We start from the raw sequence: 144,179 nt of genomic DNA, 5'->3' as shown, positions 1-144,179 counted from the left end.
TTTTTCCTGGACCTTTTATATATTATTATAACCGCATGACCATTTCCATCTTCCTCATCACTGTTTCCTTCACCATCCTGATAATCTTCTTCATTTTCTTCTTTCCGAGTGATGTAAGTTGATGTTGGCTGAAAAGCAGACGCTCTTCCAATCATCTTTTCAAGAGTATAAGCCTTCATAGCAAGATCACGAAAGGTTTTCCAATCTTTACTAATCAGGTTGCGCACCAGTTCTGGTCTCATGCCTTCTAAACATAGTTTTACTTGTTCTGATTCCTGTAAGGGATGTCAACATGATGCCCCCAAGTCCTTCCATCAACTGATAAATTTTTCAATTGATTCATTCTCTTCTTGGCGAATAGAGGCCAGTTCGGCCAAACTAACTTCTTCGTCAGAAGAGAAAATGTTTAACATAAAAGCATCCTACATCTGTTCCCAAATATTAATAGATCCTAGGATTAAACCTGAATACCATCTAAAAGCTCTTCTTGTCAGAGAAGATCCAAATAATCGTAGACAATATGAAGGAACTCTAAAGAAAATTTCCATCTTTGTTATGAAAGTTTGGATGTTTGAAATCAGCGGGAAAATGGCATTTCTTCTATTTCACGAGGATACGGCGTCTGATATTGAAATTTTTTATTCTGACCTCACTTCTTCTCTGGATGAATGGTTTCGATGACCATCAGTCAGATTTCTTCCTGCATTATATTCTGAGTAATATTAGGCGTCGATTCTTGAAATCTAACCACTCGCGGTTGTGGCCTTTTGTAATGCCCTGAATTTTGAGGGTTGAGAAAAGCTTTACTCCCGAGACTCAGAACATCACTTATGCATTATGGATGATGAAATTCAGATTTCTTCCATGTTAATGAGTTAAGCATGCGTGGGATTATACTAAACAACACATCATACTCTGGATTTAATTAAGTTAAGTAAGAGCGGAAGTCTAAAACATATCTATTTAAGCATACAGGTGTTTCACAAATTTCCTTCAGAGTATGAGTATGTAATCGGGTTCAATATATACATGTATTATTTCAAAATGAATTAAATGGATATATAAAAGTGTTCGACTAAGCCCAGATGTCCCAGCGGTCCCTGCACATTAGCACGGGGTTTACATCGACCCGCCCGAGAGCTGGAAGTAGGAGAATTCCTCCTCATCCAAGAAGTCCTACTCCAGAGCATAGACGTCATCTATACCTGCATCTAAATCAGAGTCTGGTTAGTGTTTTAAAATACTGTCCCAGAGTGGGAGTGAGTGATCAACTTAGTGGTTCTATAAGGCAAAAGTTACACATGTTATCAAGTCAATCAAAGCAGTAATGATAAAGCAAACATAACAATCACTTCCTAACTACTCTTTTTTAAGCAGGAATGGGGTGCAAGTAATGATGTACACCCTCATGTCAAAGCTCCCTCACATGCAACTCCGTCAGCCTATTTCACATATGACAACACTTCCTCAAAATGGTGCAACTCCAACGCCTTCTTGGCACATCCTAAGTAATGTAGTGTGGTGCATGGTCGTGTTATCCAAGCAATTAATTAAGCTCATTCATACAGCAAGTTGGGAAGCAGGGGTATCTCCCTTTATATCATTGACCTAAATTGAACATTTAGCATCAGACAACCGTAGTGGTCCTACTCCTATGTTCTGGATCCATCTAGGTTCATTACTCTTAGTTAATCACATATGATAGGCAAGTTGTAAGAAGTTGTGCTCACGGTCACTACGGGGAGGCTCGTCACCCAAGCATAGGCCGACAGCACGAACACGGTATCCTATACTACCATGCCCAGCTCACGAGTCTTAGTTGCTCATTGGTCACTATGGGGAGGCTCATCACCTCAGCGTAGGCCGACAGCTCGAACACGGTGTCCCATACAACCATGCCCGGCTCATGAGTCTTAGCGGATCGTGGTACCATGGTTAACGTGGGTCTTTACATTTGTGAGGGGTACCTTAGATTCAAGTACTTGCGTCCATATATGGTAAACACACAATAGGTCAATCGGTTCATTAGGCAAGCTCGATTAGTACGGGCGCACGCTGACATAATCAACATGGAGTACGTAAACACCACTCATGGCCTAGCCACTGTCGACAATCGTCATGCGACTCAGATTCATTGAGTTTACCCAAGGTGGTGAGACTAATTCGACCACCCAAACAAGGACTTTTACCGATTGCCTAGGCTACGTTTGTAGCTTCAATCCTACTCAAATGCGGCTAACAACCACGTGTAATAATTATCCTAGCATTCAACAAACAATCTATGTGGATTTCTCATGTGGGCATTTCATCAAACACATAGACCATGTCAAATATAACTTGCATTTTATCAATTGATTTCATAAAGGAAAACATACATGTGCATAATACAACAGGGAATGCTATCTTAATACTTATAATAAATACAAACCATCAACAATTTCTCATTGAAACAATTTATCAAACACTTAGACTATGTTAGTTACAACATGTGTTTTATCAAATATTCATATAGAGAAATCTATATGCATATGACGATGAGGAATCCTAGATTAGGAATCATAATAAGCACTAATCATTCTCTATTTCCCATTTAGACATTTCAACAAACACACATGTTACATCATTTACTTATCACAATTCATAAGCGAATCTCATACAGAAATCAACGTATTTAAGACAATATGGTAGCAAACAAGACAAACATAAATCATTAACTGTCATGAAAGCATTGATAAACCGCAACCTAAGTGTTTATAGTCCATACCTTTCGTTAGGTTGCTCGACTCGGACTCGGTCCACATTTTACGTTTCTAAAAATGAAACGTCGGGCACCTAAATGACAAAACTGGTTAGCTAGGTTGATGTAGAACTATCCGGGAGTTCTAAATCGATATTAAGGTTAGTATTTCTTACCCAAAATCATACCTGAAAGAGGTTTGGTAGCGCAATAGGGCGGTGATTAGGCATGTGGGTGCATGGGAGAAGATTTCCCACAGTTGAAGCGATCTCCTACACATCCTCTTTTCTATTTTCTCTCCTCTCTCTCTATCTAGGGTTTGAAATTCGTATTTATGAGAGAGGAGGTGTGCGGGAAGCTATTTATAGCCCCAGATGTGATGTAAATGGCCCCAGGGCCACTTTATACAATACTATTACCCTATGGGTGACCGTTTCTGACGAACAGGGCTCATAGGGAGGCCCACGACTCATCTACATCATAGGGTATGCTCCCTGATAATGAATCCATGCTAGGACATGATTTCGGTGTGATCGGATAAGTCGATCGACCGTAGAGAGCCTATGTCAGATCAACGGTCATACGCGTTCAATCGGGGCCATGGTTATATGGATATGCGCGGGGAAATTTCCTTTCCCCATGGGTGAAGTTTGGTCACAAACTAACGGTCTGAAATCCTCAACTTTGCATGAGAGCGAACGACCCAATTCACTTAAGTTCCAGTTGAATACATGAGTTTGCTTGAAATCTTTTACAGGAGGTGCTATGAACGAACATTCGCTAATCGTGATGGCTTTCCCTTTATTTTATTGAATTTGTGATGATTCTGTGGAAGATGTCTTTACGGTTTTAGTTAACGGTACCGGAAGACCTTTTGGAGTAATGGGCTTTTCTGTCTTTCTCGAATGAGATGATTGTATGACCGAGGCAGGACTGTGTCTCACGACACTTTGCGTAATCAACCCTGTACTTGGCGAGATGATGCTTCTTGTGAAAGTAAATCGAACTTTTCGTCTTTTGGATGTTACTATCCTCCATCCTCCTTCATCTTGTCAAGCTACTGGTGAAACAAAGATCGTTCCATCCATTATATGAAATTCCCTACTCTTGATCACAACGAATTTTACTTTCTTTGGGTGCTTTCTTCTTACCTTTAGACAAAATTACAGAATTGCAATCAGTATCCAAGTGATAAAATATTCTATTTAGAGATGAAGGGGAGGATGTTCCCATTGAGACTCGCCATTTTGGCATTTATACAATACCAAAAAGTGATAAAAGTTCTTTAAATATTTTCTAAGTTATCATTGAAAAGAGTCCCCAGTAGAGTCGTCATTTTGTTTCGATAAGAAACGAATGCGTTTGATTTGGGAAATTCAATGATAACAAAGAAATAATGAGAGAACAATGATCATAAAGTTTTCATTCTGAGTTCATTTACATCCTCGCATATCCCTTGATTCTAAGATAGATTACAATGAATAAGCATAATGAATGGAAGAGAAGGTAGTTTAATAGTAATTTTAGCAACATTTCGACGCTTTTGATGCTCATCGCAAAGGCAAATGGGTTACGCGAACTCAAAGCCTTTGATTCTGAGTTGTGTGGGTGCACAATTGAGAAAACGCTTGTGGGCCACTTGATGCTCCATCAGAAGGGTTGTGCACTCTCATCTGTTGTGCACCTAGCAATTGAGGAATTTTTATCTCTTCTGTGGGCTCCTTGAGATTCTCTATAACGCCCCAACTTTTCAGGACCCGAGTATATGACTCGTTTCTCAAAAACTCGAGTGTTAACCTTAAAGGATGGTCAAATTCGAGTATATATATATTTTTAATTATCAGAGTAAGCAGGTGAGCGTAGAATGGACAAATCAGCATAAAGGAAAATTTCATTTATATTTGAAATATACAAGAGCTATCTATAATGACTTATACAAACCAATGTCCCCATTATTACAATTACAAAATGAAATAATATTACATGTGAAATATAGTAAATTACAACAAAATTTGGGATATGAAATCCTGTAACAACCCTTAGCAGTTACAATCATGCATCCCTGTCAAATATAACTTGATCCTCATCAATGTAAGCATGAATTTCACCTGGGATACCTGTGCTACCTGTACGGTTATATATTTGATGGATGAGTGGCTAATTCAGTGTGAATTTCCCTCAAGATTATACACTGCCACATTAGGTAAGAAATAGTATAAAACATCCAGACAACCAAAACAGAGTAAATGCAATCTTATTATATGCATGGATGCATGAATGCAATCATCGGCTCGGGTAAAACATCTAGACGGCCTGTGTCCCGGGAAAAATATCCAGACGGACATTGGGCTCATCACCCATGGATGTGATTGGTCATCAGCGCAACACTCAATGTAATCGCATGGGCATGATGATCCAAGTCATCATCAGCGCAACACTCAGCGTAATTGCATGGGCATAATGATCCAAGCCATCGTAAATATGTCATGTATGCATGATTAGCCAAGTTATTATTAGTCCATTTACAACCAGTAGGTTTAATAAGCTTAAAGGTCACTACGGGGAGCTCAGAGCCCAGCGTAGGCCAACAACTCGGGCATAGGTCCCATACCACCATCCCCGGCTCATGAGGCTACCATCTTGGGATGTCTAATGGAAACTCGTTGATTAGTGGCCAATTATATTACAGTATATGGGGCTTACCATCGCATGGTTGCACTATATAAAACATTGAACCCATCTAGGGCAAATATCAAAACAAAACCACGTAAGGCGAGTATCAAAATATGCCACATAGGGCCGATATCAAAACCATACGATAAAAACCATCCTTAAAAACCATTGGCACAACAACCCTGGATGGTAGGCCCACATCAATGATCCATCTAGACCACCACTCAATAACCACCAAGTCGAAGGTCCATTACAATCACAACTAGTCAAGTTACATCCCAAGTATGGGTGTACATTCATATGTGGGAATTTCCCACTAATGTACCAGTTTAAGTTTCATAAGCAATCCATAAAAAGAAATCCACAAGCATGAACAATTATACAGGATAAATATAAAACATATAATACAGCAATTCAATTTCCACTAGCTAACACATGTGATTATAAAGGGAGATATCAATTATGAATTTAAATAAAAACTATAACTTAAGCTAATGAGAAGATGGAAAGCTCAAGGGGAAGAATCATCACCTTATACTTTGCATCGCCTACCAGCATTGTTAAGGAATGCACATTCCCTTACAATCAAACCCTACCATAAATCAGGATGCACAATTAGATCTAAGTTCTACATACTACCTAGGGTTCAAGATCATAACCTAGGGTTATCTTTTAGGGTTTTAGTGTAGAATTAGGGTTTTAAATGTAGAGTTAGGATTTTGTTCTTAGAATTTATATTTAGGTTTAGATTTTTATATTCAATTTCTAATGGATGTAATAACAGTATTAATAACGTTACTAATTAAATTAGTAATATAATAATAGTTAATGGCGTATAATCGATCGTAATGTTAATAGTACTAATAATTTCAAAACGATCATTAACGTTAACAAGATACTTAACTTTAACTAATGAGGCACTAATAGTTATCGTAATGAAACAAATAGTATGCTCTAATTACCAATGATAATATTTAAGGTTAACAATATAGAACTCTAATATTTAATAATGATAATTCGTATGTAATAACTAATATTAACATAGACAATTTACAGATGGTTAATCATATATAAATCTAATAATCCTGATAATAATGGTAACAAATGGTGTAATCTATTATCGATGACAGTATTTAGGAATGGTAAATAAATACCAATGTCTAATATCTAATGGTTGTGGTTTTGTTTATAGTAACAAAAATTTACCTGTTAAATATGATTAACAATTGCAATATCTATAGTGACACCAATTATAGTAATAAACCAAATGAATTACTTTGGGAGGAAGAACAGACTTATATCTTAGTTGAGATTAGGATAATCTATTGACCAACCAACTACAAACCAGAATCTCACTGGGAGGTAGAGAGAAAACGCACCTAGTCGACTCGACTCGAATCAACACAGTTTGGTATTCGAGTTGACTCGGCTCCACCTAACCACCAACACCCCTCCATTTCTCTTTCCTTCCTTCTTCCTTTCTTACTTTTACTTTCCACTTTTTTTGGTTACTAGTTGGAATTCCAGTTATATGGTGATCAACCCCAGACCTAATCTCAGCCTAACTGAGTTGACACAACGAGCCAACGACTCAGCTGAAGTTGAGCTGGAGTGGCCCTCTAGCAGCACCCGCACCCTTTCCTCTCTCTCTCTCTCTCTCTCACTCACTTTCTTTCCCATTCCTGCCTCTAGACTTTCACAGGGGTCTAGAGTAGCCCAAACCCATGCCCAACTCGGACCGAACTCGGCCCAGCGAGTTGGTCTCGCCAGCGGCTCGGGTTCGCTTGACTCAGCAGCGGGCGCAACGGCGGCATCCACTCACTTCTTCCCTCTTTCTTCCTTCATCCTTTTCTCTCACTCTTTTCACTATTTCCTCTCTTCTCTCTCCTTTTCCTGGACCGAACCAACAGCATGACGGCGCTGCTGTGGTTGGGCCAGCGACTCACCTTAGCCTGAGCTGGTGCAGCAACACACCATCTCCCGATCTCTCTTCAACTCTCCATCTCTTCCTTTCTTTCTACTCTCTCACTTTCCTCTCCTTTTTCCTCCTCCAGGGAACTCCAGCCGCAAATCTGAACATAACTGGAGTCGGAACGGACTCAAACTAAGATGGTTAGTGTAGTGGAATGGCTGGGAAGAAGATGCAGTGTTAATGGCAGATTGCAAACGGGGGTTTATTTCTTCAAACCGATTGTTGTAGGTGGTGTGTATGAGCTCAGAGGAGCTTAGAGACATGGATTCTGAAGGTTTGGCAGGTGGTTTTGAAGGAAGAAGAAAAATGACTATTTTTGAGTTGAGGTAAGAGAGTGGGAGAGAGACCCGTTGCAACTCCCATCTCTTGGACTTAAATCGAGCCCTGAACTCCCTCAGGGCCATTGGATGAGACTGGAAGGTCGGGATTGAATCCCGCTATTCGGTTTTCTGGAAAAAAGTTGGCGGAAGGGAGGTTTTGGGCATCGGTTTCCCACAGAGAACCCTAACTCACGTGAATGGTGAATGGGTGGTTGAGATTGCCCCATTTGGGACAGTTGATATGAGCCCTTGTTAGCTCACGCGGATCGCCAAGCTGGCGTACGGAAAGTAGTTTTCATTTTTGGAAACAAGTGTTAGTAGGGGACTGTGCGCACTCACATGTGTTTCCGTGTGCGGGAGAGGTTGGGTTTTGGTCAGGACCTTGCTTTGCACAAGATGGATGGTTCAGATCGTCCATAGCGATGATCATGGTGGGCCATGGTCGGATGGAAATGGACACTGTCCGTCAGTTGTCTCAAACAAAGAGAGAGAGAGAGAACCTCTCTTCTTAAGGAAACTTTCGGTCAAAGGAGCTCTGACCGCTCCTGGTAGTTCGGTGCACGCCCTACACATTGGCTGAGGTGCACATGCACCTTAGTGTGGGGTCCATCGCAACATTTATGAGAGATCCACTCCGTTCATGGTCCTTTGTGGGCCCATTTGGGCCATCTGACTGGAGCTAAGGTTAAAGCAAGCTTAGGTGGGCCATACGAACTAGTTTTTAGTCCTAATGGTGGATTTCCGTTGATCTACTGGTCGGATCATTCCAAAATTGAACGTCAACGGTTAAAAGGGCCTAAGGCGCCATTTAAGCTACAAATCAAAGGCTAGATCATGAATATGTGGTCTATTATGTTTTTATATTATTAAATATCATGTTATAACATTTTTAATAATATTATTTATTATTACTATTTTCTCTTTCACACATGCATGGAATTTTAATCCATGACATGGGTCCCACTCTATAGGTTAGGGTCTTCCTTCCCATGACTCTATGTTATTAAATGTTTAATTATTATTATAACTACCTATGCATTGTTATTTATTTATCCCCTTTTATTTATTTATTTATTATTATTATTATTGTTACCATCTTTATTATTAAAATCCTAAATTAAGCTTCTCTGATGACTTGATAATCTATTTTAGAAACGGATGGCTTGATTGGTGTTTATACTAGATTAGGTTTACATCCTAACACCCGTGTACTAAAAGTACGGGGTGTTACATTCTCAAACTCCTATCTTCTCTCACTTCTCCTTCTAGCTTCTCTCTCTCACTGCCCTTTCCAAATGGAGGTAGGAGAGAGATATTTATAGGCATTCAACAGGTATGGAGGTCATCTATCCAAAGATGGAAGTGCACAAGTTTAGATAGGGAATGTGGAATGCACAAGGCTTGTATTAGAACAAAAGCCATGCTTTAGGACAAGTTTTCACAAGGAGTGGCGATGGAACTTGCTTCAAGACAACAAAAGCTTGTCTTCAAGACATATTTCCATGAGAAGTGGTATGAGAGGCTTGCATTTGGACATGCTTCCTTTTCAAATGGCGCATGGAACTTCCATCAAGACAAGAAAAGCCTTGTCTTAAGACGAGAGAGAGAGAAGTGGCGCATGGAGCTTCTGTTAAGACAAGAAAAACCTTGTCTTAGGACAAGTCTCCACATGGAATGACGCATAGAGCAGACTTTAGGACAACAAAAGCCTTGTCTTAGGACAAACTCCACATGGAATGGCGCATGGGATTTCTTTGCAAGAATGGTTGCGCGGACTCGCGCAAAGGCTTTTTGCAGAAGTGGTTATGCGGGTTCGTGCAAAGGCTTCTTTATAGAATTGGTTGCGCTAGCACTACGCCAAAACAGTGAAAAAAGGATGGTTGAAAACCGTCTCAAATGACAATCAAGGACGGTTTTGAACCGTCGCATCGACCGTCCTATTTTGGGGCGTCGTATTACTTAAAGGACAGTCATGAACCGTCATTGCTATGGACATTTAAAGGATGGTTATGGACCGTCTGTAAAGAAGCACGGTCATGGACCGTCAATAAATATAGACATTAAAATGACAGTTATGGACCGTCTAGTTAAAACGACGGTCATGGGCTGTCCTTAAAAAGGACTGTTATGAGCAGTCTCTGATGAACCTTAAAAGGACAGTCATGGACCGTCCTTAAAAAGGACTTATGAGCAGTCTCTAATGAACCTTAAAAGGACGATTATGGACCGTCTCAGATTTGAATATTTAGAAAAATATGGACCGCCTAAAGCCGTCAGAAAATTTCTTGCATTAAAAATAATAAAAAAAGAAAAAAAAAATCAGTAACAATTTTCTTTTCATGTCTTTCATCTAATAAAAAATATTCAACCAACAAAACATTATAATTCAGAATCATGAAGAATTTCAGAAACTTCATTCGCTTTTTTTTTCTAAAAAAAGTGGGCACACTTTTTTAAAATAAAACTGATCATTAAAATAAAACTAATGCAATCAAATAATGCAAAAAAGTGTTTCAATTCAAGTTAATAGAAACAACAACAAAAATTAAAGCTTTGTAAAATCCACCGTGTCTATTAATATTATCATATTCATGTGCCCTACCCAACTTCCTATAAGGAGAAGTTATATGGGTCTTGGAATAATGTTGGTGACAAATCCACCTTGTCTATTAATATTATCATATTGTGTTAGGACATGACTCTAAAAATGAGATAAATCCAAATCTCAAATATTCTATGCTATAAGAGATAGTGGAGATGGAAATAGATGTATTGTGATGCTTGAGTTGGAGTATGCTTTCCAACAACGCAAGATTTTCTTATTTGTTGCCATGTGATTGGGCTACATTATTACATCAATCAGGTTCGGGTTCAGGATCTGGTTTAGGTTTGGGTTTTCAAGTTTAGGTTTTCAAGTATAGGTTTAGGTTTAGGTTAGGGAGTTGAGATTAGGATTAGGTGTGGGTCTAGGTTTAGGGATTTGAGAATACATTTAGGTTTTAGGTTTAGGTTTAAGTTATAGGTTATAGGTTTAGGTTATAGGTTAAGGTTAGGTTATAGGTTATAAGTTTAGGTTATAGGTTATAGGTTAAGGTTTAGGTTATAGGTTTTGGTTTAGGTTAAGGTTATAGGTTTAGGTTAAGGTTTAGGTTTATATTATAGGTTTAGGTTTAGGTTATAGATTATAGTATATAGGTTATAGCTTTAGGGAATTAAGAATAGGTTAAGGTTTGGGTTTAGGAAATCGGGTTAGGGTTCGGGATCGGGTTTAGGTTTGGGTTTTCAAGTTTAGGTTTAAGTTTAGGTTAGGGAGTTGAGATTAGGATTAGGTGTAGGTTTAGGTTTAGGGATTTGAAAATACATTTAGGTTTTAGGTTTAGGTTTAGGTTTTAGGCTTAGGTTTAGGTTATAGGTTTAGGTTTAGGTTATAAGTGTAGGTTATAGGTTTAGGTTTAGGTTAGGTTATAGGTTAAGGTTTAGGGAATTGAGAATAGGTTAAGGTTTACGTTTAGGAAATCAGGTTCGGGTTTGGGTTCGGGTTTAGGTTTGGGTTTTCAAGTTTAGGTTTAGGTTAAGGAGTTGTGATTAGGATTAGGTGTAGGTTTAGGTTTAGGAATTTGAGAATACATTTAGGTTTTAGGTTTAGGTTAAGGTTATAAGTTTAGGTTTAGGTTTAGGTTTAGGTTTAAGTTATGTGTTATAACTTTAGGGAATTGAGAATAGGTTAAGGTTTAGGTTTAGGAAATCGGGTTTGGGTTCGAGATCGAGTTTAGGTTTGGGTTTAGGTTATAGGTTTTAGGTTATAGGTTATAGGTAATAGGTTTAGGTTATAGGTTAAGGTTTAGGTTTAGGTTTGGGTTTAGGTTATAGGTTATAGGTTTAGGTTATAGGTTAAAGGTTGAGGTTTAGGTTATAGGTTTAGGTTATAGGTTAAAGGTTGAGGTTTAGGTTATAGGTTTAGGGATTTAAGAATAGGTTTAGGTTATAGGTGTAGGGATTTGAGAATAGGTTTAGGTTATAAGTTCAGGTTATAGGTTTAGGTTTACGTTTAGGTTAGGTTAGGTTATAGGTTATAGGTTTAGGTTAAGGTTATAGGTTAAAGGTTAAGGTTATAGGTTTAGGTTTAGGTTAGGTTATAGGTTTAGGTTTAGGTTTAGGTTTAGGTTTAGGAATTCAGGTTCAGGTTTGGGTTCGAGTTATATGTTTAGGTTAAGGTATAGGTATAGGTTATAGGTTTAGGTTAAGGTTTAGGTTTAGGTTATAGGTTATATAGGTTATAGCTTTAGGGAATTGAGAATAAGTTAAGGTTTAGGTTTAGGAAATCGGGTTCAGGTTCGGGATTGGGTTTAGGTTTGGGTTTTCAAGTTTAGGTTTAAGTTTAGGTTAGGAAGTTGAGATTAGGATTAGGTGTAGGTTTAGGTTTAGGGATTTGAGAATACATTTAGGTTTTAGGTTTAGGTTTAGGTTTTAGGCTTAGGTTTAGGTTATAGGTTTAGGTTTAGGTTATAAGCGTAGGTAGGTTTAGGTTTAGGTTAGGTTATAGGTTAAGGTTTAGGGAATTGAGAATAGGTTAAGGTTTAGGTTTAGGAAATCAAGTTCAGGTTCGAGTTCGGGTTTTGTAATGCCCTGAAATTTGGGGGTCGAGCATAACTCAGCTCCCGAGTTCCAAAACATCACTTATGCAACATATTTAATGATGGATGTATGTTGGCTGTATTAGTGCATAAAACATGGAATAGATTAAGCCAAAACACAGATATGATTCAAGGATAAGTGAATAAAGCAAGCGGAAGACTTATAGAAAAATATGTGTACAAGTGTAAATCCCTGAAGTACATATACAAACCAGGTCGTATGAAAGTGTTATTTAACAAAATTATAAGTATCAAGTTACATCATTTAAATTTCCAAAAATAATCCCAGCATCCCGCGCATCAGACCAAGGCTCGCTAGAACCCATCTGAAAACTGCATATAAGAGAAGGTAGCCTCATCATCATCAATCTCCCGCTCTGCCTCAGAAGTCGCATCAACATCTGCAACATCAGAACCTAAGACAGAGTCTGGTGGGTGTTTAACACCGCCCCAAAAACGTGGGAGTGAGTGATCAACTCAGTGGAACAATAAGGCACTGGTTAACATGTTATCAGTTCAATCAAGCAGTAATGATAAAGCAGAACATTTAAATAAATCCTAAGTACTCTTGTTAATGCAAGGATGTATGCAAAATGATGCGTGCCCTCACACGTACACCCTCAGCGTTTTCATCCTATGTTACGCATGACACCACCTCAAAGTGCGCCACATCTACAAAGCACATGCAAATGCGGTGCATGGATATGATTACCAAGTTGTTATTAGTCCATTTCACACAGCAGGATTGGGAAGCTAAGATACCTTCCTCATGTCACCATCCAAACAGTGATCCATTCTAGGGTCGTCAATCCTAGTCGTCTCATACGATCATATATTTGAGGTCGTAGCAAAGGGCTCGTCACCAATCAATGCATGCCTTTCATACCCTTATTACCACAGTTCGGCTCGTCACCTCATTGCGGTATCCAGGTATGCTCGAGGTCACTACAAAGGGCTCGTCACCAATCAATGTAGGCCGACAGCACGAATATAGTGTCCCATACCACCATAATCGGCTCACGAGTTTAGTTGCTCACTAGTCACTACGGGGAGGCTTGTCACCTCAGCGTAGGCCGACAGCTCAACCACGGTGTCCCATACCACCATGCCCGGCTCATGAGTCTTAGCGGATCGAGGTACCATAGTTATTAGGATTTCACTGGTAAGTTCGGTACCCTAGATTCAAGCAATAGCGTCCATACATGGTGAACATACATCGGGTTACTTGACGAACTCGACTAGCACAAGCGCACGTTGAGTTGAGCGACATAGAGTGTGCAAACACTCCGCGTGGCCAAACCACTGCCGACAAGTCTAATACGGCTCGGGTTCGTCTAATACGTCCTACGTGGCAAAAGCAACCTCAACCACGAACATAGGGTCGATTACCGATTTCCTGGACTAATGCATAGTCCCAAACACATTACACTACTACAGATGTTCATATTGGATGTAAAACAGTAAAGGAACAACAACTCAAATCATGGTGCATAGACATTTGAAGAATATCAACTTAACATAAATGTAAGCATATGAAATGCTTGAATTTAAATAACATGGAATGTAACTTGCATAAAGGAAATCATGCACATCAATAGGAGTGTTGAGAATCACTTCTCAACGCTCGCAATTAGTGTAATAAGTTACACTTTAGATCATTCATGCATTTCTACAAACACTTAGAATATATAGCACAACATACATGACGTATGTTGAAAAACATGCATTAGGACAATTCCTTTTACCAAGGAGCTGTCATACACACATCTAGCATGCATACATGACAAATAATCATGGCAAACACAAGTGCATAATTTATATGTATACGGTACTTTATACATACACAAAGAATACACAAATCTCAATATAACACATGCATATCAGGAAAGCAACGTAAACACAACATTTGGCATGTGAAATCTCATCCATAACAAGAATAAATCATTCACTGGCATTGAAAGCCTTGAAAACCATAACCTATACACTTAAAGTCCGCACCTTAAGCAAGGAAAGAACACCAAACTGATTTCAGACGAGTTGTCTTCGTCAACGGCGATAGAATACCCTAAAACAATGATAGAAATGAGATACAACAATACCAAGACTAATCTAAGCTCTAACATAGATTAGGGTTAGGTTAACTTACCCCAAGATGAACTCAAAATCGTCAGAATAATGATTCAAAGTGAAGGTTCAAAGATGAAGAAGAACAAGAAAGAATCCAAGATGATTCACCAACTTCTCTCTCACTATCTCTCTCTTTTCTACTCTCTTTCCAAGCTAGGGTTAGAGAAAATTCGTATGGAAAAGAGAGCTAGGGTTTAAGGACTATAAATAGGCCTCATATTGATGAAAATAACCCCAGGGTCAAGGTATACTTAAAGTATAACCAAAACCCCTCTCGCGATCCAACGAAGCACTTGGTGGGCCTATAACCAGAAAGGTCGGACTTAAGCTCACCGACCATGGATCTAGGTCAAGGTGATTTTTGATCAACCGTGGCGGACCACACTCAATTCAACGGTCACAAAATCGATCAGTCCACAAGCACAAGGATATGCCCGAGCATCCGAGGGGGAAATTGGGTCAGAATCCAACGGTCCGATAGCTTAAAATCGTCGCGGAAAATTCATAAAAACTTATTGAATATCCAACCATTCTCACACTCTTCACTCCGAGCTCAAACAAATCGACCCAGAACATCACATGGACTTGATTTTGAGGTGATGGTCAAGCCAACTCAGTGACCGCAATAGCATAAGATCATCGCTATCGGACCGCGGTCCAGGTCCGATCCGGATCTTCCAAAAATTAGAACAACCGGATTTAGCGATGGATCCCAGTAGAGTAACGTAGCGCTAACTAATCTACAAGTTTTGAGCCATGCAGATACAATTTAAAGTGATTGATGCGAATTTCACAAGCAATCGAGTATAGCGCTAATTACCCCAAAAACAACTACTTAAGGAAAGATTAACACAAAATTTCCAAGGTCGTTACAATCTCCCCCCCTTAAAGAAAATTTTGTCCTCGAAATTCATACCTTCATAAATTCCTCAAGGATCAGAGGGTAAGTCTTCCTGACCTCAGTTTTAGATTCCCAAGTAGCCTCTTCCACACCATGATGCGTCCATAGCACCTTTACAAGAGGGATAACCTTGCTACGCAATACCTGCTCCTTCCTGTCGAGAATACGCGTCGGTCGCAATACATAAGTGGCATCCTCACTCAACTGCACTTGCTCCCAACTGATAATATGCGAAGGATCAAGAACGTACTTCTTCAGCATAGAAACATGAAATACGTTATGCACGCCCGCAAGAGGTGTGGGCAAAGTAAGGCGGTATGCTACCGCTCCCACTCGATCCAGAACTTGAAATGGACCAATAAATCTCAGCATCAGCTTTCCCTTCTTACCGAACCACAGAACTCCCTTGAGAGACCTTCAGAAAAACATGGTCTCCCACCTCAACTCAAGGGTCGACGCCTCGTATCGGATAACTCTTCCGCTCTCCGCTGCAAGTCGATGTCGAATGATGTCAACCTTCTCTGAAGTCACCTGCACCAACTCCGGGCCAAGCAAACTACGCTCACCAATTTCTGCCCAACAATGTGGTGCTCTGCACGGCGACCATACAACGCCTCATAGGGAGCCATGCCGATACTCCTTTGGAAACTATTATTATACGCGAACTCTGCATTTGAGAGACAGATCCCAACTGCCCTTGAAATCCAAAACACAAGCTTGCAACATATCTTCCAGGACTTGATTCACGCGCCCCGTCGCCCATCTTTTGCGGATGAAATGCGGTGCTGAATTTCACACCCATTGCTTCCCGGATACGAGTCCAAAAGATAGATGTAAAACGCGTGTCTCTATCAAACACATCTCCAATGGGACGCCATGGACCCGCACTATCTCCTTGATATACAACCTAGCCAACTCGTCAGCAGAGTAAGTGACTCGATCGGTAAGAAATGCGCCGACTTCGTTAATCGATCGACGATCACCCAAATAGAGTCATATCCCTTCCTCGTCCTCGGACCCATAAATAAAATCCATAGAGATGAAATCCCACTTCCATTCACCTATGGGCATGGGCTGCAGCAACCCAGAGGTCGGCGATGCTCTGCCTAGCTGCCGGCACGTGAGACAACGAGAAACAAATTCAGAATTGACCTTCATATTGTCCCACCAATAAGACCTCTTCATATCCCGATACATCTTCGTGCTACCGGATGCATCGCAAGTTTAGAACTATGGGCTAACTCGAGAACCTCCCGCCTCAAGTCAGGGAGGAACACATAACCGCCACGAAAATGTAGGCCCCCATCGTAACTAACACTCCAATGAGTTCCCATCCGTACCAACCCGCCGCTCATCTTCACCAAAAGCTCATCATCCGCCTGAGCTGCAACGATCCTCTCGCGATAAGGGGGCAGTACACGAATGTGTGCGATAACCTTATACGGCTCAACCACCGTAAGCTTCGCTCAAAATCACGCACGAACTCCAACATATCCCACTCTATCAGAGGAGCCGCAAACTCAATAGCCTTCTTACGACTCAACGCATCCGCCACAAGGTTCGCCTTGCCGGATGGTAAGAAACATCGAACTTGAAGTCCTTCAATGTTTCCATCCATCTGCGCTGCCTCATTTAAATCACGCTAGGTGAAAATATACTTAAGGCTCTTGTGGTCGCAAAAGAGCTCGAACTCCTCACCATAGAGGTAATGTCTCCAAAGCTTTAATGCGAAGATGACAACTGCTAACTCCATGTCGTGCGTAGGGTAATTCTCTTCGTGTTTCCTCAATCGACGCGAAGCATAAGTAATCACCCTGTCCTTCCGCATAAGGACACAACCCATGCCAACGCGAGAGGCGTCGGTATATATAATATACTTAACCCCTTGCTCGGCAATACACAAGGGCGGACGTCAACTTGTCCTTTCACCTCTTGAAAAGCTAACTCCGCCGCTCATTCCAAGCAAACTTCAAATCTTTCCGTGTCACCTGCGACAACGGTCTGGCAATCTTCGAGAAGTCCCGAATAAAGCGTCGATAATAGCCTCGAAGACCAAAACTCCTTACCTCGAATCGAACCAGCCGTCTACCCCGCACCCGCAGCCTACCTTGGCAAGATCGACGGCTATTCCTTCCTTGGACACCACATGTCCCAGAACTTGACTTCCTCTTTCCGGAAATCACACTTCTGTGCGAAGAGCCGATGCTTCCTAAGAGTATCCAAAACCGCTCTTAAGTGCTCCTCGTGCTCGCCCGACTCGCCGAATAAATCAAGATGTCATCGATAAAGACAATGACGAATCGAACAAGAATGGCCGAAACACCCTGTTCATCGATCCATGAACACGGCCGGTGGTTCGTCAGATCGAACGACATCACAAGGAACTCATAATGACCGGCCGGTCCTCGAAAGCGGTCTTCGGACGCCCCCATCCTCGACGCGCAATCGATGATACCCGATCGAGATCAACCTTCGAAAAGTACCGTCCCCTTCAACCGATCAAACAGATCATCAATCCCGGCAAAGGGTACTTATTCTTCACAGCTACCAAATTCAACCTCGCGATAATCAATACACAATCGCAAGGAACCATCCTTCTTCTTCACAAATCAAGTGCTCCCCAAGGAGACACACTAGGCCGAATAAAACCCAAATCCAATAAACCATCTATCTCGTTTCCTCAACTCCTCCATTTCACTGGAGGCATACGATAGGTGGGTAAAGAAATGGGCGCCGCACTGCATAAGATCGATAGAAAAATTAATCTCACGCCGAGGAGGTAATCCAGAATCGACTCAAACACATCTTCAAACTCCCGAACTACCGGCGTACTAACTAACGCCGATTCGGCCGAACTCTCCAACAGAGAAGAATAATAATCAATACGAAGAGGGTAATTAACCTGAACTGGGAAAGTAACAGTCTCGCCCTCAGGTCCATGGATCGTCACCGATCTAGCTTCACAATCAATCTCAGCCGCATCCTCGTGAGCCAATCCATACCCATAATAACATCGTAGTGATAAAGCGGTGGGACTAACAAATCAACACGGATCGATCCACTTCCAAGATCGACCAAACAATCCAAACAACGCTTGCCCAAAGCAGAGGAAATCCCCGTAGCGGTAGTAAGCGTCACTCCTGCATAGGAACAGATCTCAAACCCAAACGCCTAATCGCCGCATAAGATATAAGAGAAGTAGTGGACCGTGTATCCACTAGCACAGAAACGGGAATACCCAATTGCGCCGTCACTCGAAGGACCTCGGCACTAAGTCGACATAGGCGCTTCACCAAAGCGCATGAACACGAGCTCGCCGACGATTCGCGAGGAACCATGGGCCGAGGTGGCCTCAAGCCAGGAACCGCAGTCTCAAGGATGGATGAGCCGGCGCCGATCGAAGAGGTGGAGGAGAAATAACCCGAGGCATCGGACGGCTAACCCTCTGGGTGGAGTAAAACCACCGGCTCGCATAAGGGAGAAGCAAAAAGGTCCAAGTGCCCCGTCTTCCCACAATAGGAACATCGAAGATCGCTCTCATCTCCGAGCGGGCGGCGGAAACGCCTGGAGGAGAATCGCTCGCGGCCTCGCCGAGGAAAGGTGCACCGAAAGTCCGGCGCGCCTAGGAACCATCGGTGCTCGCATGCGGGACGCCCTATCCCGTCCCGCTCTACTCGCAAGGACATGCTCACTACTCCGCATAAGAAGAAATGCTAGCACAAACAAATCTTCGATCGGATCTCGGGTCTCATCCCTCCGAGAAACGCCGCATCCTCATCGGCCGATCACCCAGATCAAAGGAACATACCGCCCCAACTCAGACCGCTTCTCATACTCCGTCACCGACAACCTTCCCTGGCCGAGGCGAAGGAACTCACTCTCCTTCTCATGTCTGCACGTAATCGGGAAATACTTCTCGTGGAAGCCGCCTCAAACGCCTGCACGACCAAACAAAATCCTCCTCGACAATAGTGCGAAGAACACCGTCCCACCACAGATCGGCCTCCTTCTCAAACATGAAGGTGGCAAGCTCAACCGGCTCGACCTCAATAATGCAGTGGTCTCATCATCTTAGAGATGCGGTCTATCCAATACTCGGCCTCCTGGGGCTATGAGAACCCACAAAAGTAGGAGGTCGCAAGCGCGGGAATCGCTCGAATCGCTCGCACTGGCACTCCAGATGGAGGCATAGGTGAAACAGTGGAGTCACCCCCACCGACCGAGCAAAGATGCACCATGGAAGAGAGGAACTCGCCGCTGCCGCTCAATCGTGCATCAACAACATCATCTGCTCAAACATATCAGCAGGTGAAGCAGACGAAGGTGCACGGCTCGGCTCAGGAACCGAGGGTGTGACTGGAGGAGCCATAGGTGTCGACCCAACACCTGCACGAGATGGACCCGCCTGTGGATTTGACTGGCTATCACTCAAGGGAGGAACCCCAGCAAGCGACTCAATCAAAGAGAGACGGGCCGAAAACTTCGAACCCTTAGGAGGCATCCCTACATTCAACAGAGGATACAACCTGTCAGATTCTACGTCACATAATCTATCCACACAATAACACAGCACAACTCCAAAGGCAAACAACATGCATTCCATTAATCAAAATCGTCACAATACAAGTAGTGCAGCAATACATGAATCACGACTAGGAAAGCATACAGACAACAACATCTAACACTTCAAACAACCACAGCAACTACAACAACCACAAACAACTACAACTACTACAACAACTCCAACTATAAAGTCAACAATGGCTACACACAGAAAGAAAACAACAAACAAAGCAAAGGACGGCCACGACGACAGCTACTCGTCAGAATCAGGGAATGGAGGCGGAGCACCCTTATCCTGCAAGCAACACAGGATAGACTTCAGAGTTCGAGTCACCTTCTTAAACTTATGTTTAACAAGGCCTCGAAGATCCAAATCCTCCTTCCCTTCCAAGCCGTAAGACGGGCATCTCTCGCCCGCTTCCGCGCCCGCTCCGGTGCCACAGAGGAGAGCTATCACTCGAATCTTGTGCCTCATCTCCTTCCTCGCCTTGCTTCTTTCTTCCTCAATCTCCGCACCACCTTCAAGGATAACTCTCTTCATCACCGCTCTCGACTCAACCTCACTCTGAGGCATGCCGACTGTAACCAACCTTCATCCGCTTAAGAGTCCTCAGATTGATATGACGAACAGGAACTGGCTTCTCAGCTCCAAGCCTATAGCCAAACTCATGTGCAAGCTTGCAAATGAGGCGGCCAAATGGAAGCGACTCGGTCCTCCTACTCGAACGAGCGATGAGAATAATCTGGCGCAGGACGTACGTCGGCACACATAACTTCGCTTCCTGCCCCACCTGATATAGAAAATCCACCATCAGGTGCGTACACTCGCTGCGGTTGCTCCACCTTGGATATACATTGAACGTAAATATGTGGTGAAGCAAACGGAAGTCGTCCGTCATGTAGGTAGCCAGAAGACTCCTATTCGGCTGCCATTCGACCAGACGACCACACAAGGATCGGGTGCGACGATCCCTCTCGCGCACACTGTCCACATTCTTCTCGCTGGCATGCACTTCACCAAGTGGCACATTCAGGAGGCGGGATATCAAAGCAACATCGATAATACCCACACGACTGCTACCACAAGGAAACTTGAACTGCAGAGGCTCCAGCGAAGGCTCAAGAATATTGGCATAAAAGGCTCGAACAGTGCTAGCATTCGTACGATACTTGCCTTCGAACAAGGGACCCCAACCAGCCCCTTCTAGGCGCTCCAACAAGAAAAACTCACCAAAAAGCCGCGGATCAACATGAGCCTCAAAAAGGACTCTACGGCCTTCATAGATTCCATGCCACAATTCCGCCAACAAAGTCCTACCAATGGGAGCTCGAGGATTGAGGTCCCGCTTGGTCTGGAATTCACGAGTGGCGGACGTGCTCGCGGCGGCACCTCTCGGCCTCCGTGCACGGGTTGGGCGGCTCGGCCCAGCTTCATCCACGGGCGCTCTCTTCTTCCCCATCAAGGAAAGAAGGGAAGAAATGGAAAAGATGGCTGTCACAATCTCAAAGAGGGCCATGAGAAATGAGAGAAAGAGAGAAATAGGAAGATGGTGAAGCTTCCACACACTTGAGACCAAAAAGGGAATGTAAGAGCTCAAATGAGAAGGAAAGAAAGGAAAATCAGCAATGGGAGGGAGGATTTCAAAATAGAGTGATGGGTTTGCACGAAAAATGGAAGAAGAAGAAGATTTGGGAGAGATTTAGAAGGATTTGGAGAGGGTTTTCAAGAAAGGGAGAGCTTGGGAGGGGTATTTGTGAAGGAAGTAGGTGAAAGAAAAGGTTTTAAAGTGAAAACCGTGGAGGGGTGGGCCACACTAGGCCTAGAATGCGTCGGCCCGCACGGCTTGGCCCGCTGGCCGGCGATGGCATTGCCGGTCTCTGGACATTTCGGTGATGCCTCCCCGTTTTGGCGAGGCCCTCCTGGTCCCCCATGGTCCAAATGATGTGGTTCCCCCCCTGGGCCCCACAGGAAATGCCCCGATTGGCCCCTTGCATGATTTGACGCCTATCGGGCCATTCTGGCAGAAATCTGATTAAAATAGAGATTTCTTGAAGGTTTAAGGGTTAAAAAGGGAAGATAGACCATCTAAACTCATTAATAGATGGTCTAGGAAAGGTTTCGGGTCGCTGTGTGTGATCAGGTAAGAGTACAGACTCGATTTCGGCGAAGGTTTTCAGAAAACTTTCGCCGATAGAACTTACGGAGCACAAACACAAAATCTATGATAGACCCGCACCCAAATACACTAAAGTGGCGATAACGTGTGGTGTGTGACCATAACCCAGGTCCAGTTTAATCCAGATCATGCTCTGATACCAACTTGTAACGCCCTGAAATTCGGGGGTCTAGCATAACTCAGCTCTTGAGTTTCAGAACATCACTTATGCAACATATTTAATGATGGATGTATGTTGGCTGTATTAGTACATAAAACAATGAATAGATTAAGCCAAAACACAGATATGATTCAGGGATAAGTGAATAAAGCAAGCGGAAGACTTATAGAAAAATATGTGTACAAGTGTAAATCCCTGAAGTACATATACAAACCAGGTCGTATGAAAGTGTTATTTAACAAAATTATAAGTATCAAGTTACATCATTTAAATTTCTAAAAATAATCCCAACATCCCGCGCATCAGACCAAGGCTCGCTAGAACCCGTCTGAAAACTGCATATAAGAGAAGGCAGCCTCATCATCATCCATCTCCCGCTCTACCTCAGAAGTTGCATCAACATCTGCAACATCAGAACCTAAGACAGAGTCTGGTGGGTGTTTAACACCGCCCCAGAAATGTGGGAGTGAGTGATCAACTCAGTGGAACAATAAGGCACTGGTTAACATGTTATCAGTTCAATCAAGCAGTAATGATAAAGCAGAACATTTAAATAAATCCTAAGTACTCTTGTTAATGCAAGGATGTATGCAAAATGATGCGTGCCCTCACGCGTACACCCTCAGTGTTTTCATCTTACGTTATGCATGACACCACCTCAAAGTGCGCCACATCTACAAAGCACATGCAAATGCGGTGCATGGATATGATTACCAAGTTGTTATTAGTCCATTTCACACAGCAGGATTGGGAAGCTAAGATACCTTCCTCATGTTACCATCCAAACAGTGATCCATTCTAGGGTCGTCAATCCTAGTCGTCTCATACGATCATATATTTGAGGTCGTAGCAAAGGGCTCGTCACCAATCAATGCATGCCTTTCATACCCTTATTACCACAGTTTGGCTCGTCACCTCATTGCGGTATCCAGGTATGCTCGAGGTCACTACAAAGGGCTCGTCACCAATCAATGTAGGCCGATAGCACGAATATAGTGTCCCATACCACCATAATCGGCTCACGAGTTTAGTTGCTCACTGGTCACTACGGGGAGGCTCGTCACCCCAGTGTAGGCCAACAGCTCGACCACGGTGTCCCATACCACCATGTTCGGCTCATGAGTCTTAGCGGATCGAGGTACCATGGTCATTAGAATTTCACTGGTAAGTTCGGTACCCTAGATTCAAGCAGTAGCGTCCATACATGGTGAACATACATCGGACAATCGGGTTACTTGACGAACTCGACTAGCACGAGCGCACGTTGAGTTGAGCGACATAGAGTGCGCAAACACTCCGCGTGGCCAAACCACTGCCGACAACTCTAATACGGCTCGGGTTCGTCTAATACGTTCTACGTGGCGAAAGCAACCTCAACCACGAACATAGGGTCGATTACCGATTTCCTGGACTAATGCATAGTCCCAAACACATTACACTACTACAGATGTTCATATTGGATGTAAAACAGTAAAGGAACAACAACTCAAATCATGGTGCATAGACATTTGAAGAATATCAACTTAACATAAATGTAAGCATATGAAATGCTTGAATTTAAATAACATGGAATGTAACTTGCATAAAGGAAATCATGCACATCAATAGGAGTGTTGAGAATCACTTCTCAACGCCCGCAATTAGTGTAATAAGTTACACTTTAGATCATTCATGCATTTCTACAAACACTTAGAATACATAGCACAACATACATGACGTATGTTGAAAAACATGCATTAGGACAATTCCTTTTACCAAGGAGCTGTCATACACACATCTAGCATGCATACATGACAAATAATCATGGCAAACAAAAGTGCATAATTTATACGTATACGGTACTTTATACATACACGAAGAATACACAAATCTTAATATAACACATGCATATCAGGAAAGCAACGTAAACACAACATTTGGCATGCGAAATCTCATCCATAACAAGAATAAATCATTCACTGGCATTGAAATCCTTGAAAACCATAACCTATACACTTAAAGTCCGCACCTTAAGCAAGGAAAGAACACCGAACTGATTTAAGACGAGTTGTCTTCGTCAACGGCGATAGAATACCCTAAAACAATGATAGAAATGAGATACAACAACACCAAGACTAATCTAAGCTCTAACACAGATTAGGGTTAGGTTAACTTACCCCAAGATGAACTCAGAATCGTCAGAATAACGATTCAAAGTGAAGGTTCAAAGATGAAGAAGAACAAGAAAGAATCCAAGATGATTCACCAACTTCTCTCTCACTATCTCTCTCTTTTCCACTCTCTTTCCAAGCTAGGGTTAGAGAAAATTCGTATGGAAAAGAGAGCTAGGGTTTAAGGACTATAAATAGGCCTCATATTGATGAAAATAACCCCAGGGTCAAGGTATACTTAAAGTATAACCAAAACCTGACTCTCGCGATCCAACGAAGCACTTCTGGTGGGCCTATAACCACGAAAGGTCGGACTTAAGCTCACTGACCATGGATCTAGGTCAAGCTGAGTTTTCGTACCAGCCGACTCTTCAGATTAGCCGTGGCGGACCACACTCAATTCAACGGTCACGGAATCTCGATCAGGTCTACAAGCACAAGGGTATGCCTGGGCTACCTTTCCTGATCAGAGGGTGAAATTGGGTCAGAATCCAACGGTCAGATAGCTTAAAATCGTCGCGCAAGCGACACAACTCAGATTTCATAAAAACTTATTAAATATCCAACCGTTCTCACACTCTTCACTCCGAGCTCAAACAAATCGACCCAAAAGATCACAGGGACTTGATTTTCGAGGTGATGGTCAAGCCTAACTCGGTGACCGCAACAGCCTAAGATCATCGCTATCGAACTTTCGACGCGCGGTCCAGGTTCGATCCAGATCTTCCAAAAAATCTCCAGAACAACTGGATTTAGCGATGGACCCCAGATTTCAGAGTAACGTAGCGCTAACTAATCTACAAGTTTTGAGCCATGCAGATACAATTTAAAGTGATTGATGCGAATTTCACAAGCAATCGAATATAGCTCTAATTACCCCAAAAACAACTACTTAAGGAAAGATTAACACAAAATTTCCAAGGTCGTTACAGGTTTAGGTTTGGGTTATAGGTTTAGGGATTTGAGAATACATTTAGGTTTACGGTTTAGGCTTAGGTTTTAGGTTTAGGTTTAGGGATTTGAGAATACATTTAGGTTTTAGGTTTAGGTTTAGGTTTTAGGCTTAGGTTTAGGTTATAGGTTTAGGTTTAGGTTATAAGCGTAGGTAGGTTTAGGTTTAGGTTAGGTTATAGGTTAAGGTTTAGGGAATTGAGAATAGGTTAAGGTTTAGGTTTAGGAAATCAAGTTCAGGTTCGAGTTCGGGTTTAGGTTTGGGTTATAGGTTTAGGGATTTGAGAATACATTTAGGTTTACAGTTTAGGCTTAGGTTTTAGGTTTAGGTTATAAGCTTAGGTTATAGGTTATATCTTTAGGGAATTGAGATAGGTTAAGGTTTAGGTTTAGGAAATCGGGTTCGGGTTAGGGATCGGGTTTAGGTTTGGGTTTAGATTATAGGTTATAGGTTATATGTTTAGGTTATAGGTTAAGGTTTAAGTTTAGGTTTAGATTTAGGTTATAGGTTTAGGTTTAGGTTATAGGTTTAGGTTTAGGTTTAGGTTTAGGTTATAGGTTATATGTTTAGGTTTAGGTTTAGGCTATAGGTTTAGGTTATAGGTTATAGGTTTAGGTTTAGGTTTAGGAATTCGGGTTCAGGTTTGGGTTATATGTTTAGGTTAAGGTGTAGGTTTAAGTGAATTAAGTTTAGGTTATAGGTTTAGGTTTAGGTTTATGTTATAGGTTTAGGTTTAGGCTAAGGGTTTAGGGATTCAGATTCGGGTTCGAGATCAGGTTTAGGTTTAGGTTTTCAAGTTTAAGTTTAGGTTTAGGTTAGGGAGTTGAGATTAGGATTAGGTGTAGGTTTAGGTTTATGGATTTGAGAATACATAAACACATCTTGTCCAAATGGCTAGGCCAATCCAATGCTATCCATAGAAAATAGACAACTTTATCATGGTCATAACAGCGGTTCCCACCTTCCAGGGACACCTGCTCAACATTCGGATAGCTCCGACGAACATCCGGGTATGCTCCATCAATTTCGAGCAAATACATAAACACGGCTTGTCCAAATGGCCAGGCCACTCCAATGTTGTCCATAAGAAATGGACAGCTTCATCATAGTCATAACAGCGGTTCCCACCTTCTAGGGACCCCCGATCAACATCTGGATAGCTCTGACGCACATCCAAGTCTGCTCCATTAATTTCGAGCTAATACATTTAAAAACAACATAAAAGGTAAGTAAAGCAAGAAACATTCATATGAAGATATTGATGGGAATTACTAGTGTATCTATATTCCTTCTATGTATTAGATTGATTTTGAGTTGATTATGACTAAGATGTTGATATTACATTATATGTGATGAGGGTTGCATTACTAGTGTATCTATATTCATTCAAATCGCTCACTTGGATAGTTATGGATCACCAAATGGCAAGCCAACACATGTACAATTTGCTGGTCCTAGTAAAAATAGTTGACTGAACATTGTGTATTTCCTCTATTCAAAATGGTGTCCATTAAAAGCAATTCTTAGAAGAAACTCACAGTTTAGTGGGCTTAGAGCTTCTTTTCTCCTGCCTTCTAATTTCTCCTTCATATCAAAAAGAGACTCGAACTGACTTGAACTGAGGAGCATACGAACCTATAGTTGATTCCTGAGGAAAACAAACTCATCTAGTTTCCTCTTTGCAAACCTGTAAAAATTAGGCCACATATTCAAATACACCATGCTGTGGCCCTACATTCAGAGTTGAATACTCCAATGGCCACATAATGGAAATTATGAAAAACAAAGGTATATTTGTTGCATTTTGAATCTGTTGCACCTTATTGAAAAAAAATGTGCATATTCAATTAAATAGCCCAAATTAGATGTTAGAACATGTTATAATTAAAAATTAATTATGAAATAAATTCAAATATTCCAAAAAAAAAGTAAAGATGGATGAGGGAGAAACTTTCTCAGGTTCATGGTAACTGAGTGGAGTCTTAAAACTTAGCCGAATTAAAAACTCAACTTGTAGAAGCTATGCCCATATTCTTTTTTATTTTTTACTCTCTTTTTTATTTTTTTCTTTTTCCGCACTTCCTATAGCTTATATTCTTCTTGGAAATTTAAAAATTAAATTAATTGACTTGCAGAGTTCCAAGTTGGCTTAGCCTGGTTAACTATTTCTATTTTTCAAGCCTTTTTAAGCATGGATATCAACCAAGAATTGTGAGGTAATGAAATACCGTGAAGAGAGTAACAGGCAGTTGAGATTAGGATTAGGTGTAGGTTTAGGTTTAGGGATTTGAGAATACGTTTAGGTTTTAGGTTTAGGTTTAGGTTTTAGGTTTTAGGTTATAGGTTAAGGTTTAGGTTATAGGTTTAGGTTAAGGTTATAGGTTTAGGTTTAGGTTTGAGTTATAGGTTATAGGCTTAGGTTATAGGTTAAAGGTTATAGGTTTGACCAGAATATAGGTTCGGGTTATATGTTTGGATTTAGGTGTAAGTTTTAAGTTAAGTGAATTGAGTTTAGGTTATAGGTTTAGGTTTAGGTTTAGGTTATAGGTTTAGGTTTAGGCTAAGGGTTTAGGGATTCAGATTCAGGTTCAGGTTCGGGATCGGGTTTAGGTTTGGGTTTTCAAGTTTAGGTTTAGGTTAGGGAGTTGAGATTAGGATTAGGTGTAGGTTTAGGTTTAGGGATTTGAGAATACATTTAGGTTTTAGGTTTAGGTTTAGGTTATAGGTTTAGGTTTAGGTTTAGGTTATAGGTTTAGGTTTGGGTTTGGGTTATAGGTTATAGGTTTAGGTTATAGGTTAAAGGTTATAGGTTTAGGGATTTGAGAATAGGTTTAGGTTTAGGTTTAGGTTTAGGTTTAGGTTTAGGTTATAGGTTAAGGTTATAGGTTATAGGTTTAGGTTTAGGTTTAGGTTTAAAATTTTGGGTTCAGGTTCGGGTTATATGTTTGGGTTTAGGTGTAGGTTTAAGTTAAGTGAATTAAGTTTAGGTTATAGGTTTAGGTTTCGGTTTTAGGTTATAGATCCTAACTCCCTAATCCTCACTACCACAATTTATGAATTATTCAGTCTACAAATGCATGGAATTGAAATCTATTTGCATTTAGAACTAAAACATAAGGAAATTTCCTTAGATACCATGAGTAAAAATTATATAGCTACATAATTTTGACAAAAAAAAGCCACAGTTCCTGATCTTTATACTTACTCTTTGCTTTCCCAGAATAGGGGTAGTTCCCTCTAAAGCATTCTATAACCCTACAAAAAAAAGGCCAAACAACACCTTATAGCATCTCTTTCTATATATGATGTAAAGATGCATGATCCATCCCTTCCTTGCTTACTTCTTATAAGTAATACTATCTATTTCTCATACTACCTGTCACGCCCCAAAACCCGAAAATTGGAGTCACAAGAACCCCGATCGCCGAATCTGGTGCCGACAGCCTCCGTAGTACCCCATTCTCGGCTCCCAGCGCCTATACGCCAGATTTCGATCCTGGGATCCTACAAGGAGGATTTTTCGGTGTACCTTTATCTCGTAATAAGCATAACCACAAGTATACCTAAATCATAAAGGCAACATCATCATCACATATCTAGTAATATAAACAGTTAAATACAGTGCTGAAAGAGAAATACATATGTCAAAAATCAAAGCTCCACAAGTCCGCTGCACACTCCAAGCTCAATGCTGCTACAACCTAACACCACCTGCACACATCTATCGTGCATAAGCTTATAGAAAGCTTAGTGGGTGGTGAAAGTGTGTGCACAAGGTAAGTGTCAAGTAAGCAATATCAGAGTAATCAGAGTAAGCGGAAATACTGACAGGCCCATAAATCATACAATATCAGAATAATGCGAAAACATGCTGATAGACCCATAAATACCATCAGCCTTATCCAGGATATGCAATGTAAAAATATAATAACCAATGTCATATATTGAGGAAACAATGTGGATTAGCTATGCAATGCGAAAACAATAAGCCAAATACTATGTGCTGAGGATGCAATGCAATATGCGATGTGAATGAAATGACCAAGATGGAGTGTGAAGCCGGGATGATAGTACATAATATCACAAGCTACGGAGTCCATCACAAGGGACTTCTATCCAAACCAGTCCCATACCTAAATTTGGATAGTCAGACTCAATGTGATAAACTCCCGATCTCAGGTTAGTCGCGAGTTCAATAGAAATCCTGGCCATACGAAGGTACACAACAATTAGTTGCGTACCACCAGCCCGAGTGGATAGTGAATGAAATGAATGCATGAGTATGCAACTCCTACTTATTAAGTCCACATATCAGTACGGTTCCTCTCTGAGAAATCACCAGGGTCTATTACACTCCAAACCAAGTTGCCGCCCCATCGCGCGCAACAAGGTGAGTGGAAGAGACCTCACTATCCACCTGTCAATATCGAGCCCGACTCATCGATAGCGGACCCATTCCTCAAGCTGGTCAGATTCAGCCTAACATTGCTCCCTCATCTAGGGCGGGTAAGGCCGTACTCCCTTCCAACCGACTACGACACAATGGGAGACGCGGCCTAACGGTATACAGCCCTTATGCACTCATGCATCCACTCGATCTAGACGTTGGAGCAACCTCTGGAGCCAAGAGGGTTTAGAGACTTTCACCCAAAGATATCTATAGCACCTCATGTAGAATAGATTTTCGGTGTCCCATCTAGCCATCCACGAAATACCTGTGGAGGCTATGACCCTGATGTCGCTAGGGCGTACAGTAATCACAACACACAATGCAAGATGCATGAGTCATACAATCTAGTCATGCATCAATCCTGCGTATACCGTGTACTTATGTGAAACAATCTCCGCCTATCAGGGAGTCTCATAACAACATGCCCAATGTCATATGCAATGGTCAACCACATCTCATAACAAACATGCAGATGATGCGTATGGGCATATATTGTGATGCTATGCTGTCACACACTCATAATCGGTATCAATAACTGGCACCGACAATTGGCATCGACAATCAGCCTCGACAATGTGGACATTTAACCAACATTACCCCCAATGAGTGGCCTCCATAGAGCCTAACATATAATGGACCCATGACCTCACAAAGGGCTTGATATACAACACTATGGGCCTCACTTAAGAGCTTAATACACATCACAATGGGCCTTTCACATGGGCCTAACATACATCGCAATGGGCTCCATTGCCTGGCCCTCAAATGCATCACAATGAGCCTCATCACATAGGCCTCGACAATTGGCCTCGACAATCAAAATCGACCTCAATAAATGAAATCGGCCTCAACAATCAAAATCGACACTCGTAATCGGCCTCGACACTCGGTCTCGACAATCGGAATCGGCGTATATAATCGGCCTCGATATTCAGCCTCGACAAATCGGAATCGGCCTCGACAATCAGAATTGGCCTCGATTATCAGAATCGATCAAAAATCAAGCAAATCGGTCACGTCAACTGAAATCGGCAGTCGGTCATGATAATAGGCCTCGATCGCTAATCGACAATTGGCCACGATAATCGGAATCGATCGATAATCGGAATCGGCAAATCGGTCACGTTAATTGGAATCAGCAATCGGTCACGCAATTGAAATCAATCGATAATCAGAATTCGCAAATCAGTCACGTCAATCGAAATCGACAATCGGAATCAATCGATAATCAAAATCGGTAAATCGGTCACGTCGATCGAAATCAACAATCGGTCATGATAATCAGAATTGATCGATAATCAGAATAAAAAAATTAGTCACGTCAATCGAAATCGGCAATCGGTCATGACAATCGGAATTAATCGATAGTCAGAATCGGCAAATCGGTCACGTCCATCGAGTCGGCAATCGGTCACGACAATCAGAATCAATCGATAATCAGAATCGGCAAATCAGTTATGTCAATCGGAATTGGCAATCAGTCACGACAATCGAAATCAATCGATAATCAAAATTAATAAATCGATCACGTCAATCAAAATCGACAATCGGCCACGACAATCGGAATCAATCGATAATCAGAATCGGTAAATCGGTCATATCGATCGGTCATAACAATCAGAATCGATCGATAATCAGAATCGGTAAATCGATCACGTCAATCGGAATTGGCAATTGGTCATGACAATCAGAATCAATCGATAATTAAAATCGGCAAATCAGTTACGACAATCGGAATCGGTAATCGGTCATGACAATCGGAATCGATCGATAATCAGAATCGGCAATTGGTCACGACAATCAGAATCGGTAAGAATGGTTTTAACAAGGCCTAAGGGAAGGTCATAATGAGGACACCATCATGGCCCATCAATGTGGGCATCTAACCAACATTGCTCCCAAGGAGTGGCCTACATGAGGGATTCGTACGCAATGTAACGGCCACACATACATCACATTGGGCCTCCCCCATGGGCCTCAAATACATCACAATGGGCCATAACCCATGGGCCTCGAATACAAATAGGTGGGCCCTACACATGGGTGTCGTATACATCAAATGGGCAACGCGTCATGGGCCTAATACATGTCACAATGGGTCACACGATAAGGGCCTAATACACCTCATAATGGGCCTCGTGGACATCAAGTCAGGCCTCATCATATGGGCCTCATATACAGCAAGTGGTCCGCATCAATGGGCCGCACTAATGGGCCTCATACACATCAAGTGGGCTTCATCAATGGGCCTGCTACATAACATAATGGGCCTTATACTTGAGCCACAAATACACAACAGGTGGGCCCTGCATATGGGCCTAATACACATAACAGGTGGGCCTTGCACCTGGGCTGTACGTACATAACAGGTGGGCCTTGCACATGGGCCAAAATACATCATGATGGGCCTCATGGATGGGCCGCACCAATGGGCCTCAAGTGGGCTTGGACCACTACAATCATTTTAATGGTTGTAGGTGTAACATGTGTATCACTGTACGCTAGCATTCCATGGGCACATGGCACGCTAAGGATGATTAGCACTGTCTAAACATTGTCCAGGTAAATCAGCACCATCCAAACATTTCCCATGTAAATCAGTACCATCCAAACATTGTCTATGTAAAATCTGCACCGTCCAAACATTGGACAGTACCAATCTGGTCCAGCACCGTCCAGATGGTTAGGACAATGTGGATGAAACAAATATATGACGGTCGACCCTACCAGCATCGTCCAGGAATGGACGGTGTGGATTTACAATGCACATATCAATGAGGGATCCACAGAACTTGCTGACGTCGGTCCAGCAGGTACCTGCTGTTGGATGGACGGTCTTGATAAAACACATATGTGGTGTGGGTCCCACACAACGTGTGAGGCTGGATAGCCTGGATCACCATTGTCCCACCCACTGGACGGTGGGATAAAACTCATACATCATATCTGGCCACACGTACCAGGCAGGAACGTCCAGCCAATCCTCTTCTCATTAGGTGGGTCCCACATGGAGCCCACCATGATATAATATAAAATTGTATATATTACAAATATGATATGAAATTATATATTATAATATATACTATATAGGTATATAGAAAAAGAACTGTCCAGGTTCTGGACGTCCGTTGATGGACGGACTGGATGTAATATATACATCAGCGGCTCCACATAGCTGCTGACGTCTTCTCAGCATCGCAGCCACAGCGCTGGGGCCCACCGTCCAGATGATGGACGGCTGGGATACATCAAATACATCAAGACCATGGGGTCCACGTCCTAAACGGACGGACAATGTGGATTTAAACGCCTACAACAAGGGGTCCCACCCCACACGTGTCACATGTGTGGGTGGATCCCATCTACGAGAAAATGGATGAACGGTAGGATATAACTCATGCCCTGAGATGGGGCCAGTGGGACCCACCGTCCAGACCTGCTGAACGGTGTGGGATTAATACATACATCATGGTGTCCCTCACAGCTGCACAACAGATGGATGGCTGGGATGAAACACCTGCGCCAGGTGCACTTCACCATCAAAATGGATGGACGGTTGGGATGAAACACTTGCACCAGGTGGGTCCACACGTGTGGACCCACAAGCTTTTGAAGAAAGCTGATATTTATGTTTTCTCTTCATTCATGGTCAGCAGCAGCACTGCTGCTGTTATGGTGCATCCCACAATTGAAATGGATGAAAGGTGTGGGTGCTGCACACGTGCAGCGAGTGGGGGCCACAAGTGAATGGATGGATGGATAAAATACATATATCATGATGGGGTCCATGATCTGAATGATCCATCAAGGTAGGCCCCACACGGACGGTTGGATGAAACACATTCATCATGGGTCTCACTGTCCAGGTTTGCTGGACGGTGTGGATCTCACATCAAGGTGGGCCACGTCCATGCCTTGGACGGCTTGGCCCCCAACATGCCATCAGGTGGGCCATGAACATCATCAACATTAAAAAAAGGAGAAAAAAGGGAGAAAGAGAAAAGAAGAGAAAGATCGGATGGTGGACGGGCCTCGCCACTATCGGTCCCTCAAAGATCTACATCACATACATCAAAACGGGTCCCACTATGATCTAAAGGTCAAGATCTACACAAAAAAATCACCCACCTCGAGATCTCTTCTTCCTTCTTCCGCCAATGCATGATAGAGTCCCAAAGAGACAATTTCAACGGTGGAGATAATCATTGGATGGTGGAGATGGGAGATAGGGAGGTAGGCCACATTAGCTCTCTCATGGGAGCCATGGACGTGGGTTGCTCCATCGAGGGATTGCTTGGAGAAAAAGAGATGAGAGAGGAAGTGATGTAAGAGAAGTGATGGGAGAGAGATGGTGAGGTGATGGGAAAGTTGACTTTAGGTAAGGGTGATGTAAGAGGGGGATGGTTGCTTATACTTGACTTGATGGGATGGAGTACTTGACTCTTGATATGATTGATGAGACATTCTCTTGGGATTGCAACGCGTGGTGTTTTTTCTTGAACTGAACGCAGGTCCACATCCCCCTGCCAGGGTACCAGATCGGTATACAAGACGCGGCATTGGAACTGCGACGACGTTGCGGTCGTAATGGTACAAGTCTCGGATTAAGTTGACTCAAATCTATGGGATATGACTTAGGGTCGCGCGCAAACATTGATCACAGATCGCGAGTTGCCGAAATTCGACTGGGAGGACCGCGGATGCCTATGGAATGGTACGGGCTAGGATACGGGTCTTATAGCACCCAATCCCTATCCAATTAATCAGTTCTCCTAGCAACACCAATTTACTTTTGTTACTGTTATAGTCCATCAGTGTTATTTTTTGGATTCCAAGATAATTATGAAAAACTATGATGAATATTTTGAGAATCTCTGAAAAGAATAGTACTCAAACTTCAACTTTTAAGAAGCTAAAGCACAATGCATTAAAAGATTAATGCCATTAGTGTAATATGAGCCATAAAAATTTTAATCTACAAGCTACTAAGCCAACTGTCTAAGAATTGACAATAAACTTGGAATCGAAGTGAAGTTCATCAACCTAAGTTTCTTGATTTGTCAAGCAAGATTAACCATTCACCTGTCAATCTAAAATATCCACCAAAATTAAATAAGTAAATAAAAAGAAAAGGAGAAATTGGGTGCAAGTAAAACACAATACACAAAAACTCCTTGTTGAGCCATTTCATCAAACAGTTTGCGTGCATGAAATACAGGATGTATTACACACTGGGCTTTTTAGTTTTTACTAGTGAAGCCATTGTTCGGTGAGCTAAAATGATGGTCCATGCACCAAAAATCTGAAAAGGTGTTTGTAAATTAAAAGAAAAAACTATTTTCCAAATCCATAAATTCCATATAGATAACAGCAACTCGCAAGATCAAAACACTAATTCCCAAATCCATCGATCTCGCAATAAAACCATCAATAAAAGAAATAAATCAAAACAAAATTCTTATAATTCAATCTGACCTAATTCTTCTTCTTTGCGAAGATCTCATCTAGCACAACCTTAAGGAGCTTCATCTGCTTTGACTTGGTGATCTTCTTCAACCTTGCCTCTTTCCATCTCCACCGCAATCAGCCCCTGTCGCTAATACCCTTCTGACCTGGTTGTCTTCTCTGATCTAATGGAGATGGGCACTGCCTTGTCTTGTGATGATGGCGGTTTTGCTGTCGAAGATGAGAAGAATAAGATAGAGAGAGAGAGAGAGAGAGAGAGAGAGAGAGAGAGAGATTCAGTTTTGGGAGGGGGTTTTAGGAGCAATAGGCACGGTGAAAACAAAGAGAAATTTTCATTCTCCTGGGTTATCAAAGAATGAGCACGGATTGGGTAATACCCCACGCAGAGGCGAAAACGGATTGGCTACTCCCCCTGCCACCAGCTCCGTGGCTGGCGGTCGGTGCTCTGTGGGCCCCACCATGATGTATGTATTTCATCCATTCTGTTCATCCATTTTTAAAGATCATTTTATGGCTTTATACCAAAAATGAGATGGATATAAATCTCAGGTGGACCTCACCACATGAAAACAATAGTGATTGGATATCCACCATTAAAATCCTCCTAAGGCCCACTATATTGTTTATTTGACATCTAATTTGTTGATTAGGTCATACAGTCCCAGATGAAGAGAAAAAATAAAGATCAGGTTGATCCAAAACTTTTATGGCCCCCCAAATGTTTTTAATGGTCGACCCTCATTCAACACTGTTTACTGTAATGTGGTCCACTTGGGATTTGGATGGTGTGGAAAAACAATCTAGGTTTAACCCTTAAAATGATCTGGAAAAACGAATGGACGGTGTGGATCAACCACATGCATTCACGGTGGGCCCACTTGCATTCACGCTTAGAGCTGGGCAACTGTACAGCCGTGTTGCCTGCCTGGATAAGCTCAAGCGGGTTTCTTGCATCACATGCAATATAAATGAAAATTGAAAAGTTACATAGGTTGAGTAGCCACCAAGACTCCTACTGAAGTCACGCCACCAGGTTATGTGGGACCCACCATGATATATGTGTTGTATTCATACCGTCCATCAATTTGTAGAGATCATTTTAGGCAATGAGACGAAGAATGAGTAAGATTTAGATTTGGAATGGACCCCACCACAGAAAACAGTGGGAAGAGTGACTCTACCATTAAAACCTTCCTAAGGTCCACTATGATGTTTATCTGAGAACCAATGTGTTCACATGTTAAGACAGACATGAAAGAAGTGAAAACACAAATTTCAGTTTAATCAGAAACTTCTGTGGGCCTCAGAAAATGTTAATGGTGGGCGTCACTTTCTCCACTTTTTTATGTGGTGGGGTCCATTTAAGCTTTGGATCTGACTCATTCTTTTGCTCCTACCCTAAATTGATATCTCCAAATGAATGGACGGTGCAGATACAACACATATATCATGGTGGGTCCCACAGAACTTGGTCACGTCACTTCACAAAACTTGGTCACGTCACTCCGGCAAGGAGTCTAGCTACTAAACCTGTCAGTAGCTAATCCGCGTCCCACACGGTTGGCGGTCGGTGCTCTGTGGGCCCCACCATGATGTATACTTTTCATCTATTTCGTTCATCCATTTTTGACGATAATATCATGGCTTGGTCCAAAAAATTGCAGGAATATAAATATCAGGTGGACCACACCACATGAAAACAATAGAGATTGGATATCCACCATTAAAATCCTCATAAGGCCCACTATACTGTTTATTTGACATCCAATCTGTTGATTAGGTCATATGGTCCCAGATGAATTGAAAAAACAAAGATCATCTTGATCCAAAACTTTTATTGGCCCCAAATGTTTTTAACGGTCGACCCTCATTCAACACTATTTCCTGTAATGTGGTCTACATGAGATTTGGATATACCTCATTTTTGGACTCATATCATAAAATGATCTGTAAAAATAGATGGATGGACTGAATTAAACACATACATTATGTTGGGGCACACATAGCACCGACCACCAGCCGTTGGCTTGTGACAGGGGGAGTAGACCAGCCAATCTGTTTCCCATGGCCACATGCAACGGGTTATAGCCTATTGTACATATGTGTCATGCGAAGACGAGCATGTACGTGCCTCAAGCTCCGAGTTATATGAATGGCTCAAATACGATCAAAGTTACATGGCCCCACCATAACGTTTATTTTCCATTTAATCCGTTAATAATTTTAAAAATACATAGATAAAGTTGAAAAACAAATTTCATATTTCAAAATCTGGCTTTCCCCAATAATGATTTGAAAATACTAATGGATGGTATGGATGCGTAATACATGCATCAACGTGGCCCCCACAATAACCCAGGTGAATGCATGTGGTTTATCCGCACCATCCATCCATTTTACCATATGAGTATGAGCCAAACTATGAGGCAGATCTAAAGTTTGAGTGAACCCCACCACATAAACAATTGGGATTGAACGCCTACCATTAAAAATTCTTTAGGCCATAGAAGTTTTCGATCAAGCTAATATTCATGTTTTCCCTTATTCCATGTCTATATTAACTTATAAATAGGTTGGATCTCAAATAAACATCATGGTCAGCCTTGAGAAGGTTTCAACAGTGGGTGTCACTATCCCACTCTTTTCTATTGTGGGGTCTACTTGAACTTTAGATCTGCCCCATCAGTCAGATGCACCATTCCATTGTGGCCATGGGTTTAAAAATAAAGTATGAAATTTGTTTTTCCTATTCATCCAAGTATTTGGACCACACCACATGAAATGGTGTTGATTGAATATATATCCAACGTTAAACGCTTCTTGTGATTGAGCCAAAGTATGAGGCAGATTCAAAGTTCTAGTGGACCCCATCACAAAAAACAGTGGGGATTGAATGCTTACCATTAAAGCCTTACTTTAAGCCGTAGAAGCTTTCAACTAAGCTAATATATATGTTTTCCCTTATTCCATGTCTGTATTAACTTATAAACAGGTTGGATCTCAAATAAACGTCGCGACGGGCCCTAAAAAGGTTTCAATAGTGGGTGTCACCATCCCACTCTTTTATATGGTGGGTCCACTTGAACTTTGGATTTGCCTCATCAGTCAGATGCACCATTCCATGGTGCGCCACGAGCTTAAAAATAAAGTCAATCCATGACTTGGGTGGGCCACACCACATACTATAGTTGAGAGGGTTACCCTCCCATTAAAACATTCAAAACTCATTTATTGGGCCCACCTAAATGTGGTTCATAGATCCATCCCATTCATTATGTGTGTCCCACTTGGATGAGGAGTCAGACCAAGTTTCATACACATCCAAAACTCATGTGGGCCCCACCAAATGCTTTTATATGTTTTAGGGATGTCATCACATAGTTTTAGATGCTATGGCCCACCTGAGTTTCGTATATGACTGATTTTTGGACTTAAAGGGGACACATCAAATGCATGGTGTTGATGTTCTACACACACATCATGGTGGGGCGCACACAGATTAACCTCATGGGAAGTTCCCATGAGGTGACCTTATAGTACCATTTCACTATTTAGGTAACTCCTTCATGGGTGTTACTCTAACCGTGAAGGGCCCACCTTGATATATTTTATGTATATCGACACTGTCCATATATTTTCCCATCATATTTTAGGATGTGATTTCAAATCATAAGAACTCAATAATCTCAGGTGGGCCATACCAATCAAAACAATGATGAATAACTATTAAAAACCTTTTGAAGGCCATAAAAGTTTTGGATCAATTTGATCTTTGTAGTTTACCTTCATCTAGATCTTCTTTACATTATCAACAAGTTGGATTGCAAATAAACATTACTAAAACCTTACGATGGGCTCTTTATAATTTTTAATGGCGAGGCACTATATTATCATTCTTTCCAGTGGTGTGGTCCACTTAAGATTTAAATCTACACAATTTTTTTATACCCGGCCCAAAAATGGGTTGAAGAAACATAGGGGCGGCAAGGATATACAACACATCATCAAAATCTCACTTTTGTTATCTAACTTTTCAATTTTTTTTGTCAAAATACAAAATCTAGTTTTCTTTTTTAAAATATATATTCTTTTACAATTTGTCATTTTTTTCACAATTTTGTTTAAATTTTTAAATTTTCTTTTTCAAAATATCATTTTTTAATCTCACTTTTTTTATATAACCTTTTAATTTTACTTGTCAAAATACAAAATCCAGTTTTCTTTTTTAAAAAATATATATTTTTTTACAATTTGTCAATTTTTCACAATTTTGTTTAATTTTTTAAATTTTCTTTTTCAAAATATCATTTTTTTATCGAAATCTTTTTTTTTTTTTCAAAATTATCAACATTATTCAAAGTTCGTAATTTTTTTTTTTCTAAATCTAAATTTTTCTTAAACATTGTTAATTATTTTTCTAAGCTTCTCAACTATTTTTTTTTCGAAATTTATAATTTTTTTTGAACTTCTTAATTTTTGACCTACAAGCATTAGAGACGATCTTTAACAGTCTCAAATGACCGCTATAAGACGGCTAATGACTCTCTAATGCAGATGGTCTTTAACAGTCTCAAATGATTGCTATAAGACAGCTAAGGACCGTCTCTAATACAGACGGTCTTTGACAGTCTCAGATTACCGGTAAAAGATGGCCAATGACAGTCTCCAATGCAGACGGTCCTTGACTGTCTTCGATGACTGCCTATAAGACAGCCAATGGAGACGGTCCTTGACAGTCTCAGATTACTAGTAAAAGACGGCCAATGGCCATCTGTAATGCGGATGGTCTTTGACCATCTCAGATGACCGCATATAAGACAGTTAAAAACCATCTTTTATTCCAGACGATCGATAGCCGTCTTTTCTCTGTAGTTAATGACGGATTCTGACCGTCTTAAATGAAAAGATAATTTTCTTTCATATTAAGGATGGTCAAGAGCCGTCTGAAATTTTAGAGACGGTTTACGGCCGTCTCTAAACCGTCTTTGAACCAAGGAATTTTGCAGACGGTCCACAACCGTCTTAAAATTCATCTTTTTTTTGTTTTTTTCATTTTTCACAGTGGGGTTCACGCAAAGGCTTCTTTGTAGGAATGGTTGCACGGACTCTTACAAAGGCTTTTCTTTGCAGAAATGGTTGCGCGGACTCGCGCAAAGGTTTTTTGCAAAGTGGAACGTGCAAAGGCTCCCCTTAAGAAGTGGTGTAAGAGGCTTTCATTATGACAAAAGTCCATAAAAGGCGGAGCATGGAGCTTTGCCTTAGGACAATGCTCCTCTCCAAGTGGCGCAAACCACTTTTCCTCCCATTTCATTTGCATGGGGTCACGTAAAACGCTTTCCATTTCTTTCCATTGCGCGAGGTCGCGCAAAGAGGCTTGTCTCTCTTATCTCTCGTCTTCCTTCCCTCTTGTCTCTCTTCCCTCTTGTCTTCCAACCAACCAACCACCACTTTTATAGGCATCCCTCTTACATAGTGGTGATCACCACCACTTTTTTCTTCATACAACTTCCACCCTCCTTCCATACATAGTGGTGTTCAACCATTTTTCCTTAAATAGTGGTGTACAACCACTTCATAAAAATGACACCCATGCACCCCTTTTTACCAAAATACCCTCTTCACTTCTTTTTACCAAAATACCCTTAGTGGCTTTTGACCAAAATACTCCCAATCACTGCTTTTTACCAAAATACCCTCAGTCACTACTTTTTTCCAAAATATCCCTAGTCACTGCTTTTTACCGAAATAAGGAGTGCACAACCCTGGGAAGGATCTGCACCATGGAATTCTCTGACTAATGCGATGGAATATTTTTTGTTCCTCAACATGGCTGTAAATCAACCACAACCTACAGTTGAAGAAGTTCAAGATGAAAATGAGGTGCATAATGCACTCCCGTGTCGTACTCTACGAGATTATTTACAATCGACAAGGGTGAGTAGACCTTCCTACATGATATTTCTATTGAATGTAGGAACTGTAGATATTAAACTAGGGATAATTCAACTCCTTCATAAGTTTCATGGACTAGAATATGAAAGTCCATACTTGCATATGAAAGAGTTCGATGAAATTATATCTACATTATACTTCCCAAATGTGTCTGAGGACACATTTAGACTGAAATTGTTTCCTTTTTGAAAGAAAAGGCTAAGTCATGGTTACATTCCTTAAGACCAAGGTCCATTGGCACGTGGGCTGAGATGATGAGGGGGTTCTTTAAAAAGTTCTTCACCTATCATAAAACAAATATCTTAAGGAAAGTAATCATGAATTTTGTGCAAAAAGAGGATGAGACCTTCTTCTAATGTTGGGAGCGATTTAAGGATCTCATAAATTCATGTCCACAACATGACTACGAAACGTGGCGGATAACAAGCTTTTTCTATGAGGGATTGACCTCACCCATGTGCCAATTTGTGAGGATGATGTGTAATGGGGAATTCATGAATAAGGAAGCCGATGATGTATGAGATTATTTTAATAAACTTGTTGAAAACGTGCAATCATGGGATACCTCTTCAAGAATTACCACTTCTAAGCCTACTCAATCAAAGGAAAGGAGAGGAATTTATGTTCTAAAAGAGAACGATGATATAAATGCAAGAGTGACCAAACTCACAAGAAAAGTCGAGGCCATGGAACATAAGAAGGTAGAACCCGAAAAGGCTGCAAAAGTTGTTTGTGGTATTTGTGCTTGTAACATACATACAACTGACAATTACCCAACAATTCTTGCTTTTTAAGAAATATTAAATGAGCAATCAAATGCCGTAAACAACTATAAAAAATATTTCAGTGGACCCACCTCAAATACGTATAACTCAAGGTGGAGGAACCATCCAAACTTCAATTGGAGGAACAGACAAATGACTACTCCTCAAGGGATCCTTAACCAATTTCTGAATCAAAGGAAACCTCAAGAGGATCCGGTCTTAAAACATATTCGAAACCAAGAGATTTTTAATCAGGGTATACTGCAAGCCTTTCAGGACCTTACAAAGGCCATACAAGGGCTGGAAATAAAAAATTCGATTAGAGAGAAAGGGATCCTTTCGGCTCAGCCTCTCCCCAACCCAAAGCATCAATATGAAATCAGTGACCTAAGCTCTTCAAAATAGATGGAGCAGGCTAAGTCTATCAACACTCTTATGAGTGGGAGGACAATTGACAAATCTATTCCGGTGAGGACTGAAAAGCCTAAGGACTCAGAAATAGATGATGATAGACCTAGCAATGCTCCATATGGGTTAGAACCAGAATCTTAAAGTAAGTTGAATATTGCTCCATTCCCTCAATGGTTGATTGCATCAAAACCTCTCTCTAACTCTCAGGATATTCTAGAGGTGCTTAAGTAAGTGAATGTCAACATCCCTCTATTAGATACCGTTAAAATATCCCTTCATATGCCAAATTTCTAAAAGACTTATGTACAACTAAAAGACGGAAAAACATACAAACGAAAATCTTTTTAATAAAAGAAGTGAGTGTCATCCTCAAGCAAGATGTGCCACAAAAATACAAAGATCCCAGTAGCCCAACCATCACTTGTGTAATTGGGAACCACAGGATTGAGCATGCACTTCTTGACTTGGGGGCGAGCATAAATCGGATCCCTTACTCAGTTTATGAACAATTGGGTCTAGGTGAATTAAAACCCACCCAGACCACATTATAACTTGCTGATCGCTCAGTTCATGTACCGAGAGGGATGATTGAGGATGTGTTGGTCCAAGTTGATAAATTTTACTATCCAGTAGATTTTATTGTCTTGGATACTCAACCCATCATAGATGTGAGTACTTAAATACCTGTCATTCTTGGTAACCCATTCCTTGTTACATCAAATGCTATCATTAATTGTAGGAATGGGATTATGAATTTATCTTTCAAAAATATGACATTAGAGCTCAACGTCTTTTGTTAACATGAACAAATGGCCAGAGGATGATGACGATACCCATAACATTAACATGATCGATTCTTTCGTGGAAGATAGAGCACTCCTGACTTTATACTATAACACTCTAGGGATGTGCGTGGCCCACTCCCCTAATTTAGATGATGACATGATTATGAAGATGGATGTCTTGCTTTATGCTACGCCAGTACTTGAAGTTAACCAGTGGAGGCCACAATTTGAAAAATTGTCCCAAACCGACGTAGTGCCTCTACTGTCTAGCCTTTAAGCACCAAAGCTTGACCTAAAATCTTTACCTGTCGATCTTAAATATGTCTATTTAGGTTAAGATGAGACATACTCGGTGGTGATCTCTTTTCACTTTGAGAGAGAACAAGAGAGTGTGCTTATTTCCACTCTCATTAAGCATAAAGGAGCTCTTGGATGGTCGATTGCGGACCTAAAGGGAATTGCCTTTGATTTGTACTCACCATATCCACTTGAGGATAATGTGAAAACTTCCCGACAACCACAACGTCGAGTCAATCCAAATATGAAAGCAGTGGTTAAGGCTAAGGTAATTAAGTTATTGGATGTAGGTATCATATACCCTATATTCGACAGTCAATGAATGAGTTCAACTCAGGTAGTTCTTAAGAAGTTCGAAATCACCATCTTAGCCAATACCGACAATGAACTCATGCCAACTAGAGTTACTACTGGTTGGAGAATGTGCATTGACTAAAGGAAGTTGAATACCATCACAAGGAAGGATCACTTTCCTTTTCCCTTCATTGATCAAATTTTGGAAAGGCTAGTCGGTCAATCTTATTATTGCTTCCTTGATGAATATTCGGGCTATAATCAGATAGAGATAGCTCTTGAAGATTAAGAGAAGACAACATTCACATGTCTCTTTGGCACCTTTACTTACCGAAGGATGTTAATCGGACTATGTAATGCCACCGCCACTTTTCAGCGATGCATGTTAAGTATTTTTTTTGACATGGTGGGGCAATATTTAGAGGTCTTCATGGACGTCTTCTCTATCTTTGGTCCATCCTTCAGCGAGTGTTTGAAAAATCTTTAAAATGTGCTGAAATGATGTGAGAAAAAGAATATTTATTCAGATTATTCAGCGAAGCACAAAAATGATTTAAAGAGTCATACAGAAGAAGAATATTTATATGTGATACCCTCGCCGTATGGTCAAGAATGGCTAATGCACTATTCAGATAAGGCCACTGTTCAGTATCCTTGAACATGCATACAGTGGCAGAGATAGCATTCTTAAACAGCATGAGCATATAAGGAGGAACTTTATCTAGAGAGAGTTTATCTGATATTGTGGCTATTGAATTAGAGCTCGCTGAGCCGCTAGAAGAAGGAATAACTGCTGCTAAAAGAGAAAGAGAGTGATGTAGCAACAATAAAATATTAAGAATGAAGATGAATTAGAAGAAAATATATACCATCTCCGGGAGCAGGTTGTGAAATAATTGGTGATGTAGATGCCCCTATTTCCGAAGGTTCGAGAATATCTATGACAGTAGTCATAATATTAAAAGATAACTCCCTAGCCCGGGTACTCAAATCCAAAGTCATCGGCATTGCCATGTCAATGAGATCAAAGGGAATTAGAGACAGCGAGCAACTGGTTGAAGGGTGGCAGGATGTGCAATTGTCATCCTTTCAACATGAACTTGTTCAACAACAACTCTATTTTCTTTAGCAGCCAATGGGATGTCTGAAGTATCTTGGTTTAACTCTATGCTTCGAGGAGAAACCAGCACTTCCGTCATCATCTGCACTTCTGGTGCATAAATTCCAACCTCTCTCGATGATGAAACTTCTGCGATACTAGGAAGGGCTATAGGATCTTGTTGAAGCATATCAGTGACAACTACATGCGAAGGAGAATACAGAGCGTCATAAGATACAAAAATATTCATGCCCGAGGAACAGCTGATAATCGAGTTGTTCTTCTTCGATGGGAGTGCTCACTCGGACAATTAGTGAAGAGAGGCACCTTGAATTTCTTGCTGAATTTCCATAAATGGAACATCTCTAATTTTTCCTTCTTCACTAATGTCCACCTCTTCATCTTCCCCCTGGTTATCATCTTTCAACGTGTTACCTTCATCAGTTAAACTTACACTAGAAGATGTCTTACTAGTTTCAATTTCTTTAGAATAACTAGACGAGCTCTCCTCAGAAACTATTTGCTTACCCTTGGATGGAAGATCCACCTCGACAGGAGAGGATCAGACATCTCTGAGGGGAGGAGAAGTGGTTTGTTGGACCTGTACTTGAGGTGAAATAGATCTTGTCTGAGAACGGGTTCTCAGAGAAGAACGAATCAACCCTGCCGCAGGAGATATCGTAACTATAGCTTAGTTCCTTACCCCTCGAGTAGGAGTATATAAAGTGGTAATTGGAACTTCAGGCTAATTTAGAGAAGCAATTGTGGAGGATTGTCTCTCTGATTGTCTTATGAGGTCCAAAGAAGACCCACAAGAAATCCACCCTTCCAAAGTATTAGCTACCATTATCTTCTGAATGGGTTCCTCCAAGGAAATTTTTAGACAAACTTGACCAAGGGCGGCGACATGGTCTCTTTCAATGATATAACCAATGCCTTGTTCTGCCCTATAGTTTCTTATCATGGGAGGGGGAATCATCAAGTTCAAGCCTCCTACATTTGGATGCGGTGGTGGATGCATCAATTCCATCTTGTGCGATGCCTTGTTCTGGCCTGTAGTTTCTTATCATGGGAGGGGGAATCCAAACAGGCCAATCCACCGGGTAACAATTACACATAAGATGGAATTGATGCGTCCACCACCACATCCAAAGGTAGGAGGCTTGAACGTGATGATTGTAGCTGAGGAGAACAAAGCGGGAGCAAAAATTTCTAGCCAGCAAGTGTTTCCATATTAGAGCCTAGTTACAAGGACCTACTCTGTAGCTCCTCATTATCTGAGTAACGGCTTCCCCATCCTGTGGCATAGTTTGATCATAACCAAACTGTCGTGCAAACGTACTCGAGTAGTAAGGTTCACGCCAAAACTCATGGCCTTCTCGCAAGAGGAGACTACTCGATCTGATGTAAATGAAAAAGGTTAGCTATTATTGTCTATCGCGTCTTTGTCTTCAACTTGGTGAGATAGGGGGAATTGAAAAAAATCAATAGAATCTATTCCTTGATCTTGTCAACTACCCAGTTGTATGTCTTCTTTATCCTTTTACACTGTTGGTAGTGACATCGAGGTAGATGTCCTGGGTTGATGTAAGCTTTCTCGAGGTTTCCGTACGTCCATGGAGAGTATACACCTAGCCAACCAGAGAAGTAATGCCAGGATGTATACACTGATGAGGCTTTGACGGCTGGACTTGAACAATGCGTCGCAACATCCTCGAAGGCTCTATATATAGAACAAAGAACAGGAGGGGCTAATGAATATTTCCTACCTTCAGCCATCACTCCAGCAACTGTAAACAGAGTCGGCCGGAAAACATCTGCCCATTTTGAACTTGGTAGTGTCATTAGACTGAGCCAATAAGCGAGGAAGGCAGCTAATTCAATGTTGGAGTTATAATATGCCAAACTCTTTATTTTGCGCCTGAGGTTCTCTAAATCCCATTAATGGCTACCCAAGAAGCTGCGAAAAGAACAGAAGATGTTAAAAAATATATAATATAAAGATATATGCTTCTGAATATACACAAACTAAAAGTAGTCAGAGAATGTACTACAAGTCTCTCGTGAAGTGCGTAAGCCATTGGAAAGGTGATATCTTTTGGATGTCAGGGAATTTAGACTTTCCTGAAAGAGTTTTATGGTTGTTGCAAAAACCAAAGGAGATCTTTCAGGGTCGAAATAAGCAAATTCTTCATTCGTTGGGATAAATTCATCAAAGAAACATCCCGTGACAGGAAGTCCCGCCATGCGATGAAGATCCCATTAAGTTATGCTTACTTTATCTACGGGCAGATGGAAAGAGTTTGTCGTTGGAGATGAATACTTCAGGAAGCCCTTATACACGATAGCGTCTTTGCAAAAATAGTCAGAAGTAGCTTCAATTGTACTATACAAACCAATGTCAGCTAGTACTTGCATGTATTTCCTCAGAATATTCTTCACCCATGCGTTATAGTAAAAGCGATGGGAAAGAAAGCCGCGCGTCTGAAACTCTTCGTAACCCCACAAAGAATCTCTATTATGAAAGCATTGTTGAATGGTCTTGAAGTAGTGAGGGGGATAGAGTATGATAATTATAACATGGGATCAAGAATTGCATGTAGGATATTTGGCCCATCTTCTGCTGCAATCCTCTCTCCAAAAGGAAGCCTTCCAAGATCTTTGGTTCCTTGATGACCCAATTGGCAGTGAAAAGGAGTTTGTTTTGTGCCATTTAGTCAGTCGACTTGCTTTGAAGCATGGAGAGATGGCGATGAAGATTCATCAGGATAATAATTGTTTCATCCTGTTAAGGATTTCTGAACTTGATCACCTCTTGTTGTATCTTGATACTATCCCATGTGTTTTGATATCACTTTTTACTGTGTTCCTTAATCTTCTCTTGTAGAATCTCTCCCTTGCTCTTTGTCTTCTTCTTCTTCGAAAATGTAGAAGGTGAAGATTCTACGTTAGTAGGATGAGAGCTATTGGTGCGGAAGTTGGCTGTAGATTTCAATCAGGTCTCCCAATTAGATTCGCAGCCTTTTCTTGGTGGCTTCTCGATGTCCACCATTATGATGGCGTTCTGAATTAGGCTAGTTAAAAGAAGAATGCGATCAGAGAAGTCAACAGTCGGAGGGACTGGTTCTCTAAAAGGAGAAGGTTGCTCACCAGTCACTCAAACTTTCTTCTTGGGGCGATCTTCGATAGAGCGAGATTAAGGATTTGAAGACTCGGATTGTCGGGAAGGAGTAGCTTGATCCTTTAAGGAAATGCATTATCTCTTGGTGTGGGCCATTGAGAACTGAAGAAGAAATTTTCGATAGAGTTTGATGACTTAGAAAAATTCTGCAAAGTGCAGAGCTGTTGCGGGCAGAGAGCTGTTTCACGCAAAGGTTCATTGCACGGAAAGGCAGTTGCAGGAAAAATGGTCTTGACTCTAGAAGAAGGAATGATGGAATGATTCGCCAACTTCTACTTATATAGTGATTGGACCCGGGCCTGTTACGCGGACCCGATAACGCAATGAATATGCTTTGCGCGCAATGGATCATATAAAGTAAATTTTGAAATATTAGTTGATCCTCCATTTAACTCAAAATAAAAGATTAAATGAAGGATCAAGGGGGCATCTGTTCAAGCATAAATTAAAGAAGAAAATTGAAGATTGGGAACCAACATACTTTGGTTGCGCGACGCACAACAGAATGAAGATCAAGGTTCATTGCGTATCGCGCAATAGAAATGTGTCCCTCGCGCAATGGGATTTGGTAATGATCTATTGCACCTCGTGCAATGGGACCCATCTTTCACACAATAAGTAGCCATTGCGCGAAATCTAGGGTTTACACATATGGTTGCCTATAAATACCCCTCTCCTCTCTTCATTTGACACATATCAAGACTCCGGGAACTAGCAGAAGACCAGAGAATTCTTCAGATCTTGCAAGGTACAAGAGGATACCTGTTGTGCAACACGCAATAGGGTGACCGCACAATGGACCTGGGGTTCATTATATGGCGCGCAACAGGGTTGTTGCTCGCACAATGACTCATTGCTTATGATTTATATATTCACAATTCTCTTAGAAGTGTTGATCGATTCAAACGAAAAAGAACTTCTAAGGGATTAGAAGATTGATCAAGGGAATACATTTTCGCACAACAACTTCTGCATTTGGAAGTTCACGCCACGAATCGAAATGCTACCGAAATTGATATTTGAATAGATTTAATTATTGTATTTTGTAACTAAACACTTTATTTTGGAATCAAGGGAAGCATAAGGATGTAAACGAATTCTAGAATTAATAAAAATATTTTGTGATGATTGTTCTTTATTCTTTCTTTGTTATTATTAAATAAGATCTCCCCTAAATAAAATACATTCATTTTTTGTCGAAACAGGTCCGAAGAGCTCAGGTTACTTATTTCACATTGCGATTTCAGATTATGGAGAGGTTGGGCTGGAAAAGTCTCTTTCTCTCTAATCATTAAGTGTGACTCAATCCTATGAATGGACTTGCTAAGGTCTTGAAATCCTTACAAAGTGTTCTAATTGAAGAGTTCTTGGTTTTGAATGTGTTTGAGAACCGGATCCTCTTGGGATCTTTGTTGATTTCTATTGGCTGATTGACCACTCCTCCAATTGAAGTTAGGATGGTTCTTCCAACTAGAGTTGTGTGTATTTGAGATGGGGGTGTTGAATGGCCTTTGATAGTTATTCATGGCATTCGATTGCTCATGTAACAACCCTTGAAAGACAGGAATGGTAGGACAATCCCATGTCAAGTGTACGTTACTGGCACAAACACCACATACAACTTCGACGGTCTCCTCAAGTTTGACCGTCTTTACCTTCTTTAGTTCCATGGCCTCAAATTTTCTTGTAAGGTTGGCCACCCTTGCACTTTTGTCGTCCTCTTCCCACAAAACGTATATTCCTCCATTTTATCTTGATTAATTGGGCCTAGAAGTTGAGGCTTTTGAGGAGGTGTCCTATGACTGGGCATTCTTAGCAAGTAGATCAAAATAGTCCTACGTGTCATCAACAACTTTATTCATAAACTCCCCATTGCACATCATCTCTACGAATTGGCACATGGGTGAAGTCAGTCCATCATAGAAAAAGCTTATGACACGCCATATTTTATAGCCATGATGGGGGCAAGAGTTTAGAAGATCCTTGAATCTCTCCCAACAGTAGAAAAAGGTCTCTTCCTCTTTTTGGGAGAAATTCATGATCACTCTCCTCAATGTGTTGGTCTTGTGAACCGCGAAGAACTTTTTAAGGAACTCCTAGGTCATCTCAGGCCAAGTCTCTATTGATCTTACTCGAAGGGCATGTAACCATGACTTAACCCTTCTCTTTCAAAGAGAAAGGGAATAATTTAAGCCTTATGGTGTCATCAGATACATTCGGGAAGTGCAAGGTTGCTATTATCTCATCAAATTCTTTGAGATGTAGATATGGACTTTCAGAATGAAGCCCATGAAACTTCGGAAGTAGTTGGATCACTCCTGGTTTAAAATCCACGTTTCTTACATTGTGTGGAAACACTATGCGTGAAGGTGTACTTGCCCTTGCTGGTTGGAGATAGTCTCTCAATGTTCTTGGTGCAGGGGCATTGTGCACCTCATCTCATCTTGGTGTCCCTCAACTGGTTGGTGCAGTTGATTCATAGCCATAGTTTCTGTCAACTCGGGTGATCTTAAATGATATCTAATCCAGTGATGGATAGGCAATCCTTCGACCAATCCTCCACTTAAGAGTCATAGAGTATTGTCATGGACCCACTTGGTCATGAAACACTCTCAGCCCTCAAGTTCTAAAACTAAAATCTAACAAGAAACTACAGAAATAAGAAATCCAAAAATAGAAGTTGGAAAGGAGTTACCGAATTAGGAGTGCTATGTTAGTTGCTAAAAAACAGAAAAACAGATTAGTTTTAAAAACACAACAGAAACAAATCCTAATCCTATAATAATTCCAACACTAATCAATTTTAGAAAAACACAACCAAAGTCCCTGGCAATGGCACAAAAAATTTGTTCACAACACCAATCGCAGGGCTTGATTGTAGTAATAACTCGGTGAGACCGAGATCGAATCCACAAGGACTTACCTGTACATATTTCGAAAATAACTAGAACTAGAACTAGTGATCTAAAATCTGAAATTTTAGAGAAAAATTGATGTAAATTGAATCTATCAAAGTAATGGAAAATATAACGCTAAGGATTCACTTATAGTTATTATGATGCTACTTGATTCAATAGAAACACAACTGAAATCAAAGTCCTATTCTATCCAATTGGAAGATGGAGCAATTAAATTATAATGTGATGCTGAATTTCATTGAATTATTTCACACATGAAGCACTAGTCTCATGATCGCAGGGAATTTATGTATCAATCATGCCTATGTATGATGGTGGATCACGAATTTTATCTATCACACGATTGTAAAATGAATAAGAAGATATCAAAAGCTTCCCGAGCATCTATTGTAATTTCAGTCACAATAAATCATAGAAAACTGAAAATATTCCTTCATTCAAACTAGAAATCAATGAAAGTTCAATATAAACTTGAATCAAAGTATAATAAGCATCAAAATAAACTACAAGCTTCATCTCTTAGCTTTAACTAAGATATTAACTAACCAAAGATATGATTAAGCTAAAACTCATAAAGAAAAACATGAAAAACTAAGGAAGAAGAAAGAACTCCTTGGAAGCTGCTACACCCTTGGCTCTACTCCTCTAAACCTAATTCGTTCTTAGAATTCCTTGGCGTACCCAAATATATAGGTTTTGTTCGGCCGACTTTGAAAGTTGCCTCAATTTTACTCACTCTGTGCACCTTTGTTGGCACTTCGATGCCATCGAAGTTCTGTGTTCGGGTTAAATTCGAATTGGAAACTTCATACCAATCGCATTGCGTAAGTCTTTGATGTCATCGAACAGGTGTTGATGTCATCGAACAATTTCTCGATGCAATCAGAAATGGTCCAAAACTGTCTAGCAAGTTAAGTTTGAAAATATGGAAATTCTCCATGTCATCGAACTTATGCTTCGATAGAATCGAAGGGTCTTCAATGGAATCGAACTTTGTCTCGGAATACAAGATGATTACATCTGTGTTAGCGCAACCGTACTTTAATCCATGGAAATGTTTGTCACAATCAAAGTGTTAAAATAAAATAAAATTAAAAAAACTTAATTGGTAGAAGGATAACCCAAGGGGAGTTATGAACCTTCGATTTCCTCCAAAATCATAAATTAAATGTGGGACAGCTGACATGAACCTTCGGTGTTAGCTTGATTGTCCCGAAATGCAAGATGATTACATTTGTGTTAGCGCAACCATACTTCAATCCATAGAAAAGTTTATTACAATCAAAGTGTTAAAATAAAAGACTTGATTGGTAGAAGGATAGCCTAGGTGGTTCTAGTTCGGGACACCTATAAACTTAATACATTTGTAATGTGTGAGATCCGTAAAGCCGCAAAATGCACATGCAACTGCCCGTTACAAATGACATGTCTTACAAGCAATGCTATGGGATCGTGCAACATTGAGAATTACCTTTACATATATCACTAGGTTATCCTTGTAAGGCCGTATAAAGTGTAGGGGCTCTAACCATAAAAAATTTAGACTCACAAACATAACCTCTGTTAAAAGGGGGCATCCGTAGACTCCCCACTTTAAAATGAGAGGTAATTTTGCCCGTCGACTTTAGTGGGCCCCAACTGAGGTAGTTTTACAGCTAAAAGCACACCCCGGAGGTGTCCACCTCATCTTATCAGCCAAAGCCAAGGTGCGCAAGTAACAAAAAGGTGAGGGAGCGATGCTGCAAGCTCACCCGTCGAGCATGTTACATTAAAAAAAATGAGCCAATACCAATCTAGGTTTACCCATAGACCATAGTAAATTAATATCCTATATACGATGGTGTAAGGATGGTTCTTAAACCCTATGCAATAAGGCTAGGTGTTGTTTATTTACTTTTTGCTTGTCTGGAATCTTAAACTCCGTGAAGCATGACTAAATGCAACAATGTCAAAACTCTGCTAGATCCCCCTTAAAAACCAAAAAATCTAATAAAATAGAGAGGTGTTTTGTATGGGCAAAAACGGGTGCCTAATCCTTTCCTTTTCTTTAACAATATTCTTACCCAGGATCTATAGACCAACTGCATGAGTCACTTAAATTGAGATAGGACGATTGTTAAGCGATTTTACAATTTCTAGCCTACTGTAAAGCCTAAACTTCATTTGGCTAGTGATTCCTCAAAGTCAAACACATTTTAATCTACAAGTTAACTTCATATTTCAATCAAACCCAAATAAAAATGAAAAAGCCAAGAAAATGAGGGCATCATTCCGCTGTACATGTTCATGCAAGCGTTCATAGTTTCTGATGGCAGGCATTCAATCCATGTTGTTTCACGTGTTGTGGGCGGCATGAGTTTTCGGATCTGCTTGATTTCTAGTGTCCTGTCTTATCATGAGGTCCAGAAACTAGCGGACGGAGTGGATTTCTTACGGGCATGTCTACGGGTCCCATGTAGCTTCCAACCACAGGAACTTCCGAGGTCATCCAGGCAATCCGTGTCATTTGTTCTGGTTGAGAGTCCAATCATCAATCAAGACCATCCATTATGTCCACCCAATTTTCATAGGCCACCTCACAACTATACGGACTGGTTGACTATAACATTCCGATCAGACTGAATTGTGAGGACCGTTTATAAAAATAGGTACAATTAGCATTTTGAACCATACATTTGGTAGGACCTATACTAGGTTGCTTGAAGTATTAAGAAATCACTTCCATCAGATGATCCTAACCATCATATTTTCAACTTTGATATGAATGGCTATAAGAAAGAAGACCAACACTTGGACGGTTAGGATCATCCAATGTGTATGATATTTGGATTGAGACTCATGAAGATTCAAAAGGAAATAATGGACGGCCAAGATTGATTGATCGGGCGTTCCACGATTCCAAATGCAAATCAATAGAGAAATTTGAGTCCTCCCAGGATGACAAGAAAATGAGAAGGAATTTTTCTTGAAACCATATAATAATTCTCTATAACCAACTCTCCCATACACCCAAATCCATAGCTCAACTGGCGGACTGAGTGGAGATAACTCGTTTCAACACATGAAGTCTTGGTATCGATCCCTAGTGGGGGTAGCTAACATAGAGGGGGTGTGTACTTACAAGCTAACCGTTAAAAAAAAAAAAAAAACTCTCCCACATTGGAAACGATTTCCGTGCACGCAGTGTGCACCGAGAGTCAGTGCGACCACTATCTCCCACCGTACAAACATGTTGGCTGGGAATCCAAAAAAACGTATATCAGATCATACTTTAATTTGGATTTGTTAGAATATGTTTTGGATTCCTGCCTATCGTATTAAATGGTCGGAGATAAGTGTCTACTGACTCTTGGTGCAGACAGTGTGCACACAATGCTTTCACTGGTTTTTTTTTTTAAGAGTAGACATTTTTAAAAAATAATAAAAATAAAAAAGTCATCCACATTGCCTTCTTTTGAAATTTCTCTTATTTAGCATCTTTGCTATCAAAACTTTCAGTCTCCTTGCACCAGCTCCAGGCTTCAGAACTCCCAACTCCTCACCCCTACCAAAATCTGTGCACCTCCCGGAGCTCTCTCCCCTCCCTAAACACCACCCACCAAACGCGAATAGCCCGTCCCGCTTTCTGAGCAATTCACGGTCAATCCTGTCAAGCACTGGGTCGTCTTTCTTGAACTTGCGAGAAAATGGGGCATTGCTTAAGATTATTCTCCTGTAATCTTTCAATCCGAGTGACCTCGGGTGCTGCTTAGGTGGTGTGTCCCATGCAATGTAGTGGAGATCGTGATTGACGGTTGTGTTCTTGTAATCGTTGGAGTTGCAGATGAGTGTTTGGAAGTAGCCCTCGGGAGATGATACGAAGTTCGTATAGTAAAGAAGGAGAGTTCTTGGGAGATTGTCCCACCCCACTACACTGTACTCCGAAAAAGATCTTGATAATATCATCCAAGCCGAACCTGTATACGGGGAGACTAATAAATCAGAATTGATCATGTGATGTCATTACATCTATATGAATGTATGCGTTGGATGAGATCCAGAACTGGTATCCGGTAAATCTTAGGTGCATATAAATTGCAGCGTATTTAAATATGAGTGTACATATATTCAATGGTCATATAGTGCACCATAACCTTAATTAGAGCTAATGGTATGTCTTTCTAACTTTATTTTATTTGAAAAGGAGTTATCTTTGGTTATAAATAAAAGATTTTAAAGGTAGAGTAAAAAAATAATAATTTAAGTTTCTCTCTTGTTTTCTATTATCTCTTGTTTCCTGCTTGGTCTCTTATTTTCCCATCCTCTTCTTTCCAATTCGGTCTCTTCTTTCTTATTCCCACACTAATTATGGGAGAATACATTTGAAGAATGGTCCGGATTGTTGAGGATTTTTTCTGCAGAATCACACAAATCTAGATCTAGGATATCAATTCAATAGTAACAAGCCATCACAGAAGAACACAAAAATTTAACATGGAAAATCCTTGTGGGAAAAAACCACGGCATAAAGCGACAGAAATCCACTATGAAAAGAAAATTACAAGAGAGAGGACTTACCCGATTTGAACAACCTCTAATCTCACCCTTGCTACACCCTTTGATAACCCTAAAACCCTTGGAAAACTTTTAGAAAGCTTTAGAATACATTAGAATAGCCCTAGGGACCCCTATTTATAGTTTAGGAAATTTCCCTTTCGCACCCTTGCGAAACTGCCTCAAATATCCGCAGTCTGCACAAGATTCGGACTCGAATTTGCGTAACCTCGACTAGTCGAAGGATGACCTCGACTGGTCGAGCAACCCGCTTGACCGATCGAGCCTGACCCTCGACTGGTCGAGCTTAACGGACACCCAAAAGACGAGCTCATTGGACTTTGAGTCGAGCGGGCCTCGACCGGTCGAGTGGACCCTCGATTGGTCGAGTGGTCCGCTCAACCGGTCGAGCAGCGGACTATCTTGAAGACTTTCTGATAACAATCTCCACCAAGTTTTCAATCATCAACCGTGTAGCTGCTTGACCTCTTCTCTTATTTCAGCATTGCATCATAGCTTCAATCAACGCTTCTCGTGCACACTCCATCCTTCTTTTACGTCATCGCCAAGCCCAGAGAAGTTGCACAGAACTTGAACTTCTTTGTAGGAACGACCTTAGTGAGCATATCTATTGGATTCATGCTGGTGTGAATCTTTTCCAGTGTGATGCCTCCTTCCTCAAGTACTTGTTGGATAAAGTGGTGACGAACATCAATGTGTTTAGTACATGAGTGATAAACAGAGTTTTTAGCCAAATTGATAGCGCTCTCGCTATCACAGTTAACCAGCATGGCCTCCTGCTGAAGTCCCAACTGATTTATCATGTTTCTGAGCCAAACACCTTCTTTAAATGCTTCCGTTACTGCCATATATTCTGCTTCGGTAGTGGAAAAAGTCACCATGGACTAAAGATTTGACATCCAACTGATTGCTCCACCCGAAAGTACAAACGAGTATCCTGAAGTAGACTTCTTGGAATCTATACTGCCTACGTAGTCAGAATCCACATACCCTACCAACTTTGTCCCTGTTTTCTCAAAAGTTAAGACGTAGTCTTTCGTACCTCGAATGTATCGAAGTAGCCATTTCACTGCTTCCTAATGTTGCTTACAAAGTTTGACATGTATTTGCTCACAACATTGACTGCTTGTGAAATATCCGGTTTCGTACAGACCATGACATACATTAAACTACCAACCACATTCGAATAGAGCACATGAGACATAACCTGCTTTTCCTCATTGTTCTGAGGGAAACTTGAAGTGAGTCGCGTGGGGAACGCTCATCGGCTTTACCTGATCCATCCCATACTTGATCAATACCTTTTCAAGATATTTTGTCTGTGATAACCAAAGCCTGCTCATTTTCCTGTCTCTATGAATATCTATGCCGAGAACCCTCTTTGCAGCCCCTAGAGCTTTTATCTCGAATATCTCTGATAACTGAGTCTTCAGTACGTTGATTTCAAACATATCATGATAGGCGATTAATATATCATTAACATACAGTACTAGGATGATGAATTTTCCATCACTCAGTGTCTTGTAATAGACACAGTGATTGCATTCACTCCGAGTAAATTTGTAACTCACCATGAAATAATCAAATTTTTTATACCACTGCTTAGGCGACTGTTTCAGGCCGTACAACGACCTTATTAACCTGTAAATCTTTTTCTCTGCCCCTTTAACTTCGTAGCCCTCTAATTGCTTCATGTAGATCTGCTCTTCCAATTCCCCGTGGAGGAATGCAGTCTTCACATCCATCTGTTCCAGCTCAAGATCGTATTGGGCAACCAGTGCCAACACTAATCTGATAAATACCTGCTTAACCACTTGTGCGAATATCTCTGTGAAGTCGATTCCTTCTCTCTGAGTATAACTCTTCACTACCAACCTTGCTTTGTATATATCCTATTCCCTTTTGAATAACCACTTGCATCTGATCGCTTTTCGGCCCACGGGAAGCTCCACCAGTTCCTATGTGTGATTTTTGTGCAACGAGTCCATCTCATCGTCCATAGCCGTCTTTTACTTTTCTGCGTTAGGCTCATCAAGAGCCTCCTGAATGGTAGACAGGTCTCCCTCATCTGTAATGAGGGCATATGCAATATTAGAGTCGTCCCTGTATCTTGCCAGTAACCTGCGATCACGCGGTGGATTCCTTCTCACAGGTAGCTGGTCCACCTGATTCTATACCTCTGTCTTCGCACTTGTCTCTGTCTGAGTATTATCTATGTCAATATGGACATTTATGATCACTCTTTCTGGTTCATCTTGCTCCTTTTGATCATTCTTGTGAAATATGGAGCTTTCATCGAATCTGACGTCACGACTAGTGATGACCTTGCGTGTAACCTTGTCGAATATCCTGTAACTTTTTACACCAATGTCATAGCCAACAAAGATATACTTTTTGGCCCTATGATTTAACTTATCTTTCTCAACTGACGGTACATGAGAGTAAGCCTTACAACCAAATATGCGTAGATCTGAGTAGTCGATTTCCTGACCACTCCATACTCTCTGGGATTTTACATTCAATTGTCATTGAAGGAGACTGGTTTACCAAATAACAAGCCGTGTTAACGGCCTCGGTCCATAGGTCCTTGCCTAACGCAACATTACTTAACATGCATCTGGCCATCTCCAGGAGAGTCCGATTCATTCGCTCAGCCACACTGTTTTACTCGGGGCTGTGGCGCACTGTGTTGTGCCTAATGATCCATTCATCCTTGCAATAATCATTAAACTCAGTGGAAGTGAATTCTCCACCATTGTTAGTCCTTAAAACCTTTATTTTTTGCCCTGATTGTTTTTCCACCATTGCCTTCCATTGTTTGAATATGGTGAAAACTTCGGATTTACGTTTCATGAAGTAAATCCAAACTTTCCTAAAGTAGTCGTTAATGAATGAAACAAACCATGATGACCCTTCAATGGAAACTTCTGGCGATGGTCGCCATACGTCAGAGTACACATAATCAAGAACTCCCTTACAAACATGTTTTCCAGATTTTAAAGACAGTGTAGACTGTTTACCATATATACAATGCTCGCATATATCTAAATCAGAATTTTTAAAAGCTGGAATCAAACATCGATTAGAAAGTACCTTCATGCCTCGCTCGCTCATGTGGCCCGGACGAGCATGCCACATACATAGAGACGTGAAGTCTGCAATAGCTGTTGCCGCTCTACCTGCTGAAGTCCTCCCAATCAATCTGTAAAGGTTTCTGTGCCTCTGCGCTCTTATAACCACTAGTGCCCCTTTTGAAACTTTAAGGACACCATTAATATCGGAGAACTTACACCCTATAGCCTCGAGTGCACCAAGAGAAATCAGACTTTTCTTCATATCAGGAACGTGCCTGACGTCAGTCAAGGTACGCTCCATCCCATCAAATATCCTGATGCTCACCATGGCAATAGCCACAACATCATAGGCATTGTCATTACCCATATAAACTTGTTCACCATCACATTCCTTGTAACTGACGAACCAACTCCGATGAGGAGTCATGTGATATGACGCTCCTGTATTTAGGATCCACTCATCTGCATGATTGTCGTGAACATGTTCGATCATGGACACAGACAGAACTTCACCACCACTTGTCTCTTCATCAGATGTGACAACATTGGCCTCCTTGGAAGAATCCGCTGAATTTTCTTTCTTCATTTTAGGATTTCTACAATCCTTCTTCATGTGTCCAGACAACCCCCAATTCCAACACTTTAATTTTCCTTTGCTATTGCCCTTAGATTTGGATCTAGGCCTTGAGGATCCTGTACCTCGCTTAGAATCTCTGCCCTTCGTAATCAGTACATCGGAAGATGCCCCCATGTCGTCGTTTAGCTTTCTCATAGTCTTCCCTTGGAGGGCTGAGATAATGATGTCAATACTCAGGATTTTATTTGCGGTGCATGCAGGAAGAGAATTCAACAATATACATGCCTGTTCCTCATCTTTGACCACTTCCTCTATATCCAGCAATTTGCATATCAATTTATTAAAGTTGCTGATATGGGCTTCTAGATCTCCACCCTCTGCCATCTTGAAGGTATAACACTATAGCTTCAAGTGTAGGCAATTTTCAGAGGACTTCTTTACATAGATATTCTCTAACTTCGCCTACAAACTAGCTGCAGTTTTCTCCCTCAAAACATTATAAAGAACCTCATCCGTGAGATATAAACGGATAGAAGCTAAAGCATTACTATCAAGGTTTTCCCATTCATCATCTTTCATGGTGGATTTTCGCTTCTCAAGAGCTTTAATCTTTCCTTGCTTGGTTAACAAGCTAATCATCTTAACCTTCCATAACTCAAAATTATTTTTACCTAATTACTTCTCAATATCAAACTTGCCGTTTCCCATTATTACTCATCCTGCAGATTCAGATATGTGCCCCAACGATTGCTCTGATACCACTTGCTAGGGATTTTTTCTGCGGAATCACACAGATCTACATCTAGGATAGCAATTCAATAGTAACAAGCAATCACAGAAGAACACAAAAATTTAACATGGAAAAACCTTGTGGGAAAAAAACTATGGCACAAAGTGACAGAAATCCACTATGAAAAGAAAATTACAAGAGAGAGGACTTACCCAATTCGAACAACCTCGAATCTCACCCTTGCTACACCTTTTGATAACCCTAGAATCCTTTAGGAACCCTTGGAAAACTTTTAGAAAGCTTTAGAATACACTAGAATAGCCATAGGGACCCCTATTTATAGTTTAGGAAACTTCCCTTTCGTACCCTTGCGAAACCGCCTCAAATATCTGCAGTCCGCACAAGATCTAGACTCGAATCTGCATAACCTCGACTGGTCGAAGGATGACCTCGACTGGTCGAGCCTGACGGACACCCAAAAGACGAGCTCACTAGACTTTGAGTCGAGCGGGCCTCGACCGGTCGAGTGGACCTTCGATTGGTCGAGTGGTCCGCTCGACCGGTCGAGCAACGAACTGTCTTGAAGACTTTTTGACAACACGGATCATATCTATGAAGATGTTTGGGATCATGCACATAGAGCATGACAGAGAATTATTGCTGGCCTTGTATTAAATGGTTGTATAAAAACATTATTAAAAGCGTAAGATACATAAAACGGCCATCCTGACTGGGAAATATACCAAACCTTGAGAAGAATGTCACCACCCTACTATGAAGATTTTACAAAATTATTTTATGGATGGAAACTCGACCATAATTTAAAAAGTTGAAGAAACAGGACTCAACTGAGTCGACTCAGCTCGATTAGATTTTATCATGACTCAAGAAAAATTCAGATCCAGTTACGAATCAGAGCCTAGTAAAACTCGTGAAAAACTTACCACAAGGCAAACGACAATGAATTAAACCAAAAAAGAAAGAAAAAAAAGAAAAGAAAAGAAAAGCCACCACTTGATAAAACTTGAATGGACTCAGATTCACAAATTGACACTGTTTATATATTACAAGTGGATATGGTACGTGCAACACGCATATAGAGAGCAGTGGTTTGCGAAGTTCAAGGGTCACTTACATGGAACATTCAATCCATACAAAAGGTGGTGCTTATCATAAACAACACCTGGCACAACACTTGACCAAATCACTCATGGCCACACCTATACATTAGCGGTCTATTGATTTAGACATTGTCGCTGGCCTGATGATCAGTATGCCATCCTAATTTCTGCAAAGGCGGTCTTTATGATTTGGATGTTCCTAAGTTACACATTTGATGGAAAGGAGTGCCGTTGTGTATGAAGCGAGGCAAACAATTTCATTAATTAAGATTAGTGAAAAGTTTTTATTTTATTTATTTATTTTTTTTAATGAGCCACTGCGCGCGGCCTTCTCAACCATCCTAAAAAATTCCTTAGATATTACCACCTATAGTCCGTGGATTTTTATTTTTTTTTTGTGAAATCCAAGAAATGTCCATTTGCCTATTTCTAAATATACTGAAAAATGGTCATAAAAGGTGTCAATTGTGAATATCGATATGTACCGTTCAAGAGTACATAGGCAATTATCTGAACCATTCCAAGATAGTGAATAATAATCTAGACATTCAACACTAAGTGACTAGTTATTTTAGATGGATAATTATCTACACCGTTTAAAAATACATAGATAGTGTTGATGCAGTTTTCGGCTCACCTCCCTTTTTGCTTTCGAGTACCTGGTGCCTGCACAAGAGGAGGACAAAGGAGACCCTAGCTAGTTCAGAGGACCCTCTGATGCCTAAGTCAGGCTTGGAATCTGGATCTAACGATAAAGGTTTAGGGGTGAGAAATGGATGTCTCGTACCTTTCACCGTGGGTAGGCTCTCTATTTATAGAGGTAATGCAATCTCGTGGTGTATAGAACTTTCCATGAAGGGGATTGATTGTTATTTATGACGATCCCGAGATCTTCGATCTCCTAGATTTCTAGAATCGGATATTATTCTCCGAGTATTTCCGAAGAGGATCTTGATACCGTGCCAACTCCTTGGCTCGACTCCAAGCGTCCAGATGTGACCGATTGACGGAACTCAGCCTATCGTCAGCTGATCTCAGACTATCGGCATGTTCGGACGGCTTATGCTCGTTGACTCGCTTTCTGCCAAACCGTGGTTGACTGTGGATGGATAGCCTTTGATCGGCTATCGGCTGAGGTATAGTTGAATCCATAATCGACATATTGCTGACTGATGGCCGACCCATGGCCGACCTAGAAGATAGATTGGACTGAGGTTAATCCAAGGTCTGGTCGGCCTGTGCTTGATTAATAGCCGACCCATGAATTGGGTCGGTGTGAGGGACCCTTTGAATGCCCTTGAAGGTGTATCAGCCTCCTTAGAGGTCTTGCCTTATGGCTCCGGACATGTGGGCCTCGGATAGGCTCAGCGCCTGGTAAATCTAGGCCACGTCTCTTCTTTCGACTTTCTGGACATGTGGGCCTTGGTCAAGCTCGACACCGAGTGAGTTCGGGCCATGTTAGCAAAGTTGGTCCATTCCATAACCGAGTTATTGACTTGTCATATTTTTCCACCAACAGTGAGCCCCCTTACTCCTTGTGCCGACCTATAGAGGCCGAGGAGTAGATCGGTGTTGGGTCGGATTATGCATAGTCTGAACTTATGATGGAGCAGTTATTCTTGGTATGACAGCTAGCTCGAATACCGAAGTGGACTCCCGCGTCCTGAACACATGTCGGTTCAGTTCTGGAGGCCGCACAGCGGGAGGTCGTTGTTTCAGTGGCAGGGCGAATGAGTGGTGGACGCGTGGCAGGGCGTTTGATGATGGATCTGTATAGCGTGTGGTGTGGCGCCACGTGTTGGACTAAGGCGCTCGAGGGGGCGTTGAGTCGGCTTCTCCTTTAATGCGGGTGCTACGTGGCATGGCTATAAAAGGATCGCCCTAGCCCCCAAATCGGCCCCATTTCTGCGCTTCTTTTCTCCTATTTTCTGTCCTTTCGCTTTCTCTACCCTCTTTGCCTTTTCCGACCGTCATTATAAACTCCATTGAGCATTTTTCTCCCTCTCTTTCATTTAATTTTGAACAATGTCAGGCTCTGTAAGCCCTCAGAAGGGAGTATACAGTGACGAGGGCGGAATGAGCAGCTTTTGGGCCGCTTCAGAACCACCCTCTCGTTACCAGGGGAGATGGTGGCCGGTGTTGATTCCGCATTCCGGCATTCGCAAAGGGTGATGGAGTTCCTGGCGCAGAGGCCGGTGACATCTGTTGGGAAGTTTGACTCGTCTCTTAGGCGGGGGGCAGTGATTGAAACTGCTTCAAGCAGGCCCAACCCCCCTAATGTGGACAAGGATGACGAAGCCGATGAAGCCGACGAACGGAAAAAGCTTCGGCTGATGAAGGATCAAGGGGGCCATTACCCTTAGTTTTGACTGAGGATGACCTACTTTGGATTCGAGTCGGATATCATATTCATGTCTCTATCGGCCTTAGCCTTCCTCGGCCAGGGGCAATCACGATTTTTCAGGTAGCACTATAGTGCGGCCTCCGTTTACCGCTACAAGAGATTGCTCGGCGTCTTCTGGGCTCTCTTGGTTTAGCTCCGGGGCAAATAGTTCCAAACAGGTGAGGGACTTGTTCAGTTATGCAGTCCTGTGGGCTGAGATGGATCAGCCAGCGTGACCATAAACGAATTCCTCCATCTGTACCAAGTGCGGCTGAATCCTCAGCAGCCCGGTTGGTATTACTTCTGCTCTTGGCAGAAGAAAGGAGGAGCGCTGATAATTGACCCTCCTTCCTCCAACAAACACTGGAGGGATTGGTGGTTCTAGGCTTGCGGTCGCTGGGAGATGGCCAGGTCGGAGCCATTCATACCTTTTGTTCCCTGGGCTTTTTCCGAGCCAGGTGACTTAGCATTTATTATTTTTCCTTCTTAATTAGTGGAACCTTTTTAATGTGTCCTCTGACCGTCTGTGCTCCTTCAGTCCTCCCCGCACACCGTTTAGGAGTTGGACTAAGCTTGGAGGCTCGAATCAAGGATCTGAGAGCGCTGGATCCGGAGATGAGGTCTTGTAAAAGACTTCTCCAACTAGAGCGCCTTTTTGAGTCGGGCTTGGATTCAGCCCCGGTGGGTACGATCCATAGCTAAGCGGTAGTACTTATCATATTTTTTTATTTACTGACACTTATATCTTGCTTCTGATGCAGAGATGTTTGAGGCTCGGCCAACCCTTCGTCCTACTTCCAGGATAAAGGCTCCTCGTCAGTGCGAGCCTCGAGTCGATACTCGACCCTCAAAGAGGTAGAGGGCGGCCTCCAAGAGCCAGGGGAAGGTCGTCGCTCCTCATCCGACCGTCATAGAAGTTGCGGACGAGGGTATGGAGGTGGCGGAGGTGGTTCCACCTGAGCCTTGGGAGGTTCCTGAGCTAGGACCTGTTGCAGAATAAGTCCTTAAGAGGAGAGAGGAAGTGGAAGGGGATAAGTCCCCCAGCGGAGAGGCAGCCGAGGGAGAAAGGATGAGCTTCCTTCGTAGCGTCGAAGGGATTCTCCATTGGGCGAGTCGCCAAGGGATCGAGGAGGGTTTCACTGACCTCTTCGAGTCTTCCATGGAACGAACGCTCGCCAAGATGACAAGGATACTCCTTGAGGTAAGAGCAAAATCCTTTGTTTTTCATTCGGCTTCCTTGTTAGATGGTGATATTATTATTATTATTATTATTTTATTATTATTATTATTATTATTTTTTTGCAGTTCGCGCTGTGTGCGCTGAAGGCCCGCGCTGAGCTGTCTAAGGCCAATGAGCGTGTGAATGATACTGAGGCTCGGCTAGTGACCGTCGAGGCTCGAGTCACCACTGTAATGGCCGATCTGTCTTTGGCAATTGCGTCCCTTGATGAGGCCGCGATGGAAAATACTCGCTCGGCCTTGCGATTGGAAGAGGTCAGGGAGGCATACGATAAATGCCACGCTGAGTACGTCCGAGCTTGCGAAGTGGCAAACCGGCTCAGAACGGAGACCAAGGCCGCTCTTCTCATTGCGCAAAACAAGGCACAGGAACAGGGACGGGTGGAGGTTGTGGATGCCTTTCTCTCGTCCTAATCTTTCATGGTGGAGCAGGATCATCTCTACCAAGACGGTTACGCTGAGTACGTGAAATTTATGAGGGAGAGCTCTCCTCAGCTCGACCTCTCTGGCTTTGACGAGAGCGGGTCAGGATCTGGTGAGCCGGGCGACGAGGGGGACGCCAATCCCAAGGCTGAGTCGGCTGCAGTTAGCCCTTCGGCGGTCGTAGTTGATCCTAAGGCAACTTTCGAGGTTGCTCCTGAGTTGGCTCCTGATAAAGCGGCCGAGCCATGAAGTTGAATTTACAGAGCAAAATTCCTTTCTGCTCCCCTTTTTAAACTTAAGGCACTTCGAGCGTGTCAGCACCAAGCTCGAGAGCATCTGCAACCCCGGGCGTCGCTGACCCTCAACACATGCATTTCATGCCTTTCTTTCTCTATTAATGTAATATTTATGTACATGATGATATGCTCCTGATATAAATCTTATTCTGATCAATGAATACACTTTTTCTTTGCATGCAATTGTCTGATTTATATGGTTGTGAATTTTTTGCATGTTTATCAATAGAACTCGAGCGATCTTTGTTTGTCGACCAATTTAGGGATAGTAGATCTTGAGATGCTCGGCATTCCAAGGGTGAGGCAGTAGTTGGCCAGTTAAGTCTTCCAGTCGATATGTGTTAGGTCGGATGGTGTTCACAATCATGTAAGGTCCTTCCCAATTGGGCCCTAACATGCCTACGCTGACCTCTTTAGTGTTCTGGAATGTCTTTCAAAGGACCAAGTCCCCAACTCGGAATCTTCTTACTTTAACTCGGACGTTGTAGAATCGTGACACTTGCTGTTGACGGACGATCGTCTGGAGCCGATCCTGTTCTCTACGTTCTTCCAAGAGATCGAGGCCGAGCGCCAAGAGTTCTTCGTTGTCTTGTTCATCGAATGAGCTTATTCTAGCGGTCGGCAGTCCGATCTTAATCGAGGTGACGGCTTCTAACCCATATGCCAAAGAGAATAAGGTCTCCCCTTTTGTGGTCCGGGCTGTAGTTTGGTAGGCCCATAAAACTTTAGGAAGTTCCTCGGCCCAAGCTCCTTTGGCTCGGTCGAGCTTAGTTCGGAGATGCTGTTTAATGATCTTGTTGACGACTTCGACTGCCCATTCGCCTGAGGATGACGCGGGGACGAACATACGTTTCTGATTCTGAGGTTCTCGCACATCTCTCAGTACTGCTTATTGTCGAACTGTTTCCCGTTGTTGGAGATAATGGTCCGAGGCATGTTAAATCGATAGATGATGTTTTTCCAAACAAAGTCTGTGATTTTTTACTCGGTTATCTTGACCAACGGTTCAGCTTTTGCCCACTTGGTGAAGTAGTCTACAGCAATAACAGCGAACTTTATTTGATCCTTTCCCGTAGGAAAAGGTTCGATGATGTCGATCCCCCACTGAGCAAAAGGCCATGGGCCAACCATAGGGGTAACCTCTTTGGGCGGTTGTCAAGGGATGGTCAAGAACCTTTGGCATTTGTCACAACTCTGGATGAGCTTCCAGGCATCATACTGGATGGTCAGCTAGTAATACCCTTGCTGTATTACCTTATGAGCCAAGGATCGTCCTTCAGAGTGATTTCCGTAGATGCCTTCGTGTATCTTCGTTAGGACGTAGCAGAGGCACGTAGTATCCTTTCTTGTATAGTATCCTGTTAAGCAAAGTATAATGAGTGGCTCGGGTCTTGAGTCATCGAGCTTCGGCCCGGTCTTCCGGTAATTCATCTGTTTTGAGGTAGCGAATGATAGGATCAACCCAAGAGGGTTCCGAATCAATGGGGAGTACGGTCGCAGCCACAGTTTTGTCGATGCTTGGTTTGGCAACGTACTCAATCGGGACGGACCTAAGGATCTCATCTTTGTCGGCTGTAGCGAGCTTAGACAGTAAGTCGGCTTGGGCATTCTTTGCTCGCGAGATTTAGATGACGGCACAATGTTGAAAACCACCGATAAGTTCCTTTACTTTTTAGAGGTAAGCCTTTAGCCGCTCTTTCCTGGTCTGGTAGACATTGGCTATTTGATTGACAACTAATTGTGAGTCGCTGTATATAATGAGGTGAGTGACCCCTAAGCTGGCCGCTAAACGGAGTCTGAGGAGCAGTGCTTCATATTCCGCTATGTTGTTAGAAGCTTGAAATCCGATTCTCAAGGCATACTGCATGCATGTATGATCGGGAGTTTCCAGGACGACCCCTGCCCCACTTGCCTTAGAGTTGGATGACCCGTCGACATAAAGTCGCCAATGGGGTCGGTTGGGTAGGGTAGCGGAATTGGACTGTTCTGAATTCGGAGCATCAGACGAGCTTTCAGGTGGATCGACCTGGTGAGGATCAGTCACAATTGGCTCAGGCTGTTGTGTGACTTCAACGATAAAGTCGACTACCGCTTGGCCTTTGATTGCGACTCGGGGTTTGTACTGAATATCGAATTCACTTAGCTCGATTGCCCATTTAGTGAGGTGTTCTGATGCTTTTGGTTTCTGGAGTATCTACCGTAACGGTTGATCGGTCAGAATAATAATCGAATGAGCTTGGAAGTATGACCGTAAGTGTCGGGAAGAGATAACCAACGCAAGGGCCATTTTTCCAAGGTTGGATATCTTGTTTATGCAGGGATAAGTGCTTTGCTGACATAGGAAACTGGGAACTGCTTCCCCTCGTACTCACAAATCAGAGCCGAACTTATAGCTGCATCAGATACTGCTAAGTAGATTAGCAATGTTTCGCCCAGCTCGGGCTTAGAGAGCAACGGTGGCAATCCCAGGTATTGTTTCAACAGCTGGAAGGCTGTTTTGCATTCTTCTGTCCAGTTCACCATCGGTCGACCCTTTAACTGTTTGAATAAGGGAAGACATTTATCTGTGGCTCGGGACATGAAGCGATTACGCGCAGCAACCCTTCCGGTTAGATGCTGAATATCTTTAATCGTCTTTAGCGAGTCCATGTCGAGTAGGGCCTGAATCTTCTCTGGATTTGCCTCGTTTCCTCGCTGACTGACCAGGAAGCTGAGTAATTTACCTGGGCCTACGCCGAACGCGCACTTGCTTGGGTTTAGCTTCATCTGATATTTTTGGAGGATGAGGAACATGTCTGCTAGATCGGAAATATGCTCAGCTACTTTGATGCTCTTGACGAGCATGTCATCAATGTATACTTCCATCGTTCGCCCTATCTGTCAGGTGAACATTTTATTGACCAACCTTTGGTAGGTCACTCTAGCATTCTTTAATCCAAATGGCATCACTCGGTAACAACAAAGACCTTTGTCAGTGACAAAGGTCATTTTTTATTTATCAGAGGGGTGCATTACAATTTGATTATATCATGAGTAGGCATCCATAAAACTAAGTAATTTGTGCCCCGCAGTACTATCGATTAACTAGTCGATCATAGGGAGAGGAAAACTGTCCTTCGGTCAGGCTTTGTTTAGGTCGGTGTAATCTACGCAAACCCGCCACTTCCCATTGGCTTTTTTGACGAGCACGATGTTAGCTACCCAGTTGGGGTAGTACACTTCTTCAAAAAATTTGGCCTTGAGGAGCTTGCTGACCTCTTCTTCGATGATGGCATACCTCTCAGAGCCGAGGGCACGCCACTTCTATCGGATCGACTTGTAGGTCAGATCGATGTTGAGGCGATGAGTGATGATCGAAGGATCGATCCTAGGCATGTCTTCGTGTGACCATACGAAGACATTGATGTATCGGCGCAACAAGGCTACCAACTTCTCTCTCAGCGGCGGAGTTAGGGACGGGCTAACTCGAATGGTTCTGGAGAGATCAACTCATCCAGAGGGACCTGGACAAGGTCTTCCACCGGTTGGCCGTCACGCAGGTCCAGGGACTTGATCATTGCTACTTCGGATGGAGCTTTTAAAGCGGTGGCGTAGCAACGCAGGGCATCGTGTTGATCTCCCTTGATGATTCTAACTCCTGACTCGGTTGGGAACTTCTTGGAAAGGTGGTACGTCGAAACTACTGCTCGGAGCAGGCAAAGTGAAGGACGGCCAAGGATACCGTTGTACACCGAAGATTGGTCGACTATTATGAAGTCGACCATAGCTGTTGCTTGGTTCGGTGCGTCTCTGGCTGTGAGCGGGAGCTGAATGATTCCCTCAGGCATAACTTGTCCGCCCGAGAATCCAGTTAGGGGAGTTTAGACGGGCCGCAGTGCGGACCATTCGATACTCATTTTATCGAACGCCTGAGTGAATAGCACGTCGGCAGACGACCCTGTATCATCGTCATGTGGATGATGGATGCCTCGAGCGTCTGCCTCAATAAAGGTCACGCTATACTTTTCCAGTTTCCTTTCCTTTGAGGGCCGAGTTAGGACCATGATCTCAGACTCAGGTCGACTTAAGTTTCTCACATGGGTTTTCTGAGCATTATTTGAATCGCCTCCGCCCTTGTGACTACCGACGATGGTTTGGATTTCTTCCAGTGGTCGGTTTTCACTCGGGCATTCTTTTGGTACAACAGCCCTATTGGCTCCTTGGTCTATGTGCTCACCGAGATGGCCTTCGCAAATGAGCCTCTCGATCTCCTGTTTCAGAGTGTAACAGTCACTCGTGTTGTGTCCATGATCACGGTGGAAGTGGTAGTATTTGTTTTTATTACATCGGTTAGGATTGCCTCGTAGTTTATTTGGCTAATTAACGAATTGTTCACCTTTTATCTCCATCAGGACTTGTTCTTGAGGCTTATTGAGTGGGGTATAGTTGGTGAACTTGCTATCGGGTCATTGGTTTGACCTTCGCTCGTCTCGATGCCGATCTTCCTTATGCTTTTTGCCAGTGTTGATTGATTCAGTGTCCTTCTTTGTCGATCCCTTGGCCGAGGAGCTTCTGTTCTAAGCTGTTTCTCGCAAGATTCTAGTTTCCTCGACATTGGAGTATTTCTGCGATCGAGCCATGAACTTGGCCAAAGTGGACGAAGGATTTTTATCTAGGAAAGAGAGAAACGGCTTGTCTCTTACCCCTCGCATAATGGAATTCAGGGCCGTTTCGTCCGAATGTTTTCAAACCTGTAATGACTCGAGGTTGAAACGCTGAATGTAATCTTTAAGGAGCTCTTCGTCTTTCTGGATCACGTTGTTGAGATGGGTCGAGGCTTTGAGCCTTTTCTTGTCCCTTATGAAGTTCGCGACGAAGGCATCGCTGAGCTCGTCGAATGAGCTAATGGACCTCAGTTTCAATTGTTTGAACCAAAGTCGGGCAGCATCGGTTAAGGTGAGCGAGAAAGCACGACACATTACCTCATTTGAGGCGTCATGTAACTCCATATAAGTCCAGAAGGACTTAATATGTTCAATAGGGTCGGCTTCCCATTGTATGATGCAATTTGAGGTAGGCGAAACTGATCTGGGAGCTGAGCGAGCATTATATCCGCCACGAATGGTGATTCTCTCTTCCTGCCTGGATGCATTGCTCATCCGATTTTGCTTCATGTCTGTAATTTCTTTCTTCAGAGCTAGGAACGTGGCCTTTCAGGGTGCTTCGCTATTTGTCATTTCCTCTGTCGGGGATCGGTTGTGTCTCCTCTGGTCTATCTCGTGCCGAAGGTTGGAAGCGGGTAGTGGAGCCATTTTCGAGACGTGAGTCGGAGTGGGCTCGAGAGGCCCTTGATGCTGGCTCGGCTGGGGAGCGGCCCGGGGGGTAGATGGTTGAGGATCAGCGGACTATCGAACGTCGCTTGACCGCTCTTCCCCCAGATTAGGTTGCTGCATTTGCAAAGGCTGCATCCGTTCCAGCATCTGCTTCATGTATTTCATGTCAGCCCTCATATCTCCGACCTCTCTTTCCAGTGAATCACGTCGCTTGCTCCCTCCGGTGTTCCGTTGTCCATACCTAGATGGGCCAGAGGTGGCTTGACGAGCCTGATAGCCTTGGCAGCTCTCTTGTAATTCTGGCTGGTCCAGGGTTTGTGGTCCGCATTCTGCCGGCGGCAAGGTCACGATTGGAACTGCTTCTAGAGGGGTTTGGGCTTTCTTCTTCCCTCTTGCCATGACGACTCGTAGTGCGTTGATAGTGCGGAACACGACTTGTAATGTCGTTTCCCACAGATGGCGCCAATCTGTTGATGCAGTTTTTGACTCACCTCCCTTTCTGCACTCGAGTACCTGTTAACTGCACAAGAGTAGGACAAAGGAGACCTGGCTAGTTCAGGGGACCCTCTGATGCCTAAGTTAGGCTTGGAATCTAGATTTAACGATAAAGGTTTATAGGTGAGAAATGGATGTCTCGTACCTTTCACCGTGGGTAGGCTCTTTATTTATAGAGGCAACGCAATCCCGTGGCGTCTGGAACTTTCCCTGAAGGGGATTGATCATTATCTATGACGATCCCGAGATTTTCGGAATCGGATGTTATTCTTCGAGGATCTTGATATCATGCCAACTCCTTGGCTCGGCTCCAAACGTCCAGATGGGAACGATTGACGGAGCTCAGCCAACCGTCAACTGATCTCGGAGTAACGGTATGTTCGGATGGCTTACGCTCGTCAAGTCGCTTTCTACCGAACCGTGGTTAACTGTGGATGGATGGCCTTCAATCGGCTATTAGCCGAGGTATGGTCGATCCGTAATCGACAAATCTCTGATTAACAGCCGACCCATGGTCGACCTAGAAGATATATTGGACTGAGGTTAAGCCAAGGTCTGGTCAACCCGTGCTTAATTAATAGCCGACCCATGAATTGGGTCGGTGTGAGGGACCCTTTAAGTGCCCTTGAAGGTGTATCAACCTCTTTAGAGGTCTCGCCTTTTGGCTCCGTACATGCGGGCCTCGAATAGGCTCGGCGCCTGGTAAATTCGGGCCATGTCTCTTCTTTCGGCTTTCTGGACATGTGTGCCTCGGTCAGGCTCGACACCTGGTGAGTTCGGGTCATGTCAGTAGAGTTGGTCCATTCCATAAGCCGACTTATTGACTTGTTATATTTTCCCCCCAACAGATAATAATCTGGACCATTCCAAGGTAGTAGTGGACAACAATTTAGACCATTGAAGAATAATTGGACAATGACATGGACCATTCCAAAATGGAAAGTAGCAAAGTTGTAAACTAAAGAGAACTCTCAAAATATGTGTGGTGACATCTAGAGAAATTTTTTCGATGGCTATATCTAATTATGCATAAATTCGAGTGAAATTATATATATATAAAATCTTTATTATATTAAGGCTTTTTCAGGGATAGTACCCATCTCCTATGCAGAAGCAGAGAGCATGTGCTTCCCCATGCCCTTAGGTTGAAAAACAGACAGTGGTCACATGCCTTATATGCATTGCAGCCTGAAAAAATACCCATGTATTTTTAAATTTTTTTTTTTACACACGCACACACACCCCCACACACTCACATCATAGTGGGCTTTCACCACCTATGGATACTTAAACCCTTGAACGGGTGTTGAAACTCCCAAGAGTCTACTACCCAAGCAAGAGCAAGGATCCAAATACCCATGTATAAATGATGTAGTCTACCGGACACTGATGTAGAGCGGGTTGCGGACTCTTTCAAGATAGACCAAAGAAGCCCTGATCAAAAGCGGAAGTGATCAGGAGTGTCTAGAGTTGTACACGAGCAGCAAAAGCTCGGTAACTCGCTCGACTCGGCTTGAAAAAGCTCAACTCAAGTCGAGATTGAGCTGATTTTTGGAGCTTAAAACGAGTTCGAGCTTGCCCCTGCTCGACTCGAATACTGCTCGAACTCGGCTCGATTCGGCTTGAACTCGGATCGACTGGGAAGGAAAGGTGAGGCGCACGTAAGAGGCAGATCTTGATCTTGTTTTTACTGCTGCTGCTGTGGCTGTGATATGTCATTGTGGTTGTTGTAGTTGTTGTAGATTTGGGTTTGAGGTTCGGATGGCCATTTGAGAGGGGGTTTCCAGGAATGGAGAGCTATGATGATGATGAATGGTGAGAAAGGAGACGGTGAAATAATAGGAGGGTAGGGTTTCTTTTGATGGTGTGGGCAAGAACCAACATCAGATTCCAACTATCTATCTATGAGTAGATTAAGAAATGTTCGATGACGGTTGGTAGGGTTTCAACTTGGAATGGCAGTAGTCAATACCATACAAATGATGACTGACGGTCGAAGAAACAAATTGGAATGAGTCATTCAATGTACCATATATGATTTTGGTGTATGATGACTGACGGTCGAAGAAACAAAGTTACTTTAGCCACCTAACTTGGCTACGCCGGGTTGCCCACGCAGAAATTGTGAGATTCCGTCATATCAACGGATGAAAATCTTTTTTAATTTCATTTTTACTATTTAGAGTAAGTTTTAGTTAGTTCATAATTCTTCATCCTTTGAGCTTTAGGAGTCGTGCCCAACATGAAAAGGCCTTAGAAAATTTAGGAGAATGATGTGGTTAGGCAAAATAGGACACTTACTATTTTTGGCCGAAAACCATGAAATCTAGTATAAATCATAACCCTCTATAAATAGTAAGTTTACTATTTATAGTAAGCCAAGTTTTTTAGGGAGTTTGAGTTGTAGTTTGATTATGAAACTTCTTCCTAGGTTTGATATCACTATTTAAAGGGCTCTAAATTCATTTTTATTATTTATCAATTAATTTTTTTAATTTCTTAGAATTAATTTATATTTTCCTATTTTCCCTCGTGGATTTGAGGAATCTTTGTGAGGAGTAGAGCTGGGCACGGGATGACTCGACTCGACTAACTCGACAACTCCAAGTTGTTCAAACTCGACTCGATCCGAACCAAATGGGTGAGTCAGTCCGAATCAAGTAGGCTTCGCCCAATCCGAACTCAAATAGAGTCGAGTCCAAGTTACCCAGTAACTCAACCTGACTAGACCTGAAATTCGATCCGGTTAGACTCAACTTGAATCTGAAAGGTTAGGGTTATTGTACACACACACACACACACACACACACACACTCTCTCTCTCTCTCTCTCTCTCTCTCTCTCTCTCTCTCTCTCTCTCTCTCTCTCCCTCCCTCATCCTCCTCTTCCAAATCCGACAGCCATCCACCACCATCACCACCCTCCTCCTCCTCTCTCTCTCCTCTCCATTTCGTCCCTCCCTCCCTCCCTCCGTCCGACTCGGTGCTAACTCGACTCGACTTGGTACTTTTGATTGGTTCGGACTCGGTCTAGATCAGTCAAGGGCATACCGGACTCTGATCAGGTCAGGCATGCTGGACTCGGTATCGAGTCGGGTCGAGTTCGGGTCAAGCATATTTCAAAACCAGATCGAGTTGGGTCAGCCCTAACTCGGTCGACTCGACTCTATGCTCAACTCTAGTGAGGAGTCCAGAGAAGCTCCATGGATTCGGAATAATTATCCTCTTGAGAAAGATGATGATCGACCTCATCACGTCCATCCCTGTGTCAATTGATATCAAAGCGAGGATTCCCATTGGACTGATGGCAAATAACAAAGGAATGGACCAAAATCCCGTGAACAGTGATCTAGGGATTTGTTATTTTTTGGAAAGAATGAAAGCTTTCTGCCAATAGAGTCAGTTGACTATACAAGGGCTGAAGGCAACCCTCAATTGTCTTGCGAATACCCTAATTCCGCCCCAAGCCTAAGGTGATTCTCAGCCGCTCATGGTTACTGTACGGCACAACCCAGATTTCTGTAGGGCACTACCAGTGGTGAATCGTAGGGCTACCCCATATGAGTCGAGCTTTAATGACGAGGATATCGATGGCGGTTTTGCCCGATGACTAGTCCATGAAGGCGATTGACTAGATCTTCTTGAAATAGACTATTAAGGTAAAGTCAAACTTCCTAGTTTTAATGGGTTATTACATATAGAAGATTTCCTCGACTGGTAAGCCAAGTAGAATGAGATTTTGATTATATTGACTTACTGAAACATACAAAGGTGAAATTAGTAGTGTTCAAATTAAAATTTGGTCCATCCATATGGTGGGAGCAATTACAACTCTCACGTGCCCGACAGAACAAGGCGCCCATCCGATCATGGTCATGGATGAAACACATTCTTCAATCATGATTCCTCCATAGTGATTACAAATAGGTATTGTTTCAGCAATACTAAAATTGCTGACATGGGAATCGAACAGTCACAAATTACACCAAAGAATAAGAAGGACATTGTCAACTTGGCCCCATGATGGGTCTAACATGTTATTCAGTGCTAGTACGAGGAAAATAACCAGTAGAAGGACATCATCAACCTCATGCAACTGTAAACCATGACACGGGGACCAGCCCATCTAAGCCTTAATGTGTGACACCTACAATAGTGAGTTCGAGTAACACTCCAAATCCTTATGGTCGACCAAGGCCGAACACTTGTTACTGCTATGACCAACTGAGCCACTTATCAAACACCTGCCCTCAACGCCTCGCAGCCCACTTAACCCTTAACGAAGAGGGCACTGAACATGATGCAGCGAAAGAAGACCATGAATTTGATGAAGATGATTAAACCACTGAGGAAGGAACTGGTGATGAAGAATGGTTGGCCGAGGATCATGGCGAATCCTTGGTCACAAGGCGATTATTGTACACTCCATGGAAGGAATTGCATCCAAAACGACGTAACATATTCCGCACGTGGTGTATCGTCAACAACAATTCTGTGATGTAATCATAAATAGTGTAGTAGCGAGAACATCATCTTAAAGGTGATGGTGGATAGGTTGCAGCTACCTACGACAAAGCATCATTCCCCTTAGTTAATTGGCTGGATAAAAAAAGGTAAACGAGATTAAGGTAACTAAACAATGTGTTGTCTCGCTTAATGAAATGCATGAGGTTGCCTTTAATTGAGTGATGTGTTCGAATATTTGGAGAATTGATTACACTCGTGTGATGTTGCTCTGAATTTGTGTATGTATTATATGTCATGTCCATGGATATTTTTGTATCTAAACAATGTAGAATTTACCTTCCATGACAATGAGACCCTAATGCGATAGCCGCCTCATCTGCCTGGCTTTGGGCAGAAGAAACGAACGTGGACAAACTGCCCCAAATGAGCCATAAGATAGCTAGGGCGGAGCCAGTCAAGCCGATTTAGAAAATGACCAATTGGGTCAACTCCTAGAGGCGCCATTCGCTCAAGGCGAGACCTCTTCATACCATGCAGCCCCGGCTATGGGCACAATGGAGCAGGTGCTGCACATCATGCAGCAGCAGCAACAACAGCAGTCGTTACACACTTTAGTGGGAGCTGTGGCCCACCATATGAGCATGCCATCGCCAGATCAAGCCAGTACGACAGCCGCGTCTTATAATCTTTTTGAGCGCTTCCATCGGCTTAGACCGCTGACGTTTGTCAGCACGCACCAACTGGAGGAAGCCGAAAGTTGGCTCAATCGGGTTACTAAGGCGATTTGGCCTCTCCATTTCTTTGAAGTAGAACAGGTGGAACTAATATCCTATCTGTTCGAGAAGGAGGATGATGTATGGTGGGACAGTGTGTTGAGGACCGTCCCTAAAAACTTTGTATGGACTTGGGAGGACTTCGAGATGCGTTTCTTCCAGAAGTACTTCCCACGTACATACTGAATTGAAAAGGAGAACGAGTTTCTGCACCTCTAGCAAGGGGGAATGTCAATGGCCAAATATGAAAATCGGTTCACCGAACTATCCCACTATGCCCCCAAGATTGTTGTCGACGAAGAAACGTGCATGAGGCATTTTGCTGAAGGACTGAGAGCCAGAATCCGCACTAAGATGTGCTATGCGAACATCCAGACTTATGTCGAGTTGGTCGAGATGTCCTTGCGATCGGAGCATGACGGAGAACAAGTCTCTCGGGCGCGCCTCCAAGTCGAGTCACGGGGGAGATCTGTGGGACAGTCTTCCTCCACCTCAGGAAGAAGAGTGCAACCAAGTCCGCCTCCTCAATGTGCTCCTCCTCCACCCACATTCGCTCGACCCAATCATACCTGCGGGTATTGCAGAAAAGTGGGGCACTCGGTGGCGTATTGCTTCTCGAAGATGAGGGATCATGGCTATGCGCCCCCTCAACATGCAAGCCGACCGCCCCAACAAGCATTGCCAACTCCCCAAAGAGCCGCGGGCCCGTCTTAGCAATTTCGTAGGTCATCGGTGCGTCAAATTAGGTTGCCGCCTCGACCACACATCAACCCAACAGGCCGCAACAAGCCCGCGTACACGCCCTGACTGCCTAAGGTGTGGATACAGCCATGACCACACCCTCAACATTCGAGGTCACGACCCATATTTAAGGTATCCCTATCTTTCTTCTCGTGGACACTGGGTCCATAACAGCAATCATATCGCATACAACTGCCAAGAACTTGAGGTTACTGACTACTCTCATGTTGGGAGTAAGAATCATAGAGGCAACCAGAACCTTCACTGAAGCTACATCCGTCTGCCGAGGTTGTCCCATTGATCTAGGAAACAAGAGAATTCACGTGGACCTTACAGTCACAAGGGTTTTCTACTATGACGTGATCCTGGGTATGAACTGGCTCTCTGCAATGAGAGCTGAGATTGATTGTGAGGACCGGACAGTGACAATCTATGAAGAGGATAGCTCTCCTTTCACGTTTCCAGTTCAGGTTAGCTACCCACAATGAGTCCTTTGCTATGCATCGTTAGAAAAAGACGACGAAGAACTTTCATTAACTCGCACACTCGTAGTCAAAGACTATGCTGATGTATTCAAGCAACTACCGGGACTCCCTCCCCGACGGGAGATCGATTTCACCATAGAATTGGTGATGGGCATTGCGCCCATTTCTCTTCCAATCTACTAAATGCCCCCGTATGAAATGGAGGAACTTCGGGTTTAGATAGATGAATTACTGGACTTAGGTTTCATCCGAACCAGTGTATCACCTTGGGGAGCCCCAGTTGTGTTTGTAAGAAAGAAGGATGGCTCCTTATGGCTGTGCATCGATTATTGACGGTTGAACCAAGTCACTGTGAAGAATAAATACCCACTGCCTAGGATTGATGATCTGTTTGATCAACTGAGAGGTGCTCAGTACTTCTTAAAAATTGATTTGCAATCCCGGTACCATCAGCTTTGGGTTAGGGAAGAGGACATACCAAAAATGGCATTTAGAACCAGCTTTGGGCACTATGAGTTCTTGGTCATACCCTTTGGACTCACGAATTCGCCAGCTGTGTTCATGAATATGATGAACAGAGTTTTCAGGCCCTTTTTGTATCAATTTGTTATTATGTTTATTGATGACATTCTAATATATTCCAAAAGTCGCAAAGAACATGAAGGACACTTGCGAGCAGTTTTGGAGACGCTTAAGTGAAACAAATTTTTTGCTAAATTTCGGAAATGTGACTTCTGGAAAGAGGAGGTCAAGTTCTTGGGCCATGTAGTATCCAAGGAAGGCATCTCAGTGGACCTAGCTAAGGTAGTGGCGATACAAGATTGGAAGCGGCTGAGTTTGGTTACGGAAGTCAGGAGCTTCTTGGGACTGGCGGGATATTACCGCCGGTTTATCAAGGACTTCTCAAAGATAGCCCAACCCCTATCCCAGCTCACCAGGAAAGACCTCAAGTTATGCCTACAATGAAAAGGCGGAAGTGGCCTATAAAGGAGAGATTGACCTCGGCTCTAGTGCTTATTCTGCCTGAGCAAGGAGTTAAATACATGATCTACACAGATGCATCCCGTGTCGGATTGGGTTGTGTCCTTATGCAGAAGGACAGGGTCATTGCCTATGCCTCACGACAATTGAGGAAACATGAAGAAAAGTATCCTACTCACGACTTTGAATTGGCGGCAGTCATCTTCACCATGAAGCTATGGAGACATTACCTCTACGGGGAAGAATTCGAGCTCTTTTGTGATCACAAGAAGTACATCTTCACCCAAAGAGACTTGAATATGAGACAACGCTACTAGATGGTGACACTAAAGGACTTCAAGTTTAATGTCTCCTACCACCATGGTAAAGCCAATCTAGTGGCAGACGTTTTGAGCCAAAAGAAGATGCTAGAATTTGCCGCCCCATTAATGGTAGAAGAATGTAGTATTGTGGAATTTGTGTGGGACTTCGAGTTGAAATTGATGGTGAAAGAACCAAATGAAGTTGAGAAAAATGAGAGAATTGGCAAAAGTTTGGAGCGACTCCGAATGGAGAATCGGCTCCGATGGAGGCCTACGATTCCAAGGTCGCCTTTGCGTCCCGAACCATCCCAAATTGAAAGAAGAACTTCTAACCGAGGCCCATAACTCGAAGCTAGCAATACATCCTGGGAGCACCAAAATGTATCGGGACCTCAAGCGAAACTATTGGTGGGACAACATGAAAAGATAAATAATTGATTACGTCTCTCGATGTCTCACATGTCAACAAGCCAAGGCTGAAAATCGCCGACCACCAGGCCTCTTACAGCCTATGCCTCTTGCTGAATGGAAATGGGACTTCATCTCAAGTTTGCCCAGGATGAGGAAGGGACACGATTCAATTTGGGTGATTGTGGACCGGTTGACAAAATTGGCTCATTTTCTCCCAATTCGAACTTCTTATTCTGCCGACGATCTAGCTAGATTGTACATTAAAGAAATAGTTCGGCTCTGTGGTGTTCCCTTGGAAATCGTATCGGATCGAGATACCCAATTCACTTCAATGTTTTGGACCCGAATACAATAAGCAATGGGAGTGAAGTTGAAGTATAGTACCGCCTTCCACCTACAAACAGATGGGTAGACAGAACAAGTAAATCAGATATTAGAGGACATGTTGAGAGCCTATACACTAGACTTCTTGGATAGTTGGGACAAATGTCTCCCTTACGCCAAATTCGCTTACAACAATAGTTTTCAAGCTAATATCGGCATGATGCCTTATGAAGCCTTATATGGGCACCCATGTCGAGCGCCTCATTGCTGGCCCGAGATTAGTGAGAAAGGTTTATTGGGCCTGATTTGGTGCGGACAACCACCGAGAAGATCGAAATCATTAGGCGGCGTCTCCAAACGGCCCAGAGTAGACAGAAAAGCTACGCAGACACAAGGTGAATGGACATAGAATTTGAAGCAGGAGACCATGTGTTCCTAAGGATTTCGCCAATGAAAGGAGTCCTACATTTTGACAAGAAAGGGAAGCTTACCCCGCGATATATTGGGCCTTTTCAAATTCTCGACCGCATAGGGCCAGTCGCATATCGCTTGGGATTGCCCACTCCACTCCCCGGAGTACACAATGTGTTTCATGTCTCTATGCTAAAAAAGTATGTTCCCAACCCCTCACATGTCATTCGATGGGAACACATGGAACTCAAGGACAACGCCACGTACATTCTTAAGCCCACACGAATCCTGGACAAGAAAGAACAAGGGTTGCGGAACAAGGTAATCCTATTGGTCAAAGTACTGTGGACACACCATGAAGAAGAAGCCACTTGGGAGACTGAAGCTGAAATCTGCAAGCACTACCTGAACCTGCTCAAGCAATACGAACAGGTACAAATTTCAAGGATGAAATTTATTTATAAGGGGAGTAGATTGTAACACCCGCCCCAAAACTGAAGCAGTGTCCTGAGCCGCTCACGTGCAAACTGATGTAGGACCGTACAATTCGGTCGCACGTGGGGGCTTATTACCCATAAATTAATCATGATTAAGCCACTAATGTAACTTGATCAAATTATATTCAGGCCGAACACGGGCCGTAGGGTCAGACGGCCAAGTCTCACTTGGCGACTGTTCGTACGAGCCGTGTACCGCCAGAGGAAGAACCAAAAATTCTGAAACATTAGGAAGTTATATGCCTCACTGGGCTTGTAGTCCCTCACGGACTACAGGCTCAGATGATGCCCATAGATGGATAAACCATGCCGTCCAACCGACACTTGGAAATCGCGAATCGCCAGGCCTAAAGAAGGAAAACCTAATAATTTAAATCAATTGGCCCTGTTTCTTGGATCGGATATTCTGGGCATTCTAGTCGTCGGATCTCTTCTAAATTTACACTGAAGGCTAGAAATATTTCACTGCCCTCGCCCATAAATTCTAACCGTTGATCAAAAGCCGGAAATCGTTGATCACAAATCGGACCGCTGCGGCAAAACCTCGCATCCGTTTGCCGTCAAATTTTACCCTGCCCTTCATCAAACCATGAGACACCTTATCCATGAATTGGATGGGCCAAGGGCCCATCAGGGTGGCCCTAATAGCTAAAAATGGGCCCCACAGGGCCATTGGAGGCATATTATCAAACTCAGAGTTAAAGGATCTAATTCTAGGGTATATATGGCCCAACCCTCTCTCATTTGCTGATTTTCCAGCAACTGAAAATTTGAGAGAGAGAGAGAGAGAATAGAGAGAAAGGGAAATAGAGAAGAGAGATAGAGAGAGAGAAAGGAAGGGAGTGCTTTGGTGCTTGGGGATCGCATTTCCCTCGCACCCACGCCCTTGTAACCTCGCAGATCTCGATCCTACCGCCGTAGAACCGAGCTACGCCCTATCTAAGGTGAGAACTGAACTTCATCCCATTTCCTCCTAATTTTCAGCTAAATGCATGCATCTTACCGCCGTTTTCTTATAACGCGGGGCCCCAACGCGTTGAGCTTGTAGACCAGGCGACATTAGGACGATTTCAGCGGCTTCTGGTCAACTATAGGTGCAGACCATTACTTTTAGGTGGCCGATTATCGTGCCTAGCGCAGGTCTAGTAAATGTGTATGGTGCATTGCTATTGTATGTTGCTGAAATTTCCTTAGGAGTGCATGAATGGGACTATAGACTAGGGATTTTTCAAATTCATGACAAAAAAGGTGTGAGCCCCTAATACCACAATGTATGAATTGTTAATTGCATGTTCTTATAGGGAATAAGCAATTAATTTTCCCCAAATATTACTAATTCTAGATGAATCATTGTTGCATGTCAAATGCGCTAGGAGAGAAGGCATGAATTGTTGACAACTCGCTGATTTGTTAAATTACTTGTACTTGATCCTCTACATACAACTGAATTGCATGATTTATGTTGACCCATGAAAGACCAAACTGTTGTGTATTGGTGCATGGATGTCCTTATGGCTGTATATGTTGAAACACATTGAATATGGTCTGTATGGTTTAGTTGAATTTGGTTTATTACTGTCCATGTAGTTGAATTGCTGAATTATGCTTGCCTTATGTGACTTATCCCTGAATCTGATGATACATGCTGTTTATCTAGTGCATAAACTCTTATGAATTGGCCGATTAATTGAATCACTTGGGCGTCCTTCCGTTGGGCCTGCCCATGAGTAAATATGGCCTGATTAGTTAAGCTATGAATTGACGGTCGTAGTTGGACTACATGAGACATCGTTCTCAGACCGTTTGGTTTACGGTGCGACTTATGGGGGCATATTGACTCACAATCATCCATCCTTATGTGTTAACCATGATCGCACGCCTATGTAGAAACCCGAGATACCCCGAGACCTTTGCACCCACTGTTAATTATAATATTCGGCCCATAAGACTCATGAGTCGGGGATGGTGGTATGGGACACTATGCTCGTGTTGTCGGCCTACGCTAGGGTGACGAGCCTCCCTGTAATGACCAATGAGTACCAAGACTCATGAGTCGGGGATGGTGGTATGTGACACTATGCCTGTCCTGTCGGCCTATACTGGGGTGGCGACCTCCCCATAATGACCGCGAGCTAGACTTGAAAGTCCTAATTGACTTCGTATGAGCTTAAGAACTATGAGATTATCGAACCCACGAGGGCTAAGGGTCACGAGAGCCAATCAGCCACGACCCTTAGCCACACGATGAGGTTAGGGCAACGTTTTACTAAGGGTATTATGGTTTCCCCAACCTGTTGGATGAATGAACCTAATTAATCGACTCGGCTAACATGATCTATAACATTGTATTACTTACTTTGGCGATTAGGGAGTCAAGGTCGCACTGAGGGAGTGTTGGTCATTCGGTATCGTTAGATGTTGTCGCTCGAGGGAGTGTTGGTGGAAAGAGTCATGAATTATATCATGAACCATGCATTTCATTAACAAGAGTATTTAGAAATCTATGATGTATGTTGTTTGCTAAATCTATTATATGCATGATTATTTGTGCTATTTATTGCTAATGGTACCACTGAGTTAATCACTCACTCCCACTCTGGGACGGTGTTTTAAAACACCAACCAGACTCTGGCATAGATGCAAGAACCTTAGAGCGAGATGCATTGGACGATGACGAGGAGTTAGCGTACTTTCAGACGTTTAGCGGATCTTACTAGCGCAATGGATGATCTCGGGCCAGGGCCAGGGCCCAACTTTCTTTAAGAGAGATGAGAGGATGAGACTAGGTCCCTAATGAATATTTGTTTCTTGGGATTATGAGGTTTTATGCTGGTTCATAACTTTATTAGTAGCACTTGGATTGTGGATGGTTTATATTTAAAATTTTGATGATTAGTTACCTTATGTTGATTTAATCTTTATTTGATTTCTTGATATCCATATTTACATGCATATGAGGCCCGTTAGGGTACACGTGGCACTTGGGAATCCGAGATCCGAGTTCTTACTCGGCCCTTGAATTTCGGGGCACTACAGAAGACTATTGATGTAACACACGTGGCGAACCTATTCTTCAAAGAGGTTGTGCGGCTACACGGGGTTCCTGAGATCATTACTTCTGACAATGACACGAAGTTCAAAATAAACTTCTGGCGGATTTTGTGGAGTTGGTTCGGTACACAATTTCAATTCAACAGTGCCTACCACTTGCATACCGATGGGCAGACTGGTGAAGTAGTGGAATTTGGCCTTGTCTCAAGCGGAGTTTGCATTCAGCATGGTGAGCTGCTCGATAGGGAAGTCTCCGTTCGAGATCGTTTATGGTCAAGTGTCCTGTCACACATTTGACTTGGTCCCTTTGCCCAAGCTTTTGGGTATGAGCATTGCAGTAGTAAACATGACAGACTGAATCATGGGCATTTGTGCGAAGGTGCAAGGTCCTTTTAAGTAGGTCATGTCTAATAATTAGGTACCTTAACTAAACTAACTCTAGTGAGAACATAACAATGTGTCTTCCTCAATTTCTGTCGATGAGGGAAATGAGGGAAAGAATCATATAAAAGTTAACATGGGGGGGGGGGGGGGGGGGTAAGAACAATGCAAGTAACAGAAGTGTGACATGCCCAAAGAGGGAATACACCTTCCTAATGGTGGATCTTATGGCTCATTTGGCATCTCTACTCAAATTCTAATAAGAGCTACTTTAGTAAGCTCTTTTTCTTCTAGCACTTGTTTTATATATACTCGTTTGGTAAAATATCCTTAAAAAAACTCATATTTGAAATAAGCATGTTTAGTAAGACATTCAAATAAGAGCTTTTTAAGAGGTAGTTGATGTTATTAAAAATTACAACTCCATTGTAAGAGAGCAATCCAAATAGTTGTTTTGGTGGATCTCACTAAAGATTGGCAAAAGAATGGATGGCTACAATCTTCATGTTTTAAGACTTTTGGGATGTCCATTATATTGGACATTAGATGTGGACCATCCATCGTATGGAGCCCACCTTTGATGTGGATCATCCATCATGTGAGCCAAACCTTCAAAGTGGGTCATTCATCATGCGAGGACTATTTTGAATGTGGACAATTTATCATTAGGGGTTGACCTTTGATGTAGACTGTGCACATGTGGGGCCCAACTTGATGTAGGTCATTCATCATATTGGGCCCAACATCAATGATAATTGTTCTTTATATGGGGCCCCTCAATGTCCACTACCCATCATGTGGAGTCCACATTTGATGTGTCCCATCATGTGGGCCCCACCTTTGAAGTGGGTTATACATCATGGGGGGCCTGTATTTGATGTTCCACTATCCATCGTCTAAAGTGCACCTCTACGTGGATCATCATGTTGGGCCACTTTGGATATAGGTCGTCAATCATGCGAGACTTTTGATGTAGACCATCCATCAGGTGGGGCCCACTTAATGTGGATTGTCCATCACAAGGGACCACACTTTGATGTGGATTGTCCATCAAGTAAGGCTCATCCATTATGTGTCCATTATGTGGGGCCCTACCTTCAATGTGGGTCGTTCAACATGTGAGCCCACCTTTGATGTCCACAATCCATCACGTGGGACCACCTTCAATGTCCATCATTCATCATGTGGGTCTCACCTTTGATGTGGACCTTCCATCAAGTGGGCCCCACTTGATGTGGATGGTCCATCATGTTATGGCCCATCCATCATGTGGGGTCTACATTTGATAGGGGTCATTCATCATGTGGGCAAACACTTGTTGTGGACTGTACATTATGAGAGGCCCACTTGATGTGGATAATGCATCATGAGCGGCCACATTTTGATGTGGGTCATCCATCATGTGGGTCTCACCTTTATTGTAGATCGCCCATCATGTGGGGCCTAACCTTCAATATGTGTTGTTCATTATGTGGGCCCACCTTTGATGTCAACCTTCCATCATGTGGTCCCACCTTCAATGTCCACCATCCTTCATGTTCCCACATTTAATGTGGATTGTCCATCAAGCGGGCCCGTTTGATATGGATCATCCTTTATGTGGGGCCAAGTGGGTCATCCATCATGTGGGTCCCACCTTTGATGTCACATTGCATTAAGTGGGCCAACGTTGACATGGACCATTCATCATGTGGGGCCCCATCTTTAATATGGGTCATTCATCATGTGGGGCACACCTTGGTGAGATTGTAAAGAAAAGAGTAGAGGGTAAGATGGGAATTACCTAAAAGGTTTCAAGGACAAACTTGTTCAAAATTAGCAAAAACACGTCTACCCACATAAGCCAAATAAGCGCTTAAAAAAGTAACATCTCCCTCACTTATTTTTTAAGAGCTTTGTTACTAGTTTCTAAAGGAATTAAATAGTAAAAGTGGAGCTTTATCAAACATTTTATTTTCAAAATAATACCTTATCTTTTACCATAAGCAAATAAGCTCTTATTAGTAAAGATGCCAAACAGCCCTCGATTCCAATGTTTGAACAATTGGTCTGTGGGGGCACCACCTTTCTGCCTGAGTCTCTTTGGCCTCAAGAGGCCAATACAACGAAGGATCCCAAGTTTTACTGACATCACCACATCATTGGCCATAAAATTAAGGATTGACATGTCTTTAAGAACCTCATCTAGAAGATGAATAATGATGGTGATATCACGCTTGAGGAAGCAAAAATAAGCCGATCGATTTTAACACCATCTCTAACACACCTACGTACTAGTCAGTGATGCTTCCTTCACTTCTCTTCGGATTCACTTGTCGCCCTTTCTTCGACTAGAGGACGAGTATGATGAGGACCATGTTGAACCTAGGTAGCTAGTCCTTGGCAAAAGGTGTATTCACAACTTATAATACCTTGTTGGATACTCCAACCAACAAGAGAACAACTACATTATAAAGGCCAAGCATGTCATTGTCATCATCTGGCTACATTGGCATGTTGCCTACCATAAGGCTAGGAAGTGAAAGAAGCAGGTTGATCATGATGACCTTCTAGACTTAGCTCAATACCCTATTACCCTATGGGAGTATTTCACTCAAGAGCTCATCCCTCCACGTGACAATGACGAGGAGGCAGACAATAATTCCTGCAATCAGACACGAGTCGTCATCCAATGCATGACAATATTAGTCACCTTCCACACCTCGTCATTTGCCCTAGCTTGCCTAAGGGTTCACAATCTTCTATGATGCTGAGGAGATGCAAGAGCCCTAGCTTGGTCTCTGCTCGATACTTGGGTTCTGCTTGATAAAGGGCATCATTAAGGAGTTCTAGAGAGAAAGTAAGGATTTTAAAGAGGGTTTTTCAAGGATTCTCATCTATGTAAGTGCATCCATATCTTGTAATTAGTTTACCATAATGGATTTGCTTGTATTTTTATGGCGTGGTTTTTTTGTAAAGGTTTTCCATGTAAAAATCGTGATTTCTCTGTGGTATTTGTTTACAATTATCTCTTTCTTGTTTAATTCGAATTTGGGGTTTACTTCCATGATTCCTCAACAAGTGGTATTAGAGATAATATTGGATTTTGAGTTTAAATTTGAAACATGTCATCGAAGGGATCAAACGTGAAGCAAGAAACGAAGAAGTTCACTGGAAGAAACAATTTTGAACTATAGAAGGTGAAGATAAGAGGCCTTCTAATTCAACAAGGATTGCAATAAGCACTCTTTAGTAAAGTGAAGCGTCCTGAATCTATGAGCGATGCAGAGTGAGAAGAACTTGATGAGGAACTATTACCTTAATCCAATTATGTTTGATAGATAATGTTCTTTATATTGTCATTAATTAAAAGACGATCGCAGGGGTTTAAACAAAATTAGACAGTTTGTAATGAAGAAATCCTTGGGCAATCATCTGTATCTTAAGAAAGAGTTTTATAATCTTAAGATGGCGAAAGGGTCTGATATTAATGAAGGCAGTGAAATGGCTATTTCAATATATTCGAAGTACGCAAGACTATATCTCATCATTTGAAAAATTAGGAGACTAGTTAGTAAGCTATGTGGATTCTGATTACGCAGGTAATATGAATAATAGAAGATCGACTTTTACTCATTTCTACTAGCGGGTGGAGAGATTAGTTGGATGTCGAAGTTTTGATCTATGGTGGCTTTTTCTATGACTGAAGCTAGATATATGGCAGTGATAGAAGCATTCAAGAAATATTTTTGGTTTAGAGGACTGATAAATCTGTTGGGGCTTCAACAGGACGCCGTGCCAGTCAATTGTACAGCGAAAGTGCGATCAATTTGGCTAAGAATTCTGTTTATCACTCACGTACTAAATATATTAATGTACATTATCATTTTATCTGACAAATGCTTAAGGAATGAGGCGTGACTTCAAAGAAGATTTACACAAGTGTGAATCCGACTAATATACTTACGAAGTTGGTTTATACAAAGAAGTTCAAATTCCGTGCAACCTCTTTAGGCTTGGCGAGCATAAATGGAAGATGAAGTGTGCACGAGAAGTGATGATGAAGTTATAATGGAAGGCAGAATTAGAGATGTTGATTGATGAGGAGCTATGATGAATGAAGATTGAAGACATGGTGGAGATTATTGTTGATGTCTTAAATGTGTGAATAACAGGGTTTGTCGATGTCATCGACAAACCACTTGATGTCATCGAGCAAATGTCAATGCCATCGACAAGTGCTCGATCCCACCGGAAAAATTTGGAAAATCTATGTTGGTTGGCGGAACGTTTTAGTGTTGCTACTCGATGACATCTATGGAGTTCGATGCCATCAACATATCCTCAATGGGTTCTCGATGCCATCGAGGGTCCCGTTGAAGATATGTGCAGAATTGCATATGTGCAAAATTTATTTCCTATTTTGGTTTTGATAGTATATATATCGAGTGTAATAGGGATTAGGGTATGGAAGAGGTGTATTAGGGCTTTCTAAATTGTTCCTAAGGGTTCAAGGGTATAGATAGGGCTTGTGAAGTAGATTTGAGGCTTGTTGGAATCAGTAAGCTATTATCTCTTATAATTTAAATTCTGCTTTCATGGTGTATTACTTGTCGCTTTGTGCCGTGGTTTTTTTTTTTTTTTTTTCACAAGGGTTTTTTTATATAAAATTTGGATTGTTCTTGTTTGGACTTGGTTGTACGATTGAGTGTAGTTTGCTTAATTCATCCTGGAGTGTTTCCGTGGTTTCCAATAAAAACTACCATGGTTTTTGTTTTTATTTTGTTAAATTTAAAATTAAAAAAAAAAAGAAAAAAAAAAAAAAAAACAACAACAACAACATTGTATAGCAGTGGAAAGGGTCCTATGCTTTGACTAAAGAAGCAAAACCCTTAACCAATGAGTTAAGAACAATATTGGATTTTTTATTATTAGGATATACATTACTTATAAGAGATCTAATTATTTTAAATATCTATTAACAATCATGATATTTTCATTTTCTAAGTAGTAATTATTGAGTCAGGGTTGGGTCGAGCCTTTGAGTCAACCCGACTTCTCTTAACATTAAGTCGAGTTGAGTTGTCGGGTTTTTGAACTATTAGATGCACGAATGGATACATGTAAGGTGACTCGATGGAATATGGCCCTCTACAAGAGCAGGAAGGGATACGTAGTAAAGGATAAAAACCTGTGTATAGCTTGAAAGCGGTAGGAAGGGTCCTCTGCTTTGTAACCCACATAATCTCTGATTTGTTGAGACTGTAGAGCCCAGGATCTATCATTATCGGCTTCGCTCTCTTATTCCTTCAAGATTACAAAAAGGGGAAAAAAAAAAATCGATTTAAAATACTTAATTTAATCCAAGCCATTGAAAGAGTCTAAAACCCCTTTAATTTTGTAAATTGGGGTAGCGCAACTTTTCTGTTCAAACCCAATTCACAAAAGGGAACATTGATGGAAGCAAATCAATGAGAGGTGGGGTTAGATATCATCAATTCCACCCCCAGAAGACAGGAAATTTCTCTTACAGTTTCCAACCCAAGTGGCTGCTGTGCTGTATGAAATTGAGATGCCTGGGCAAATTGGAGAAGGCGTGTATCAGATCTGCAAAGTGGGCCACACAGGCTATGATCAGAGAGAGACACCGAGTTGCTGGAAATGACCATTCTGCCCTTATTGTACCTTACCATCTTGAGTCACCAAAGGGTAGTCAGAGGCACTGAGGTTGATGAACCAGTCCCATTTGCAGGTCCTGAGGAGCATAGACATTGCATGGAGAGTGTTTGCAAGCATGGTGGATCCCCTGTAAGTGACCAAATTCGACTTCCCGACGATCCACACATTGCCGAAATGGGCGAATGTGGGCTCTCCGGCGACGAATTCGGACAGGGCGAGCCGTTCGGCGGGGTCGGCATCGACGTCCAGGTGGAGGAGGTAGTGATTGGCGGGGTGGTACAACACACGGAGGGCTCGTTTCAGCCGGTCGATGTCACCTTTCGAAGCGGAGATGAGGTAAGCGAAGGAGACAGGGAAGGCTTTGGCAGGCTGGGGAAGGCCCGGGAGGTCGGCAGGCCGCAAACCAGTAATGGGTCTTGTTAAGATGGTTGGGATGAAGAGGAGGGTGAACAGAATTGAAGTGAAGATGAAGGAGATCATGAATTCTTTGATACCCATTGGGGGAAGGGGGTGTGGCGAGAGAGAGAGAGAGAGAGAGAGAGAGAGTTGGGGGAAAGGTAGTTATCTAAGGAGGTGAGGAGTAGTTAACAGATGTGATCTGAAGTTACCTGTAATGAGAATAAAGGATTGAGTAGAGATTAGATCTTGTTCCTTCCTTCCAAGGGGAGATGTACGCGTGGCATGCTCCCGTAGGGTACTATCACATGGGAACCGTTGGTAAAGGATAGGGACTCTATGATACTCGGCCCCTGCCTCTGCACAAGTGGGGGTTTTTTTTTTATTAATCCCGACCGTTCGCCTGTTGTGCCACACCATTGATGGACCATGGGCCAGAGACTTTTGAGTTGAATACGGACCATTGCTGTATTTTTCTTCTTTATTTTCTACATCTAGGTCACAATTTGAAAGGTCAAGATCGTTCCATCGAGGATAATTTAGGCCCTGCTGGATTGTGTGGTGTGCAATACACCACCAACCCGACCACATTGGGGTGCTGACGTTGCAAAGTTCCGTGGGCCCATGATGATATGTGCATATTCACATTGGTCCATCAATTTTAGCAGATAAGTTTAGGGCGTGAGCCCAAAATTAAAGCATATACAAACCTCAGGTGGACCACACCATTTAAAGCATTAGGGCCTGGTGTTGAGTGTAAAATATTGCATATTTCTTCTAATTTATACCTTGATTTTATAAACATAATATTGCTTAATCGATTTAATTAAGCATGTTTTCATGTGCGAGGTGATTTTAAGTTCTTAAAGATGAAATTAATGTCAAAAGGAAGATTTATACTCGAAAGATAACTAAATGAAGATTTGAAGATTTGGAAGTCATTAACGAAGAATTCACATGCCAAAAATCCTAAGAAACTAAATGAGGAATGAAGAGAATAAAATATTTGAAGTGAAGAAATGAATTCTAAAATTGTCCTGAAAACAAACATATTCCTAAAATTGTCCTGAAAAGGCATATTCTAAAACACCGAGTCTAGTTTTGAAGACTGCGCAAAATGCATAAATTTGAGGCAGTTTAAACTCCGAGCATATGTTGAGAAACTGCGAAGAGTGCTTAAATTTGAGGGGGTTTCTAAATTTTTCCAACTTGGTACGAGAGTTGGAGTTCCACAACTCTAAATAGAACTCCCTACGATGCTCCAAAGCATTTTATAGGGTTTGGAAAGGTCTCAAGGAGCATACACAAGGGTGGAGCAGTTATCAAAGAGTTTTTTTTCTTCCATAGTTTATTTTTTATGCCTTTTTAAGAGATTTAATTTCAATCATGTTTATGGTTGGCTAAACCTCTTAGTTAGGGCTAAGAGCTGAAGCTTATAGTGTGTTTGGATGATTATCTTGCTTTGATTCTTGTTCTTATTGAACCTCATTGATTTCTAGTTTGATATTAAAAGAATATTTTTATTTTTTTATGATTTATTATGACTCAAATTACAATAGATGTTATGATAGCTTTTGATATTTTCTTTTTCTATTTTGAGATTATGAGGTTAGTAAATCTTATTGTTCACCATCGTCTCCTGAACATGGTAAGGTGACAGAATCTCTTCAAATCTTCACAATTCTCCTCCATTGAGAATTAGGTTAATGAAAAGTTTGGATTTGATTTAAATTGTTTTATCTTCCAATTAGATAGGATAAGACTCCAATTCCAATTGTGTTCCTTGAATTAAGTAAGGTAGCATCTTGATAGTTACAAGTGGATCCTTAGCACCCTAGTTCCCACCTTTAATCGATAGTTTAAACATTATTCACAATTACTCTCTTTTATTCCAAAATTCAGATTTAGATCTTCTTTTAGTTCTAGTTCTTTTCATAATACATACAAGTTTAGTCCCTATGGATTCGACCTCGTTCTCACGAGTTATTACTACATCGCGACCTTACACCTGAGGTTGTGAACAAGTTTTTAGTGCCGTTGCAGGGGACTATGACTACGTTTTTCTGGAATTAATTAGTATTAGAATCAGGTTAAGATTAGGGTTAACTTTTTGCTTTATATATATATATATATGTTATGATTTTTTCTGAAATTGTTTTTAGAAACTAATATTGTTTTCTGTTTAGTAGGATCTTAACATAGCAACTCTAATCCGGTAACTTCTTTCTAATTTTCTCTCTCTTTTTTTTTCTATATTTCTTATTTTCTTTAGTTTTCTTTATTCTAAGTTTTAGTTGTTTGGTGCTTGAGGGCTGTGTGTGTTTCATGCCCAAGTGGGTTCGTAAAAACACTCAACGTCTCTTGAGTGAAGGAGGATTAGTCGAAGGGTTGCCTATCCATCAAAGGATTAGACACCACTTGAGATCCTCTCAGTTAATTGAAGTAATGGCCGCAAATCAACATCAACCACCAGTTGAGGAAGTTCAAAATGAAAACGAGGTGCATAATGCACCCCCGCCTCGTACTCTAAGAGATTATTTACAACCGACGGGGGTGAGTACACCTTTCTGCATGATATTTCCATTGAATACAAGAACTGTGGATATTAAACCAAGGGTAATTCGACTCCTCCCTAAGTTTCATGGACTAGAATCTGAAAGTCTATACTTGCATATGAAATAGTTTGATGAAATCATATCTACATTACACTTCCCAAACGTGTCTGAGGACACAGTTAGACTGAAATTATTTCCTTTCTCTTTGAAAGAAAAGGCTAAATCGTGGTTACATTCCTTAAGACAAAGGTTCATTGGCACGTGGGCTGAGATGACAAGAGAGTTCCTTAAAAAGTTCTTCCCTTATCATAAAATAAATACCTTAAGGAAAACAATCATGAATTTTGCACAAAAAGAGGATGAGACCTTCTAATATTGAGAACGATTTAAGGATCTCATAAATTCATGTCCACAACATGGCTATAAAACATATCGTATAATAAGTTTTTCTATGAGGGATTGACCTCATCCATGCGCCAATTTGTGGAGATGATGTCTAATAGGGAATTCATGAATAAGGAAGCCGATGATGCGTGAGATTATTTTGATAAACTTGCTGAAAATGTGCAATCATGTGATACCTCTTCAAGAATTAACACTTCTACACCTACTCAATCAAAGGAAATGGGAGGAATTTATGTTCTAAAAGAGGAAGATGATATAAATGCAAGAGTGACCAAACTCACAAGAAAAGTCGAGGCCATGGGACCCGAAATGACTACGGAAGTTATTTGTGGTATTTGTGCTTGTGACATACATACAACTGAGAATTGCCTAACAATTCATGCTTTTCAAGAGATATTGAATGAGTAATCAAATGCCATAAACAAATACCAAAAACCTTTCAATGGACCCACCTCAAATACATATAACTCAAGCTGGATAAACCATCTAAACTTCAGTTAGAGGAACGGACAAACAGCTACTCCTCAAGGGATCCTTAACCAATTTCTGAATCAAAGGAAACCTCAAGAGGATTCGGTCTTAAAACATATACAAAATCAAGAGCTTTTTAATCTGGGTATGCTACAAGCCTTTTAAGACCTTACAAAGGCCATACAAGGGCTTGAAACAAAAAATTCGATTGGGGAGAAAGGGATCATTCGGGCTCAGCCTCTCCTCAACCCAAAACAGCAATATGAAATCAGTGACCCAAGCTCCTTAAAACAAATGGAGCAGGCTAAGTCTATCACCACTCTTAGGAGTGGGAAGACAATTGACAAATTTATTCCAGTGAGGGGTGAAAAGCCTAAGGACCCGGAAATAGATGAAAATGATAGACCTACTAATGCTCCACATGAGTTAGAACGGGAACCTCAAAGTAAGCCAATTGCGTCATTTCCTCAACAGTTGATTGCACCAAAACCTCTCTCTAACTCTCAGGATATTCTAGAGGTGCTTAAGCAAGTGAAGGTCAACATCCCTCTACTGGATGTCATTAAACAAATCCCTTCATATACCAAATTTCTGAAAGATTTATGTACGACTAAAAGATTGCAAATCATACAAAAGAAAATATTTTTGACAGAAAAAGTGAGTGCCATCCTCAACAAGATGTGCCACAAAAATACAAAGATCCTGGTAGCCCAACCATTACTTGTGTAATTGGGAACCACTGGAATGAGCACACACTTTTAGACTTAGGAGCGAGTGTAAATCTGATCCTTTACTCAATTTACAAACAATTGGGTCTAGGTGAATTAAAACCTACTCGGACCACATTACAACTTGCCGATCGCTCAGTTCGTGTACCGAGAGGGATGATTGAGGATGTGTTGATCCAAGTTGATAAATTCTACTATCCAGTATATTTTATTATCCTGGACACTCAACCCATCATAGGTAGGAGCACTCAAATACCCATCATTTTTGGTCACCCATTCCTTGTTACATTAAATGATATCATTAATTGTAGGAATAAAATTATGAATTTATCTTTCAGAAATATGACATTGGAGCTCAACATCTTTTTTAATATGAATAAATAGTTAGAGAATGATGACGATACCCACGACATTAACATGATTGATTCTTTCGTGGAAGATAGAGCACTTTTGACTCTATACTCTGACACTCTAGAGACATGCTTGACCCCACTCTCCTGATTTAGATGATGACATGACTAGGGAGATGGATTGTCACGCCCTAAACTCGGAAACCAGGCTCATAGAAATCCCGATTGTCGAATCCGGCGCCGACAGCTCCGTAGTACCACATTCTCGGCTCCCGGCACGCATATGCCAGATTCCGATCTTGGGATCATAAAAGGAGGATTTTCAGTGTGATTTTTTTTTTGTAAAGGAGCAGAACCATAAGTGTACCCAAATTATAAGAGTAACATCGTCATCACATATCCACTAATATAAATAGTTGATTACAATGCTGAATGGAAATGCATGCATATAATAAAATTTGCACAAAGCTCGGCCTCCACGCTCCTGCCTCAATGCTATTGCGACCTAACGTCACCTGCACGCAATGATCGTGCATAAGCTTACAAGAAGCTTATAGGGTGGTGTAAGTGTGTGCACAAGTTAAGTGCCAAGTACACAAATATCAGCATAAGCGGAATACTGGCAAGTCTATAAGTTATTCAATATCAGAGTATGTAATGCAGATCGGCTATGCAATGCGGAGTCATAATGAGCCAAATATCAGATACTGAGAATGAAATACAATATGCAATTCTTGACGAGTCACAAATACTATCAACCTCATCTAGACTATATAAATGTAGAAACAACCCAAAATGTCATATGCTGCGGATGTAATGAAATATGTAGATCCTGGCGAGTCCATAATACCATCAACCTTATTCAGGCTAGACAATACAGAAGCATAGTAAACTAAATGCGATGTGTTGAGGATGTAATGCAATATGTGGCGTGAAAGAAAATGACCAATCTGTAGTATGAAGTTGGGATGATAGTACATAGTATCATAAGCTGTGCGGTCCATCACAAGGGATTTCTATCCAAACCAGTCCCATACCTAAATTTGGATAGTTAGACTCAATGTGGTAAACTCCTAATCTCAGGTTGGTCGTGTACCCAACCGAAATCATAACCATTGCAAAGGTGCACTTAATGATCTAGTTGTGCACCATCAGCTCGAGTGGATAGTGAATGAATGAATATTGAGGACGCAATTCCTACTTAGTAAGTCTACATTTCAGTACCATACATCTTTGGGATCATCACCGAGGTCTAGTACACTCCACATTGGCCACTGCCTCCCTAGTCGCACAACCAAGTGAGTGAAAGAGACTTTATTACCCACATACCAATATCAGCCCGGCTTGTCGGTAGCGGACCCATTTATGAGCTGGTCAAAATCAGCCTAGCTTACAGCCTCCTCACTCGGGCGGATAAGGCCATACCCCCTTCCAACCGACCATGATATAGTGGGAGACGCGGCCTAATGGTATATGACCCTCATGCACTCATGTTTCCACTCGGTTTAGACGTTGGAGCATCTCCTGGCCACGGAGGTTTAGGGACTTTAACCCACGTACAACTAACATACCCAGATGCTCGAACCAAATATTTTCGGTGTCCCATCTGGTCATCCACGACATGCCTGTGGAGGCCACAACCCTGATGTCGTTAGGGTGAATAATGGTCATGTCACAAAAATGCGAGATGCATGAGTCATACTATCCAGTCATGCATCAAACCTGCGCGTACCACGCGCTCATGTGGGGCCACTCCATCTCACTAGGAGTCCCATAATAAACCAGCCCAATGACACATGCTATGATCAGTCACTCCTCATAACAAGCATATATATGATACGTATGGGTATGTATCACGATGTAACAAAGTACATAGGCATGATTATCTGATAAGGCGGATAATAATAATCCACAATCGACCTTCACCGGCATCTCACATACCCAAAGTATAAACTAAACAACATGTTCCTTCTACAACTATAGGAGCCCATGGCGTATATCTTACATTAGCCTTCCATGGCTTTGCATGATCCAAGACGGGGACGACGAGTCTACTCCATATGTCGAGATAGGTTCTACATAGTAGATATACTAACCTGATACTACATATTCTTCCATCTATAGTCAGGGGAGAGGGTGATGATGATGTATTAATATCAAAGATAGGCCTCACACTCGTCCTAAGAAGGTAAATGGACAGTGTGGATGATACATATATAACACGAGGTCCTAGCAATTGATTACAAGGTAGGATACATCTCATGGGGTGAGTCAAGTGGGTATACAATGAGGTGAGTTCATAGGGTGAGCTAAAATGGTGAACAATTGGGCTTCCTCAACCTCCTATCATGAATAAACTGGGCTTCCTTATGGGGCTCGATACATACATAAGGTGGGCTTGGTAGAGTTCATACATCTAGGACAATGTGTCCTTGCACATGGATTGGGTAGCCCGCTCATCATCTAAGTGGGCCTTGGATATATTCACTAAACTTGGGCAAGACATGCATCTAGGTGGGCCACATTTCCTATGGAAGACCCAGTATGAACACAAGATGGGCTCCAATGTTTGGGTAGTCCTACAGGGTATAGTGAAGAGTATCATTATCAAACGGGGCCCAATGACTTGGGTTAGCCCAATAAGGTAAGGTGGAAATGGATGTAACGATGGGCCCTAGGGAGGCTTACAACGTGGACATTTAACCACCATTGCTCCTAAGGTGCGACCCATTTGGGATATGGGATCTAGCTTATAATGGGGGCCCACAGCCCTAATACTATCTAGAAAGTGGATGGATAATGTATACACATCACTCACACATGGTGGACCTCATAAGGCAGTCCCTAACACGGGCATAAAACATATACATCACCATGGGCCTCTCAAGGTGGCTCGTGGCCTATGGAATGTATAGATAGGATACATATAATCATATAAACCAAGGTGGGCTTTTCATGACAAAGGGGCCTATGGCCCTGAAACAATGAGTGGGCCGCGTGTGCAACATATACATCATGGCGGGCCTCATAGACCAGCCCTATGGCCTAGAAAAATGGATGGACAAGGTATATATATAGCACATCCATCATGGTGGATTTCATGAAATAATGGGCCTCACACAATCACAATGGGCCTCATACATTCACAATGGACCTCTCATACAACCACAATGAGCCTTACATACAGCCACAATGGGCCTCACATATAGCCACAATGGGCCTCACATACAGCCCCAATATCCAGGGAATGGATGAACGGTGTGTACACAACACCTACATCATATTAGGCCTCATAAAGCAGCCTATGGCCCAACAAAAGGGATGGACAACATGTATACAACACATACATCATGATGGGCTCCAAGGGCTGGACGTCTAGCCCATCTGGGCCTGCTGGACCTCCAGTACCTAGATGGCGTGGATGGAACATATATCATGGTGGGCCTGACTAGGTGGGCCTCAAAACTGACGGATGGCATGCATATAACACATATCATGGTGGACCTGCATAAGACAGTCCACGGTTGGGCACATACATAGGGTGGGTTTCTCAAGACAATGGGGGCCATGACCCTAAGGAAAAAAGAATGGACATGGTGTATCTGATACACACATCATGGTGAGGCCTAAGACTTAGAATCGAGTCAATCTGTGGCTTGTGTGGGCCACACCATGCACACAGTTGAGAGGTTTACCCTCTATTAAAACATTCACAATCATTAGTCGGGCCCACCAAGCCGTTGTTCATAAATCCAATCCATCCATTAAGTGTGTCCCACTTGGTTAAGGGGTCAGACCGAGTTTCAGAAGCATCCAAATTTCAGGTGGACCCTAGCAAGTGCTTTTAAATGATTTAGCATGTCTTCACATGATTTTAGATGGTGTGGGCCACCTGAGTTCTGTATACGGTTGATTTTTGAGGTATCACAATTTCTAAAGGGGACCCATCAAATGCATGGTGTAGATGTTTGACATTCATCATGGTGGGGCCTACTACTGGGTCTACGAACCCAACCATTCCAAGCAGTCTGGACGCTGGCAGCAGTAGCGTCTGGCATATATATATATGCACATTTTTTTATTATATTTTTTTGTTGGTTTTTCATAGGTGGGGCCCACTTGAGGACGATCCAGTGAGCATTCTTTGGTTCATGACAAATCTAATGAGCCCAATATTCAATATTTTTGGGCGTATAGAAACGTCACAGCGAGCCCTAACCATTTCGATAGAAAATTTCATTATTAAAACAATATTTTTGACGGTGTGGCCTACCAGAGATTTGGATTGGCTTCATTTTTCAGCCCAAGGCCTAAAATGAGTTGGAAAATTTAATAGACGGTGTGGATTTAATACATACATCAAGGTAGGGTCCCACCGTCCAGCAGCTGAACAGTGAGGATGAAACCTATACATTACAGTAGGGCCCAAAAACACATACATCCCGGTGGTGCCACGTGGTGGCCCGCCCGATCAATCTGATATTTATTTTCCTTCGTCCAGGCCCGTCTAGGAGGGACGACCAAGATATACAATGTATACATGATGGTGGGTCCCACGTAGGTGGCCCACCCAGTTTGGGATCTAGCTGATCCTTGTGTTTTCCCTGCCATTGGGCCTGTGTGACCGGCTAGTCATGCAGGCCCATTTGGACAGCGTGTGGTCCCACTAGTGGATAGTAAGGTGGGTCCGATCAGTGGACGACATAGATAAGATTCATACATTCTTGGTGGGCCACAAGATGGGAAAGAGAGAGATAGAGAGAGAGAGAAACGATGATGGAGGGGAGGGGCTCCGCCACTATGACCTCCCTAGGTGGGCTATGTAAATACTATACATACATCAAAATGGGTCCCAAATAGTGTGGGCCCTAAATCATAAAAATCAACGGTGGAGATCCCTTTCCACAAAAGATACAAGGTCTAGATGACCTTTCCATAAATGGGAAAAATAAACATCATGATGTGGTCCATGGAGCCTATCATGGGATGATCATAAGAATCATGGTGGGCCATCGGCCACACATAGGGTCCAAAGTGAGATCCATACTATTGATCAGTAGGCCTCACTTGACCCATCATCTAATCCTACAAAAACACCCACTGATTGCTAATCTTCTTGGTTCTATGGCTTCCTTAGCTCCTTGGCTTCAACTTTGATCGAGGATGATGAAGATTGAAGGGTGGAGATGAGAGATAACGGGGTAGGAAGTGGGCTACACTTTGGGCTCTTTCTCCTTGGAATGCTTAGATGGCCACTCTTTTGGGTTGCTTAGGGAATAGGTAGAGAATGAGAGAGAGTGGGTGGTTGTAAGAGAAGGTAGCATGGAGGGTATGGGCTTTGTTGACTTATGGGGGCATGAGGTGGCATGGGGTATGGGTTGCCTTGACTTGTTGGTAAGAAAGGGATGGGATAGGCATAGGTTCATTTAACTTGGTGAAGAGAGAGGTATGGGTGAGTGATGGGATGTGTGCTTGATTTGACTTGATTGATTGATGTGATGGGTGGTAGAGATTCTCTCGGGATTCGTAATATGCAGCATTTTTCTCTAAATAAATGTGGGCCCACAACTCTTAGCCTAAGTATTACATCAGTATGCAAGACGCGGTATTGGAATCATGACGACGGCGTGGTCACAATGGTACAAGTCTTGGGTCGAGTCGACTCATATCTAAGGGATACGACTAAGGGTTGCGCACAAATGCCGATTACAGGTCGCGGGTTGCAGGAATTCGATGGCGAGGTTCACGGGAGTCTAAATAATGGTACAGACTAAGATACGGGCCTTACATAGATGCCTTACTTGGTACTATGCCAGTACTTGAAGTTAATTGGTGGAGGCCATAATTTGAGAAATTACCCAAAACCGATGTAGTGCTTCTACCGTCTAGCCTCAAAGCACCGAAGCTTGACATAAAACCTTTGCCTACTGATCTTAAATATATCTACTTAGGTCAAGATGAGACATGCTTGGTAGTGATTTCTTCCTACCTTGAGAAAGAATAAGTGAATGTGCTCATTTTCACTCTCATTGAGCATAAAAGAGCTCTTGGATGGTCGATTGTATACCTCAAGGGAATCAACCCTTTGATTTGTACTCACTGCATTCATCTTGAGGATAATGTGAAAATCTCTCATCAACCACAACGTCGACTCAATCCAAATTTGAAAGAAGTGGTTAAGGCCGAGGTAATTAAGTTGTTGGATGTGGGTATCATATACCCTATATCCGATAGTCAATGGGTGAGTCCAACTCAGGTAGTTCCTAAGAAGTCTAGAATCACCATCGTAGCCAATGTCGACAATAAATTCGTGCCAACTAGAGTTACTACTGGTTGAAGAATGTGCACTGACTACAAAAAGTTGAATACCGTCACAAGGAAGGACCACTTTCCTTTGCCCTTCATTGATCAAATTTTGGAAAGGCTAATCAGTCACTCTTACTATTGCTTCCTTGACAGATATTCGGGCTATAATCAGATAGAGATAGCCCTTGAAGATCAAGAGAAGACATCATTCACATGTCCCTTTAGCACCTTTGCTTACTAAAGGATGCCATTCGGACTATGTAATGCCCCCACCACTTTTCAGTGATGCATGTTGAGTATTTTTTCTAACATTGTGGAGCAATATTTAGAGTTCTTCATGGACAAGTTCTCTATCTTTGGTCCATCCTTCACCAAGTATTTAAAAAATCTTAAATGTGTGCTGAAGCGATATGAGGAAAAGATTTTGGTTCTGAATTGAGAGAAATGTCATTTCATGGTTCCCAAGGGAATTGTACTTGGACACATAAATTTGTCCAAGGAAATTGAGGTAGGCAAGGGAAAAATTGATCTTATCTCTAACCTACCTCCACCCAAGATCTACGTGATGTGCGATCCTTCCTAAGACACGCTGAATTTTATAGATGATTCATAAAGGAATTTAGTCATCTCTCGTCCTTTATGCAATCTACTTCAAAAGGATGTACCATACGAGTGGATTGAACAATGCCAAGAAGCTTTCACTAAGCTCAAGGGCATGTTAACTACCGCACCTATCATGCATCGACCCGATTGGAGCATCCCTTTTGAGATTATGTGCGATGCATCTGACTATGTTATTGGGGTGGTGTTAGGCCAGAGAAAAGAAAAGAAGCCCTACATTATTCACTATGTAAGTAGAACTCTAAATTTTGCCCAAGTGAACTACACTACTACGGAAAAGGAACTCTAAGTCGTAGTGTTCGCTTTGGACAAATTTAGGTCCTACCTAATCGGATCTAAGATTAGCATCTACTTGGACCATGCGACACTAAAGTATCTTCTTTCTAAGGTGGATGCTAAGCCTCGCCTGATAAGATGAATCCTCTTACTCCAAGAATTTGATATTGATAGACGAGATAAAAAAGGAATAGAAAATGTAATGGCCGACTACCTTTCTTGACTTGACCTCACTAATTCCTTGAGCCGACATTGATAAATGATATGTTCCCCAACGAATAATTATTTAAATTCTCCCAACTACCTTGGTTTGCTGACATTGCAAATTATCTTACTACAGGTTTCATGCCAACATATTGGACTGCGTGAGATAAGAAAAAATTTCTTGGATGATCCTTATTTGTGTAAATATCGCTCAAACCAAATTCTATGGAGATGTGTGCCAGACAATGAACATTAGAGTGTTATCTCCTTTTGTCATTCTCAGGCTTGTGGCAGTCACTTTTCTATTAAAAAAATCACGACCAAAATTCTGTAGTGTGGCTTTTACTGGCCCACGATGTTCAGAGATACTCATGAGTTTTGCAAAGCTTGTGAGCATTGTCAGAAATTGGGAGGGTTATCCCGTCGAAATATGATGCCTTTAAACCCCATTCTTATCATTGAAGCATTTGATTGCTGGGGCATTGATTTCATGGGACCATTCCCCTATTCCCTTAGGAATATTTACATTTTTGTTAGCAGTAGACTATGTCACTAAATGGGTCAAAGCGATCCCGTGCTGGAATAATGATCATAAAACGGTCATTCGATTCTTAAAAGAAAATATCATTTCCCAGTTCAGAATGCCTCGGGCCATCATCAGTGATGGAGGTTCACACTTGTAATAGGCCATTTGAGAACTTAATAAAGAAATATGTCATCTCTCATAAAGTGAGCACTCCATACCACCTGTAGACAAGTAGGCAAGCCAAGATTTATAACAGGAAAATTAAATAAATTCTAGAAAAAATGGTTAACCCTGACTATAAAGATTGGTTAATCCATTTGACTGATGCTTTATGGGCTTACCGTACAACTTTTAAAAACCCCATTGAAATGTTTCCTTTTAGACTTGTCTATGGGAAAGCCTGTCACTTGCATGTGGAGCTGGAGCATAGAGCCTACTGATGTTTTATTTAAACCAACACGATTTAAATGATATTTAAACTCGCAAGTATACGAATCAGATGCAGATATGGTACGTATTACGAGATCGTTCCCACGAGGACTGGTCGTCACAATTCGAATCTATGACTGTCCTTAACTAATCCAACAGATAATGGAATGAACTACTAAGCACAATTTTAGGGAAAAAAAACAATTAAGAACAGGGAAGAAAATTCAATCAGAAAGAGAGCACTAGGACTTTCGAATCCACTCCTAATTATCCTAACCCTTGTTTTGTCTATTGATTCACCTTGATCTAGATTGATACCACTTAAATAGAGAAAGCACAATCTGTGTCCTTAATCGGGCATACAGACTGTCTAATTCCTTTAAGCAATGCCATGAATGACATATCCCATATCCTTGGTCGGGCATAAGGGATGTACAATTCATTAAAGCATCCTGTTTCTTCCTCTATAGGAAACCTGTTCTTGCTCAGACACAAGCACCTATAATAAGCATCCAAACAACATCCATATATATACTTTGGTCAAGTTCATAGATGGAGAAGTTTAGAATTTTAAACCCATAAAGCCCACTTAAAGAAAGAAACAAATTAATTGAAATTCAAAGTAAATCAACCAATACAAGAGCTAATCAAATTAGGGGCTTCATCTCAGCCCTAGCTGAGAGATTAGTGACCCATAAAATCCATAAAAAATATTAAATAAAATTCATAAAAAAAGTCAAACCAAACAATCTCTCTCTCTCTTCTTTCTTCTCTTTCTTCTCTCCCTTGCTCCAGATCTGGAATCCCCTGGTTCTGAATACCTTTCCCACGTCCAAAACTCCCCTTTTATAGCTGCTGGATGGCTGGGGTCGGTGGCAGAGTCGTAGAAGGACTCGGAGTACAAATTTTCGCAGCCGTGATCGGTGGGCCCCACAGAGGTATTTTCTGGAAAATCCACCCCGTCCATTGGATTTAGAACGAAATTTCAGTCAAGAATGGGTGGTTTTGAAGGTCCATTAGCGCGGCCCACAGAAGAAATCTCAAAAAACTCCATTTTGAACGTCCCGGGGCAGTCTACTTTTGGCCTCTTTACCGCACACGTGTGTACGCATGGGCGAGGAATATCAACATGGTTTTGAAGCTCTCGAAGCCCTCTACACGATGGACGGATCAGATCTTCCGGAAGGTTGACGAGTGGGGCCCACTAATTTCTGCAAAAACTGGCAGCGTCCGTGCGTTTCGCGGACGCCAAACCGACGCTGCGATGATGGTTGGGTCCATTATTGGACTTTTCACAGGAATCCACGCCGTCCATTGGTTTCAGCTCGAAAAATCAGTAGGAATTGACTGGTTTTGGGGTGGATTCGGTGCAGCCCACGCGGCTTTCTGTCTTGCCGTCCAACCTGCGTTTGAACGGCTGGGCTCTGATCTATGCGTTCATTTGAATTTTTGCCACCTAGGCAATGGTAATGGCTGCCCCAGGAAGTGGATGGACGGTTTGGATTGTCCATTTGGACACTAGGTGGGCCCCACAACCGACGACCGCGGTTCGGTTCCGCGGACGCTGCAGTGGCGAGAGAGAGAGACGGGTCAGCGGCTCGCTGACCGTCCTGGCGGTGCGGTGCGCAGCCGGTGAAAACGTGCAGTGTGCACACTCCTCATACACAGGGCCCACCGTGATGTTTACGAGAAATCTACACCATCCATCCTCTTTATCATGGTAATTTAGCCGTCAATACCAAGGTTGAGGTAGTTCCAAATATCAGGTGGGCCCCAAATTGGAGATTAATAGGCTGATCTGTCCGTTGGACCACTTCCCGAGATCTTCAATGGCTGAAATTTAATATGTACGGTTAATTTAGGCTCTCATCTCATGTATGAAGTTTCGAACTGATCGGATAGCGGGAACCATGTGATCTTGCATTCTGGACCCTTTTCGGGCCCCTTTGGCTTGCTTTCCTCAGATCCCAGGCGTGTAAAATCTTCATTATTGGTTCTCTGGAGTCCATCTCGTGCTCTGGAGACTTTGGATCATGAAATTCATGCCTTTAACATCAATTTTCAATTAACGCTCCTGACTTCATCCTGTAACAAAAATACAATTAAAATACTCCATTAAGCATTATCATATACATAAAATCTGGTAATGATTAGGGTCTAATATGCAATATTCGACCCTGATCACAACCCCCAACCAGCATTTTGCTAGTCCCGAGCAAAACATGCGAAAAATAATTTCAGAAATAAAAGACAATTCCTGTAAACTCAAGTGACTTGTGAACAGATAGCTGAGATGTGAAAATTCTAAGATTCATGATTGGTGTGTGGAATTTTTCTCTTAGAATCAAGCTCTCGACAGATTTCATAATTAATTTCAAACTATTAATCCATTAATTGGAACAATTCTGAACATCGAGCTCCATGAATGTAAAGTGTAATCTCGACTTACAAACATTATGAGATCCAATTGTCAATTTCATGATATCATTGGTAATTCGTGACAACCAAGCTTGAAACCAACACTTATCTCACAAATTAACTTTTCATTTTACCAGCCTTTGATTTTCTTTATGAGCAGTAACGCAAATGAGGGGAATCAAATTCTTATCTATAGGGAGCAAACCTATGGCGAAAACTTGTCGCCTAACTTTTTTTTTTTCATATGTCAACTATGGAGAATCAAATCTGCACCTATAGGGAGCAAACCTATGGTGAAGATTATGTGACTTAGCATTTTAATTCTTCTTTTTACCAAGTTAATCATTCAGTTATCGAACCGAAAACTTAATGTGTAAGCAAGATGTGATATGTGAAATCATGGCTCAATCAATGTTTACAAGTTCTAATCATGGATTAACAATTCAAAATTGACTGTGAAATCAAGCAGATGGCCGAATCCAAGAGTCATAAGTTACCAACATCACATATCTTATAATGTTAAAATCACAACTATCCTTCAAAATCACTTTGAATTCAATAGAAATTCCAGAAAAAATTTTAAAATTTTCACAAATTTTTCACAAATTTTGCTCAAGACCAAGAAAATACTGATTAGGTAACCTAATCTCCCACCCCCAACCTAAAATCTACATTGTCCTCAATGTAAAAGAAATAATCATGCGATGCACCTGGGACAATGAATAATAAAAGAGGAATGAGGGAAAGATAGTACCTGGACGGAGAATCAAGAGGCTTCCCAAAATTATCAATGTAAGAGCAAGTTAGGGCAAGAGAGAAATTAACAAAAGCAAAAATAACAAAAAGAAAAAGAAAAGAAGATCCTACCTATACCACTTTCGCAGGTGCTCTCGATTGCATTTAGCGCATGCAACAATCCTTTAAACCCCTAGGTTACCCCTAGTGGACGAGTTGTAGTCTCGTGAGGGTTTGCAGTAATGTTACCCACAAACATTGAAGTAACTAACTAAGAAAAATGAAAATGAATGAAATAAAAAGTAATACAATAAAGCAAAAGGCTGGGTTGCCTCCCATGAGCGCTAAGTTTAACGTCTTCAGCCAGACAAGAACGGACCATGAATGAAATAATCTTTATAACCAGGGTCCGCCAAAGAAATTACCTCAACACTTTCATTAACCGATCCCAGACAAGTGATGTGAGTTCCCATGAACTGTGCTATCTGAAATAAGGCAACTGACACTGTCGTCAAATAATTTAAGGACTTCTGCTCGAACGACTTCTTCTATGTTAGGATCACGCTTACTTTGCATGTTATGCGATATTACCACAGCATGATCCATCCATGCAGGGGGGCATACTCTCTGGATTTTTTCTATTTTCCGTTCAATTGCTGCCTTATATGCTCTAAGAACATTAAGCAGCCTGCTCGCCTTTGTCTTCTCAGAGTTACAAACTGTGCTGTCAGGAAGAGTCTCAGAGGGATGAAGAGGTTCCACTTTCGCTCTCCATTTTTCAGTCTCCAATATAGGAGTAGAGTCGAGCAATGCATTGACTTCATGGATGGGACTATCAATGTCAAAATCTATGCCCGATTGTGCTAAGCAGGTCTCAAGAGGATCTTCAAAAGATGTACGGAAGGAGTCCTGCACAAGGCTCTCGATCATGTCCACTTCAAATATGTCATCCAAATCTGAGGATTGTTGTCCTGCATTAAAAACATTGAGTTTAATATTCATGTTACCAAAGGACAATTTCATAACTCCATTCCTGCAATTGATAATAGCATTAGATGTGGCCAAAAATGGACGACCCAAAATGACTGGGATCTGACTATGAAGATTCTGGACAGGCTGAGTATCTATAACTATGAAATCCACTGGAAAATAAAATTTATCAACCTGGATTAACACATCTTCAATAACACCCCGGGGCACCTTGACAGATCTATCGGCTAGTTGTAATGTTACCTTAGTCGGTTTCAACTCACCAAGTCCTAGCTACTCATAAACCGAATATGGTAACAAATTGACACTCGTCCCTAAATCAAGTAATGCCTTCCCGATCTTATGATCTCCTATGCTGCAAGAAATGGTGGGAGCTCCTGGATCCCTAAATTTAGGAGGGGTGTTATGTTGAATCATGGAGCTGAGCTGCTCTACAAGGAAGACTTTCTTATGAACATTCTGCTTACGCTTTTGAGTGCATAAATCTTTAAGAAACTTAGCGTAAGCAGGGACTTCCTTGATAGCGTCAAGCAACGAGATGTTGACTTGCACTTTTTGAAACACATCCAAGATTTCATCAAAGTTATTTCTTTTCTTTATTGGTGCCAGACGTTGAGGAAAGGGTGCTTTGGGTACATAAGGTGGCACATTAGTGGCTCTTGGAGAGTCAGAGAGCTTTTGGACTTTGGATGCATTGGTATGGCTCTCTGCTTCATCTTGATCTTCTGTTTTAGAATTTGATTCATCCCCAGGCATCTCTATTCTGTTATCAATCTGCTTGCCTGACCTAAGGGTAGTGATCGATTTGGCCTGTTCATGATATTGCCCTTGGTTGGAATTAGAGCCAATCTCATACTGTCCCTTTGGATTAGCCTCAGGTTGGCTAGGGAACTTGCCCTTCTCTCTCTCACTAAATGTGGCAGCTAGTTGACCCATTTGTACTTCCAGCTTGGCAATGGATTGTGCATTTGCATGTAAGCTTTGCTGGTTGGCCAGTAAGGTTTGTTGGGTGTCTTTTTGGAATTGGAGAACTCTGCATGAAAAGATGGAGTGTATCCTCAAGAGATGGTTTCCTTGATTGTGTAGGCAGTTGTTGATATTGTGGAAACTGTTGAGGTTGTTGATTGCCAACTTGGAGGTGCGGTTGCATGGGAGGATTTCCAGATGGTCCTCCTTGTTGTGGTCCTTTTGCCCAAGAGAAATTTGGATGTCTAGCCCACCCTGGGTTGTATGTGTTCGAGTAAGGATCATTCCCAGATTTTTGAAAAGTGTTCATAGCATGGACTTGTTCAGAGAGAAGTTCTGGGAATGCTGCACCAGATGGACAAGACTGCATAGGATGGGCAGGACTAGAACATGTGGCATATGCCTCGACTTGAGCTGTTTGTGGTGGTCCATTATTTAATACCAGAGCATCAACTTTCTTTGTCAGGTTATCAAGCTTGGCGCTCAGCTCTGGTATGACTCCTATCTCATATATACCACCTCTCTTTTGTGGTTGGGGACTTCTGTCACCTCTATTTGAATAATCCCATTGCTAGGAATTTTCGCACAAGGTTTCAAAGAAGTTCCACGCTTCGACATCACTTTTGGTCATGAATGACCCTCCACTGGTGGCATCAACCATGCGACGGTTCTGTGGTGTCAGACCTTCATAGAAGTATTGAACTTGTTTCCACTTCTCAAAACCATGGTGAGGACATTTAAGAAGCAAGTCCTTCCATCTTTCCCAACATTCATGAAAGTGCTCGCCCTCTTTTTGTGTGAAGTTAGTAATTTCTCTACGGAGGGCATTGGTTTTGTGAACGGGGAAGAACTTGTTTAAGAACTTCTTAGACAGTTGGTCCCATGTAGTGATAGATCTAACTTCTAGAGAATTCAACCATGCTTTCGCCTTATCCTTCAAAGAAAAAGGAAACAGGCGTAGGCGGATCGAATCGTCTGAGAAGTTTTGGAACTTAAAGGTGGAGCAAATATCTAAGAATTCTTTCACATGATGATATGGGTCCTCCTTGTCCAATCCGTAAAAGGATGGCAACAATTGTATGACTCCAGGTTTAAGTTCAAAGTGTGCTGCCGTAGTGGTTGGCAACACTATGCATGAAGGCGCATTAAATTGGACAGGAGCTGAATAATCTTTGAGAGCTTTAACTTCAGTCTCATTCGCCATTTCAACAGGATTATTTCTCAATCTTTCACGAATTGTTCTTTCAATCTCCGGATCAAACGGTGCTAGTTCTATATTCAGAGATCTACGTCCTAGCATAAACTATGTTATTGCAATGTAAGAAAGAAAACTAAACTAAGAAGCAACCTAAGAGAAATAAAACTAGACCTAGAAACTATGAGATTCTAAAACAAGTTAAAACTATGTAAATAAGAATGGGAAGAAAGAACCCGGAAAAGGAGATGATTGATGTCTGAAGAATAGGGAGCTCCTCCTTCACTTCCAATTTGGAGATTTATGTTAGAATCTAACTTAGAAATTTATGTCAGGATCCTACAAAATAGGAAATAGGTTAGTTTCTAAAATCAAGAAAAGAACTCTAAGTTAGAAAAAATCCTAAGCTATGAATTATGATAAGAGAGAATCCCAAATTCAATTTGGAACGAAACAGTCCCCGGCAACGGCGCTAAAAACTTGATGTTTTATTTAAACCAACACGATTTAAATGATATTTAAACTCGCAAGTATACGAATCAGATGCAGATACGGTACGTATTACGAGATCGTTCCCACGACGACTGGTCGTCACAATTCGAATCTATGACTCTCCTTAACTAATCCAACAGATAATGGAATGAACTACTAAGCACAATTTTAGGAAAAAAAAATAATTAAGAACGGGGAAGAAAATTCAATCAGAAAGAGAGCACTAGGACTTTCGAATCCACCCCTAATTATCCTAACCCTTGTTTTGTCTATTGATTCACCTTGATCTAGATTGATACCACTTAAATAGAGAAAGCACAATCTGTGTCCTTAATTGGGCATACAGACTGTCTAATTCCTTTAAGCAATGCCATGAATGACATATCCCATATCCTTGGTCGGGCATAAGGGATGTACAATTCATTAAAGCATCCTGTTTCTTCCTATATAGGAAACCTGTTCTTGCTCAGACACAAGCACCTATAATAAGCATCCAAACAACATCCATATATATACTTTGGTCAAGTTCATAGATGGAGAAGTTTAGAATTTTAAACCCATAAATCCCACTTAAAGAAAGAAACAAATTAATTGAAATTCAAAGTAAATCAACCAATACAAGAGCTAATCAAATTAGGGGCTTCATCTCAGCCCTAGCTGAGAGATTAGTGACCCATAAAATCCATAAAAAATATTAAATAAAATTCATAAAAAAACGTCAAACCAAATAATCTCTCTCTCTCTCTTCTTTCTTCTCTTTCTTCTCTTTCTTCTCTCCCTTGCTCCAGATCTGGAATCCCCTGGTTCTGAATACCTTTCCCACGTCCAAAACTCCCCTTTTATAGCTGCTGGATGGCTGGGGTCGGTGGCAGAGTCGTAGAAGGACTCGGAGTACAAATTTTCACAGCCGTGATCGGTGGGCCCCACAGAGGTATTTTCTGGAAAATCCACCCCGTCCATTGGATTTAGAACGAAATTTCAGTCAAGAATGGGTGGTTTTGAAGGTCCATTAGCGCGGCCCACAGAAGAAATCTCAAAAAACTCCATTTTGAATGTCCCGGGGCAGTCTACTTTTAGCCTCTGTACCGCACACGTGTGTATGCATGGGCGAGGAATATCAACATGGTTTTGAAGCTCTCGAAGCCCTCTACACGATGGACGGATCAGATCTTCCGGAAGGTTGACGAGTGGGGCCCACTAATTTCCGCAAAAACTGGCAGCGTCTGTGCGTTTCGCGGACGCCAAACCGACGCTGCGATGATGGTTGGGTCCATTATTGGACTTTTCACAGGAATCCATGCCATCCATTGGTTTCAGCTCGAAAAATCAGTAGGAATTGACTGGTTTTGGGGTGGATTCGGTGCAGCCCACGCGGCTTTCTGTCTTGCCGTCCAACCTGCGTTTGAACGGCTGGGATCTGATTTATGTGTTCATTTGAATTTTTGCCACCTAGGCAATGGTAATGGCTGCCCCAGGAAGTGGATGGACGGTTTGGATTGTCCATTTGGACACTAGGTGGGCCCCACAACCGACGACCGCGGTTCGGTTCCGCGGACGCTGCAGCGGCGAGAGAGAGAGACGGGTCAGCGCTCTTCCCGCGGTGCGGTGCGCAGCCGGTGAAAACGTGCAGTGTGCACACTCCTCATACACAGGGCCCACCGTGATGTTTATGAGAAATCTACACCATCCATCCTCTTTATCATGGTAATTTAGCCGTCAATACCAAGGTTGAGGTAGTTCCAAATATCAGGTGGGCCCCAAATTGGAGATTAATAGGCTGATCTGTCCGTTGGACCACTTCCTGAGATCTTCAATGGCTGAAATTTAATATGTATGGTTAATTTACGGCCCTCATCTTATGTATGAAGTTTCGAACTGATCGGATAGCGGGAACCATGTGATCTTGCATTCTGGACCCTTTTCGGGCCCCTTTGGCTTGCTTTCCTCAGATCCCAGGTGTGTAAAATCTTCATTATTGGTTCTCTGGAGTCCATCCCGTGCTCTGGAGACTTTGGATCATGAAATCCATGCCTTTAACATCAATTTTCAATTAACGCTCCTGACTTCATCCTGTAACAAAAATACAATTAAAATACTCCATTAAGCATTATCATATACGTAAAATCTGGTAATGATTAGGGTCTAATATGCAATATTCGACCCTGATCACCTACTGGGCTATCAAAAATCTGAACTTTAACTTAGATAACGCTGGTGTTGGAATATATAATTTGGTCAAGGAAGAATTGAAGATTGAAGCGAATATAAAGGGGGTAAGTTGCGCAGACCATAAGTTGCGCGAAGAACTAGTTGCGCTGGCACACGAGTTGCGTGGGTCTGTGCAACTCATCATGGGTGCACGGGAGTGCTACTCCTCTTGTGGATGGTTAGATCAAGAGTGCGAAGTGGGGTCCACAGCTTGGAATTCGAGGACTCACACGTGCGAAGGCCTATAAATACCCCCCTACCCTCTCATTTGAGGGATTCAGATTTTCAAAAGACCAGTCCCTTTGACAGGTACTAAAGAGGAGAGGAGAGGGAGAGAAAGAGAGAGAAAGTGGAGGCTGGGTTGCGCTACATGAGTTGCGCGGACCCGCGCAACTCCTCGGCCAAGCAACTCATGGATGAGTTGCGCCGGTACTTTATGAAGCAACAACATATTGATTTTCAGAAGTCTTCTAAGTCATTGCAAATATTTAAAGGGGACCTGACATTTCCTATATCATATTAATGAAGGAAGAAGTCCAAGGAAGATCCGCACAACTCATCTCCCATGGAGACGTGAATGATATGAGCCGGAATGCCATCGAAATTCATATTTCAATTTATTTTAGCACTTACATTTTGTAATAAGAATTTTATCCTAGAATAAAAAAGGATTAAAAGGATGTAATGAACTCAGAATGAATAAATTCGATGATTATTCTCTCTATTTGTTCTTTATCATTATTAAGTAAGATAATTCCCCTGAATCAAATGCTTTCGTTTATGGTTGAAACAGAATGGCGACTCCACTAGGGAGTTTGTATCTTATTTGATTTTGATTAAGGGACAGTATGGAGAACTTCATCATTGTTTGGCATCCTGTAAGATGCCAAAATGGTGACTCTTGGAGGGAACATCCTTCCTTTCATCTCTGGGATAGAATGCGTTTGCAAATAATATTGACTAATGTTGTTTGTGTCTACTAATAGAATCGTAATAAAACAATAGTGAGTGTATCAATCATCCAAGAGATCATTCGCTGATAAATACGAAAGGGAAGAAGGAGATGGACAATGACTATTTGTTGAGACGTATAGATGAAATTGCAGTAATCACGTTGCGTTCCGGCAAAAGGGTAACAAGTCCTTGAAAACAAAGCACTGAAGCAAAGAGAGGAGAAACGTTTAAAGAATACCATGGTGACAACAGAGAAGGAGAAAAAGATAAGGCCGAGAAGGTAACATACGATGTGATAAGTCATCTAAAAGGCATACCGGCTCGACTGAGTGTGTATGATGCATTGCGGATGTTAGAAGATTCTTGGCATAGTCTGATTCAAGCTTTATCCGATAACAATGTCAGAAAAGCATCGCTCACAGAAATAAAACATGAAGAGTGAAACAACTGCACGCGAGTAATTTCCTTCTTCGATGATGATTTAATTTGCGATGAGGAACACAATAGGCCATTGATGGTGGTAGGCCATGTTTGGGGTAAACAGATCAAACGAATAATGTTGGATAATGGGTCCGCGATGAATTTATTACCATTAACAATGTTGAATGAATTGGGATATCGTCGTGTCCATCTACGTCCCAGCAGAATGATGATACAAGGGTTTAATTAGGATAGACAGCGAGCGCTCGGTAAGATCATGTTAACATTAGAGATAGGAGAAGTAATAACGAATGCCATTTGTCATGTTATCAATGCAGTGACAATGTATAACCTCCTGTTGGGAGGACCCTGGATGCATCAATATGGCATTATACCATCGACCCTACACTAGTGTTTCAAGTATTGTAAAGATGGGCTATAACATAAAGTAATGGCTGATGCAAAACCATACACGGAAGCAGAATCTTTCTTCGCTGACACTAGCTATTACAAAGGATTTGCCGTAGAAAATAAAAAGATAAATGATGAAAGGAAAATGGTGCAGAATGAAGTTGCGAAAATAAAGTTGTTTGATAAGGAAAACATGAAGCAAAAATTTTATTTCATGCCAAAGAATTTAAGGAAATAGGGATAGCCTCCACTGATATTATTATCACTCAAACAGTTGGAGATCCTACAGAAAAATTATACAATGCAACTAACATATGCAGAAAGGAAAAAGCCATTTCCAGTCATGCCAAAAAGTTTCATGTAAAGCTAGTTCAAAGAACCCGGAGCCCATTGAATTCTATACGATTGAGGAAGCAGAAATAGAAGGGAAGACAGATAATAAGGTGAATATTGATACATTAATGCCTGAAGACTTTGAAAGATTGTAAGTACTATGGTTTCTAGCTCCTATGATTGTCAAATTTAGTAGTGCTAAAACCTCTCTTGGAATCTGTGTCTTGGGTAGCTCTTCTACATAATAAAGACTGTGTATCTCTCAAGAACAAAGATCTTTACTTCAAGAAATACGAGATTACATAGTCATGTTTGAGTACAACATCAATGAGTATTCAATGTTCAAGATTCATAATTCAAGCTCCAAGTCAAGATAAAGTCTTTATACTTTGAACCTCAAGCTCAAGATTCAAGATATTTCAAGTTCAAGCTTCTTAAGGTTACAATTCAAGTTTGAATATTCTTTAAAAGGTCTTAAGTTCAAGCTTCATCATGTGTAATGATCTCAAGTTTCGTGAACTTCAAAGAACGACTATCAACTGAAGAAAAAGAAGTTTCATTGTTCATACATCATGTTTAAGGTATGAATGACCCTAGATTAACCATAGGGTAGGTCATTTTGAATACATAATTCAATTATATCATTTATAAGTGAATAGTCTATTTCTCGACTAGTCTTGGACTCTGTTCGACTAGTCCTAGCACTGGCTTGACTAGTCCAAGAAATTCCTCAACCAGTCCTAAGGTTGTTACAGATTTTCAGAATTTTTTGTTAAGTCACGACCAGTCCTAGAGACTACTTGACCGGTTGTGTGAACAATGCTCGACTCATTCATGACCAGTCTTGCAGCTACGACTCAAAGTCCAACAACTATTTCTGTTTCCACACGACCAGTCACGACCAATTGTGGAGGTCCTTCGACCGGTCGTGGAGGGTTATGACCAGTCGTGGAATGGCTTTACCTTATCGCGCCAAAATTTCAAAAATCTGTTGGTCCTACGACCAGTCATGAACGCGATTTCTTCACTTATAAATAGAGCATGAATTTTAGAGTTTTTTATTGAATTCAAGATAAATCAATACGTCACTCTGAGAGATAAGTTAGTGTTCTTTTTAAGCTATATTGTGCTCATTTAATATTCTCTTAATTTAGCTATGTTATATTTGATTTTGTATTCTATATTCTATTCATATTTGAAGAAGGGATTGAAGATTACCCTTTTCTTGGAATCAAAATCAAATAGAGCTGGCCCAACTTGATTTAATTTAAAATCAATTTAGAACCTAAAACCATTTCATAAGTGAGTTTGGACATTGAACTTCTACGTTGAAATTCTACTCCAATTTGGTTCTTCCGAGAGGCATTAAAAAGAGAATATCTAGGTATTTTACATTATTATAAATTTTTATTTTGGTTTTCGAGATTGTGTCAGAAAAATCTCTGTTTTGGTTTGTCTGAGGTGATCCAAAAAACTCAGAGTGTGGGGTTTTTGAATTGTGTAAGCCCACTTGAAAGACACAATTGTGAGGGTTTTAGGAGTGAATGCTAATATCCATCGTGTGAGGATATTAGGAGTGGAGTAGTTGTGTTGCTGTTTTTCTAAACAGTTGGTGTACACACAAGCGAACCACTATAATTTCTGGTCTTGTGGTTTGATTGTTTATTTCTTTCTATAGATGGTCGTAATTTCCTTTTTGCATTGTGGAGAATGTTGTAATTTTTTTTATACAAATGTGGAGAATGTTGTAATAGCATAGTTTTCCTTCCTTACTATTTATTTCTTTATTCCTCTATATCAGTTTAAGTTTTTGATATACAAACTGTTCTAGTAAGGTTGTCCTGCCATAAACCCTTGGTTTTTATGGTGTAAGGTTGTCCTTAGAACAACATTTGTATCAACCTCCCAATTATCGTTCTTTTGAGGTTGTCTTTAAATTCAGCATTGTGGGATTGTCTATTGTTATCTCTATTTATCTTGTTTAAATTTCGCTATTAATTTTTAAATTTGGCATAGTCCTATTCAACCCCCCCCCCTCTAGGACATATGCTTGGCCTTTTCAAAGATACAGTCCCGCTAGCAGGAAAATGATGAAGAATATGGATTTTGATTGTGAAGAACTGGTCAGACTGAATGATGGGAAAGGTATTTTAATCCTAATTGGAGTCAACGAGGAAAAAAGGAAGAAATCCCTTAGATTTGGGGAAGAATCTTCAGTAAATATGATCACGGTTGAATCAATGAAAGAGATGGATCCTGAAATAGTCAAACATCCTGAAGCAGCTCCAAAGCAGATAGAAGGCGGAGGGCAACCGACCATTGATAATTTGAGAGAAATAAATTTGGGAACTAAAGAAGGACCATGAAACATGTTCATAAGCGCTAGTCTCCCCGAACAAGAAGTTGATTAATATATTAAGCTTCTAAGAGAAAATAATGACGTGTTTGCTTGGACATATGTAGAAATGCCAGGCTTGGAACCATCAGTGGCCATGCATCGGCTAAACATCACCAAAGATAAGAAACTGATTAAGTAAGTGCAAAGGCGATTTTATCCAGATCTAGTTCCCCTAATCGAAGAAGAAGTAAATAAGTTGATTAAGGTTAGATTCATCCAAGAAGTTAAGTACCCCAAATGGATATCAAACATTGTCTTGGTAAAAAATAAAAGCGGACAAATCAGGGTATGTGTTGATTTCAGAGATTTGAACGAAGCATGTCCGAAAGATGACTTCCCATTGCCGATAACTGAACTATTGATTGATAGTACGACCAAATATGCTATCATGTCCTTTATGGATGGTTATGCTGGATATAACCAAATAAGAATGACTTCAGAAGATGAGGAATCCATGACCTTCAGAATATCTTTAGGAATTTACTGTTATGAAGTCATGCCATTTGGCCTCAAGAATGCTGGCACAACATATCATAGGGCAATGCAGAATATATTTCAAGACATGATGTATAAGCATGTTGAGCGCTATGTGGATGATCTAGTAGTTAGATTAAATGATCATAAGGAACACTGCAAACATTTGGCTTCGTCCTTTTATCGACTTAGAAAGAAACAGTTGAAAATGAATCCGTCTAAGTGCGCTTTCAAAGTTTCATCAGGAAAATTTCTCAGTTTTGTTGTCCGACATAGAGGAATTGAAATCGAGCAAAGAAAGGTCAAAATCATTTAGGAAATGCCACCACAAAAAATGTTGAAATAATTAAAGAGTGTGCAGGGCAAGTTGACATATATTTGCCATTTTATTTCAAATTTGGCCGGAAGATGTCAGCCGTTTTCTCATCTAATGAAGAAAGGGACAGAATTTATGTGGGACAAAGCTTGTCAAAATGCATTTGATTCAATTAAAGAGTTATTGAAACATCCCCTAGTACTAGCAGCTCCCGTAGAAGGCAAACCCCTCATTCTTTATATTCTAGCGGTAGAAAATTCATTAGGGGCCCTGCTAGCACAAATAAATGAACAAGGAAAAGAGATAGCACTATATTATTTGAGTAGGACTCTGATAGGCGCTGAGTGCAATTTTCACCCATTGAGAAGATATGCCTAGCATTGATATTCGCTATACAGAGTTATTGAAAGAGTTATGTGGGACAAAGCTTGTTAAAATGTGTTTGATTCAATTAAAGAGTTATTGAAACATCCCCCGGTACTAGCAGCTCCCGTGGAAGGCAAACCCCTCATTCTTTATATCTTAGCGGTAGAAAATTCATTAGGGGCCCTGCTAGCACAAGTAAATGAACGAGGACAAGAGATAACGCTATATTATTTGAGTAGGACTCTGATAGGCGTTGAGTGTAATTATTCGCCCATTGAGAAGATATGCCTAGCATTGATATTCGCTACACAGAAATTGAGACATTACTGTCTTTCTCATGATATAATCCTAATCTCATGAGCGGACCCCATAAAGTTCTTGATGACGAGACCGATGCTATCAGGGAGATTAGCTAAATGGATGCTTTTGCTTTCAGAATATACGATCACCTACAAACTGGCAAAAGTAGTGAAGGGACAAGCAGTGGCAGATTTCTTAGTAGCTCATCCCGTGCCGGATAATGAAGCGATCAGTGATGATTTTCCAAATAAGCTGGTAATGATGATAGAATTGCCTAATGTATGACAGATGTACTTTAATGGGGCCTCTAGGACTTTAGGAACGGGTAATGGAGTGATATTTATCAGTCCTCAGGGTGACTCGTTACCATATTCCTTTACATTAGGAACTGCATATACTAATAACGAAGTTGAATATCAAGCCCTCATTACAGGAATGGAAATAGCCCAAGAGATGAAAATAAAGGCGTTACGGATTTTTGGTGATTTCAAGTTGGTGATAAATTAGCTTACGACTGAATTTGAAATAAGGAAGGAGGAACTCCTACCGTATCATCGACAAGTGCAACAACTGTTGGAGCAATTTCAAGACGTTGAAATCAAGCATGTACCACGATCGAAAAATGCAAGAGTGGATGCTTTAACTAGCTTAGTTGTAGCCTTATCTTGTCCCAATCAAAGTCCTCTTCAGATAACAATCGAAGAGAGAAGATTCTTATCGTCAGTCGAAGATGTCGACGATATCTCTGAAGCACTTCCTGTGTCATGTTTGGAGATCACAATAGACGATTGGCGTCATCCTTTTGTAGACTATCTCAAATATGATATTTTGTCAGAAGAGCCAGCATAGAAACTACCGATAAAGCAAAGAGCGAAGAAGTTCGTTTTATGCAATGAAGAGCTCTACAGGAAGTCATAAAATGAGGTATTGTTAAGATGCTTGGATACGAAAGAAGAAAATTAAATGTTACGAGAGGCTCACTCAGGTGAATGCGGGGCTCATCAAGTTGGCAGAATTTGTTCCATCGGGTACATTGGATGGGGTATTATTGACCTACGATGTTCAAAGATGCGATTGAATATGCAAAGCGATGTCATGAATGTCAAATACACGGTGACATCATACGTGTGCCTCCTGAAGATCTTCATCAATCAGTGACTTCTTGGCCCTTTGCAGCCAGGGGGTTGGATGTTATCGGCCTTATAAATCCACCATCGTCTAAAAGGAAACAATACATTTTAATGGCAACAGACTATTTTTCGAAATGGACCAAAGCTATTGCATTAAGAAATGTTAAAGAAAAGGATGTCGTAAATTTCATACGACATGCGATAATATATCGCCATGGTATTCCGCAAAGGATTATCACTGATAATGGGACACCATTCAAGAATAAAAGAGTGGAGAAATTATGCCGAAACTTCGACATCCAGCATTAGTTCTCGATGCCTTACTACTCGCCGGCCAATGGGTTAGCTGAGGCATTCAATAAGACAATTGTGAAGATATTGAAGAAGATAGTCATAGGGAATAAGCGTGACTGGGACAAAAAATTGCAAGAAGCTTCGTGGGCTTATCGGACTACTGATCGTACTGCTACGAAAGCCACACCCTATTCTTTAGTCTATGGAGTCGAAGCTGTCATCCCAATTGAGATGCAAGTTGCGTCACTTAGAGTAGTGGTACATCAATCAATTACAGATATGAAAATGCCAAAATAAGACTAGTGGAATTAGATTTGCTTGATGAAAAATGATTGGCAGCCCAACAGTGGTTACAATTATATCAGGCAAGAATCTCCGCTGCCTTCGATAAGAAAGTTAAGGATCGCTCTTTCAAGAAAGGCGACATGTTGTTGATGTTTAAAAGGCTGATAGTGGTCACCCATAGAACAGGGGCAAATTTGATCGCAAATGGGATGGTCCACACATAATATCCGAAGTATACTCCAATGAAGCCTATTGGGTGGTAGATCAAGATGGACGAGGCATAGGTATACCAGTTAATGCTTGCTTCATAAAAGTATATCGTCTCTGAATATGCATGAGGTTTTGATTCAGAAGATTCACAGCATAATACTTCTCAATCAAAAGGGGGGCAAGGCAAGCGGAATGATGAAAGAGCCTCAAAAGGCAACGCTCTGTATTCTTTCCTGTGCAATTAATAAGAACATAAATTTTCAAACTTATCAAGTTAAAGCGCCAATGATTATCGCCAATGATTATCACCAAATGGAGGATGCCAATGATTACTGTCAAATCATCAAATGCCATTATCGCTAATTGCTAACAGGACACGAAGGCCATTTTACTATCTAAATTTATCGAAATTGATAGCATCGCCAAGCTGATACACTATTCTAGCTAGAAAATTTTGTTTTATATCATCGGCAAAGGGCGATACATCAATTTCAATTTATTACCTTTAACAAGGCCTATAAAGCTAGTTGTATATGAATATCATCGGAATATAGCAATCTATCATGTACAGTGGTAGAGTCAAGTCTATGAAGCCAACTACGTATAAGACTTATCATCATTGGCGATGGCGATAGGATGAAATTATTCAGGCAACAGTGAGAAGCCTGTGGCCCTAAAAAAGCCTGTAAAGAGCATCATGTGCACCCATGCGGGCAGTTGACGAGGCAGTCACATAAGACCTATGTCGTTTGTACAGTTTCTAGCAGTGTCACGAGGGTTGGTAAGAAAATGCCTTCTTGTTAATGGCTTTGACCTGGCATGCAAAGAAAAAGTGAGCCTCTGAAGTAAGACAACTCCCTAGATCCTTGGCTTGATTTCAATAGTAACGCATGATGACAGGTCTCTGAAGTAAGATGACGCCTCATTGATGGATTGGCGGCCTTGGACTTGGTATCCGAAGGTAGCCTTGCGCGCCCCGAGAGTTCTAGAGAGTTACTATGGCCAACCATGTGCATAAAAACCACTGAGTTCACTACCTCGATAGCTTCATTGGGCCCGTTTGATGGATCATGGTTTGTGAACTCTCCGGCCGCGATAAGCTCCGCGAACTCTAGAGAGTTATGGAGGCCATTCGTGTAAGACCAGACTCCAACTACTTATGAGTCTAAAAACTGTGGTTACTCCGACTACTCATGAGCTTAAACTGTGTGTGAAACTAACTAAAATTGAAATCTAGTTTCGCCCATTTAAAATGCCATATAAGTGGTGCTATGCTGACGGTTGTAAATAAATTGTTACTATATTAATGTGTACTTATTAAATATGCTTACATGAACTAATATGATTATGAGCTTTGAACCATTGTATAACTTTGCAAATGCATGCGTTCCTTCATTTCGTATAGAAAAGGGCATTGTCATGAAATTAATGCAAGAAATACGAGACATTGTATCTCCTCTTTTAGTCATAGCAATGGCAAGAAAAATGAAAAGTTTGCAGTATTCTATCCAAAAGTTCAGCCTTCTGAGATATCTATCATTTAACTGTGATATGTTTACCTTTATAATAAAAGCTATGAGTTCTTTACAACGAAGATAAATTATCTTGCAAAATTCTTAAAGGCGGTGGAGGATGAAATCGTGAAGAATTGTCATTGTCCTTTGAAAGGCCCGACGAACTGAATACATTTTCAAAACTCCTTACAATGACAGCAGAAGCTATCCATCCTTCAAGGGTATTCGCCAGTTTTGCTTCACGAATAATATGCTCCAAGGAAATTCTTACATAGAACTAACCATGACAGGGGGCATGGTTAGTCTCTTCGGAATAACCTATGCGTCGGTCTTCCTGATAACTCCTTAGATGTGGTGGAAGAATATATATGGCATGATCAGCCGAATAATATCTACGCACCAAGTAGTACTGATGAGCTCACCAGTGAATCCAGGGATAGGAAGTATGGACTGGGTAATCATTGCTCGAGATTGTGAAGTGATATCCAGTATTGACATTTAATAGCTGCCACCATATCAAAGCCCAATTATATGGCTCGATGCCACAACTCGTCATAGATGTTGTAATAACATCACAGGTCTCCGACACAGTTTGGTCAAATCCAAATTGACGAGCGAATCTAGTTGGATAATATAGTTCGTGCTAGAATATGCTACCCTTTCTCAATGGAAGAGTACTGGATCTAATAGAAACAAGGAATGAATGTTCACCATAACAGATAGAATTGTCATCAACAACTTCTATGCCTTCCGGATGAATGGTGGATGGAAATTGATGAAAATTAATAGTGTCACCATCCTCTATCTTTCGAGTGACCCAACCGTTCAATTTTTCAACCATCTTCCTTAGCTGATAATGTTGAAGAGGAAGCCACTGAGGATTTGAATATGCTCTTCTTGAGTCATCAAAGGTCTAGGGAAAATACACTCCTAGCTAACCTATAAAGAAATGCCAAGGAGCATAAAATGAGAAGGATTTGATTATTGAATCTACAGGGCCAGAAATTGTCCCCAAAAGCATGATATAGGGAGCATAGAACTGGGGGAGCTAATGAATTTGTCTGACCCTCAGCCATCGCACCTGAGACTACAAAGAGGGATGGTCTGATGATATCCACTTGTTCCGAGTTAGGAAATATTACTAAGCTTAGCCAATAAGCTAAAAAAGTAGCTAGTTCACAAGAACGACTGTATTCAGTGGTGCCTGTAATATTTTCGTGAATGGTCTTGAGATCCTGATGGTTAGGACCTGCAAAACTGCCAAAGTAAAATAATATGGTTATTTAGAAGGGAAAATGAAGATTTGAAAATGAAAGTAAAGTAGAATAAAAGAGACATATCGTAATTTTTGAGAAAAATGAGCTAACCATTTAAGGGAGGTAATGTGTTCAGGTTAAGAGAAGTTGGCCAGTTCTCTGAAGAGTTCAAGACTGGTCTTCAAAATCTCAGATTTGACATTTTCTGCAGAGGCAAGGGATAATTCTTTGTTTAAAGGAATATATGCATAAAAGATGTTGCCCATGTGGGGAGACCTGCTATACAGAGAAGATCCCATAAGGTAATGCTCATCTCGCCTAAAGGAAGATGAAATGAGTTGGTGATTGGGGACCAGTGATTGAGAAAACCCCTGAAGATAGCTTTATCTCCATGAAAATGTTCTGATGTAGCTATGATAACTTCAAGAAGGTTAATTTGTTCCAAAATGACAGTATGCTTTCGAACGACAACGCGGGCCCAAGCACTATAGAAATCTTGAGGAGACAGAAGACCCTTGACTAGAAAATCATCTATTCTCTAGGGAACATCACTATTGAGGAAATATTGTCAAGCAGTTTTAAAGAAATGAGTAGGGAAAGGCTGATGAGGATTATGGCAGGGACGTAAAAATTGCATTTTATATATCATTCCAGCCTTTTGATGCAAGTCCTTTCCTTTCAGATGGCCTTCTAAAATCCCTGGTTCCCTCATAATCCAATCATCTATAGAAACAAGGTTGCTTTGATAAATGGATGGTTCGCTATGCAAAATCGACCAATTGCATCATAAATCTATAGGGGCAGTGATAATTTCACTCGTAGAGGGGTGGTAGAGCTTTAGTACTTTTTCATCAATTTCTACGCAACCTAAGCATGGCGAGGGAACTATTCAAGTGCTGAGGGAGACGAAGGACCTCTTCTTCTTGAAGATGAAGCTTCTGAATGTCTCATGATTAGGGAATGTTAAGATAAGTATAAGGTTTTGAGGAGAAAAGAGAAAACTTAGGGCCTAAAAGAAAAATGAGTAGAGTTTCGAAACGGTTCAAAATTGCATAAAGTACAGATGAGTTGCACGAATCGCAAGTAGCACGGGTCTGCGAGTTGCGCAGATCGCAAGTAGCATGGGTTTCGAGTTATGCAAAAAGGAGATTTAATCTGAAGAAAAAAAATTCCAAAGTAAAGAAGTGATCAGAGGCTTGGTATTTATAGCCGACCTAATACCTGACATGAGTTACGCAGGTCCATGCAACTCAACTCAACAGCAAGAAGTTTTGAACCTTCGGATTGACTGGATAGGTAGTCAATTCTTAGATTAAGGGGGCATATGTGGAGCATAGAATTTGGTCAAGGAAGAATTGAAGATTGAAGCGAATATAAAGGGGATAAGTTACACGGACCATAAGTTGCATGGAGAACTAGTTGCGCGGGATCATGCGTGCGCAGGACTGCTCTACTCCTCTTGTGGATGGTTGGATCAGGAGTGCGAAGTGGGGTCCACAGCTCGAAATTCGAGGACTCACACATGCGGAGGCCTATAAATACCCCTCTACCCCCTCATTTGAGGGTTCGAATTTCCAGAAGACCAGTCCCTTTGACAAGTACTAAAGAGGAGAGGAGAGGGAGAGAGAGAGAAAGGGGAGTCTAGGCCACGTTACATGAGTTGCGCGGACCCGCGCAATTCCTTGGCCACACAACTCATGGATGAGTTACGTAGGTACTCTATGAAGCAACAACATATTGATTTTCAGGAGTCTTCTAAGTCATTGCAAATATTTAAAGGGGACCTGACATTTCCTGTATCATATTAATGAAGGAGGAAGTACAAGGAAGATCCATACAACTCATCTCCCATGGAGACGTGAATGATATTATCCGGAATGCTGCCGAAATTCACATTTCAATTCATTTTAGCACTTACTTTTTGTAATAAGAATTGTATCCTAGAATCAAAGGATTAAAAGGATGTAATAAACTTAGAATGAATAAATTTGATGATTATTCTCTCTATTTGTTCTTTGTCATTATTAAGTAAGATAATTCCCCTGAATCAAATGCTTTCATTTATGGTCGAAACAGTTGGCTTGCTAAGCAAGCTCCAGTTAAATGAACTTGAAGAAATTCGGGACGATGCTTATGAGAACTTGAAGATTTACAAGGACCGGATGAAGGTGTTCCATGACAGGAACATCCTTCGGAATTCATTCATAATCAGTTAAAAAGTCCTGTACAATTCTCGATTATATCTTTTTCTGAGAAAACTTCGATCTCGTTGGACAGACCCTTTCACTGTTACTAATGTCTATCCTCATGGGGCTGTCGAGATAAAGAATCTGACAAATGCAATATTTTCAAAGTGAATGGACATCGTCTCAAGCCGTGTGTTGAGAAGTTTGATTTAGAGGACATGTCCATACCTCTGATTGATCCTGTGTACCAGGATTGACCTCATAGTTTGATGGAGGTGTAAATAGGTTTATTGATTTCATAGAATTTAGGATTAGGATAGTTTAATTTCAGTTTGTTTAGTCTTTGTGCTAACCCATTTACATGTTAAGAACTTTGAAAAAGCTTCAATTCGCCTTCTTCAGGTATTATCTTCCCATCACTTCTCATTTCTTTTCTTTGTCTCATGTGCATTGCATGCTCATATCTTTTACATTGAGGACAATGTAGGTTTTAGGTTAGGGGTGTGGATTAGGTAAACTAATCAGTGTTTTCTTAGTTTTGAGCAAAAATTGTTAAAATTTTCAACTTTTCAAGCTAAAAACATGTTTGGGAAATGATAATTTGTGGAATTAAGAATGCTTTGAGCATGATGATAAGATGGAGATTGAACTTTGAATTGTTTGAGTTTGATCAACCGAGTGACTATCTTCTAAATTCTTGCATTTAATTGATTAAGAGGAAGTTTGAATATCATGTTAATCTAAGTAACAAGACACGTTCAATTTGCTTTTTGTGAATAGTACTAGAATTTTTTATTGCTAGTATTTATGTCATTGAAAAATATTAAGAATTAAGTCTAGAGAATTTTATTCACCTTAAAAAGATGAAAAGAACCAGTTAAAAAATAGAGAGATTGACAAAAATGTCATGTATGATGAAAAGACTGGAAATGAATGAAAAGTCTTAAAAGAATGAATAAATAAAAGGGACCGTCGATATAAAATCAAAAACTGAAAAAAGAAGGAAAAGGTGATAATTTCGGAATCAATACTTGATTATTCAATAAAACTTGAGGTGACGAGCATGGCTAACATTATGAAATAGTAGTATGTTATGGAAAGTAAATTGAATTCACTAAGCACATTGGAAAATTTTGATATATGAACTTATGCTCTTAAATGATTGATAAATAAACTTTTTGATTAATTGCTCATGTGATTCGGCTCTAGGTTTTTAAAATTACACTCTCACTTCTTTAGATTGTACTCGTTCATACTTGATTGCACAAAAAATTGATTTCATGTGCGAGGTGATTTCGAGAGCTTAAAGGTGAAATTTATGCTTAAAGGAAGATTTGTGCTCAAAAGATTACTAAATGAAGATTTGGAGATTTAAAAGTCATTAATGATGAATTCACATGCCAAAGATCCAAGGAAACCAAGTGAGGAATGAAGAGAATCAAAGATTTGAAGTGAAGAAAAGGAATCCTAAAATTGTCCAAAAGCAAACATATTCCTGAAATTATCCTGAAAAGGCATATCTTGAAACTCCGAGTCTATTTTCAGAAACTGCGCAGAGTGCGTAAATTTGAGACGGTTTAAACTCTGAGCATATTTTGGGAAATTGCATAGAGTGCGTAAATTTGAGGCAGTTTTTAGATTTTTCTAACTTGGTGTGAAAGTTGGAGTTCCACAACTATAATTAGGACTTCCTAGGATGCTCAAAAGCATCTTGTAGGGTTTGGAAAGGTCTCAAGGAGCATACACAAGGGTGGAGCAGCCGCCAAAGAGTTTTTCTTATTGCCTAGTTTATTTTTTATGCTTTGTTTAAGAGATTTGGTTTCAATCATGTCTATAGTTGGCTAAACCTCTTAGCTAGGGCTAAGAGGCGAAACTTGTAGCTTGTTTGGATGATTATCTTGCTTTGATTCTTGTTCTTATTGAACCTTATTGATTTCTAGTTTGATATTAAGGAATAATTTCAGTTTTCTATGATTTATTGTGACTCAAATTACAATAGATGATGTGATAGCTTTGGATATCTTCTTTTCCTTTTTTGAGATTATGAGATTGGTAAATCCTATTGTTTACCATTGTCTCTTGGCCATGGTAGGGTGATGGAATCCCTTCTAATCTTCACAATTCTCCTCCATTAAGAATTAGTTCAATGAAAAGTTTAGATTTGATTTAAATCGCCTTATCTTCCAATTGGATAGGATATGACTCCAATTCCAATTGTTTCCTTGAGTCAAGTAAGTTAGCATCTTGATAGCTACAAGTTGATCATTGGCACCCTAGTTCCCACCTTTAATTGATAGTTTAAACCTCTCTTTTATTCCAAAATTTAGATTTAGATCTTCTTCTAGTTTTAGTTCTTTTCAGACTACGTACAAGTTTAGTCCCTGTGGATTCGATCTCGTTCTAACTAGTTATTACTACATCGCGACCCTACACTTTGGGTTGTGAACACCTGGATGCCTAGCATTCAGTACTTCCTAGGTTTCATAAGTTTTGGGTCAAGTTAATATATGTGTTTTTCCTTTATCTTGGGTATGACCTTATAAATAGGTTGGATGACAAATAAATATCATGGTGGTTTTTCAACAGCCACCATCATAGTCTCCACTGCTTTCTGTGGTATGGTCAACTTGAGGTTTGGATGTGACTCATTTTTGGACTCACGCTCTAAAATGATCTCAAATAATGGACAAATGGTGTGTATATAACACATACATTATGGTGGGGCCCACTGAACTTGTTGTACTTATTTTTTTATAGTTCTTAGTATTCATCCCCACTAACGTCATACCAATCAGGAGGCAGTGTTATGTGTGATCTGTACGGATATACATGGTGTGTTCAGAGATCTACAGATATTTATGGAGGAGATTTCTTGATAAACTTAGCCAGGACGTATCGGATGGTGCCATGTGCCACTTAAGCAGTCAATGGGAAAGTGATCATGCTCAAATGGTTATATAACGGGTGGCAAGAGGAGAAGAAAAGGAAGTAAAGACGCGGGAAGCATCCAGAGAATAGTAATGAAAGACTGTTATCGCAACCGTCGGAATGTGGGAAGAATCCATAACCGCTGGATCAAGACTATAAATAAAAAAAATGCAAAAAAAAAAAATCTCATACCAGCCCAAACAAACCAAATCTATCTTTCAATTATCCTGTTGATTTACATTCCATAGTGTAATATTTACTTTCCTTGTTAAACAAATTACGTTTCTTAGTGTAATCTTTACTTTCCAAGTTTGCTGAGGGTTTGTAAGGACTAACGCGTCGAAGGGCTAACTGTAACGACCTTGGAATTTTTGTGCTAATCTTTCCTTAAGTAGTTGTTTGGGGTAATTAGTGCTTTACTTGATTGCTTGTGAAATTCGCATCAATCACTTTAAATGGTATCTGCATGGCTCTAAACGTGTAGATTAGTGAGCGCTACGTTACTCTGAAATCTGGGATCCATCGCTAAATCCAGTTGTTCTAGGGAATTTTTGGAAGATCTGGATCGGATCTAGACCGCGCGTCGAAAGTCCGATGGCGATGATCTTAGGCTGTTGCGGTCATCGAGTTGGGCTTGATCTTCACCTCGAAAATCAAGTCGATCTGATGTTCTGGGTCGATTTGGTTGAGCTCGGAGTGAAGAGTGTGAGAACGGTTGGAATTTAATAAGCTTTTTATGAAATCTGAGTCGTGTCGCTTGCGCGACGATTTTAAGCATTCTGACCGTTGGTTTCTGACCCAATTTCACCCTCTGATCAGGATAGTTGGCCCAGGCATATCCTAGTGCTTGTGGACCTGATCGAGTTTCCGTGACCGTTGATTTGAGTGTGGTCCGCCACGGCTGATCTGAAGAGCCGGTCGGTATGAAAACTCTGCTTGACCTAGATCCATGGTCAAGGAGCTTAAGTCCGACCTTTCGTGGTTATAGGCCCACCAGAAGTGCTTCGTTGGATCGAGAAAGGCGTACTTTGGTTATAACCTAAGTATACCTTGACCCTGGGGTTATTTCCATCATTTTAAGGCCTATATATAGTCCTTAAACCCTAGCTCTCATTTCCATACGAATTTCTCTAACCCTACCTTGGAAAGAGAATGGAAAAGAGAGAGGAAGTGAGAGAGATTGGTTGGTGATTCATCTTGATTCTTCCTTGTTCTTCTTCACCTTTGAATCTTCACTTTGGATCGTTCCTTTGGCGATTCTGAGTTCTTTTGGGGTAAGTTAAACTAACCCTAATCTGTGTTAGAGCTTAGATTAGACTTGGTGTTGTTGTATCTCATTTCTATCCTTATTTTAGGGTATTCTAGCGCCGTTGACAAAGACAACTCGTCTAAATCAGCTCGGCGGTTCCTTCTTCGCTTAAGGTGAGGACTTTAAGTGTATAGGTTATGGTTTTCAAGGCTTTCAATCCCAGTTAGTGATTTATTCTTGTTATGGATGAGATTTCTCATGTCAAATGTTGTGTTTACATCGCTTTCCTGTTATGCATATGCTGTATTGAGATTTGTGTATTCTAAGTGTATTTATAAAGTAACGTATACGTATAAAATACGCACTTGTGCTTGCCATGATTATTGGTCATGTATGTATGCTAGATGCATGTATGACAACTCCTTAATAAAAGGAATTGTCTAAGTGCATGTATTTCAACATGCGTCATGTATGTTGTTCCATGTGTGCTAAGTGTTGGTAGAAATGCATGAATGATCTAAGTGTAACTTATTACACTTATTCTGGGCGTTGAGAAGTGATTCTCAATACTCCTATGGATGCGCATGTTTTCCTTTATGCAGTTACATTCCAAGTTATTTAAATTCAAGCATCTCCTATGCTTACATTTATGTTAAGTTGATGTTCTTCAGATGTGTATGTACCATGATTTGAGCTGTTAATCCATTACTGCTTTATATTCCATATGAATATCTGTAGTTGTGTAAGATGTTTGGGACTATGTCTTAGTCCAGGAGATCGGTAATTGACCCTATATTCGTGGTTGAGATTGCTTTCGCCACGTAGGACGCATTAGACGAACCCGAGCCGTATTAGAGTTGGCGGCAGTGGTTTGGCCACGCGGAGTGTTTGCGCACTTTATGTCATTCAATTCAACGTGCGCTCGTGCTAGTCGAGTTCGTCAAGTAACCCGATTGTCCGATGTATGTTAACCATGTATGGACGCTACTGCTTGAATCTAGGGTACCGAACTTACCAGTGAAATCCTAATAACCATGGTACCTGATCCGCTAAGACTCATGAGCCGGACATGGTGGTATGGGACACCGTGGTCGAGCTGTCGGCCTACGCTGGGGTGACGAGCCTCCCCGTAGTGACCAGTGAGCAACTTAACTCGTGAGCCGATTATGGTGGTATGGGACACTATATTCGTGCTGTCGGCCTACATTGATTGGTGACGAGCCCTTTGTAGTGACCTCGAGCATACCTAGATACCGCAAGGAGGTGACGAGCCGATCTGTGGTAGTAAGGGCATGAAAGGCGTGCATTGATTGGTGACGAGCCCTTTGCTACGACCTCAACTATATGATCGTATGAGATGTCTAGGATTGACGACCCTAGTATGGATCACTGTTTGGATGGTGATATGAGGAAGGTATCTTAGCTTCCCAATCTGGCCTGTATGAATTGGACTAATAACAACTTGGTAATCATATCCATGCACCGCATTTGCATGTGCTTTGTAGATGTGGCACACTTTGAGGCGATGTCATGCGTAACGTAAGATGAAGACGCTGAGGGTGTACGCGTGAGGGCACGCATCATACCGCATTCATACTTGCATTAATAAGAGTACTTAGGATTTATTTAATTGTCCTGCTTTATCATTACTGTTTGATTGAACGATAACATGTTAACCTACAGTGCCTTATTGTTCCACCGAGTTGATCACTCACTCCCACGTTCGGGCGGTGTTGCACACCCACCAGACTGTCTTAGGCCCCGATGTTGCAGATGTGGATGCGACGCCCGAGGCAGAGCGAGCCGGATGACGACGAGGCCGCTTCTCTTATATGCGTTTTGACGGGTTCTAGCAAGCCTCGTGCTGCGCGGATCTATGGGATTACTATTTTGGGAACTGAAATGATGTAACTTGTACTTATAATTTTGATAAATAACACTTTTACACGATCTGGTTGTATATGTAATTCAGGGACTTACACTTGTACACATATTTTACTATAAGTCTTCCGCTTACTTTATTCACTTATCCCTGAATCATATCTGCGTTTTGGCTTATTCCATCCCATGTTTATGTGCTTATACAGTCAACATACATCATTCATTAATTATGTTGCATAAGTGATGTTTTGGAACTCGGGAGCTGAGTTATGCTCGACCCCCGAATTTCAGGGCGTTACACTAGCGCCTTAGGAGGTAGACCAAGTAGGGCTCCCAGGTCCCGAATTCTCCTTGGAGATGCTAAAAGCCAAGGAATTGGTAGTGTGGTGCGAGAGCAACAAAATTTTTTATCACAACCTCTTGGCTTGCTAGAGTGGCAGTCTCAGTAGTTATAGATTGGGGGGAGAAGAAGTGGCCGACCTTATCTTCGGCTTGCTTATTCTCTTAGCCGGTGTGGCGGCCGATGGGGCCGTTGCTTTCTTTACCCCTTTTGTCTCTAGTTGTGAAGAGAAGTGGCAGATGAGCTCTGTGGGGTCCTTCTTCATCAACCTATAGTAGTGATTCTCCCACCATCCAAGAAGTTATCCATTAATTGTGGTAGGTTGGGATAGCTAGGGAGCACGGGAATGAAATTGCGGTAATCCGCTAATTGGAGTACGGAATTATGACCTAGTGTCCTAGAGGGGGGTGAAAAATACTTTTCAACAACTTTATTCCTACTTAAAAATTAATGTTACTAATTTAAACAAAGATAAGCAGGATTAACATGAAGCTATTCACACTCAAAGTATAGGATAGTGAAATATGAAATAGTCGCAATGCATTAAACATGTAGTGTGCGGAAAATAATTATATCATGAATCAACACAACATAAATAAAAGCATGCATCACAAACACAACAATATATAGTGGTTCGGCTACTTTCCTACTCTACTCCCGGCGGATGCACTCAACCCATGAGTGTACCGGATTTCACTATCAGAGGTTTTAAATCAGGTTCACCTCAAACCTTTACAACCTTCACACGGTTTAAACTAAGGAGCCTACACAAAGCAACCTTAGGTGCCTACAAAAAGCAACTCACTATGCCTACATAAGGCAACATTGTGCCGACACAAGGCAACTTTATGCCTACATAAGGCAGTAGGTGTTCACAACCCCGAGTGTAGGGTTGTGATGTGGTAATAATCTCAGTGAGATGAGGGTCGAATCCACAGGGACTAATCTCGCGAGTATTCTGAAAGTAACTAAAACTAGAACTAGAAGAAGATGTGAATCTAAATTTGCAATATTTGAGAGAGTAATTGTGATTAAAGTGATTAAAAACTAACAAATTCAAAGGTAGTAACTAGGGTTTCCAAGGATCCACTTGTAGAGATCAAGGATATCTATGCTTGATTCAAGGACACAACTAGAATCAGAGTCCCATCTTATCCAATTGGAAGATATCTCAGTAAAACCAAATCTGAACCTCCTTTGACCTAATTTTCAATGGATAAGAGGTATGAGAACTGGAAGTGATTCCATCACAAAACCATGCCCAGGAGACAAGACAAACAACAGGATTTACCAATCCCACAACCAATCATCAGAGAATCCTGAAGATTAAAAGGATGTCATCACCCAACCATGCCCATGAGACGATGGTGAACAACGAGATTTCCTAATTTCACAATCTTAATACATGAAAAGAACATACTCAAAGCTATCACAGATCTATTGTAATTTAAGTCACAACAAACCATTAAAAACTGAAAGAATTTCTTAAATATCAAACTAGAATCAAAGATAATTCAACTTAAACAGAAATCAAAGCAATAGAAAACATCTCATCACGCTACAAGCTCCACCTCTTAGTCCTAACTAAGAGGTTTAGCCAACTATAGACATGATTGAACTAGAATCCCTTAAGACAAGCATAAAAATAACTAAGGAAAGGGAAGAAAAACTCTTGGTGATGACTTCTCCACGCTTTTGCTCCACTCCTCAAACCCTAGATGATCCTTAAGGATGCCCTGGGGACCCCTATTTATAGTTTTATATCCCCTTCTTTTGCATCGGTTGGAAATTTAAGGAAACCGTCTCAAATTTACGTAGTTTGCACAAAATTTACATAATCCTCAACTAGTCATGGACCATCCTCGACCGGTCGAGGGTCACCTTCGACTAGTCATGGACCATCGTCGACTGGTCGAGGATGGTCTGAATTTCAAGGATTTTATCACTGGAGTTCGAGTCGAGGAATCCTCGATTGGTCGAGCAGGAGCCTCGACTAGTCGAGCAGGAGCCAGGACTAGTTGAGGATTCACTCCAAAACTTCATTTTTCTTCATTCTTGACTTGATTTTCTTGGATCTTTGGCATGTGAATTCTTCATTCTTGGTCTTCTAAGATCCATCCTTGGCTTTGGTGATCTTTGAGCTTTCAATCCATGCTTTTAGCATCCTTTTTAATCCAAGCTCTTAAATTCACCTTGCGACATAAACATGATTAAAATTGAACATTAAACATTATCATGTTCATAAAACCAAGTAATAAATGGGGTCCAATATGCAATATTTGACCCTCAACAAAATTCCCAACCAGCATTTTGCTAGTCCCGAGCAAAGTATGGGAAAATAAATCTCAATGCTTAATGTCAGAAATCTTTTTTAGAAAACAATATTTTGTGCACTCAAGGATGAATGGGTAGAATTAAGATATAAACGTGAGATTTCGAAAAACTAGAGCCCAATCACTTAAGCAACCAATCAAATAAGTTCTTCATCTACTAACTTGGAGCATAATTTGTATATCAAGTTTTTCAATGTGCTCAGTGAAAGTCAATTTACTCCTCACACTAATACTATCAATTCATCATGCTAGCTATGCTCATCACTTCAAGATCAATTTAAAACTCAAGTACTGATTCCGAACTTATCCCCTTTTCCTTCTTTTTTCAGTTTTTTTATTTTATATCGACGGTCATTTATATTCATTCTTTTTATTTTTGCATTCTTTTCCAAATTTTTCCTTCTTTTCATTCTTTTTCATGACCTCTCTGTGGATCTCCTTTTTTTTTTAACTAGTTCTTTTCTTCTTTTAAGGTGGATACAATTCTCATGACTCGATTCTCACCATCCATCAATGATTCACATACTAACAATCAGAAATTCTAGTATATCCTATAGAAGATAAATTGAATGTCTTGTGATTTAACATGATATTCAAACTACCTCTTAATCAATTGAACGCAAGAACTTAAGTGATAAATTACTTAGATGATTAGACTTCAGCAATTCAAAATTCAATCTCTATCTTATCATGCCCAAAGCATTCTTAAGTACACAATTCATCGCTTCCCAAACAAATTCAACTTGAAACATTGAAAATTTTCAAATTTTTTAACTCAAAACTAAGGAAACACTGATTAACTTACCTAATCCCCCATTCCTAACCGAAAAATCTACATTGTCCTCAATGTAAAAAAAAAAGCATGTAATGTAAAAGTGGCAATAAAAAGAAAAAGGGAAGTGATGGAAAGATAATACCTGAAGAAGAAATTTTAAAGCTTTTTCCAATGATCTCAGTATGAAGATGGGTTAGCACAAGAGTTAAAAAAAAAAAAGAAAGCTATCCTAAAACAACGGAAAGCAAACTATCCTAAATAGCATAAAGCAAACTATCCTAAACATAACATGAAAGCAGTAAGCCTAACTATACCTCCATCAGATTAGGAGATCAATCCTGGTATACAGGATCAGTCAGAGGTATGGACATGTCCTCTGAATCAAATTTCTCCACAAATGACTTTAATCGATGTCCATTTACTTTGAATTCTTTGCCATTATTCGGATCTTGTATCTCGATGGTCCCATGAAGATAGACATCAGTAACAGTGAAAGGACCGGTCCAACGAGATTGGAGTTTGCCTAGAAAGACATGTAACTGAGAATTATACAAGAGAACTTTTTGACTTGGTGTGAATGATTTTCGAAGAATGTATTGGTCATGAAACACCTTCATCCTGTCCTTGTAGATTCTCGAGTTCTCGTATGCATCATTCCGGATTTCTTTAAGTTCATTCAACTGAAGTTTGCATAGCGTGCTAGCATTGTCTAAATTGAAATTCAGATTTTTAATGCCCAATAGGCTTTATGTTCCAACTCCACAGGTAAGCGCCTTCCTATAGATAAGTCTAAAGGGAGGCATTTCAATAAGGGTCTTAAATGCGGTACGGTAAGCCCATAAGACATCGGTCAATCGAATTGACCAATCCTAATAGTCAGGGTTAACCGTCTTTTCCAAGATGTGTTTAATTTTTCGATTGAAAATCTCAGCTTGCCCACTTGTTTGTGGGTGGTATGGAGTGCTCACCTTTTGAGAGATGCTATATTTCTTCATTAAGTTCATGAATGACCTATTACAAAAATGTGAGCCTCCATCACTAATGATGGCTCAAGGCATTTCAAACTAAGAAAGGATGTTCTCTTTTAAGAATTTAATGATCGTTTGATGGTCATTGTTCCGGCACGAAATCACTTCGACCCATTTAGTGACATAGTCTACGATAAGTAAAATATATAAATTTCCAAAAGATTGGAGGAATGGTCCTATGAAATCAATGCCTCAACAATCAAATGCTTCAATGATCAGAATGGGGTTTAAAGGCATCATGTTTCGACGTGACAATGATCCTAATTTCTGACAATGCTTACAAGCTTTACAAAACTCATGAGTGTCCTTGAACATAGTGGGCTAGTAAAAGCCGCACTGCAGAAATTTGGCTATGGTCTTTTTAGCAGAAAGTAACCACCACAGGCCTGAGAATGACAAAAGGAGATGACACTTTGGTGTTCATTGTCTGGTACACATCTCCTTAAGATTTGGTCTGGGTAATATTTAAACAAATATGAATCATCCAGAAGAACTTACGAACCTCGGTGAAGAATTTTTTCTTATCTTGTGCAGTCCAATATGTTGGCGCGAAACCTATGGCAACATAATTAGCAATATCAGCAAACTAAGTTGAATGGGAGACTTTGAACAATTGTTCATCAGGGAACATGTCATTTATATGTGTCGTCTCAAGAAAATCAGAGAGATCAAGGCAGGAAAGATGGTCAGCCACTACGTTCTCTACTCACTTTTTATCTTTTATTTTCAAATCAAATTCTTGGATAGGAGGATCCATCTTATTAGGTGGGGCTTTGCATCATTCTTAGAAAGAAGATACTTGAGTGCCACATGATTCATTTAAATGACAATCTTGGATTTGATTAAGTACAACCTAAATTTGTCTAAAACGAACATTACGGCTAAGAGTTCATTTTTCGTAGTAGAGTAGTTCACTTGGGCAAGATTTAGAGTTCTACTTGCGTAATGAATAACATAGGGCTTCTTGTCTTTTCTCTGGCCTAAAACCGCCCCAAGAGCATAGTTAGACGCGTGGCACATAAGTTCAAAAGGAAAGCTCCAGTCGGGTGGCTGCATGATAGGTGCAGTGGTTGACATGCCCTTGTGCTTAGTAAAAGCTTCCTAGCATTGCTCAATCCACTCGTATGGTGCATCCTTTTGAAGTAGATTACATAGAGGACGAGAGAGATACTAAAGTCCTTTATGAAAATTCTGTAAACCCGGCGTGTCCTAGGAAGGATCGCACATCTCGTATGTTCTTGGGTGGAGGTAAGTTAGAAAAAAGATCAATTTTAACCTTATCTACCTCAATTCCCTTGGACAAGATGATGCATCTAAGGACAATTCCTTTACGAACTATGAAGTGACACTTTTCCTAATTCAGTACCAAGTTTTTTTCCTCATATCGCTTTAGTACATTTTTCAAATTTTGTAAACATTCGCTAAAGGATGGACCAAAGACCGAGAAGTCATCCATGAAGACCTCTAAATATTGCCCCACCATGTCATAAAAAATACTCAACATACATCACTGAAAAGTGGCGAGGCCATTACATAACCCGAATGGCATCCTTCGGTAAGCAAAGGTCCCGTAAGTACACGTAAATGTAGTCTTTTCCTGATCTTTAAGGGCTATCTCGATCTGATTGTAGCCAAAATAACTTTCGAGGAAAGAATAGTAAGAGTGACTAGCTAGCCTTTCCAAAATTTGATCAATAAAGGGCAAAGGAAAGTGGTCCTTCCTCGTGATGGTATTCAACTTCTTATAGTCAATGCACATTCTCCAACTGGTAGTGATCCTAGTTGGCATGAGTTCATTGTTGGCATTGGCTACAATGGTGATTCCAGACTTCTTAGGAACCACTTGAGTTGGACTCACCCATTGGCTATTAGATATTGGGTATATGATACCTATATCCAATAGCTTGAGAACCTTAACCTTAATCCATTTTTTCATGTTTGGATTTAGTCTACATTGTGGTTGTCGTGAGGTCTTCGTATTATCCTCAAGATGAATGTGCTGAGTACAAATCAAAGGGTCAATTCCTTTGAGGTCCGCAATTGACCATCCAAGGGATCCTTTGTGCTCAATGAGAATAGAGATGAGCATACTCTCCTGTTCTTGCTCAAGGTAGGAAGAAATCACTACCGGATATGTCTCATCTTGACCTAAATAGACATATTTCAAATTAGATGGCAAAGGTTTTAGTTCAAGCTTTGGTGCCTTGAGATTAGACGATAGAGGCACTACATTAGTTTGGGGCAATTCTTCAAATTGAACATTAAACATTATCATGTTCATAAAACCAAGTAATAAATGGGGTCCATTATGCAATATTTGACCCTCAACAAAATTCCCAACTAGCATTTTGTTAGTCCCGAGCAAAGTATGTGAAAATAAATCTCAATGCTTAATGTCAGAAATCTTTTTTAGAAAATAATATTTTGTGCACTCAAGGATGAATGGGTAGAATTAAGATATAAACATGAGATTTCGAAAACCTAGAGCCCAATCACTTAAGCAACCGATCAAATAAGTTCTTCATCTACTAACTTGGAGCATAATTTGTATATCAAGTTTTTCAATGTGCTCAGTGAAAGTCAATTTACTCCTTGCACTAATACTATCAATTCATCATGCTAGCTATGCTCATCACTTCAAGATCAATTTAAAACTTAAGTACTGATTCCAAACTTATCCCATTTTCCTTCTTTTTTCAGTTTTTTTATTTTATATCGACGGTCATTTATATTCATTCTTTTTATTTTTGCATTCTTTTCCAAATTTTTCCTTCTTTTCATTCTTTTTCATGACCTCTCTGTGGATCTCCTTTTTTTTAACTAGTTCTTTTCTTCTTTTAAGGTGGATACAATTCTCATGACTCGATTCTCACCATCCATCAATGATTCACATACTAACAATCAGAAATTCTAGTATATCCTATAGAAGACAAATTGAATGTGTCTTGTGATTTAATGATATTTAAACTACCTCTTAATCAATTGAATGCAAGCACTTAAGTGATAAATTACTTAGATGATTAGACTTCAGCAATTCAAAATTCAATCTCTATCTTATCATGCCTAAAGCATTCTTAAGTACACAATTCATCGCTTCCCAAACAAATTCAAATTGAAACATTGAAAATTTTCAAAATTTTTAACTCAGAACTAAGGAAACACTGATTAACTTACCTAATCCCCCATTCCTAACCCAAAAATCTACATTGTCCTCAATGTAAAAAAAAAGCATGTAATGTAAAAGAGGCAATAAAAAGAAAAAGGGAAGTGATGGAAAGATAATACCTGAAGAAGAAATTTTGAAGCTTTTTCCAATGATCTAGTGTGAAGATGGGTTAGCATAAGAGTTAAACCAAAAAAAGAAAGCTATCCTAAAACAACGGAAAGCAAACTATCCTAAATAGCATAAAGCAAACTATCCTAAACATAACGTGAAAGCAGTAAGCCTAACTATACCTCCATCAGATTAGGAGATAATCCTGGTATACAGGATCAGTCAAAGGTATGGACATGTCCTCTGAATCAAATTTCTCCACAAATGACTTTAATCGATGTCCATTTACTTTGAATTCTTTGCCATTATTCGGATCTTGTATCTCGATGGTCCCATAAAGATAGACATTAGTAACAGTGAAAGGACTGGTCCAACGAGATCGGAGTTTGCCTAGAAAGACATGTAACTGAGAATTATACAAGAGAACTTTTTGACCTGGTGTGAATGATTTTCGAAGAATGTGTTGGTCATGAAACACCTTCATCCTGTCCTTGTAGATTCTCGAGTTCTCGTATGCATCATTCCGGATTTCTTCAAGTTCATTCAATTGAAGTTTGCATAGCATGCTAGCGTTGTCCAAATTGAAATTCAGATTTTTAATGCCCAATAGGCTTTATGTTCCAACTCCACAGGTAAGCGCCTTCGTATAGATAAGTCTAAAGGGAGGCATTCCAATAAGGGTCTTAAATGCGGTACGGTAAGCCCATAAGGCATCAGTCAATCGGATTGACCAATCCTAATAGTCAGGGTTAATCGTCTTTTCCAAGATGTGTTTAATTTTTTGATTGAAAATCTCAGCTTGCCCACTTATTTATGGGTGGTATGGAGTGCTCACCTTTTGAGAGATGCTATATTTCTTCATTAAGTTCGCGAATGACCTATTACAAAAATGTGAGGCCCCATCACTAATGATGGCTCAAGGCATTTCAAACTAAGAAAGGATGTTCTCTTTTAAGAATTTAATGATCGTTTGATGGTCATTGTTCCGGCACGAAATCACTTCGACCCATTTAGTGACATAGTCTACGATAAGTAAAATATATAAATTTTCAAAAGATTGGAGGAATGGTCCCATGAAATCAATGCCTCAACAATCAAATGCTTCAATGATCAGAATGGGGTTTAAAGGCATCATGTTTCGACATGACAATGATCCCAATTTCTGACAATGCTTACAAGCTTTGCAAAACTCATGAGTGTCCTTGAACATAGTGGGCCAGTAAAAGCCGCACTGCAGAATTTTGGCTGTGGTCTTTTTAGCAGAAAGTAACCACCACAGGCCTGAGAATGACAAAAGGCGATGACACTTTGGTGTTCATTGTCTGGTACACATCTCCTTAAGATTTAGTCTGGGCAATATTTAAACAAATATGAATCATCCAGAAGAACTTACGAACCTTGGTGAAGAATTTTTTCTTATCTTACGCAGTCCAATATGTTGGCGCGAAACCTATGGCAACATAATTAGCAATATCAGCAAACCAAGTTGAATGGGAGACTTTGAATAATTGTTCATCAGGGAACATGTCATTTATATGTGTCGTCTCAAGGAAATCAGAGAGATCAAGGCAGGAAAGATGGTCTGCCACTACGTTCTCTGCTCACTTTTTATCTTTTATTTTCAAATCAAATTCTTGGAGTAGGAGGATCCATCTTATTAGGTGGGGCTTTGCATCATTCTTAGAAAGAAGATACTTGAGTGCCACATGATTCATGTAAATGACAATCTTGGATTTGATTAAGTACAACTTAAATTTGTCTAAAACGAACATTATGGCTAAGAGTTCATTTTCCGTAGTAGAGTAGTTCACTTGGGCATGATTTAGAGTTCTACTTGTGTAATGAATAACGTAGGGCTTCTTTTCTTTTCTTTGGCTTAAAACCGCCCCAAGAGCATAGTCAGACGCGTCGCACATAAGTTCAAAAGGAAGGCTCTAGTCGGGTGGCTGCATGATAGGTGCAGTGGTTAACATGCCCTTAAGCTTAGTAAAAGCTTACTGACATTGCTCAGTCCACTCGTATGGTGCATCATTTTGAAGTAGATTACATCGAGGATGAGAGAGGTGACTAAAGTCTTTTATGAAAATTCTGTAAACCCGGCATGTCCTAGGAGGGATCGCACATCTCGTATGTTCTTGGGTGGAGGTAAGTTAGAAAAAAGATCAATTTTAACCTTATCTACCTCAATTCCCTTGGACAAGATGATGCATCTAAGGACAATTCCTTTACGAACTATGAAGTGGCACTTTTCCTAATTCAGTACCAAGTTTTTTTCCTCACATCACTTCAGTACATTTTTCAAATTTTGTAAACATTCGCTAAAGGATGGACCAAAGACTGAGAAGTCATCCATGAAGACCTCTAAATATTGCCCCACCATGTTAGAAAAAATACTCAACATACATCACTAAAAAGTGGCGGGGGCATTACATAACCCAAATGGCGTCCTTCGGTAAGCAAAGGTGCCGTAAGGACACGTAAATGTAGTCTTTTCCTGATCTTTAAGGGCTATCTTGATCTGATTGTAGCCAAAATAACTTTCGAGGAAGCAATAGTAAGAGTGACTAGCTAGCCTTTCCAAAATTTGATCGATAAAGGGCAAAGGAAAGTAGTCCTTCCTCGTGATGGTATTCAACTTCCTATAGTCAATGCACATTCTCCAACCAGTAGTGATCCTAGTTGGCATGAGTTCATTGTTGGCATTGGCTACAATGGTGATTCCAGACTTCTTAGGAACCACTTGAGTTGGAATCACCCATTAGCTATCAGATATTGGGTATATGATACCTATATCCAATAGCTTAAGAACCTTAGCCTTAATCCATTTTTTCATGTTTGGATTTAGTCTACATTGTGGTTGTCGTGAGGTCTTCGTATTATCCTCAAGATGAATGTGCTGAGTACAAATCAAAGGGTCAATTCCTTTGAGGTCCGTAATTGACCATCCAAGGGATCCTTTGTGCTCAATGAGAATAGAGATGAGCATACTCTCCTGTTCTTGCTCAAGGTGGGAAGAAATCACTACCGGATATGTCTCATCTTGACCTAAATAGATATATTTCAAATTAGATGGCAAAGGTTTTAGTTCAAGCTTTGGTGCCTTGAGATTAGACGATAGAGGCACTACATCAGTTTGGGGCAATTCTTCAAATTGTGGCCTCCATCGGTTAACTTCAAGTATTAGCACATTATCAAGCATGACACCCATCTCCCTAATTATATCATCATTAAAATCATGGAAATGTGCTATGCACGTCTCTAGAGGATCAGAGGATAAGGTCAAAAGTGTTTTATCTTTCACGAAAGAGTCAATCATGTTAATGTCATGGAAATCGTTATCATCCTATAACTGTCTGCCTGTATTGAAAAAGATATTCAACTCTAATGTCATAATTCCGAAAGACATACTCATGACTCCATTCCTACAATTAATGATTGCGTTTAAAGTGGCAAGGAATGGGCGACCAAGAATGATAGGAATTTGAGTGCTTATGTTCATAATGGGTTGAGTATCCAGGACGATAAAATCTACCGGTAATAGAATCTGTCAACCTGGACCAACACATCCTTGATTATCCCTCTCGGTACACGAACTGAGTGATCGACAAGTTGTAATGTAGTTCGGGTGAGTTTCAATTCACCCAAACCTAGTTGTTCATATACTAAGTAAAGAATCATATTTACGCTCGCTCCTAAGTCAAGAAGTGCGTGCTCAATCCGGTAGTTCCCAATTACACAAGGGATGGTTGGGCTACCGGGATCTTTATATTTCTGTGGCACATCTTACTTTAGGATGACAGTCACTTTTTCAGTTAAAAAGATTTTCTTTTGAATATTTTACCGTTTTTTGGTCATACACAAGTCTTTTAGAAATTTGGCATATGATGGTATTTATTTTACGACATTAAGTAGAGGAATATTAACCTTCACTTGTTTCAACACCTCTAGAATGTCCTGAGAGTTAGAGAGAGATTTTGGTGCAACCAACCGTTGGGGGAATGGGCCAATCGGCTTGCCTTGAAGTTCCGGTTTTAACTCTTGTGGAGCAGTGCTAGGTCTATCATCATTGTCCTCTTCCGGGTCCTTAGGCTTTTCAGCCCTTACCGGAATAGATTTGTCAATTATCTTCCCACTCCTAAGAGTGGTGATAGACTTAGCTTGCTTCGCTTAATTTGAAGAGCTTGGATCACTTATTTCGTATTGTGGTTTAGGATTGGGGAAAGGTTGGGCTGGAAGAATCCCTTTTTCCCCAATTGAATATTTTATCTCATGCCCTTGTATGGCCTTTGAAAGGTCTTGAAGGGTTTGCAATATACCCTGAGTGATAAGATCTTGGTTTTGAATATGTTTCCAGACCGGATCCTCTTGAGGTTTCCCTTGATTCAAGAATTGGTTAGGGATTCCTTGAGAATTAATAGTTTGTCCATTCCTCCAACTAAAGTTCGGATGATTTCTCCAACTAGGATTGTATGTGTTAGAGATGGGTCCATTAAAAGGTCTTTGGTAACTATTTACGGCATTAAATTGCTCATTAGTACCTCTTGAAAAGTAGATATTTTTGGGCAATGTTCAGTTGTGTGAATGTTACAAGCACAAATACCGTAAACAGTTTCCTTACCCTCATCCTTCTTAAGTTCCATGGCCTCGACCTTCCTTGCGAGACTAGCCACTTTAGCATTTATATCATCATCCTCTTTTAGCAAGTATATCCCACCTCTCTCCCTTGCTTGAGTAGGCTTAGATGTGGTGCTAGGTTTTGGGGGGATGTTTCATGATTGTTCGGTTTCAACAAGTTTGTCAAAGTAATCCCACACCTCATCGACATTCTTATTCATGAATTCCCCATTACACATCGTCTCGATGAATTGGCGCGTGGAAGATGTCAGTTCATCATGAACTGACGAGATCCTTGAACCGCTCCCAACATTGGAAGAATGTTTCATCTTCCTTCTAAGCGAAGTTCATGATTGACTTCCTGATGGTGTTCGTCTTATGATATGGAAAGAATTTTTTTATGAACTCCTTCATCATGTCATTCCATGTGCCAATAAATCGCAGAGTAGTGAGTGCAACCACATCTTAACTTTCTCTTTTAAGAAGAAAGGAAAGAGTTTAGGGCTGATTATGTCCTCAGATACGTCAGGAAAGTATAAAGTGGTTATAACCTCATCAAATTCTTGCAAGTGTAGATATGGACTTTCAGATTCAAGTCCAAGAAACTTTGCATGGAGTTGGATCACTCCAGGCTTGATTTTCATGTTTCCTGTATTTTTTAGAAAAATCACACAGGAAGGTGTGCTCCCCCCCCCCCCCCCCCCCAAGTTGTAAATAATCTCGTAAAGTACGAGGCGGGTATGCTTAATGCACCTCATTCTCATCTTGGACTTCCTCAACCCTAGGTTGAGGTTTTCTTCCTAGTTGATTGACAGCCATAACCTCAATTAACTCTGAGGATCTCGTGTGGTGTCTAATCCTATGATGGATAGATAACTCCTCAACTAATCCTCCTTCACTCAAAAGCCATTAAGTGTTGTCATGGACCCACTTGGGCATGAAACACTCTCAACCCTCAATTTTAGATTCTA

The 144,179-nt window shown here is 41.3% G+C and overlaps 1 protein-coding gene and 4 non-coding genes across 5 annotated transcripts; 2 read left to right on the top strand and 3 right to left on the bottom strand.

Moving 5' to 3' along the window:
• Positions 1 to 41,533: 41,533 nt before the first annotated feature.
• On the bottom strand, positions 41,534 to 41,640 carry LOC131234070 (small nucleolar RNA R71). The gene has a single exon (XR_009165483.1). It is a non-coding gene; the product is annotated as a small nucleolar RNA R71 (small nucleolar RNA).
• Positions 41,641 to 50,015: 8,375 nt separating this feature from the next.
• LOC131234166 (small nucleolar RNA R71) lies at positions 50,016 to 50,122 on the top strand. The gene has a single exon (XR_009165574.1). It is a non-coding gene; the product is annotated as a small nucleolar RNA R71 (small nucleolar RNA).
• A 4,142-nt stretch (positions 50,123 to 54,264) lies between these two features.
• Positions 54,265 to 90,288, bottom strand: LOC131233442 (beta-glucuronosyltransferase GlcAT14B). Its single transcript, XM_058230151.1, has 4 exons — positions 89,680 to 90,288; positions 89,521 to 89,596; positions 89,181 to 89,296; positions 54,265 to 54,939 (listed from the first exon to the last, which is right to left on the bottom strand). The coding sequence occupies exons 1-4, from the start codon at positions 90,164 to 90,166 to the stop codon at positions 54,419 to 54,421; spliced, it is 1,200 nt and encodes a 399-aa protein (XP_058086134.1). The 5' UTR covers positions 90,167 to 90,288; the 3' UTR covers positions 54,265 to 54,418.
• Positions 90,289 to 92,937: 2,649 nt separating this feature from the next.
• LOC131234134 (small nucleolar RNA R71) lies at positions 92,938 to 93,042 on the bottom strand. Its single transcript, XR_009165543.1, has one exon. It is a non-coding gene; the product is annotated as a small nucleolar RNA R71 (small nucleolar RNA).
• A 15,721-nt stretch (positions 93,043 to 108,763) lies between these two features.
• LOC131234254 (small nucleolar RNA R71) lies at positions 108,764 to 108,870 on the top strand. The gene has a single exon (XR_009165657.1). It is a non-coding gene; the product is annotated as a small nucleolar RNA R71 (small nucleolar RNA).
• The last annotated feature ends 35,309 nt before the right edge of the window (positions 108,871 to 144,179 follow it).

Source organism: Magnolia sinica, chromosome 18 (genome assembly GCF_029962835.1).
Source record: "Magnolia sinica isolate HGM2019 chromosome 18, MsV1, whole genome shotgun sequence".
Taxonomy (NCBI): Eukaryota; Viridiplantae; Streptophyta; class Magnoliopsida; order Magnoliales; family Magnoliaceae; genus Magnolia; species Magnolia sinica.
Note: the sequence above shows the minus strand (reverse complement) of the source record. Positions and strands in the feature narration are given on the sequence as shown.

What these genes read in the sequence shown, in the direction of transcription:
- LOC131233442 (XM_058230151.1), bottom strand. Translation starts at nt 90,166, where the DNA reads ATGGGTATCAAAGAATTCATGATCTCCTTCATCTTCACTTCAATTCTG. An exon ending in CCCTTTGGTGACTCAAGATG is followed by an intron (nt 89,597 to 89,679) that starts GTAAGGTACAAT and finishes CCCACTTTGCAG; the next exon opens with ATCTGATACACGCCTTCTCC. An exon ending in CGCTTTCAAGCTATACACAG is followed by an intron (nt 54,940 to 89,180) that starts GTTTTTATCCTT and finishes CCCCGTATACAG; the next exon opens with GTTCGGCTTGGATGATATTA.